The 144179-nt window shown below is 42.0% G+C and overlaps 1 protein-coding gene across 1 annotated transcript; it reads right to left on the reverse strand.

Annotated features, from left to right (window-relative positions):
- Window positions 1-51848: 51848 nt before the first annotated feature.
- On the reverse strand, window positions 51849-107270 carry ACTR3 (actin related protein 3). The gene is made up of 12 exons (XM_084808365.1): window positions 107155-107270; window positions 86369-86424; window positions 81268-81392; window positions 72088-72198; window positions 69117-69212; window positions 67125-67232; window positions 64556-64699; window positions 61454-61627; window positions 58603-58695; window positions 56967-57092; window positions 55461-55544; window positions 51849-54921 (listed from the first exon to the last, which is right to left on the reverse strand). The coding sequence occupies exons 1-12, from the start codon at window positions 107196-107198 to the stop codon at window positions 54826-54828; spliced, it is 1257 nt and encodes a 418-aa protein (XP_084664491.1). The 5' UTR covers window positions 107199-107270; the 3' UTR covers window positions 51849-54825.
- Window positions 107271-144179: the final 36909 nt, after the last annotated feature.

Below are 144179 nucleotides of genomic sequence, written 5' to 3' on the forward strand. Positions count from 1 at the left end.
AAGCATTTTCATCCTATTACCAGTCATGATAATGGAAGCTTTATATATGTATTAAAGAGGCAAATTACTCAAACTGATGGCCCACTCAACCAAGTATCATTTTGGCAATACTGGATAGTTCCCAGTATCTTAAGAGAAGGGTTTAAGAGCACATCAGCAAAACACATTCATTCTTATCAACTCTTTCTAGCTCGGATAAGTGAAGTTTAGGAAGACCCTCACAATAATATACACAGACTGCCATAATTAATAGCCATTGATTTTACCCTGAAATACATTTTGGAAAACTCCAGTCCATAATCCTAAATCTTGATAGACAATGCACCTCTTTTTACAGCCTGTAAGTGTTTCAGCTGTGTAATGTGGCCACTATTATAAGTTCAACACTGGATTTGTTAAGTTAGCTGACACTACACTACACACATCTGTAATTGCAATCTTGCCTTTATAAAAGTGGTTCCATACAGCCGCACAGGCACAATATATTTGTTCAAGTTACCTGGAAAAAAAGGAAAAGAGGGGAAACAGTAAATGATTCTGCACTCTTCTCTACCAACAGTTGCAGGGCTACGTACTCTTTAAACCATAGGAGCTCCATCTGTTTTTTCATGCATCCTATACAATTATGGGCAGTATCCAATCGGGTGCTGTGCCCCTGCCAATTCCATTGCGTCCCCTCTAAGTCCATTCTGCAAATGAGACCCACTGCTTGCAGAATGGAGATTTCGTGCTTCTGGGAGCAACCAGAAATGAGCAGAAATGTTCATTTCTAGAACAGAGCAGGTCAGAGGAGCTTATATAAGGGAGCTCTGCCAACTTGTCCCAATCCATAAATGAGCATTTCTGCTTATTTCGGGGCTTCCTGTAGGGAATCAATAAATCTCCATTGTGCAAGTGACAGGTCCTGCTTACACAACGGAATCGGCAGGAGGGGCCACTCACACAACGGAATCGGCAGGAGGGGCTGCTCGCACATCTGCCCCATTGGATAGTGCTGTTAGTCTGTAAGACATCACTGGGACACTGTCGTATTAAAGTATTTATGTTCTGTTGCTTGGCTCCTAACTAGGCATCCATGAATGGAAGAAGACCTGTTCATGGGCAGGGTTGATATCCAGCAGAAAATCTCACTAGCAGAATGGATGGTCATTTGTGCCAATTCCTATTCCTCCTGCAGCTCTGCCCTCTTCCAGAGCATTCCCAGTCCTACAGAGTGGATTTTTGGCTGCACAAGGGTCTGCTGTGTAGAAGCTGCACAAGAAGCTCACAAGAAGCTGCAAAGGGTTGCTGTGTGGACTAGAAGCTCCTTTTGGCTTGAGAAAGGTGCTTTTGGATACCACTCATTCTTTTTATTTTCAGTAATATGGATGGAACTAGTGTTTTGACATTGTGGCCAAAAATAATTATGAAATTTGTTGAGGAGGAAAATTTGTTGAGGACTGGCAGTTGATAGGTGCTACAGAGCTGTGATGAAAAGGAGAACTGAAGCTCTTAATAGTAAAATCTTACCATGAAAGATAAAATGTGTAGATTTATCCAGCTGGTTTGAGCCATCTATATTTCAGGAGGAGAGCTATTTTTCCTGCACATTACAGCCTATGAAATAAATTTGCTCCAGTACATAAGATCTTGTCTCCCAAGACATATAGCAGCTGGCGGACGATTTTCATCAGAATTGTAGCATTGGAGAAAAAGGATTAACTCCGTTTCCACCTTCCTACAGACCTTCTTCTTCTGCTCAGAACGCCAAGTGATTGGTATTTAAAGAACAAAAGACACATGAAACTTCAAGTAACACATTTAGCATCACATGTAGTTTGTTCATTAGTCTCACTAAATTCAGATGTTCTTTTTTCCAGCTCACATATAATCAGTCAGTTGGACAAAATGCACAATATCACTACAAAAGAAAGCTTTAAACAGTGATAGACCCAGACATAATGTATGTTTTTAGTTTCTTCCAAATTGTATAAATTCCATGCATACAAATATTACTAACATTTTCAAAGGCATTATTTCTTTGCAAATACTATATAGTATATTTCAGTGGAACAGGTATGCCGGGTTGTCTAATACTAATAATGGGCACTGTACAGCAGATTGTATTTAAACCAAGGAATTATGAGTCCCTAGGACATCTTATCAATTAGTATTGGGTAGAAGTTCTGTGGAAAACAGAAGACATGGCTAGGTAATCAATACCATTGGACCCACTAGTTCTTCAGTTAGGAATGTTGGATCAACTGATAGATATTGTTGCTATGGAAATTGTTTGGAATTTAATAAAAGCTGCTAAAATAACAATTGCCAATTGAAGAAGACAAAAAACAATTTCCCCAATTGTATTAGTGTTTACATAAAATATGACCATGTGAATATATAAGATGAAACTTACATCATCTTTGAGAAAGAAGATAGAAACATAATTAGTTTCTTATTGTTTGTACAATGTTTGCATAGTAGAGACGGGGGTTACAAATATGGTGATAGTATGAACCCATTACAAGATGCTTTCTTCTATTAAATACATATGTATTTAAATATATATTTGTTCCTGCTATATAATTTTAAATTTGGCATAGCGAAGACATACTATCCTATGAGCCATTCCTGTGACACCTGTTGCCTCTGTAGTCATAGCCGCCCTGAGAAGTTAGCTTCCAAATTACTGACCACACTAGGCCTCAAACCAGCCCTGTCCATTTATTATATGCACATTCTGACTTTCTGCAGCTGCTCATGCCCTGTAGGCCCTTTGAGTGAAAGTCTCTTGTATCATCTCTGCATGCATCCTAAGCATGCACTCGTTAGTGATGCTAGGATGGCCTTCCAGAGTCTCCATGTAACTTTTAGGCTCTACCCTATGGTCTTCTTTACATACATAGTCACTAGGAGCCCCGTCCCCCATAGTGTCTTGACCAGGGATGGGCAACTTGTGTCCCTCCAGATGTTTTGGCCTACAACTCCCATCATTCCTTATTGGGGACTGTGGCTCCATGGGAGAGCACCTGCTTTGCATCCAGAAGGTCCCAGATTCAATACCTGGCATCTCCAAGTAGGGCTGGAAATATTCCTACCTGAAACCCTAGAAGGCAGTCACTAGAACCTAGTCACTAGTCACTAGGCAGAACCCTAGAAACCAGTCAGCATCAGCAATACTAGGCTAGATGGACCCATGGTCTGACTCAGTATCAGGCAGCTTCCTGTGTTCCTCAGCACTGGTTGTGCTGGCTAGGGTTGATAAGAGTTGGGAGAGAAAATGTCTGGAGGGCCACAGGTTGCCCACCTCAGTGTAGACATTGTCTCTCCCAGCAACCAGGTCTGCAGCACTCCAGGGGCCTCTTTGTTTTGGTGGTGCATCTTTGTCACTTACCCTGCCAAGTTGCCTCAGTTGTGGAAAGGCAGGCAGCAAAATAGACCACGCAGTGACCATGACATAAAGCAGCAGCCATGCAGTCTACAGCGCCAGATTTCCTCTATTAAAATGCAGGAGAAGATTACTGCTGTTTAAGTGAATCCTCTGGTGGTTCAATTTTAGAGTAAAAATATTACACCAAAAGCTGAAGAAGTATTTGGACAGAGCCTCTGTACCTCTTGCATCCACCCAAACCCCTCATGCTGCTGATTGCTGGTGTTCAGCAGCGTTTTTCTTTAAAGGGATTTCTCCATGAGTCTAACAGAAGACATCTCATCTTTATAAGCAGACAAATCTTTGGTCCAGGCTGTCTCTGAATAGCAATGTGCAATAATATCGACTTCTTATGAGACAGTGATGAAAAATGGATCCACAAGCAATCAGGACAGAAGCTGAACTGTTGCAGGTTTGTATGTCTTAACAGGAGACAAGCTTGTGTCCATGGCAACAGTGATGTACACTGTGGTATTCTGGAAGAAGCACCTGGCCTCCATTCCAGAAAATCCTATGGGTGCAATGACTTCTTGGGTTGGGTGAAACAACTTCTTCTTTTTTAAATATAGCCATTAGCAGGCTGTAAAATAATAATGAGCTGCTCACATTTATGTTTAAAAATTATCTTTCTCACATAACCAATTAAATAAGTAGGTATCAGTTCAGTTCAGAACTTCGAAGCAATCTCCCAGAAACCATGGACAACGTCCTTCATCTGTAAATGTCCATTATAATTTTGAACCTGATCATTTCCCATTTTCACCATTGTTGAAAGTTTTGATTCAATTTTTGCTATAAAACACACACACACACACACACACACATACACACACACCACATCACTATTTTCCTTTAATTTTGAGGCAATGTTTTGTTGGTGCCTTGAAGAATCACTTCTTGCACATTTTGTTTGTTATAAATTAGGTTGCTTTGAAAGAAGTTGATCTAAAACAGAAGCAAACCCTGCTGTGATTTAATGTTTCAAGACTTTATTTCTTTTCTAGTAATGCAAAGACACTTCAGGATTTGGGTATAAGGAAAGAAGGAAATGAGGTTTTGCTGATTATTGCTTTTAAATTGCACACTAAATTGAAAAAAAATTGCTTTCCAGATGCATTCCTTTTGATCAGAATGGATAATTGTTCTCCATATGGTGCCTATGCAGTTTAAGAAGAAAAGAAGAAATGAAAATTAAAAAGGACTTTTATTAAGAAATTAATATTCATACTTTACTCCTTTTAATAATATAGGATTGTATCCAATTGTATCCTTCCACAGTGGAACTGACACTGCTTGTCAATCAAGTCCCCCCTCCTCCCTTCAGCCCCCCCCCCCAATCTGCTCTAGAGGGTTGGGGAACACTCCAGAGGGTTGCATGCGGGGCAGAGGATGGGGAGGGAGTCTCCCATTGCATGAGCAGAAACCTGGTTGGATTTTGCTACACCAATAGATGTAGCCTCAGAATGATATCAGATTGGTAAGGTTTTGCTTTTCCAAATAGAATCTTTTAGAATGAACAGTGTTATATGGAATAAGGTAACAACATGCAAAACAGATGGAGATGTCACATGCTGAAGAGACAAGTCACTTCTAACATGAGCTGCAAATTAACTGTTTAACTCCATCTTATCAGCACAACATGCCAACAATCCAAAGGGGGGTTGGGGGGGAGAGCTTTTGAAGGCATCTGAACAGAGGTTTCTTTCTTGATTGGGTCACACATGTTCAAATACCGATGTGGGTGGTTCCAGTGTCTGGATCCCACCAGGGACAGTGCTTGCTGGTCATGGCTGGTTCAGCCATAGAATCATAGACTAGTAGGGTGGGAAGGGGCCTATAAGACCATCGAGTCCAACCCCCTGCTCAATGCAGGAATCCAAGTCAGTGCATCCCTGACAGATGGCTGGGGTGCTCTGACTTGGATCTAATCACCTACTGGGATGGCAGTGAGAGTGCATGCAGACCCACTATTGTTCAACATACTGGATTATACTTAGTTATACTTAACTATACTTGATTTCAATAGGTCTGTTCTAAGTATGACTAAGCCTGGATCCAGCGTGTTGTTTATTGTGAAATCAACATTTATCAGCCTTCTACTGATATGTTTTTCCAGTCCTGATACAATTATTTTAATTAACACCACCCCCCGCCCCCCCAAGATATAAATGAATACATATATGGGGAGGACTATAGCTCATGGGAGAAGACATGCTTTGCATGCAGAATGTATCAGGTTCCGTCCCCAGCACCTCCAGGACGGGCTGGAAAACACCCTGGCCTAAAGCCCTAGAGAGCTACTGCCAGTCAGTGTAAACCAGGGGCTGGTAAATGGTGGCCCTCCAGATTTTTTTGGGGGGGTACTACAACTCCCATCAGCCCTAACCAACGTAGCCAATGGTGAGGGATGATGGGAGCTGAAGGCTGAAACATCTGAAGGGCTACAAGTTGACCACTCCTGGTTAGATACTGAGTTAGATGGACCAATTATTTGACTTTGTTTAAGGCAACTTCCTATGTTCCTATGAAAATTAAAGATGTCCTTAGATTCAAGTTTTTGCCATTTGACAGCCCTGGGAAGTGAAGTGTTCAGGTTTTGATGGCAACGAAAAGAAATTATTTGGTATCAACAAAATAATTCTTTTTTGTTGTTGTTCAGTGGTGGTGATTTTCCCCTCATTGAGTCGGTGTGAAAGTGTCCCAGTACAGTGGCTTCAGTACTTAGTAAGATACAAATTTATTGTGAACCACTGAGGGATTTTATTATATTCAGTGGGATAGAAATGCCACAAATAAATAAATAATTACTTAATGTAGAATGACATTAGAAATTGTATAGAACAGCATTGCTCCTACTGATAAACTACTTAATAAATTTGACATGCAAGCTAGTAGCATCTAGATAGACATATAATACTACTTCTTTTACTCATCATCTTTCATTAAATGGGTGGTCATTTTTATTCTAACACCACAAAAGGCATTTTGACAGTTTGAATACTTCTATAGCCTCTCCTAACCCCTTTTCTTCTTTTTTAGTTTGTTTCCTGGATGAGGACACTACCTTTCTCTCCAGCTCTTACTGGAATTGATTTTCAATTCAAATGTCTCCACCTCTGGGTCATCTAGTCAGCCAAAGAGGAGACAGACATTATATCTCTGCCTTCTCCATTTTGGAACAGATTTTTCTCCCAACTGATGTGAATAGAAATTAGCTCTTTATTGCTTTTGCGAGATGATGATATTTAAATAAAATATGCATTCCAAATTAAAGAGGGGGAAATAAAATTCTGCAGAAATGAATAAACAAGTAACTGGAGGCCAATAAGTAAACTAGTCTGGAGGTTGCAGAAGCAATACAGCTGACAATTCCCTGCATCTGGCTTAAAGATTATGGTGGGTTGCACACAGGTGTCATTAGTCATTGGCTCTGAATATCAGATTACCTAAATGAGTGTATGCAAAAGTCATAAAGATGTTGGCACAAACATATTCTTTCAGTTCCTCCACTAACCTACAGACTATAACCTACAGACAATCTTGCTGTTCATAATTGCATAGAGTATGTGTAGGGGTGTATGAAACCACACTTACCTGGCTCCGCTGGGTTCCGCAGGTGGGGGGAGGCGATCCGTTCCTCCCCCTCCCCGGAATCCTGCCTAGCTGGCTCCGCTCCATGGCCAGGCCACGGAGCCGCCAGCAGGGCCAACCCGCAGCAGGGCCTCCAGCCACTGCCAGGCTGGTGCAGACGCAAATGGCGTCCTGAGTAGGGGACGCCATTTGCATCCCTATGGTAGCCCATGATAGGCTATGTAAATATTTACGTAGCCTATGATGGCTAAAGCAGGGACACAAATGGCATCCCCCACGCCATTTGCGTCCCTGATTTAGCCATCATAGGCTACGTAAATATTTACATAGCCTATCACAGGCTACCATAGGGATGCAAATGGCGTCCCCTACTCAGGACACCATTTGCGTCCGCAGCAGCCCGGCAGCAGCCGGAACCGCCGCCGCCGGAGCCGAAGCTGGAGCCGCAGCCAGGTAGGCTCCATTTCGTGGGGCTTTCACGGGGTGGAGTGGCAGGGGACTCCATTCCGCCACGGATTCCAGGGGGCCAAATTCACTGGAATTCGGCCCCCCTGGGATCCGTGGCGGAATTCTCTAACATCCCTAAGTATGTGGATATGGCACAAGGAGCCCCATGCTATATTTCACCTTTCCCACAAACCCTGGATAGTATTGTTCAAGGCTTGATGCAAATGCTTTCTAAAGTAAATATCATTTAATTGTTTGTTTAAAAAAAATACCAGGAAAAATATGTAATGATTTTGAGGGAGTAAAACATTTTCAAAATACCTCTTGTCAGGTGCTTATTTATGGAGACAGTGTGAAAAAAATATTGTATTAAGGGCACAATCCTATGCATGTTTAGACAGAAAAAAGACCTACAACACCCAGAATTCCCTGGTTGGCTGGTGCTGGGAGTTGTATGCCTTTTTTTCTGTCAGAACATGCATAGGATTGTGCCCTTAGATGAGTAATTTATCTTAGATTGTTTCATCCATGATTCATGTTAAGTTAGATGATATTATGTAACAGGGCCACAAGTGTGTTTGTTGTAACCGTTGCTGAGTCTGAAAAGAATTTCTGTCTGTAACTCTTAATACTGAACAGTTCTAACCATTTGGCCTGGCTTTTCATGTCCCAAATTAGGCTGTTTGGGAATGAGGTAAACTCTATCCAAATGCTTTAAATGATTGCTCAGCCAAAACTCTTGGTGCGGCCCCTCCCCACAATCTATTCTGGATGGTTGGGGGACCTTCTCGAGCAGATTTGGAAGGCACATGGTGGCTGCAGGAAGAAGGAGAGTAACAGGAAGTACCATTATCAGATCAAAAGTCTGCTCATGTGACATTGGATTTAAGCCTTTGCTTCTGAAATTTATATTGAATATTGGGGATATATGGATTGTGTAAAAGCTGCTCTGTCTGTGTTTCACAGATTGTCAGGTGCCTTTTGTTCCATTGTCTGCCCATCAACAGAATCAGATTTTTTTGTTTCCAAATCTGTGCAAATTCACATTTGCACAAATTCACACTTGCATAAATTTGCGCATGCAAAAATGCACAAATGCTCCCCAAAATGTGCATTTTCATGCTTGAGCCTATAGGGAAATGCACATTTTTCACTGTTGTTTTTTTTTTAATTTTGGATATTTTCTTACAACAATCCTTTTGCAAAATTTGGAAAAGTTAGCAAAACCATCAGCAAGTCTGCAGAATCTGCCCAACGTTGGGGGGGGGGGGGAGCCAGTCCACTGCAGAATCTGTGGGCTGGATTCATGAAAAACTGGACTCATTTGGTTCCGTTGTGCATTTCTCTGACATCCCTATTGAATATGACATGTCCGGATGTAAGGGCCAGAAAGTGAGGAAGGACTTTTTAACGGGACCAGTTAAGCTTTTAATAGACCTGCTGCTGCCAGTGCATTGGCACCTCATGATGGAAGATTCCAGCAATGAAGCAAATAGGAGCTGCTATCCCTTAAGGGCACCGTTCATCAGGAATGTCTCCTGCTCAATAACCATTGAAAATGGATAGGTGCTGCATGAGAGCAGAACTGCACTCTTACTTGCCCATCTTCCGCTTGGGCAGGAGACTGTCCAAGTATATTATGTCCCAATACTTTTTCCTAAGCTGCTCCACTACCAGTTGCTGAAAGCTCCAGTGGAAACAGTAATCAGTTCAGAAATTTCACTATTCAATATTTTTCTGAAACGTTGACAGCACACTGCTTTTTCCAGAGGAGTAAAATGGCAATAACTGAAATGTGATTTATTTTTTATTGCTGTTTTTGACTTTTAAATGATTTTTGTAGACATGTTCTATTTAACAGATTCTTGCATGTATTTTATACTTCTTGAGCAATTTCTATTCAATGCATTTTGTTGTTGTTGTTTTAGAAAACTGTATTGTGGATGCTGCTTTCTCTCAGCTACTTACTCTGATCTTCAGATATGTTTTGTTGATAGAACAGATTGTCAAACATCTTGGGCAAGTTTAGATAAAAAGTAGAAATACTGATGAACTTTCAACTGGAGGCTACTGTGCCTTTGTTTATTTATGGAATGTGTATGCCAACCCATAATATAACATAATTGGGGGTGGGGGGTTATAAAAAAAAACAATTTAAATAAAAAATAAACCATAAAACCATAAAATAAAAAGTGACATGACTCACAGCGCTCCAAAATTAAACACACCACTTTTAAAGCTGAGAGGCCCAGAGTACATGAGTTATTTAAGAGGCCTTGGTGAACAGAAAGATCTTCTGCTGAATCCAAGAAGACCATAGGGATGGTACCAGGCAAATCCCTCTGGGAAGGCTGTTCTAGAACTGGGATCCCACTACCAAAAAGGCCCTCTCTTAATTCATTTGATTAACTGCAGGGCTGGCCCTAAACGTTTTGCTGTCTGAGGCAAAGAACAAGATGGCTCCTCTCATTCTGTGTACAAAAGCCAACTGGACCAGCACTTGAATCTTTCCTCTAAACTAGTGATGGGGCAATGCCCTCCACTGCACCTGAATGCACCAGGCTAGCGTAGGGAGTGCAGGACAGGGCTCCATCCCTTTCTCTCCTGAAGCCTTGCTGCCATCTCCTGGCATCTGCCACCAAAGTCAACTGCCTCACTCTCCCTAATGGTATGGCAGGGCTTGCTTAAATGTAATCAATTTAATTATACATACCAGATGGTGAAACTTTGGAATTAGAAGAATGCTTGTTAGTGAGCTTGCTCTCAGAGCAGCAACATTGCTTGTATGAATTCAGCTGCAAAAGGCGATGAGCAGGAGATAGGTCTGCAAAAAAAATTTCTGACTGTTTTTTTTTCCTTCTGAAAAATGCAAAGAAATTGCTAAAGAGCTAATGACATGTTCCATTGGAAAGACTTGGCAGTTGGGTCTACATAATCACCATATCTGTGTAGGAAAGGAATTTTCCTTCCTGGTCAGAATGACATATTACCCAAAGGAATTTTCACCACTTTCAAGTTGAGGCATCCATTTACTAAATTATTCCTTCCTTGCAAGCACCTTTGACATTGTAGACCATGTTCCCTCTTCTCTCTGCTTGTGACACATTCTCAGAATAATATGGTTTAATCTCTTAAGAAGATTTGATCACAGAAGATCATGCCCCAGGCCAACAGGTTAGGTGATGATCTAATCAATTCTCATCCATCCTCCCATTAGATGTATGACTTTCCTTTGGCATTCAAGATACATGTACAGAAATTACACAACTCAACTTTACATGAGTTGGTGCAGTGGGACTGGGCTTTTGGAATCACGCCCTAGGCTCACTCTGGGAGGACTGAAACTAGTGTAAAAGCAACCTGCACCACACCAGTATTGCTAGCTTCAAACAGTATCCCAGTCATACCCAGACTCCATTCATTTCAAAATGCCTGAAAGCAACATTCTGCTAGGTTAGATGAAACAGAGATAAAAGTGCCCTCAAAATATTGAAAACATTTCAGCTTTTGCTTATTTATTAACCTTGCCACCCAGATGCCATTGAAGTGACGAGATAAGGCAGAATCAAAGAGAGAAGAAACAATAACTCCAAACTAATTACTACAGCCTGATCTGTCACTCCCAGGATGCCTTATCTGCTTCTTTCCTTTCGAACAGATGGCAATATAGTGGTTCATCAAATTTAGAGTTAAAAGTGGTACAGCTAACTGGGTTAGCATACCTGTAAAGGAAGAAAGAAAAAAAATAACCAAACATATGACCCAGACCTCTCCTTGAATTATATAAGGCTATATTTGCTATAGCACACTTTTAATATTTGCCTACTTCTCTTTTTGTGCTACTGATATATTTTATATGATCACAATCAATATGTATGCCCTCCTCTTGCAACTAGACAAGCTTTGGGGGGATCTTGCAGGGTGGAGATTGATTTGTTCTGAAAAGTGAAATGTTCGCACAACCATCTGACTGTTCATACACATATCACTTGCTTTGGCAGGCTATCTAGATTCTAGCAGCACCATTCTATGCAGAAGTAGTTCCTATTAAGTTTTAGGGTGCAGTCCTATGGGATGCGCCCTGGGTACTGGTAAGCCTTGGAAGCTTACGAGTATCCTGTGCAGAGCACTCCCGCTCTGCATTTAAGCTAGAGGGGCACTTTTGCCTGTCTAGGAGAGGCTTCAGGGAGGGAGATGGAAGGAGGCTGGGGCAGCCATAGGATTTCTCATGTGGCTGACGTCCTGGTCTCCTGCCCTCCCCACTCCAGGGAACACCACCCTTTTCCCATCTCCACGATCTGTTTTCCGAGCATGGAGAGGGAGCCAGCGTGGTTGTCCCTGCACCACCTACAAAGGGGAGGGGGTAGGGAGTGCAGTTTCCTGGCTCCAAAGTCGGAACACTGTTTCCAACATCGTAGCTAGGAAACTGAACAATCCTATGTCCCCTATAGGGGGGACATAGGTTTGCTCTCTAAGTGACTTACTCCCAGGTTAAGTGTGTTTAGGATTGCAACCCAAATCTAGAAGCCAAAATCACATCCATCTTTCTCATAATGGGCGTTACGGGTGCAATCGTATGCACGTTTAGACAAGAAAGAGTCGCACAGCTCCCAGCATTCCCCAGGCAACATGCTGTGAGTTGTATAACTTTTTCTTGTCTAAACATGCATAGGAATGCACCCTAACTTACAGTAGCTACTATTGTTATTTCAGAACTTGAGATAGTTATATTGGAAGTCATGCCAAAGGATGAGATGTGTCCAGCCATATGCTCTGTTGCTCTAGCTTATGTGCAACCAGAATATTTATTTTATTTTTATTTATTTAAAACATTTATATCCTGCCCTATATCATTAGGATCTCAGGGCAGCATAAAGATAAAATCAATTTAAACAGTATAAAACAATAAATAATTTAAACAGCTAAAACATATTAAACATTAAACAAGCGAATACCAATTAAAATCTAAAACAATAAAACAGTTAAAACAGTGTGCTACTTTAGGGAATGCATTTAGCCCTCAAAGGCTTTGGTAAAAAGCCATGTTTTTACTTGGCACCGGAAGCTGCCCAGCCACCACACGCTCAAGCACCTTGTCCAAAAAGGGGATATTAGTGATGGGGCAATAGTTCTCACACACCTCTGAGTCCAGGGAGATCTTCAAGACAGGGCACACTACAGCCTCTTTCAAGGTGGCAGGAACTACCCCCTGACAGAGAGAAGCATTTACCACCCACCCAATCAATCCACCCCTGCTAGATTGTGTTAGCCAAAATGGGCAAGGATCAAGCTTACATATGGTGGGATGGACTGATTTAAGCATCATCAGGCTGCAACAACAGAAACTGATACCAGGAAATACAACCAGATGGAGCACTGGACATCTCCCCAGACTCTGCAATAACTGTGGCATCAAGTTCAGAGCAAATACGAGCAACTTTCTCCTCCAAGTGCCTAGCAAATTTATTACAGCAAGTGACTGAGGGTTGCAATCCCAATTTCTCTGATCCTGAGCTAGATCTCAACAGGCTGTTCACCGCTTGGAACAATTCTGCTGGGCGACATTTCAAGGATGAAATAATAGAGGTGTAATAAGATTTTTTGCCATCCTCACTGCTGCATAATATTGCATTCTCACTGGATACCTCATTAACTAGAAAACCAATAATTTTCTAGAAGGAGCTCAGGCTATGGATGATGGTGATGATGATGATGATGGCTAGAAGAAGCACCTTACTAAGTCTGTGCCAACTGCTCAGTTGTTTTGAGGCAGGACTCTACAATCTGGCCCCAGACTAGGCAAAGGCACAGAATAGTACTTAGCAAGATAGAATTACCTACATCTACCATTACCATTCTGAAGGTTAGGGTCATGGGTTCTAGCAGACTATCAACTCTCGAGATAAATGATGGCAGGGGTGGACTTTGGAGTAGCTTCTCCAAAGCATCTGGATACAAGATTCAAGTCGACAGGTAAAAGGGTGATGGAATTTGATACGGGGCAAGATCGCAGGTAGAAGAGGGTAGAAATGCTTTCATTTTTATTTTTATTTTCCCCACAAGGAAGCTTCTGAATTCAAAGCATCATTTGAGGACCCATTTGGCAGTGGGGGTGGGGGCAGTTCCTTGAATATTTGAAGGCATGTGAATGTATGAAATACATATGCTTATCCCACTACATTTTCCATGCAGTGTGTCCTGGTCCCAGGTGTCATACTGCCACTGGAGTCATCCTCAGAGCAGGAGCCAGAGCCGTCAGAGCCAGTTGGCCCCTCAGGAGACCCGGGCACTAGCCAAGGCAGTCCGGGACCCTCCAGAGTGATGCCTTTGAATCTCCCTCCTAGAGAGGCAGGGAGTTCAGCTTCTGAGGCAGAGGAAGATGCTGAGCCACCACCTAGCCCCTTAGTACGCCAGTGCCTTAAGGTCCATGATGGGATGTTTGCCAGACGAAGGAGTGCTTGCTTGCTGAGGACTACTCATGAGTTGGGCCCTCCTCATGAGGAGGACATCTGACAAGCCTCTAACGGGAAGCAGCTGAGCACTGGGTGGGACTCTAGTCGCTTTAGCTATATCAGCTCTCACTAGTAACTTGAGAGCTGCTGGAAATAGTGCTTCTGATATTGGCTACCTTGACTTGCAATGGATGCTCCATGCTACTGACCCTTGGACTGTTTCTTGAGCCAGCTTTTGTACTGAGTAATGTAGCTGACTGATTTCCTGTGTTTGACTTCTTGCTTGCTACCTTGACCATTCCTGCTGTTAGCTGACCCTTGTTGTCTGACTGTGTTCTGACTTCTGCCTGCATTTTTTTTTTTTTGACCACTTTTGCCTTAGCCTAAACCTCCTTGGACTGAAACCTGTTTGCTTGACCATTTGCTTGTTTCCTAATAGCTAGGAAGTCATTTTACCAAGCACAGTTTCAACTTCTATCCAGCAGGGAATTAGTCAAACAAGTGAGACTCAACCCAAAACACAGAATACTGCCATGCACATGCACACACTAAATTTCTAGCTTTAGAACTAGTTTTGTCTGTAAGGTTTTTCTCATTGACTTTTTTTATGCAAACATTGTGTGAAGTTACACACTTTAACACTTATCGTTAAAAAAAACATTATCTCAGGTGCTCTGTTGACTTGGTCTAACAGAGTGCTCAGAGGATGGTACAACACCCGCTGTATAACCCCATACAAATAACTTTTTTTGAGGCTATGTTTAACTCATATTCAGCACTGGGATAATAAAAGCACTCTTACCCCACAGGGATGTTGTGAGAAATAATTAACTAAATGTGTGTCAGGTTCCTCATACTTTTCAGATAAAAAGCTCCTATAGTGCACCTTATCATTAGAACTGCACTGTGCACTACCACAAGCAGATGAACCTGTTGTGAGCAACAGCTATGAAAAAGCAAGCTCCCAAATGAAATTGTTTGACTTAATAATTCCCTTCCTGTAAGATATTAATTTTTGCATGTGCCTTAGGGTACTCGCTAAAAAGAGTTCTCATCCTATTTTAGCAACTGTGTGAAGCTGATAAGGGGTTTACAGATGCAGTGCATTATGGGCTGTTTTCTTCTTTCCTGTGATAACCAGATGACAAGTACCAAGCAGAATTTCTTTCCATTGCCATTTTTATTACTTTTTTAATCAAATCATTGGCAACTACAAGTAGCCTGATCAATCAACTCTATTAATGTGCTCCCCCCTTCTTTGTTTAACAAACATGTTCCTCTCCAGACTGGTCAGCAATGTCGCTCATCCCATTGTATTACAGAAATGGAAAGCTATGATCCCATCAGATTAGAGGGAGATTCACGCTAACATGCATACATTTTAAAATCTCCAAAAAAATGCTGCTTTGCTAGCACACTGTTGCTGCATTTGGATGTCATGACAAACCATGGTTTGTCATAATGGGAACAAGCGCAGGGTGAGCCTTATGCTCGTGCACTGCCCCTCCTCCTCCTGTGTGGTTGTAAGGAGGAAATAAGAAGCTTTTGATTTCATTTTTGAATAACTACAGTTTAGGGTTAAGTCCACACTCTAAACTGTGGTTGATCTTAATAAAGGTTTGTTGCAACAGACCAGCTTCATGATTTGAGCTTAGCTTGTTTCAAACAAACCATAGTTAAGGTTAATCACAGTTTGCTTGGTTTCAGCAAAATGACAAGCTGTAGCTAAACAAAAACAGAACTGATCGTTTCTAAACAGCTCCTCACAGGTGCACTGCAGATGCATCCAGGAGTGGGAGTGTGCAAGCCCAAGGCTCACCCAGGCTCATTCCCATCATGATAAACCATGGTTTATCATGATATCCAATTGTAGTTTGTGAATACTACTGAATAAGTGGTGGTAGTAGTAGTACTCATAGCAGTTCTTCATAATATATTAAAATCTCAAGTCCAAGTCTGAGTGTAAATACATATAACCTGAGTGGAGAATACACATGTAGCCCATAAAGTGTGAAAAGGTGTGCACATGCGGAATCAGGTACATCTCTCTAAAATGTGGAAGTGGTAGCCACTAGCAAATTGTTAGAAGCCTAATTCTACATGTACAGCTGTTTTCACACTTGATGGAACACTGATGTGTTTTAGACTTAGTATGCATACCTAAGTACAAAATGTCAACTGAAAATTGCCTTTGATTACTTATTCTAATCTTGAAAGGAGTGGCTGAATAAATTAGGAATGGTGGAGAATTCCACCCCGGACTCCAATGAGGCCAGATTCTTAGAATCCGGCCCCCCAGAGTCCGTGGTGGAATGGACTGCTCCCCCCCCGCCACCCCGCAAAGCCCAGTCAGGATGGACCCTACCTGGCGCCGTCCGTCCACTGCCGCCCGCCCCATCCACTGCCGCCTGTCTGCGTCCCTAACTTTGGCAGTGATAGGCTACGTAAAACTTTATGTAACCTATCACAGTAAAGAGCAGAGACACAAATAGCATCTGCTACACCATTTGCGTCCCTGCCCTTGGCCGTGATAGGCTATGTAAATCCTTACATAGCCTATCACGGCAAAGAGCAGGGACGCAAATGGCATCCGCTACGCCGGACACCATTTGCATCTGCAGACCGGTCGCGGCTTGAAGTCCGGCAGCGGCCAGAGCCAGTCGGTGGTTCAGCGGACTCCTGGCAGAGCAGAGCTGGCCAGGGAGGATTCTGGGGGGTGGATCCGATCGCCTCCCCCCGCCTGGGGACCCTCCCATGGACCCCAGGTAAGGGAATCCATACATCCCTAGAATAAATAAACATGTAATCACAATGATATTGGACCACTGGATCATTTTATGACCTGGTTCCAGGTCATAGTCTGAAGGCACATGAGGCAGCTACCTAGCTGAAGCTAAGCAGATCTGGGTCTGGTCAGTGCTTGGAGGGGAGACCCCCTGGGAACCACATGTAACCACCTTGAGTTCCACAGTGGAAGAAAGGTGGGGTATAAATGTAATGAATAAATAAATCAATAAATTTTTAAAAGCTGCCCATTTGGATCATTTGCCTAGTGAGAGAGCTTTTTCAATAGCATTTCTTGTGATCCTTACAAGAGTTCAGTTAAAATCAATGCATTATGGAATAAAAATCATCACGTCTAAGGGCACAATCCTATACACATCTACTTAGAAGTAAGTCCTTTTGAATTTAATGGGGCTTATTCCCAAGTAGATGGGTATAGGATTGCAGCTTCCATATACTTGCCAGGATCCAAACTGTCCCACACACAAAGAAAAGCAGCTGCATTCTGATCAGCCATCGAAACTGCACACACAACACTCAGAAGCATTCTTTTCATGCAATGTCAGGGCTACAGTAGAAGGGGGACAAGATGCCCAGAGTACATTTGGAACATTTCACAAAGCCTTTTGGATGCCAGTACTTTGATACCAACACTCTTACTGGTGAAATGCAAGCTCAGACACACCCCACTATCCCAAACTGACTCAAACTGTACAGCCTAAATGTGGAATAATAAAACAGACTATGCTCTCTGAAATTCAGTGTATGCATTAGTGATAAATTCCAGAAACATACCAAACAGCCTGTTTGAACAGAGAGAGCACACCAAGTAGTCTGTATCACCTTGGGAGTAGTGGTGAGAGTGTTGGACTGGGAGCCGGGAGATCCAGGTTCTAGTCCCCACTCAGCCATGAAGCTCACTGGGTGACTTTGGGCCAGTCACAGCCTCTCAGCCCAACCTACCTCACAGGGTGGTGGTTGTGAGGATAAAATGGAGAGGAGGAGGAAGATAATGTAAGTCACCTTGGGTTCCTTGCAAGGAAAAAAGGTGGGATAAAAATCCAATAAATAAATAAGCTGGTGGTAGAGCACATGCTTTCCATAAGATTGCAGGTTTAATCCTCCCATTGCATTGCCATCTCCAGTAGCAGCCTCACAAGGCTGGGAGAGACCTCTGCCTGGATATCTGCCATCCATAGGAGAAAATATTGGGCTAGAAGCGATGCTCTAACTCAGCATGAGACAACTTCATACGTTCAGAGACAGGCAGAGCAATCTTATGGTCCCTGGGAGAGGATCCCAAGGACCGTAGGATTGGTCAGAATCCCCCTCCTTGTCCTGCTTTTACTGTAGCAGACTGTGAGTGCAGGGCTAACACAGAAGCAATGCAATGAAGCCAGCAAACGTTCAAGCTACAGGTTTCTATCCAACGGGGTTCAGGCTTAAGACAGGAGTGGTTCAAATAACCAGCTAAGGTCAAAACACAGGCAACCAGTCAGATACGTTACACGTTCCAGAGACAGAGTTGATAGGGAGTCTAAGGGTCAGTAATGCAGAGCATCAGTCACAGGCAAGGTCCAGGAGGCAAGGTGCACAGCATGGGAGCTGGAAGAATGGTGTTATTCTAACACTGGCTAGGTCTGCAGTGAAGGCTTTTCACTCCAGAGCCTGCTGAGCCCCACCCAGGGCTCAGCTACAGTAATCAGAGCTCTCTGTTCAGAGCCCTACTCCTGGGGAGTCCTTCTCTGCAAGTGAGCACTCCTTCTCACAGGAACCCTACTGACCTGTTGCTTGAGGCATTGATGCTCCTGGGGGGCAGGGAGTTGTTCAGCCTCTGCCCCTCCTCCTGACAGGGATAGACCTGCAACCATCACCGCCAAGGATCCAGGCTGCTATTGATCTTGTAACAGTACTTGATCTGGGGTGCCTTGGGTCTCTGGTGACTCAAGCTCCTCCTATGAGGATGGTTCCTCCAGTGAGGCCATCACATCCCTGAGGCTGTAGACACTCCTGTGACCTTGGAAGGGGGAACTGGAGATCTGGCCATTCCCCTGTCCACTGCACCCCTCAGAGCCACCACAGAAAGCACCATGGCTGCTCTTCTGAGGTTGCAAAAGTGAACTCAGAAGACCTCAGGGAGGGAGGAAAGGGGGTGGTCTGGTGGGAGGGGAGAGGAGAGGCTTGGATCCATGGGATGCGATGGTCTTTCCCTTGCCATCCTGCCTACCACCAGTAAGTGAGCTAGACAGGCTCAGAGGCCCATCAAGCTAACCTTCCTCCTGCCTTGCATGGCTCTTGCCAGCACGGCATAGGATCGGTGGAGGGCTCAGACCTACCGTGCTTATAGTGGCATGAACCACTATATTCAGAACACAAAATGTTACAGTGTAGATGAAGGGAACTGGAGGAGGAATGAGTTCTAGCAAAGAGTGTTTCCTTTGGACCAGAGATTCAAAATTCCATCCTTTCCCCTCCCAACACATAGTTCTGAAAGCTGCTATTGTGGCTAACATACATGAGACAAGGAAGGAAAGTTTGCTTCCAGTGTATAGATATTTTAAAGCCCTCCTAATATTGTAGATCACACACACAATTCTTTCTTTTAAAAATGACTGGGTGCTTTACAAAATTCATCAGGGAGACAGGGCAGAACATATCAACAGGTACATGTGACACCACTTCTGATCAATGGTAAGGTGTGTAACTATATCTCATACTTACAGATACATGCAAAGCTAGGCTCAGCATGTTTCTAAAGTGATTTATTGGATCAGGGGACCCAACCGGTGGTTCCCTAACAGCTGCTGCAAAATATGTTTTTCTTCCATTTCATTTAGCTTGAGGCAAACACAGTTGGATGGCAATGCAAATATTCAAACAACTGTTCTGAGAATATGTCTATAGTAGTAGCCAGAAGGCTTTTTAGAAAGTAAGAAAATAAAGACTTGGGGGGGGGGGGAATGAGCACACATGAAAATGATGTGGTGGATATTTGTCCAGATTGGGTTAAATATCAAGGAGGATTTACTGTATGCTATATGTCGTAATACACAGAGGCAGAAATTCAGTGCAAAGTTTAGCATGCTTTCAACCATTAATTTCAATTGGTTTAAATGTGTATCAGTTCTGTTGGACTGTGGCCAGACTATCTTGCATCTTTAATTTTTGTAATATTCCACTAAAGGCTTTTCATAGGATTGAATCAACTGGATTATTTTTAAAGAGAATTTACAAACTATGTTGAATTCAAGAGGGTGTCAGAATGGCATCATTTAATCATTACAATCCTTTGCATAAAACCCCACCTGGAGCAGATTTTTTTGTCTGGGCCTTATTCTTCAGTTTGCATATGTCCCTGCGAATAATGGTACCATTGCTCTTGCCATCAGTGGAGAGAAAAGTACCTACAAAATACGGGCAGGGGGAAAGCAGCGCTATTCAATGAAATTAATTATCAAATCATTCAAAAGCGTGGTCAACAGGTGAACACTTGACTTCTTCATGCTTGCTGCAAAATTGCAGTGCTGCAATTTAACAGGAATGTTAAGTGACTATCAGAATCATTGTAGCCTCTAGCTTGATAATTATACTGATCATGGTGTTCCACAACCCAGTTATTATCAAGGAATCCTGTCTGTCATTTCATTTCACATGAATTTTCCTTGCTTACAAATATAAATGTATTGTACTTACAGACTTTAAAGGGGCAATTTTATGTGGTTGTTTCTTGGGCAATTCCAAGTTTTTATTAAGATAAAAAAGCCACTATATAAAACTTAATTTAGTTTCCTTTTATGTCTTCTTCTAGATGCTACTTTATAGGTTAGCCTCTTTATCCACAGCCTGAAGTATCAAGGACTGCACTGCTGATAAAATACACTGTGTTTTATAATCTTACTGTAGCTGAAATGACAAGTGATCTACAACGCATGTTACAAGGACAGCTATTAAGCAGCTAACTGTTAAAGTTGTCAAGAGCTCAAAAAACAGACTGAAAACTGATGGCTGCCAAACAACTTTCTCAACAGAAAGTCTAAGGCATGGGCAGCTAAAACATTTCAGTGCTGCTAATCCACATGACAATTTAATATGTCATAATGGGATTAAGAGGTAGGCGATATCATCAGGCTGGGATATCTCATGCAGAATGGTAGCATATCCTGTAAGGGGGCCACCCTTGGGCCAGTATTGTAAGTAACTGAAAGGTAAATATTTCACATTATATATATTTTGCCTTTCCATTGGCATTCTAAAGTTTAGGGCTACCTGGAAATTTGCACTGAACTTTTAAAGCTATGCAGGAAATGGAAGGCACAGCAACTCCTGCCCATTCCCTCCCCATTTCCCTCATCTGTTCACTTGCTGTACATCACATCTATAGACCTGGTTCACACTATGGTTAACCCATAGTTTGTTGCCCTACCGAGGGTTAATCTGTCAGATGATCAAACAAACCACAGTTTATTTTCTCAGTCCCTGGGTTGTTTGTTTCCCTACTCCTTTGACGACTCCTTTCCAGTAGCCCAAATGCCTTTGCAACACTGTAGTACTGGCATGTAGAGCAGCTGGAGTTTTTGACCATTCTTGCCCTCCACCTCTGTAGCCTGGAGAAACGACCCATGGTTCTAGGTTCACATGTATCAACAACTCGTGGTTTAAATGGCCCAGAATTAAACAACAAATCATGGGTTCTCTTTCTGGCTTGTTCTTGGGTAACAAATCATGGTTTGTTAGCACAGCTGGGTTCACACATCACAACAACCCAGAATTCAACAACCCATGGGTTAAATAAACTATGGGGTAGTATTATGTGCAAACCAGTCCTGCTTCCTACAGCAGGCTGGAGAGTGTAATGGATCAAAGTACAGAGGAAAGAACGGCTAGGTTTTACTTCCTATTTCCTCTGTTGTTTTAGAGCAAAGGCTCAGGGAATCTTCAGACTGCAGTCTGGCAACCATTAGCAAAGCTAGCAGTAAAAATAAAATTGTACAATTGAAAAACAGAGTATACAAAATAAAAGTAACAGGCTTAAGACTCATAATAAACACTTCTTTTTTTATGACCTATGGTCAATACGTGACAGAATAAATTACTACTTCTGCTGCTTCAGCCCAGTATCAGTGCTCGCCATCCTTGATGGCTGCCATGGCCCCAGCATCCCGGAAGGAACTATTGATGGTGATGACTGCTGTCCTCCAGGCCCTTCATGCAGCTGAAAAGTAGGGCTGTGCACCGCTTCAGATCCAGATCCAAAGTCCAAGCCGAGGTGGGCCAATTTGGACTGAATCGGTCTAGATCCAAAGTAGGTCCAGATTGGTCCAAAGCAGGTCGGATTGATCCAGACCACTTCGGACCAATCCAGACATTCTGAAAATCTCCACTTGCACCCCCTCTGGACGTGCCCGCCAAGCCACGTGACCCCCCTGCTCCCTCCCTGGACATGTTGTGAGCACCCACAGCAATTCATTTACACCTGGGTATGTGACAGCCTTATGGCCGCCATTTGCATAAGGTTTTATTTCTGAAAAAGATGAGCCACCATTCTAAAAGAAAATGGTGACTCCCTGGAGAGGGCGACGGCTGCAGGCAATGGTCCAGGTAAGGAGCAGGGGGTTGGCGCAACATGGTGACCTGATTCAGATGCCTGAATCTCACTTCAGATCCAGAGTCCAAAGCAGGTCGACTGGGTCCGAATTGGGCTGAGGCAGGTTGGGGCTGATTTGGGAGCTCCAAATCAGCCTCCAAAGCAGGTTGCAGGGTCTGTGCACAGCCCTACTGAAAAATCATCAGTTTAAATTTACCACAATGCCCTGGTGCGATGCTACATCAGGGCATCATGGGTAATTACAATACTGGGTAGCTCAGAGCCACCTGCTGCTGCCCACCAACCAATAAACCCACTAGGAGGCCATAGATGTTGGAGAGGACCCATTACGGGAATAAGGCAAGCTCTAGCAGTGATTTAGCCACAATTATCTAAACAATTAAGCAAAATTATAATATACAGGAGGAGAAATGCACAAGAGAATTTACATGCACAGATATTGTCAGTGCTGAAATATGTATCACATTTATATATTATTACAGGCTCAAAAATGTACACTGTGTTTTTAAAAAATCAATTGTGCACTAGGGATATTGTTATGCATTTCACACTTTTAAATAATTTTAAATAAATATTTTCAAAATGGAAAAAAGCATAGAACGTCCTTTCTTGAAAGCAAAGCTTACAAGAAGAGACTGGATGAAAATCTGTTAGGAAATCCTGACACTGCAAAAGAGTGAATGAGATGGTGTTGGGGCCTGAGATGGCGCAGGCACTACTCTGCACTGTGAGAGGCAGAGACAGCAAGAAGACCAGCTAACCCAGCCCCTCCTGTGGTCCTAACGAGTGCCATCAGATGAAAATCTTTATTTCTGGCTGCCTCCACTACAAGAGCTCCTTAGGACACAAACTTATGGGTTGTACTCCCGATAGACAGTGGGCTCCGAGTCTGGAACCCTCTGTCTATCCTATGCCCTGCCAGCAAGAACCAGGCAGGGTGTGAAAATACAAAAAACTAATAGACAGGCCTCTGAACCTATCTAGCTGATTTACCTTTCGGTGGGCAGGGAGGGGACTGAAGGGGCCATAGGATACTGACCTCTCTGCTCTGCTCCCCTCCTCCATCAGCTGCACACCCCGTTTTCTCCCTCTCCAACTTCTCTAATGAGTTCATAGTTGTGATCTCATAAGAGAAGCTTTCCATGGCAGCAGGGAGGGGAGGAAAGATCCACAATCAGATCTCCTCCTCCATGTTCATAGCTCTGTTTACAGGCATGGAGGAGGAGATCTGCAGCATCCAATGGCACATCAGAGATTGTATAAGAACCAAAGGATTGCTCTCTTAATCCCTGTAACTTACTGGCCCAGGCAATTCACTGTACTGCATAATATGACAAATCAATTAGATGTGGGTGGAAATTAAGGCATGAGGTCGAGATTAAACCAAGAACAAATTTAGATGAGACAGTTGGGTGACCCCTGGAGCAAATCTGAGGAGTGTGCAAGGGGCTGAAAGGGGAAGGAGGAATTGGATCCACCAGAAGTGTCCATTCCATTGGTAGGATGCCATTGGATACAACCCTTAGTTATAAAATGGTGGCTTTTTTTTATTTAGCTGTTCTTACCAGGAGGTTCAAAAGGTCAGCCCAGGAAACTAAAACTTAAGGGGAGAAAAGAAATCTAGTTACACTGGGAATCAGAAATTCTCCTACCCTTCTGATTGGGAAGGGCAGTTAAAATGGTGTATATAAATGGAGATGGCAAGTAGACAGACAGTTCTGAAGAGAGAGAAAGAAATAGACAATGGAAGAAGGCAAGTTGAGGAGTATTGCAGATGACCCAGACTCCAGAGATGAAAGCAAGAAAGCTGGAAGCTGCGCTGCCAATGCACCTGGATGAACTGGAAGAAATGTCTTTATGGGTCAATATTAAAGTTAGAGAAACTCTCATTGTCTAAGCTGAAGTCCACTTGCATGATGTTGAATTTAGCTCTAAAAACAAAACACAAAATGGCTGAACAGTTTTATTCTTTCATAGTGTCCCTTCCAAGTCCACAACTTTGGGCCAAACTATACGTTAAACAGGAGATCCATGACTAGATTTTCCTACTTTTTTCTGAATTGCAGCTGTGAGTGGATTCCAGGGAGGGAGGAACTGATTGCCTCCCCCCCATGTCGAGGATTTCGGGGGGAGGGACAGAGCGCCTCCCCCCCCCCACGGATGTCCCTGGACGAAACCAGGTAAGTGTTTCGTACATCCCTAGTGCATGCCAATTTGTACACAGCAGTGATGCTGAAAAGTGCTATCAACCCTTTCCTTGTACACTTTTCCTTTTCTTCATCATCTGTTCCCAAGCTACCATTTCCCTTGTGGGAGAAACAGTACATTGAGGGAGAAATAGCACCTTGAGAAGGACAATTAAGATCAGGAAGCTCACAAGGAGAGAAAGGCTAAATATCCTGCCTCAGCACTGCTGTTCCCATCAAAGTGGAAGACAACTATACCGCAATTTGACTAAAAAAGAAAATACTGGACCAGAATATCCTAAAAGATCTAGTTGTGGTTTTACACAAAATGTGTAGTTCGACCCTGAAGGTTTTATGGACAGAAAATGCAGGAGGCTGTAACTTATGGTAAAATTATTGTGTGTTGTACAAATATCCTGAAAGAACAACAGCAACACAGAGTTTTCAGTCTTCATCAGAATGTCATCGCAGAGGGAGTCAAACTGGACTCCCAGTTCAAGGCATTCCAAAGTTGAGGCACAGCAACAGAAAAGGCCCTAGTACTGTTCCTGCCAATAGAACCTCAGATATTTATGAGTGCAACAGTTGACTTGTCCAGATGACTTCAGCGGAGACCTCTAGCACACATGGTGATCCTTTAGATATCCTGGTCCTTAGTTATTGTTGTATTTGGCAAAGCTGAGACCCATGGATATTACTTGCAGAAAGCTCTAGAAGACCTATTAAAGTCCAATCAGATAGCTATCTGTAAAATGGAGCTATTATCATTGTCTCTCACTTGACATAGCATGGAATCATTTGGATCATACATATTGCATATGTATATATAGGATCCTGTTCAACATTGCATGAACATATCTATCTATCTATCTATCTATCTTCTATCTATCTAATTTTACTCTTACATTTGGGAGCACCTTATTTTAAAATGCCAAAATAGACTAAGACTACTTGTTCTACCTCACCTCATGTTTAACTCATATATTCAAAACCACCACTTACATAACCATGTCAATTTCTGGCTTTTTCACATAATTCTTTGGTAACATCCGTAGTCCGAAAAATTTGCATCTATCATTTAAATTACGTTCATATCCTCCCTGGCCATACTCTGGCATATGGTTATGTGCACTGAAATTAGGAGTCCCCAGTGTGGTGCTCATGGGAGCCATGTGGCCCGCAGGGGCTTCCAATGACACCCATGAAACTCTGAATTTCCTGCCACCTTAAAAAAAATTGTAATCAAAACCTTGAGAAATGTTAGGGCACCAGGTACTCCTTCCTGTTCCTGAACCTGCTGCTGATCAGCTGTTAGGCAGGCAGGCAGGCAGGCAGAGAAGCAAAGCATTGCTTCCTGGCCCCTTCCCAGTCTTCTTCCACCCAAACAGACCTTTCCCCTTTGCTCTCTCTCCCCATTCCCAGTCTCTAGCCTCGCTATTTCTCTCCCTCCAATGCCTGCCTCACTATTTCCCTCCCTTCCCCGTCCCGAGCTGTCTTCTTTCTGCCCCTTTCTGGTCTTGCTCTTTCTCTCCCCTTTGCCTCACTATTTCTCTCCTCGCCCACCTCTTTAGTTCACTGTTTCTCCTACTCCTAACCTCCAGCCTCGCTGTTTCTCAACCCCTTTGCCTTGCTTTTTTCCACTCCCAGGCTCTAGCCTCACTATTTCTCTTCCCTCCCCCTCTTTAGCTTACTTTTGACTAGCCAGGCCCCCATGGCAGCCATTTTGTGACTAGCCCCATCCTCCATGGGAGGCATTTTGTGCTGGTGCCCACAGCAGTGTCTCAAATTCCCAAATGCACTCACAGGTCCAAAAAGGTTGAGGACTCCTGATTTAAACCTACTGAAATTAATGAGCTTAAATCTGCATAATTCTGTGCTGGACTATAGATAAGTTATATGTCCAGTCCTTATGGCATTAAGGGAATGAACCTATGCTGGGAGGGACATAGGATAGTCCAGTTTACTGGCTCTGACCTCAGAGCCAGGAAACAATGCTCCCCACCCCCTCCCCTTTTCCCTCATAGAGGGAACTTTTCCCTTTTCCCTCATGGAGAGAACTGTGCTGGCTACCTCTCTGCACTGGAAAACAGAGTGTGGAGACAGGGAAAAGGGTGCGTTCCATGGAGCGGAGAACGGGAGAGACCGAGGCGGCTGCTCTGTGACCTATCCTATGGCCAATCCTATGGCCTTCCCTCCCTTCCCCTCTGAAGTGCCACCTCTAGATGGGCAAAATTGCCTGTCCAACAGAAATGCAGGGTAGCTGGAGCACGGAGGCAAAGATCACCTCCACTGTACTCCTGCCCTGCATTGGATACTTGGCACCCTCCAGGTTCGAAGGCAGCTGTGAATCCACATAGGATTGCAACCTAAAGCAAACATTATTAATTGAAAGAATCTGCCAAGAATTCTTTGATACTTCTACAAATGTTTGTCACACAGACATGTTTGGTCTGTTGTTACTTTCACTTCAAGAGGACGCTTATTTGTTAGCCATTAATTGACATAATCTTCTTATTTAGGCTCAATTTTAAAAAGGTATTTTATTTCATTTAAGATTTTAAGACAAGAAAACATGCTTCACCAAGCATTTGTGGGGACAAATTTCACAGGGTTTTCCTGTGTAGAAACTACATTCCTTGTAGGAAAGTACCATCTGGTGGATATTTTAGTAACTGCTGGTGTTTCACTTAGGAATGCCACAGAGTGAACTCTTAGAAATACTCCATTTTCCCCCTTAACATGGAAAATCTCATAAGGATTAACTTTGCATCAAATTCCTCAATTCTAATGTTAATCTTAACTCCTTGACTACTTACACGACACATACTAGCAACTAATGTCCCATGGACACAAGGTTTCCAAAAGCCTTAACAATACTAAAATAGCAGTACGAAGCAAGGAAAATCTAAGAGCAGTAGGTATATATGTGCATACGTGCGTGCGTGTATAGTCATTACTTTATCTTCCTCCTTCATCAGAGGACGTCTTCTATAAAATCTCCTTCTATTTGTCCCTGCAATATATTCTGGCTTGGATCATGAGTTGTTCTCCCGTGAATGGAAAGGGTCCTTCCATTTGCAGATGGGTCTTTGATCCAGCAGAGGATCCCACTGGTGGAAGTGAGAAGGTGTTTTCCTCCACCAACTGTATCCCCCACACACACACACACACACACCTCCCACACTGTTTCAGAAGATCCCCCCCAATCCTCTCATGAAGATTTTTTCAGGGCATGGGAGACTGGAGGGAGAAATGGGTAAAAACTGCCTGCACCACTTCTGCCAGTGGGAGCATCCCATGGGTAAAGTTCCATTCAAATTATTCTCAGGTTCCAAGCCAATGTTCAGTTGCACTTCCATCCCATCCATAGTCAGTTATGGCCTGGAGCCAATCTGCATGGCTGCCTTAATGCAGAGGGAGAGCACATCAGGGGCTTTTGTGACTGATGATGCTGTTGCCAATCCGCAGCCAACCAGCAGCTACCCTCTTGAAAAGCTGCGTTTTTGGAAAACGCTTTTAGTCTGTATATTTACTTAAAGCAGCTCCCAGACAGTTCAACTACAGTGTGCCCTACCCCCACACACACATTAAATCCCGGGCGGCCTCTGTGACGTGGCTGTGACCTGGCAGTGACGTGGTCAAGGGACAGGGCCACCCCTTCTCCCCTCCCCCTCCTCCACTCTTTTTCCCCTTTGGCAGTAGATGCACAGTCTGCAGACTGTGTTTCCCATTCAGAATACCGCAGTTGCGCATTTTTGAGAAGTCGGGATAGCAAAGTACAGTTACTTTCACCGGACAGAGTAACTGGCCTGCCTTTCTCATTCATGAAAGCACTACAGCAAGGTTTCACAACTGTGCAGTTGTTGCTTTCACCACTCATAGTAGCTAGCCTCCCTTTCCAATTTATACAAGTGCTACAGAACTGGTTCAAACCTTCACAATTGTGCAGTAGTAGCTTTTGTGATTCACAGTATGTAGCTTTATTTCAGAGTGCAGTAGCAGGGGGGGACCTGGGCAGCGGTGGGAAGCAAGCATCTCTAATTCGCTGAGTGGCACCTCTGGCCAAGGAGGAGAGGAAGTTTATTGGGGGGGGGGACACCCACTGAGCTTGCTTTCAGCACTTCCTGTCCTCCCCCAATCCCCCTCCAGTCAGTTAACTCCCTCCAGTAGGGGAGTACAAAACCCACTTACCTGGCTCCGCTGGGGTCCTCAGGTGGGGGGAGGCAATCTGTTCCTCCTCCCGGAATCCTCGACGGGGGGAGGCAATCCGTTCCTTACCCCCCGGAATCCTGTCCGGCCGGCTCTGCTCTGCAGCCAGTCCGTGGAGCTGCTGGCCGGGCCAATCCGCAGCGGGCCCTCCACCCGCTGCCGGGCTGCTGCGGACGCAAATGGCATCCTGAGTAGGGGACGCCATTTGCGTCCCTGCTTTAGCCATGATAGGCTATGTAAATATTTACAAAGCCTATCACGGGCAAGCGTAGGGACACAAATGGCAGCCGCTATGACAGCAGCCATTTGCAGCCGCAGCAGCCCAGCAGTGGCCCGAGCCACCGCCGCCACTGCTTCATCCGCTGCCACCTCCAGAGCCACCGCTGCCGCCGCATCTGCCACCAGGTAGGTCCATCCCAGGGGAATTCTGCGGGGTGGTGGGGGGGGAGGCCATTCCGCCACGGACTCCAGGGGGGACGGATTCTAAAGAATCCGGCCTCACTGAAGTCCGTGGCGGAATTCTCTGACATCCCTACCCTCCAGTCAGTTAAATTCAAATATGATACTGGAATGAGATTGAGCAACATCATGCATGCCCAGCAAGCCCAGGTTATACAGAAAAGGGGTGGGGGTGGGGGTGGGTACATAAAGTTCCAATCTTTATGCCGTGGTACATAAAGTTCCAATCATGGAAAAGGAATGCAGACTGAGCAAGGCTGCATTCCAAGGAACATGTCCTGCTGAATACAATGGGACTTACTCCCAAGTAAAAAGGCGCAGGATGCTACTTCACAGATGCAAAACCTGGGCATATTGCCTCCCTTGAATGGTGTGAGGTTTACTTCCCAGTAGACACATGCATAGGAGTGAGCTTCGTGGAACTAAAGGGGGGGGGGGTTTCCTGGCAAGGGCCACCCGTTCTCCTTCTGCTCCTTGTATTATATACTTTGCAGCAGATTGCAGTAACACAGCTACGAAATGTCACCACGGAAAGCTCCCACTACTGGCTGCCCCCCTCCTTCCTGTCTTTGTATTCTTTATTGTGCATGACAGATTGTGAATAGCTAGCCCAGGGGCAGATGTCCTGCATGGAGGAAAGGACTGGAGGAAAGGGCCCTCTGCTAGCCTCCGTTTCCCCAGCCCTGAATTCTTGTTTCTGCAGGAAAGCCTCCACCTCATAGAATCATAGAATAGTAGGGTTGGAAGGGGCCTACAAGGCCACTGAGTCCAACCCCCTGCTCAATGCAGGAATCCAAGTCAGAGCATCCCTGACAGATGGCTGTCCAGCCTCGTCTTGAATGCTTCCAGTGTGGGAGAGCCCACCACCTCCCTAGGTAATTGGTTCCATTGTTGTATTGCTCTAACAGTCAGGACATTTTCCTGAAGTTCAGCAGAAATCTGGCTTCCTGTAACTTGAACCCCTTGTTCCATGTCCTGCACTCTGGAAAGATCGAGAAGAGATGCTGGCCTTCCTCTCTGGGACAACCTTTCAAGTCCTTGAAGAGCACTATCATATCTCCCCTCAGTCTTCTCTTCTCAAGGCTAAACATGCTCTTTTCTTTCAGTCTCTCCTCATAGGGCTTTGTTTCTAGTCCCCTAATCGTCTTTGTTGCCCTTCTCTGAACCCTCTCCAGTTTGTCTGCATCCTTCTTAAAATGTGGTGCCCAGAACTGGACACAGTACTCCAGATGAGGCCTAACCAGTGCTGAGTAGAGGGGAACTAGTACTTCCCGGGAATTGGAAGCTATGTTTCTATTAATGCAGCCCAAAATAGCATTTGCCTTTTTTGCAGCCACATCACGTTGTTGGCTCATATTCAGCATGTGATCTACAACAACTCCAAGATCCTTCTTGCATATAGTGTTGTTGAGCCACATATCCCCCATCTTGTAACTGTGCATTTGTTTTCTTTTTCCTAGGTGCAGAACTTGGCATTTATCCCTGTTAAATGTCATTCTGTTGTTTTCTGCCCAGCGCTCCACTCTATCCAGATCACTTTGAATTTTGTTTCTCTCTTCCAAAGTATTAGCTATGCCACCCAATTTTGTGTCATCTGCAAATTTGATCAGCATTCCCTGCACCTCCTCCTCCAAGTCATTAATAAAAATGTTGAAGAGCACTAGGCCCAGGACTGAGCCCTGCAGTACCCCACTCGTTACCTCTCCCCTGTTTGAGAAGATCCCATTGATAAGCACTCTTTGACTCCGATTCTGTAGCCAACTGTGGATCCACCTGATTGTCGTTTCATCTAGCCCACTTTGAGCTAGTTTGCTCATCAGGATATCATGGGGCACTTTGTTGAAAAGCTTTGCTGAAGTTGAGGTATATTATGTCCACAACATTCCCACAGTCCACAAGGGAGGTTACTTGATTAAAAAAAAATGAGATCAGATTCATCTGGCAGGATTTGTTGGCTTCGAGTAATCACTGCATTGTTTTCAAGGTGTTTACAGACAGATTCCTTTATCATCTGCTCCAGAATTTTCCCAGGGATTGATGTCAGACTGACTAGTCTGTAGTTCCCAGGTTCCTCCTTTTTACCCTTTTTGAAGATTAGCCTTCCTCCAGCCATCTGGCACTTCACCTGTCTTCCATGATTTCTCAAAGAGAATAGACAGTGGCTCTGAGAGTTCTTCTGCCACCAGTTCCTATTACTGTAGGATGCAGTTCATCTGGCCTGGAGATTTGAACTCAAAGTAATTAGACATTCCTTGACCATATGCCTATCGATCTCAAGCTGCAATCCTGCCCCTTCAGTCTGTACTTTGCCTTTGCCAGGAGGGTCACAAGCCCTCCTTTGGGAGAAGACTGAGCCAAAGTAGGAATTGAGCACCTCTGCCTTTTCTTTGTCATCTGTTATCATTTTGCCATCCTTATTTAATAGTTGAACCACCATTTATTTCCTCTGTCTTTTACTATGCTCATAGCTGAAGAAAGCCTTTTTGTTGCTTTTCGCATCCCTCGCTAACCTCAACTCATTCTCAGCTTTAGCCTTCCTGACGCCATCCCTGCAATTCTGTGCTACCTGCCTGTACTCTTCCTTTATTGCTTGGCCTTCTTTCCACTTCCTATATGTGTCCTTTTTTGTTTTCAGGTCATCTCTAAGCTTTTTGTGAAGCCACATTGGGTTCTTCTGTTGTCTTCCACTTTTTCTTCTTGTTGGAATTGTTTGTAATTGTGCCTTGGGAATTTTCTTTTTTAAAAGCTCCCACCCATCTTGGACTCTTTTTCTCATTAGAATCACTTGCCATGGGACCTTACTGATCATTGTTCTGAGTTTATTAAAATCAGCTTTCCTAAAATCCAGGGTATGGCTACACTTGGCTTTTGCTTCCCTTAGAACCAAGAACTCAAATATAACATGGTCGCTTTCCCCCAGAGTTCCTGTAACTGCTACTTTATCCACTAAGTAATCTCTGTTGGTTAGAATCAAGTCAAGGATAGCCGATCCTCTAGATACTTCCTCTACTTTCTGTAGGAGGAAGTTATCCGCCACACAAGTCAGGAATTTCCTGGAGGGGCCATGTTTTGCAGAATTTCCAACAAATATCAGGGAAATTGAAGTCCCCCATTACTACTACATCATGCTTCCTTGAAACATTGGCTATTTGCTTTTCAAAAGTTTCATCCTCATCTTCTCCTTGATTGGGTGGCCGGTAGTAGACTCCGACCACCAGGTTCCTTTTATTCTTTGCTCCATTTATTTTGATCCAGATGCTCTCAATGGGGCTACCAAGCTCCTCCTCCTGTATTTCTTTGCAGAGATATGTATTTTTCACATACAGTGCAACCCCACCTCCCTTTCTGTTCCTCCTGCTCTTTTTGAACAAGTTATATCCTTCAATTGCTGTATTCCAGTCATGAGAGTCATCCCACCAAATCTTAGTTACACCTATCAAGTCATAATTTCCCTCTTGTATTAAGAGTTCAAGTTTGTTCTGTTTGTTTCCCATACTCTGGGTATTAGCATATAGACATCGAAGACCATGTGCTTCATAGTCTGGCTTTCTTCCTACATGTGTCTGAAGACTATTATTGGGCGCTATTAGAGCTGTTCTCTCCGTTGCGGTGCATGAGCCTTCGTCCATTGTTACCCCCAACTTTACGTCTCCCTTCCCCGTAGGATTCAGTTTAAAGCCCTCCTGATGAAGTTCTTCATGCTGTGGCCAAACACATTCTTCTCAGCCTTTGTAAGGTGCAACCCATCCCTTGCTAACTGCCCATCTTCCAGGAAGTGTAGCCTGTAGTCCCAGAATCCAAATCTCTCGTGCCGGCACCACCTTCGTAGCCTCCCTCACTCACACACACACACACACACACACACGGGGGAGCATGGACAGGGGCAGGGAGCAAGCCTCTCTCATTCACTGAGCAGGGTTGATGCGGCTGGTGACATTCAGTTCTACTCTGCCCACCTAGAATGAGAAGAGCTTTCATATGACCTGTGAAAGCAGGTTCTTAGGTGCTGTATACTCCGCTTTTCCTGCTTCATGTGTTCCTGATGGACCAAAGCGATTTCAAGAAAATCCAGATATAACCAGAAAGTGCTTCTCATTCCATTTTCATTTAGATCCCCCCACCCCCACCCCTGGTTATGGAATGGAATCAGCCTTGGTTGCCCTGATTAATGAATATTATTGGGAGAGGGACAAAGGAAGTGTGACTCTTATTACTCAATCTCACAGTGGCGTTTGATACCATTGATCATGATATCTTCCTGGATTGCCTGTGTGGTCTAGGGGGCCCTATTTGTGGTAGTTCCACCCATATCTACAGGGCAGGTTCCAGAGAATAGTGTTGGGGGACTGTATTTCGGCCCCTGGCAGTCTTGCTGTGGGGTGTCTCCAGGTACCATTTTGTCTCCAATGTTGTTTGATATCTATATGAAGCTGCTGGTGCAGTCATTAGAGGATTTAGGGCAAGGTGCCATCAGTATGCTGGTGACACCCAATTCTATTGCTCCATTATGTCTGAATCAGGAGAGGCCATTCACAATCTGGATCGGTGCTTAAATGCAGTAATGGGCTGGATGAGGGCCAATAAGCTGAAGCAGAATCCTGATAAAACATGGAGCATTTCTACACCAGGCTAAAATCCCGCAACTTTACCAGGGCTTCTGGATTCTTTGCCAGATTACGCTCAGCTCCTTTCCACATGCCCCCTCCCCGCCCACTTTCTTGGCAAGTTCTATGTGTTTCATTATAAAGCCACTAGATGGTGCTGTAGTATTATTTGTGATAAAGCGCCATTTCATCAGTGCAGCATAGATTTACCACGGTTTATAGCCGCAGAAGGGAAATTGCCAGCATTTCATCATCATGAAAAAACAACACGATAAAGGTTGCAAAGAGCAAGGGGTGCCCTGGAGGATGACGATGTCATGTATAGGACCCACAAATGTCCATGAATGATCAATCAGGAGCACACAATAAATGCTTCATGTAGAAACGGCCACAGTCACTGTGGTGAGTGGTTCCCAGGTCCGGGAATTAGGTGGATGGGGTTATATTCCTCCTGAAGAAACAGGTTCACAGCTTGGGGGTGCTCCTGGATCCATCACTACCATGGGAGGCCCAAGTGATCTCTGTGGCTAGGAGCACCTACTACAAGCTTGGGCGGCTACACCAACTGCGCCCATTCCTGGCCAGGAACTGTGATCCACATACTGGGAACTTTGAGATTGGATTGCTGTAATGTGCTCTATGTGGGGCTGCCCTTAAGGCTGATTCAGAAGCTGCAGCTAGTGCAGAATGCAGCAGTGAGTTTATTGACTGGGCTGCTTTATCATGCACATGTTACGCTTGCACTGAATGATCCACGCTGGCTGCCAGTTGCTACAGAACTAGGTTTAAGGTACTGGTGTTAGTATGCAAAGCCCTATACAACTGAGGACCAGGATTCCTCAAGGAACTTCTCCCCCTATACCATCTCCCAGGCCATTATGACCCTCAGGGGCAGCCCTGATGTCCATGCCACAGCCTGCGGACTTCCGTTTGGTGGCAACACAGAGACAGGCCTTTGCTGCACTGGTACTCCCTTCTGAAGTACATCAGGCCTAAATGCTGGTGCATTTTAGGCCTCTCTTGAAAATGTCTGTTTGCTTTGGCTTTCCTCCAGCCATGAGCTATCTGTGTACCAGCCGCATGATACCCATGCGTGTGTTTGTCTGTCTGCGCGCGCGCCTGCGTGTAAAATCTCTTTTCTTTGTTCTGTTGTTCATTTTTATTCTTTTGTAACCTGCTTCAGGATTTGTTTCAAGGTGGTATTAAAGGCAAAACTAAAGTACTCTGGCCACATCATGAGAAAACAGGATACCCTGGAGAAGATGCTGATGCTAGGGAAAGTGGAAGGCCAAAGGAAGAGGGGCCAACCAAGGGCAAGATGGATGGATGATATTCTGGAGGTGACGGACTCGACCTTGGGGGAGCTCGGGGTGGCGATGGCTGACAGGAAGCTCTGGTGTGGGCTGGTCCATGAAGTCATGAAGAGTCGGAAGCGACTGACCGAATAAACAACAAAAGAAGTGGTATATAAATATTGTTAATAATAAATAACAACAAGCTTCTGATGTCCCATAATTGGTCAGGCATTTGCAAAACAAACAGTGGTTTGCTAGCATGAATTTATTCTATTGGTATTAGTTATTTAAACCTATTCTTGAATGTTTTACTCATGTTTTACTATTGAAATTAAACATTTCAAAATGGTAAATAATTTGACTATCCTTTTCCATAGTTCGGTTTTGCTATTGATAAAAATTATGGGTTGGATCCAGAGTTCCTATGAATGGACGTCCACACATGGGGCACTCCTGCTAGAGGAAGGGGGAAAGGAAAAGGTGATTTTCACCAATTCCTCCTTTCCCTGCAGCTCTTGGTGCCCCCTGAAAAGCTGCTTCAAAGGACGGGGGGGGGGGAGCCCTTCTGGAACAGTGTAGGAGATGTCATGGGAAGCTGTAGTGGGAAGGAAGAATCCAGAAAAATCACCTCCCCATCCACCTTCCTCCAGCAGGAGGCTCCATTGGACACTCTGGATCCAACCTTAAGAGTGTGACATTTAATTTTTTTTGTTTCATTTTAAAAATGTGAACAAAAGGTGTGCAATATATTTTATATTGTTTATATGTATAGTGTCCCTAAGGAATGATTCAGCTCAAAATGTGTTGGGCTCAAGAAAAAAAATTATCTTGTTCACCAGGAGTTGTTCTCCCTCCCTCCCTCCCTCCTTCCTTCATGCTGGGAAACTAATGGGTGGTTTTTGAAAGATTACCTCTTGGGACATACGAACATATACTCTTTAAATGCCCCTGGTAATGGGACAGGGGATTATACAAGTGTTTCAAATGGAATAGTAGATCAATTGTTTAATTCTCAACATACCCCCTATGATCAGATATCTCAAGGGTGAAGGCTGACCCAGGCTATTCTGGAACTTTACTAATTTGCAATTATAACACAAATAAAAAAGAAAGGGGAAAACAACAACAACAACAACATAATTATAGCAAAAAAGCAAATCCATTCACAATAACTGTTTACAACAACGTTAACAAAAAGGAAAGGAAAAGGAATACTGTGGATAGTGGAATTGATACTTAAGATCAGTTAATAGGATTGAATGAAGAGTTTTGACCATTTTCAGTACCGTGGCTTAGATATAACTTACCATGCAGTGCTGGGTTGCAATATATTCAGCTACAGCACGTTTTGGTGTCTATGAGCTTTTCAACACTAGATATTTATTGTGCACTTGTCATTCCTTTCTTATCATGAAATTTTATTTTATTTCAAAATAAGGTTAACAAAATAAAGGCAACAAAAAGAATAACGTACATAATAATAAATCAAAATCACTAAAGACACAAAGGAATTCACTCATAAATCTTAGTAACTGATATGCATATGGAACATATACAATAAGTAAAAATACAAGTTATATAACATATAAAAGGAGCATGTGCAAGTGTATGTCATTTTGTGTATATGTATGTGCTAATCAGAAAAAATATAGGCAACTATATTTGTTTTCAACTTTATCAGAAGTTTGAAGTGCTTCAATATATCAAATGAATGGGAACCATGGTGCCATAACATCATTCTTCGAGTTAGGATTCCTTGCTTGTTGCACTTGCTGAGGAACTTTATACATACTCATAGTCTCCCAAATATTATCAATCCACTGCTCTTTGGGTGGTTGCTTCGGAGACTTCCAATTACATGCTATACAGAACTTTGCAGCTGTATACCATTGCTTAAGAAGGCCTTTATACAGGAATCCAGGATCATTAGGTTCAAAAAGATGAAGCAGCATTGCTTTAGGAGTTTCCAGTGGTCTAATGTGAAGAAATTCCTGACAATAATCAGCAACCATGTTCTAAAACTCCCACACTGCAGAACCATCACACCAAAGATGGGATATGAACCACTGTGATCACACACCTTCCAACAATATTGACTATAATTTTGCTGTATTTGGTGAAGCCTTGCAGCAATAATGTACCACTTACTCAGAATTTTGTGTTGTGCTTCCTTTATATTAGTGTTGATTGATAAATATGCAAAAGAGGTCCAAATACACTGCCAATCATCTTCTTCCAAAGACTTGCCTAAGTCAGTCTCCCAAGCCTGCACATAGGATGGCTTATCATCCAGTAATGGCATTTGGAGGGTTTTATAAATAGATGACATCACGATTATCATTCCTTACTTACACCTATCACTCAATGTTTTGAAGATCTTACTGTTCTCACTGCATTTGAATGTATATCCTACAGTTGATTTTGTCTGGATGTGTATTTAGATATATGGACCACTTATATTAATGTACATATTTGAAACAGAAGTGTTGGATTTTCCCCCTTTTTTTGTTAATGGTGTTGTGGACAGGCAGTTACTGGATAATGACTCACTGTCCTTCAAAATGTAGGGAGAGGAAGGTCCTTCAGTAATCCATGCCCAGCTTTTCAATAATCTCTCTCTTTTTTAGTAACCAAGGAAGCCAGATATATATCCAAATGGATAGCCTCAATATGAAACTAACATTTTGTATAACATTTATTGTCACCTCACAATAGAAAGTAACAAGAAATTCATCTCATAAACAGCATCACAGTTGTTCATAAATAACAATATTGTTCATAAGTAACCTGAAGCAATAAACACAACAAATTCAAATACTTCATGCTGTGTAGTAGGCCCTTACCTGCTGCAGGATGCTACAATTCATGTTATGCTAATTATCAAAGTGTGCTAATTGTTCTATAAATGGGGTGGGAGGGGAGAGAGATGGGACCTACAGCACAACGTAGGGTCTAACATTCATTTTCTGTGCTATTTTGCAAAACGCTGTTACAACGGCATATAGCATGCCCAAAATACTGAGTACAAGGGAGAGGTGGGGGCTGAGTGCCAACACACTAAACAACTCCTTTGAACCCACAGTTTTCAGCAACAGCAGAAACCTATTTCACAGCAATTTCAGCTGCCGGTAAGAAAATTTGTTAATTTTTTTTAAGTGGGAGGGGTATAGGCCATTTTGGTGAGCACCAAGAAAGGTGTCTGGGGACACACTGGTACCTGTGGGCACCATGTTGCCTACCTTGCTATATACACTAAGCAGCCAGAAGGTCATGTAACTGATTTCCTCAGAGCCAAAACAGAAAATACTTGAAACCTGTATCTAGCAGCTATGCCTTTTGTCCATGATTACTCTCAAAAAGGCACAAGGAACTCGATCCAGATTTTAAAAGCCCCTACCCCACATGCTAGGGTTCTGATCCAAATTGGGGGCTTTGTACCTACTCCAGGATAAAAATGGAAAAAAAAGAAGATGTAGCTGCTCGTCAGAGATTTAAAAGTAATGTTTTGGCCCACACTTTAGGAGAAGACTTCAGCTCTCTCAAAAGTAGCTCAGATCATGCATGTGGGTGTCCACCAGTATTAGAAAAACATTGTTTCCAAATGGATACTGGAATCTGGACCAGCACAGATCAGAACTTAATTTTTAAGGAACTAGATTATCTGAACTCTTTTGCTTACTGACAGGATATTTGCTACATACAGGCTCTTAAAATATTTCCAGTAAGATTAATACTTGACTAGATATGTTAACATATGAAGCATGCTTGCCTATATCTCCTAAGACTTCTGTCTGAGATGGTAAATCATTCCGTCTTGGACCAGTATGACCATACTGATATTACTAGACTGAAGCATCTGGCAATAAGTGAGCTATTAAAACATTTACTACTTTCAGAGAAGATAACATTTCAAGGCCATACCATAACTGCCATTGTACTCTCATGGACCTGCTTTAAATGGGGGGAAAGAAAACAAAGCTGTATTATAGGGGAGGAATCCAACAGAAACATGCTAAATAGCTTAAATCTTTTCTACACAAGACTGTTAAATCTGCAGTTTATCCTCTGTATCTACTTTTGGTTTCATGCAGAATTGAGATCCAAGCACCCCTGATTTTCTGCTACATAACCTCTAGGTGGCACTGTGGTATAGCGGAATAACACAAATATACAGGAGGAAATTGCACTTCCTTTCACTGTCACAATTAAATGCCACATTTTCCCTGCTCTAAAAAAACTTGACGAAAGTGCTAGTTAGACACAGAAGCAAAAGTGGAGTGTCATTATGTTGTCTAAAGAACCCATAAACAACTGTAAGTAGGGAATGACAACTGCACAATAAATGCCTCAAATTAAGTGCCATAAAAATAGATATGAAGTCACTGGTTAAGTTTTAAGTTTCACAAACAAGAAAAATCCAACCTGAAGGGCCAGTTACATATCCTTTTAAAAAGGTATAGCCAATTTCTATACTGTGAAAGTCCACTCTGTTCTCCAGACACCAGCCTGCTTATTTTGCTTCATTATGACCATGAATTATCAGGGTCCATAATAAAGTTGGCGTCATCTAGCAGTAAGTCCTTTATAACTATAATGCTCACATAGAGCATTGTATATAAATATGTGCATGTATCTTGTCAAATATCAGTTGACTTGACTATATGTCTTAAGAAAAATGAAACATCATAAGCCAAAATGAAAAACACTGCCGAGTTAGGATCAGTAAACACACACACACACACACACACACACACACACACAATAAAAAGCAGCCGTAAACTACAATCATAAAAGAAAATGCACAATAGAATTGTCAATTATCCTTTGTCAATCTACAACACAATGTTCTTTAAAAGATTCAGAGAGTTTCACTGCCACAAAAGCAAAACAAAGACATTTTTTCACCTTTCGTTTTTCAGTTGTTATCTTATTACAATTGGCAAAGAAACGCTCAATTTTCTGTTGAGTGGCCTACAAAATACATATACTTGTACATTGCAGACAAAATCCAGAGGAGAGATTGAACATTGAAATGTGGAATACACTTATGTCTTCAAATATGATAATACCACTTTTTTCCACATGAGCAAAAATTCTGGTAAAGTCTTTTATTGTATCTTGACTAAAATATGGTGGGGCACAAGTGGCCAAGATTGCTTCAGTGGCCAAATCTATCCTGCTTTAGAATGAGCATAAAACAATCAAAATATTGTTTGAATATGAGTGTGTGCAATACTCATTTCTCAAGGCCATAGTCATTTTTATTAAATGTTTTGTTTTGGTTCAACAGTTAAATTAAATGATGGCTAGTGTATTACTTATCCAACACATAGGCACCAGAATACCCTTACTACACCAAGTAAAAGGTGTTTTTAAACATTCTCCCTGCATGAAACATTAGCAACAGTAAAGATTTAGGCATATGACTTTCCAGGTTACAGCAGGTGTGTTTCAAGATTTAGTTGTAAAGCCTATGCCTCATTCAGGCCATTTTGGATTACAGGTGATGATCTACATGACTGAATGCTCCTCTACACACAAACACACACACACACATGGTACGCACACAGCATTTCAGGAAGACTAGTCTAGAACCCTTTTTGTTGAGGTTTTTGTATGAAGGATATTATTATTGTATGTAGGAGTATTCGGTCATGTAACACACCACCTGCAGTCTGAAATAATATTGCCCAGATACAGGTTAATTCCTGAGTAAGAACAGTCCTTAGAAAGAAACTAGGTTTCAGAGCTAGAACTAAGGCTGTGATCTCATGCATACTAACCTAGGAGTAAGCCCAGCTTATACAGTGAGACTTACTCTTGAGTAAATATGCATAAGATTGTGCTGTAAGTGTATGGCTGCATGAAGCATGAAGAGTATTGTTTCACGGATATGTAACTTGATGTTTGTCATAACCTAGGTATGGATCTGTTCAGTTAATGTGGTGACAAGCCATTCCAGGAATACAAGTTTGATAGAGCAGCTTACCTGATATGGTGGATGCGGAATAGATAAGCTCTAGAATTAGTTCTTTCTAGGTCTAATGTAGCATGATAGTTAATGCTGACAGCTTTTTATACACTTAGTCTTTTGAATTAAAAAGAACCCCTAATTTAAATGTCCGTTTAGGAATGAATTCACTTGGTATCCCTACGTTAGGCAATCCACTGTCAAACAACCTCAGCCTTCTACCCAAAATATGGGGATTGCCTATTTTACAGGATTGTTGTAAAAATTCCTAAAGTAAAGTAGATGAAGCTCTTTGCACAGGCAGACACACACAGGCCACTGTGGCCCAGTCCAGCGAAAGCTAGTGGCATTTAGCTTCCATTTAAAGCAACTTGTTTTATTATATTCACGCAGGTCTGGCCCAAGACATTTTGCTGCCTGAGGCAAAAGACAAGATGGCACCCCTCCCCCATTCCACATATGGAAGGCAGCTGAACTGGCAGGTTAATCTTACCTCAATGCTAAGGAGAGGATAGTTTCCTCTATCACACATGAGGGAGCAGCTAGTTTAGTGGGACCAAGACAGGCTGTGTGGCTTACATAACTCTGTCCTCAGAGAGACAGGATCGGCCAGGGAAACCAGGAGGAACAGCCAGGCAGCTACCATCACTGCATCCAGCATCTGCCGCCTGAGGCAATCACCTCACTCTATTGATAGCAGGGCCGACCCTGTATTCAAGTGTGACGTAGGCCTGATTTACACATACAGCAGAATATGGCGGAAGAACCCCTGAAGTGGCAGTCCAGCCCATTTCCTGCTTTGCTAGTTTTCTGCATGAGCAGGGTTTAAAAAAAAAAAAAATAGGGGAGCTGTGAACAATGCAGTGTGCCACCTTCAATGTGAAGTAGTACAACCCATTCCACAGCCTCAGGGCTCCATCATCTCACACAAGGCTAGCCAACAACTTGCCGTACTAATAATGGACCCAAAGGAATCTTTTTTTAAAAAATCCTTGAATATTCAAATTTTAACTGATTTGAAATATCAGATTATGACTTCGTTTTCCATCCTAATTCATAATGTGTGACTTTTTTCTGAGCAATCTATTCTGGTACATATCTATTCTGGTATATTTTAAATTGTGTCATCTATCTTTTTCAGCTACTGATTTGCCCAGGGGGCGAGTGTTTGCAGCTCACTATAAATAGGATTCAGACTATGCAAGTAATTCAGATGGGATCAACGAGAATATACATTACAGCTACTTAAATCTTTCTCTTTGTAGGCCGAGTCTTTACTTCCTGAACAAGACAAACTTAAGCCATATTTCTCTAGAGCCTTTGATTTAACTGCCATTTGCTATTCCAAGGGAACCTTTGGAACTTTATTTCTGAATGTGGGGATCCCACAAAATATAATTCCTATTATTCTTCAGGAGAAGCAGACACAACGGAGTGAATAGGACACTGAAGCTGGTTGTGTAATTAGTCGTAAAACTGGCTGTGAAAAGCCAAGTGAGAAGGGACTAAAAAGAACAGTTGATTAATCCATGTAGGTAATTGTTAAGCATAGGTTTTCTTGCCTTACAGAAGAACAGGCTTTATCCTGCCAAAATTAAGCATGTTTACACCCCAATGGTTTCAATGGGAGAACTAATCAAGTGTTTACATCTCTGCAGTTGAAATCACTGGGGCTTCAAAATAGTTAGCTTTTACTGGATTATGTCCAATGCTTCAACAGAAGGTTACATATTAACATGGTGTGGGATAATTAAAGAAACAGTATACAGTGTCAACAGCAAGCTTCTTCAGTTTCATTGTATATATTTTGGCTGGGATCCTGAGTTTTCTTCCGCTAGTGGGAGTAGTCCATGAGTGGAATTCCTCACAGATGCTCCCACCAGTGGAAGGGGATGGGATTTTTGCCAATCCTTCCTTCCCCCTGAAGTCACTTGGGCCCCTGAACATCTGCTCTGTGGCCTGGGGACGCACCATCCCCTTGCCAAATCACAAGCACCTGGCCGTGGCTTAGTCCACCCCAACCAAGCAGCCTATGTACCTCATCAGCCACATAGCTCACACAGCTAGGTGACTCATTGAGTGGGTGGGGCGGTGTACATGTTTAACAACATGGGCCACTTTGATATATTGGTGATAAAAATTAGTCTGTGGGGTTTTTTTCAAAGCTAATGTGTAACACTGATGGTAATTAAGCACTACTGGACATGTACTTGCCCATGGGATACAAATGAATCTTCCATATTCAGGGACAAGCCCTGCTGCAAGCTGTAACAGTATGAAAGAGCTACTAGATCAGTACATTGGACTGCAACCCTCATAATTACTATCTAGCATGGCCACTGGCCACATTGGCTGGGAATTATGGGAATTGCAGTCCAACATATCAGGAGGGTGCCAGGTTGAGGAAGGCTGCTCTCAATTCAGCTTGAGTATGTTATGCTTCCTTGTAGGATCCAGGCTTTGGTTAAGAGCAACACCCATTTCCTCGGGCCTGAGGAGAGCAAGGCCACAGACTTCTGTAAAACCTTTACTTAAGGCTGGTTTAGAAAACAGAGTTTGTCTGAAGCTGTAAGCAGCCCCACATGAGCTCACACGAGGAGCATCCAGCAGGTCAGTGCTGAAGAAGTCCAAACAGGCCTTCAATTTGAGATAGCATAATAATTCTTGCATTAACAAACCCTTAACACTGTTGTTGCTCAATAAGACAAAACATCCCAAGGAGGACTTAGCAGCACTCACAATATACCTAGAGGATTATAACTACTGATAACATTTTCATGTACTGATAATATTTTCATGTCAGTAAAGTTGACTTTCCCTGCCCAGCAGAGATATTACCTAATAAAATGTTACCCTCTTCAGAAGTTTAGGCACTAGAAGCACTGAAATGATTTCTGTGCCTTTCTATGCCCTGCATCAAACATATTTTTTCTATTGTCCGGGTTCAAAGAGCATAGGAAATCAGAATTTGTCTAATCTATGAAGAGAGATTACCCCAGTAAAAGAATTGCTTGCCTATCTCGTGTGTCAGCAAACCACAGGAATGCCACACACTTGTGTTATATCTTGAATTTACATCAAAATCTAAACACCTTGCTGCAAGCTCAGAACCTGAAGCACGTATGGTCTTTGTGCCCACCTTTGCACAAAGATTGCCATTTTGATTTGTTTATTGACCCTCTTATTCACATACACTATAATCCACTATTTCAAAACAGGAGAGCCATAGGCAGCACCTGGACCTGCATCTCGGATTTTGTTGTCTATGAATTGCAACAAATTTCTTTTATAAGAGAAATAGAAGGAAGAGCACTAGCCTTGCCAAAATAAAAAAAATAAAGACTGGAAGGGTCGTTTCTCACCTCTTTGACTGTAATTACTTTGAAAACGATCATATGAACATTAGCAGATCTGGAATAAGACAATGCTCCAGCATTTGGATTTCAAGTGAGGTAAGGAAAAGTTAACAAGACATTTAAAGGTTTATCTTGTTTTTATTTTGCATTCTTAAACTAGTTATTATAGGTGTAAAAAGCATAACTTGATATCTTTAAGCAACCATATTAATTGGCACAATTTCAGGGCTATAAGATAGTTAAGTGCCATATTTTAAATTCACAGTGTGAAAGAAAGCTGCTGAATAGGTATTAGCTCTTCATAATAATGCCTAGTCCTGCACAGTAGTAATTACTATTCCAGAACATGCTGTTTTTGCAGTACTTTCCCAATGCTATTTTTAAATAGTTCATGCTAAAAAGCTATTCACCGTTTCCCCAGGTTACTGGTGTTTGACTGGGGGGGCAGGTCCCTCAGGCTCCTTTAACGTTCTGAGAATCGAATTCCGAATTTGTCCTTAATTTTTTTTTTAGTCTTCCTGGACTAATTGAAAGGCAAGGGCACCACTTCAAAGCTCAGGCAGAGATTCACAGCACCATCCAAAAGTCATCTCAGTGTTAAGTTAGAGAAGGACTTCTCCCCCAACCTTTCCAAAAAGGCAGCCTAAGTGGAAGCCACAGACAGCCTATTGAGAGATAAAAGGAGGGCCATTCTCCAAAGAGTCAACATATGCCACAAGAAATAAAGACATTGACTAGTCTTGTAACCTTGGGTGAATATCCACAACCAACTTATTAAGTGGTAAATGTGGGGAGGGTTACCCGTATTTTACAAGTTCGACAATAGAGACAATTGTGACTAGATTTGTAATATTCTCTGCTTGCCTGCTGCTGCTCCCCTAGTTACTGACTTTTTCTGTTACTATGGTGCAAAGACCTATCCATGTAAGCAGTAGGAGATGGATAATATGTTCTCACAGTATTAAAAGCTTATCCATACTGATACTGGTGTTGTTTCAAACAGGGAAATTTTAAAAATCACCCGGGTTTTTTTAGAGTTCTTCAGGAAAAAGTCTGGCTTTTTAAAACTATTCCACTGCTCAAAAACCTATTAAAATGACCTTTTGTGTGTAAATTCATACCTTGTCATATATATGGATTTAACAGTCCACATACTCACTAGTCACATAACACTTACCAAATTGTAAAGAAATAATCTGACCATTGTGTCTTAAATTTACAACAACTGATTAGTATGGCCTGGAACAAGATTCCATCTGGCTGGAAATGATGGGAAGGCTGCTGGAACTTGGGGGTATATTTTTCCACACTCAATACCACCTGCCAGAGGTTACTAACCCAGACTATGCATTTAGATGAAATTGGTCCTTTGAATCTACCATTTACATTGGGAGGATATCCCCCATTACTGTCCATTGTTTTGTGTTGCTTTCATCCCTCATCCTGAACCCAAGTCTGGTTTGATGGGGGAATGGGTACAAATATCTAAAATATGTTGCTTCCTTCCCCACTACCTCAGCACTGCCTTCAGGCATTGGAGGAAGGCCATTATACCTCCCTTCTCACATGGTCCCTCTGTTGTTGGTCATTAAAAAAAAAACACTTCCATAGGCTGGCAATCCATACAGAAGCTATGATGTCTATAAGCCTCTAATAAGCTCATTGGCAGGCTTTTCCAACACTTGTTAAGAAGCTTATGCCCATTTAAGTAGTTATAAGCCACCTTTCCACTACAAGGGCACCATGGCGATATACAGTGTAATTAAGTTATGTATCAAGAAAATGTAGCCATCTAAATCACTAACATTAATAATAAAAGCAAAAGAACATTAAAAGCAAAATTAAAAAGTTAGCTGAAGATGTTAACTCACCACAACAGTGCAATCCTACACATGAATGGTCAGGCATAAGTTTCACTGTGTTGGATGGTGTTTACTGCCAGTTAAACGTGTACACAGTTGCAGCCTAAACACACTGACTTTGGAGGAAATCCCACTGAATTCAGTGAGACTTGCTTCTAGTACATATGCATAGGATTGCACTGCAAAATAGTTGAGGAGCTAAATGTTAAAAGCAGTGGGTTTAAAATGACCAAATAACTTTTCACAGACTTTCTAAAATAGAATTTAAGCTGATGAAACCTGGTACACCTCTCTGAGAAAGTCCGTAACTGCAGCAGCACAACGCATAAAACCCTGTTTCAGGCAACATGGGAACAAAATGGTGGCACTTGAAACAGGGACCCTCCCAATGTTGCTGTGGTCCGAGTAGTGAACATAAACTGGGGATAGAAGATCAGAGTTCTTTCTGCCTGTGGAGTAGCTTTATATGGTGGACCCCTGCAAGACTTATCAGATTGTAAAGTTGGCTAGATTTTTGGGACAGACTTGGGAAACATGGTACAAACCTGTGCCCAATGATTTTCCTGTCTGTACAGAGGGTTTTGTTTTGTTGGACAATTTATTCTAAACCACTCTACACACACACACACACGTCCTGTAGAGAAGCATCACAAGTGACTTAGCCAAATCATCCTTTCCTTAAAACAAAACAAGGCTACACACAAAATTCTGTTCTTATTGGCTGGTATTCCAGGTTTATACATAATTTTATACATCAGGTAGTGCAGGTTTGGAAATTTAGAGAGCTTTACACGAGAGTATAGAATTTAAACAAGTGCCTTTAAAGCTGTACAGAAACAAAATGGAGAACCACAAATGTGAGAGCCATGGTGTCAATTCGCATCCTGGGGTCATGGACCACGCCTCCTATTTATGGCATAGTAGTGGATCAGAGAAAATTTTCCCACAGGTCCACTCCCAGAAGTGAACCAGCACAGCTGACTGGCTCCCTGGATGGGGCTTTGCACTATACCTCAGCCAGGCAATGAAATGAACAGAAGGCTGCATGCCAAAGAAGTGGATTTTCTTGCTCCCTTGCACCCACTCCCACGTGACAGGCACAGAGCCCCCCACCCCGTAGGCATGGACCCAGGCCTTGCTAACCATCTCCCACCTCCAACTCAAGCCACCACACAGTACATGCATTTAGATAGTGTTACAGGTTGTAGAATAAAACTAAAAATAGAAACTGCATGCCAGGGCAGTTTGTAAATGTTGCAGGCTTGGAACTATTGAATTTTTGCTTCAGCCTCTTTCTTTCCAAGCTTCTTCAGACATGGAAGGCCTATTCGTTTCCTATTTGGAAACCATTAAAATGTCAGCCAAAAACTGTAACACACTATCAGATGGTAGTGCTATTGACATAAGGAGTGGAATTTAACAGACTTGAGGGAATGGATGTTCTGGAGTTGCATGATAAATAAACCTCGCCTGCAAGCACAGATAACTTCACTGGGATGGCCAGCATCTTAGCATTTCCCAGACCTCAAGTTGGAAGCATCTTTTAATAAAATATTCTTTGTTTTGTTACTAGATAAGAATTACAGGCAAGAGTCTTTAGCTTCTGCTAGGTGTGAAGTCAGAACAGATATTATAGAATATACACAATTAAGAAAGAGGCTCACAACGTTCCAAGTCTGAACTTAATTTTTTGGATACCATTGAAATTATCAGAAATACTGATGTGTAGACAGTGGAAAGGTCAGTATTCTTATATGAGAGAGAAGAGAAAAATAAGAGATGGTTGCTGGTTAATTTTTTTAAAAAGTCTAATAAAACAATTTCCAGTAGCCATGTACCAGTAGCTATTGCAGCAAAAACAACAAGGAGGCTTGTAGCATTTTAAAGACTAACATTTATTCTAGCATAAGCTTTCTAGTCTCACAAATGATTATGCTAGAATAAATGTTAGTCTTTAAGGTGTCACAAGACTCTTTGTTTCTAATAAAACAGTAGAGACTTGAAGCAGTATTTTTAATTAACAAGTAAGAGTTTAGAATATCTTTCAAAAATTTGTATGTTGTACCCTTGGAGACACTGGGGGTGGTTTAGAACATTAAAAAATAAATTCTATTGAACTAGACATCAAAATTCAACTGTGCTGTTATTATACAGTAGCGGTTTTACAATATTATAGCCATTTGTCTACATGTAGATGTATTTTTAATCCCTACCCACAAAGCAATTAACACTTACTACTTGTAGCAGAGAATTTCAAGATAGAAAACATAAATCTCTCACTCTCACACCCATTAGCATACAGCAGTATACACCAGTACAATACAAGCGTTCTTTATACCTATAAATAGGGGAAAGGTGTTACCTCAGTTAAGGAAACACAGAATACTTCTTGCTTAGCTGTTTCAAAGAGCATTTCCACAGGACTTTGGTTTGGGCAAAAAGGATACCTTTCTTCATATACTGGCATAATAGGACATGCCACTTATGAGTGCCACTTAGCACAATTTACTATTGAATTATAGAAGGTAAAGCCTGGCCAATATTTATTACTTACTTTTCAGGCAACTTTCTAGAAGTAGAGAGTGATTAAGTGAAAATATTGGCTACCCTCAGCCACACAATCTGGTATACTTTTAGCTCCCCTGTCCAGGTTTAGTCAGGAGAATCAAAATATCTTCTGCATTTATTTTGATACTGCTGTGACAGAACGGACAGATAGTCATATGTGCTAGTCATTTGGGCATGATATAACCGTTTGTTGACAACACACCTTTGTCTGTATGGACATTATGTACTGATCCTATCAGTAAAGGTGTTCCATATGACCCACCCAGCATGGCCATGACAATTGTTTGATGGGTTCATCACCATCTTAGGCAGGAGATACTTGGGTTTCACCAACAGCTTTGAAAAAGTTGCCCTTGCAGCCACACACTGTTAGGACATGTCTGTAAGAATTTAATATATGCTCCAGATAATCCCAACTATTCCAAGCTTGTCATCTATGCTCAAGAAGCATACAGCATCTGCACATGAGCATCCACACACATTTTTTTTTAATATTTAACAGGCTGGCAATAGATGTGTCTGGCGGTGAAAAGAAAATCCGATGCTGTAAAGAACAATATTGTTTAGGAACCTGGAATGTCAGATCAATGAATCAAGGTAAGCTGGAGGTGGTCAAACATGAGATGGCAAGATTGAACATCGACATCTTGGGAATCAGCGAACTAAAATGGACAGGCATGGGCGAATTTAATTCAGGTGACCATCATATCTACTATTGTGGGCAAGAATCCCTTAGAAGAAATGGAGTAGCACTCATAGTCAACAAAAGGGTGGGAAAAGCAGTACTGGGGTACAATCTGAAAAATGATAGAATGATCTCAGTACGAATCCAAGGCAAACCATTCAACATCACAGTAATTCAAGTCTATGCCCCAACCACTGAGGCCGAAGAAGCTGAGGTTGATCGGTTCTATGAAGACCTACAACACCTTCTAGAACTAACACCAAAAAAAGATGTCCTCTTCATCATAGGGGATTGGAATGCTAAAGTAGGAAGTCAAGAAATCACCGGGATAACAGGCAGGCATGGCCTTGGTGTACAAAATGAAGCAGGACAAAAGCTAATAGAGTTTTGCCAAGAGAACATGCTGATCATAGCAAACACTCTTTTCCAACAGCACAAGAGGCGACTCTACACATGGACATCACCAGATGGTCAATATCGAAATCAGATTGATTATGTCCTTTGCAGCCAAAGATGGAGAAGCTCCATACAGTCAGTAAAAACAAGACCTGGAGCTGACTGTGGCTCAGATCATGAGCTGCTTCTTGCAAAATTTTGGCTTAAATTGAAGAACGTCGGGAAAACCACTAAACCGTTCAGGTATGACCTAAATCATATCCCTGATGAATATACAGTGGAGGTGAGGAATAGATTTCAGGGATTAGACCTGATAGACAGAGTGCCTGAGGAACTATGGACGGAGGTCCGTAACATTGTTCAGGAGGCAGCAACGAAATCCGTCCCAAAGAAAAAGAAATGCAAGAAAGCAAAGTGGCTGTCTGATGAGGCTTTACAAGTAGCTCACGAAAGAAGGGAAGCGAAAAGCAAGGGAGAAAGGGGAAGATATACCCAACTGAATGCAGAGTTCCAGAGAATAGCAAGGAGAGACAAGAAGGCCTTCTTAAATGAACAATGCAAAGAAATCGAGGAAAACAACAGAATGGGAAAGACTAGAGATCTCTTCAAGAAAATTGGAGATCTCAAGGGAACGTTTTGTGCAAAGACGGGCATGATAAAAGACAAAGAAGGCAGGGACCTAACAGAAGCAGATGAGATTAAGAAGAGGTGGCAAGAATACACAGAAGAACTATAAAGGAAAGATCTGAATGTCCCTGATAGCCATGATAGTGCGGTCACTGAACTTGAGCCGGACATCATAGAGAGTGAAGTCAAGTGGGCCTTAGGAAGCATTAGTAACAACAAAGCTAGCGGAGATGACAGTATTCCAGCTGAGCTATTTAAAATCCTAAAAGATGATGCTGTTAAAGTGCTGCATTCAATATGCCAACAAATCTGGAACACTCAACAGTGGCCACAAGACTGGAAAAGGTCAGTTTACATTCCAATTCCAAAGAAGGGCAACGCCAAGGAGTGTTCAAACTACCGCACACTTGCGCTCATTTCACATGCCAGCAAGGTGATGCTCAAAATCCTACAAGCTAGGCTTCAGCAGTATGCGAACCGAGAACTACCAGAAGTACAAGCTGGGTTTCGAAGAGGCAGAGGAACTAGAGATCAAATCGCCAACATTCGCTGCATCATGGAGAAAGCAATGGAATTCCAGAAAAACGTCTATTTCTGCTTCATTGACTACGCTAAAGCCTTTGATTGTGTGGATCACAACAAACTGTGGCAAATTCTTAAAGTGATGGGAGTACCAGACCACCTTACCTGTCTCCTGAGAAACCTGTACGAGGGTCAAGAAGCAACAGTAAGAACCGGACATGGAACAACCAAGTGGTTCAAAATTGGGAAAGGAGTACGACAAGGCTGCATATTGTCACCCTGCTTATTTAACTTATATGCAAAGTACATCATGAGAAACGCCGGGTTGGATGAATCAGAGGTCGGAATTAAGATTGCCGGGAGAATTATCAACAACCTCCGATATGCAGAGGGCACATTTGGGCACATCTTGTTTCAAGTGACATGCACGCAATACAAAACCACATAGAAAAAAATGCATTGAAGTTGACAGTTCTCCATACATGAAATAACAGAATAGATGATGGGCATTTGAAGGTATAAAAGGTATAAAACAATTACCCTTTAGATGCTAATGCGTAGGAACTATGAACAAATACTTTTGTGCAGACTTTTTTCTTAGCTGACAGCTTTCTGAGGGAAAGCAAGTAACAGTTTTTATTAAAGACTGAATTAATTTGATGTCCTGATTATTTAAACACTCGGTATATGAGTGGTCTTAACTTTTAGCAGCTGCATGCAACATTTTATTATTTGAAAATTGCTTTTCATCATCTTCTTACAAAGCTGATTCCACTTGTCATCCTTTATTACTGATATTCAGCACACAGGATTTTTGTATCATTCTTCATTAAACTTTAATTTAAATGGATAAAATCCACACAACCTTCTTTCTAGACTTGAAAATACAAGAACTGTTCAGTAGCTTTCTACAACATATGCTAGTAAAGCATTTAATTGCAACTATGTTAATTTTTTTTAAATCCCTTTTAATTAAATATATTCAAGTTACTACCCTCCCCCCAAAAAGGGACTAAGAAGTAATCCAGTCTCTTTGCAAATGAATAACTCTTGGAAGTTATTCAACCTTGGCTTTAACTTTCATGCATGCTAGGTGTTTGATTTAAATCGCCAAAAAACATTGGTTTTAGTCATTTCCTGTTACCTGTACAACCAATGTGAATCAATGTATTTTAATTGATATAGCAACCCATCATAATAATGGGTTGCTATACTAAATAAAGTATATTGGTTTTGCAACTAAATAAGAGTCTTTATACAACCAGTAAATAATCCAAGCCCTGCAGAACTGTCTCTTGAAGACAACAGACCAGTTTCTGTTTGGTACTCTCTGCATACAGCAAGTTGAATAAGCAGATCACTTACGTGACTGCTAAAGCTGCAATCCTAATCACATTTATTTCTAAATGAGTGCCACTGAGCAATGTGGGACTTACTTCTGAGCAAATATGCATTGCATTGGACATAATCTGAATTTTCCAGAATTATGAGCTGGTAGTTATGGGCAAAGTACTGTTTCTCCAGGAGTACTATGAGCATGAGATCCATGCTGTTTGAATGTATAGTAATAAATACTTATAATTTGAGAACTAAACCCATTGAAGATCTCAGCTAGTGGAATCTTACAAGAATAAGAGCACAATATCATCCAGATGATTTTAGGAGATTATCGTACTACGAGACAGGATTGTATCCTGGCAGCATGGCAGATCCTAGCACCCAGATGACAACTTTCTAATTCCTGTGCCCGCTATGAAAATTCACAGCAATAAATAGAACACAACAACAGTGTCATTTATAATACTTAGCTTCATGTCAGATACATTTCTCATGCTTTATTTTTTATGTGGAAAAACAATTTTTGACATCTGTCAAAATTTTAAGAGTTAAGTGTTTGGTTTAAGGTGTATTTATTTCAAATTTCATTTTAAATCTGTTTTCTTTCGAAGATACACTTAATAGGAGTGTTCACATGTACTGATAAACCAGGAATTGTTGCTTGATAAAAAGATATGAAGGACTTGCATGCTTGTACATGCAGCCTGTTCACTCCTACCCTTGCATAAGCAGGTAAGCTAACCAGAAAGGTGATAGCTGTGGGCGATGCCCAAACCTAGAATAACAGTTAAGTGCATCCAAACAAGCCAGAATTCATAAACCAATAACAAGCCCTGGTTAAAAGCTGTCTTAAAATCGGATTCGGTTGGCACACTTAATTTGGTTTGCATGGTGTAGATGTCACGCAAAGCTACCCCTTCCTGGTTTGTTTACCCATTCATGTGAAGGGGGGAGAGCAAACAGGCTGCCTGAACTATAACACAGCTCATTCACATCGTGGTTTATTAAGCTAGAATTCCTGGCTTATCTTTACATAACACAGCCATTATAAAGGACATTTTTGAACACTGTAAAAATCCAGTTTAAATAAAGGGAAATCTGACTTCTTAAAATTTATTTCCACTGTGTACACATAGTTCGAGACTGGTCAGAGGGAGAACCTCTGATCCTTGGGACTTTTTGCCCTGCTAAAGAATAAGATGGCAATTAGGTGTTGTGCAGCTCCTCTAAAACAAACCAGTACAAACATTTTTATTCTAAATATTTTGTGTATTCAGTCCTCCCAAACCTGCTACTTACCAGATAGATAGTGAGCACAGATATCAGATTTCACTCCCTGGACCTAAAGGACCAAATCTGTGACACAAGACCCCAAGAATGCAATAGCTTCATTTACCTAAATACTATGGGGAAAGTGTATTTAATGAAAATGATGCCTCTAAAAACTGCATTTGCAACTTTGTATACTATTGAATAAGTAGGTGAAATCACACAGACACACTAGCACCACTTGCATACTTGTGTCACAGTATATATGTGGCCCTCCTGTCCCTTCAAAATTATAGAATGAAGAATTGCTACTGCAGATTAGGGAGACCTTCACAAATGATCAAGCAACGAGACTGAAAGGCCTCACACAAACATTAAAAAGAATTTTTGTGCCTTTATTGGAATGGTGGTATACACCCATTTTGATAATTGGAATATTTGGTTGTAATTAGAAATGACACTACAGAACGGCAATACTGGTCCAACAGTCTTGTCTTTACTTTTTTTCCAAAGCAAGAAATAGAATGAAAATGCACCGAGTAATCAGAAAGCACTAGCAGGCATCAGTTAATCCAAGATACTAGCTCCTTAGATCCAAAAGCACTTGCCAAGTTGCACTGTGTGTGGAACCCAAGTTTAAGATTGGTCATAATTTGTATTAGAGAGTCACATGATTAAGCTTCATGTGGGTATTATTTCTTTGATTTACTTCAAATTGGTCACTGGTATTTTACTTGTCAAATATTACATTTCTTTCATTCACTGATATTTTTTCTCAACGTATAAAAAAGTATGAAATATAAACAAGCTCTTGCATTGTACTCATGTAAGAGTACAATTGAAGAATTATAGAGCTGACTATCTACACGCCATCAAATCCCATCAAATCTTGGATATTCCATTAATATACAAAATATCAGGGCACAGAAAGAACAAAAACCCACTTCTTTTGTTTTGTTTACACACAGGTTCAAATATTCAATCGAAAGAAAAACACTTTGAATCATTTTGGCTTCCCACTATATCTGCATGTTGAGACACTTATTAAAATATTCCTGTTTAATTGTGTTTGGTCTTTTTTTCTTATTTTCAAGTCATTTTTGTTATCTTAATACCGGCCATCCAGACAAACAAGTATTGAGAAAGACCATCTCCCTGCCTCCCTAGACTCAACGTTTCGAAGGTCAGATTTAAGACATAACTCCAAAAACTGGGTTGTGACGACAGATGCTAGGACCAATTTCTTCATAATCTTTTTTGGTGTGGCATACTTGGTAGAACTCAGGCTGAAAGAGAAAATTTAAAAAGAGAAAGATCAAGATGCTTATTTTATTCTTTTAGATAAATCTATGCACTTTGGAAAAAGAGACAAATATTTAATTTCAAAATCACCAGTCTCAGGTTTGTGCTTGTGCTATTATTTATGTAACAGAAGACATGGTTGCCCATAAAAAGATAAATATTTGAAATATTTCATGGACCTGATAAAAAATAGTCAAGGGAAAAGGCTCTTTCCCCATGTGTTTAGGTTTCTAAAGTATATACAAAGATTAGTGGAAAGTCTCTAATGTTTAAAAGGCAATATGCCAGAAAAAATAAAAGTACTTTTACAGGACTGTCACTGGGCCTGACCTAATCCTAACTTTCTGTCCCATGAATATTTTGGCTGCAATCCTATAACCATTTACCTGGGAATAAACTCCACTGAACTCAAAGGAACTTACTTCTAAGTATATACGTTAGAATAAACAAGGGGGAAAGTAATAGAAGTAAATTTAGGTGGTAAAAGCTCTCTTTAGCTTTCTTTCTCCTTGCAACAACTTACTGTGGAAGCCAGCATTGATCCTCCAAACCAGACAGCATATCTTTGCATATGGTGTGTAATAACCTGTACATCAATAGGTTTTGGCTACAATGGAAAACAAAATCAGTGCAAAGTTATTAGTTCTGCTCAATATACAAAACTTCTTTCAGGTAGTACATAAACATATTTTAACATCTTACTATCTGTATGCTAATATTCACATTTTAAAAGTGTAGGCCCCTCATTCCAAAGAATCAAAAGAAGAATTGCAATATTAAAAATTGTGACTAAAATGGCTATATATATCATGGTAAAAATTGTCACAACAATCACGTCTACCTTATTTTCCATTGCTGTAACAAAAATCCACAATTGTAATCATTTGATTTGTTATCCATTTACTGTGACAAACCTGGAAACTGGTCTCTGATCAGTTTTATTCATAGTGCTTTAAAGTAAAATTATAAACACATTTGAGCAAAAGCCACCTCTCAGTTAGAAGGAAGCTCAAATAAGTTATGCATGATACTTAATTCTAAATGTAAAATATAAATTACAATGCAATTTGCTTTGACAGTGGGTGGTGGTACGTTTCCAGGGCCAGCTCTCCCATGACATAGGGTGAGACTCCTGCCTCCAACAGTGGATCAAGAAGGGCGGTACATTGCGCCTCCCCCCACCCCAGCCACAGCATGGAGGGGTGCCTGACATCACAACAGGCTGTGTTTGGCGACTGCTGGTGAGGTGTCCGTGGAGACTGCCTGTGAGCAAAGTATTAACGGGTGCCACCTGTAATGCAAAAAAGGCTGGAGGGCAAAGGGGAAGCTGTGGCAGATCCTCCTGCCTCAGGTGCTACATCTTGCACCACTACTATATTTCTTTGTTGAAGGGGGGAAAGGAGTGAATGGGTAATCAGTTCAAATAAACAGATACTTATTGATGCAATTCAATTTTGAAATGCTCAGTCATTGCAGAGTTTAAGACCCTTCCATACTTATGCCTAAATAGTCTTCACATGGGTGACTAGACATACTATTAAAACGTATGTGTGAAGGAGAACTTCTCAATCCATGCAGGTGAATGAACTAAGAAGCAACAGTGCTGAAGAGTCAGGTAAAAATGAAGCTGAATGAACCTGCAGAGAGGTGGAGGGAAGAAGAGCAGGACAGGGTTCTGTGAGACAGATGGAAAGGTAGAATTAATCAATCGCTTCCAAGTTTCTTTCTAAAGCATTAAGCCACTGTTTCCAGTACTCAGCTGTATCATGCCTCCACACTGGTGGCAAAGGCTGCTTCTTCACCACCACTGCTGCTAATTTCAAGACCACAGACAGGAGGTCTTGCAGCCGTAACAATGAAAGCTTCCCCCAGACAGGGAGGAAAAGTAGATGAACGTCGTTCAAGAAGAGGGAGATACAATCTACTGGACTTCATTTTGAATTTCATTCCAAAGAGAAACATAAACCAATGCACACAAACCGGTCGCACTGATCCAAATCAATACAATGTATTATCTAAGAAAACAAACCTTCAGTCTGCCACCACTCAGTTCTTCACTGAGTTTCAGTCTAGCATCAACAGTCCTTTTCAAGTCTCGTTGTAAACGACGACCAAAGTCCCTGAACATTGTTGAGCCTCCAGACAGGACAATATTCTGAATTGAAATTGCACACAAAGAGTTAAATCACTTAAGCAGCACTGACAGATAGCAGTTTCTGAAAATAGGAGTGAGGGCAGTGGTAATAATTCCAAATAGCCACAGAGGAGAACAGCACAAACAGAACCTCAGTTGTACATGCCCTGGTCAAATGATCTAGTGAATTTATTTCATAAATAGGGATGCTATAGTCTTCCTGAGAATTTTATGCCTTTATAATAGGTGTCATGTTGAGCACTCCAAGAAGGACTATCCAGATCACTAATAGTTACAGATATTTAGATCTTCAAAGTGCACTTCCAGCAATTCACAAAATTATCAAAAAGTGTGTTATGACAGAAAACAATTTACAGAAAACACCATACAACAGAAGAATAGAGCAATCCTAACCCACACTGGAACCTAGTGTGGATGGTTAGGATGTGGCAGAAGTGCCTTCCACCAGTGGAGAAGAGCTCCATACTGGGGTGGCACGTCCATCCCCAACGCCCTCAGTACACCAGTGGAAAGGTTCATGGGTGTAGTTATACTGCTGGCAATATTCCCGACAGTAGAAGGAGACCAAACAGGGCATTCTGGGGTTGGCCTTGAGTCTGTCAGATCCGAAGTGCCCCTCACTCTTCTGACACAGCCCCAAATCAGGCCACAAACTACACCAGCCTGAAGCTGGCATAGTAATTTTCCATCCCATTGATTTCAATGGGAAGGAAATTTAAGGGGGAAAAGTCACCTTGCACACTGGTTGCAACAAAACGGCAGGGCATTGTAAGTAGTGGATCATCTGACATGTACTGCCACCCCACCCCGCCCAGGTTCTGTTGGTGTTTTCCTAACATTTCCCTAACATGGTGCTGCCCAGATGTTCTTCAGTAAGTCTCTCCATCAGCTCCAGCTAGCATGGCCAATGGTCAAGGAGGATGAGAGTTATAGTCAAAAACGTCTGGAGGGCACCAGACTGGGGAAAGCTGTACGTATGGAGGTTCCACATTCATTCTGCACAATCAGCTGGCATCTCACCATACTCAAATCTTATTTTCTCAGCTTTGACTTCAAGCAGTAAAAAAAATTAAATCCTTTCAGAATTTATTTCTAGTTACATGTTAAGATTATTCTACATTCCATGAGTTATATCATTTATCAGAACTATTTTTAAAAATACATTTTGGAAAGAGCCATAGCTTTGCAAGAAAAAAGATGCCAGGTTCAATTCCTGGCAGCTCCAAGTAGAACTGAGGAGAACTCCTGACTGAAACATGGAGAGCCACTGCCTGGCAGTGCAGATAATAGTGAGCCAGATGACAAATGGTCTGATTCTCTAAGACAGCTCCCTGTGTTCCTAATACAGCCCATTATTCTGTTTTCAATAGAGAGGTATCTCCATAGGAAAGAGGGACAAATAGAGCTAGCTTAATACTGCTGTCCAGAGCAATATTTCTCCCTCCCTCCCTCCCTCCCTCCCTCCCTCCCTCCCACTCACACACACACACACACACCTAGCTTTACTTACCTTATATAGTGGACGTCTAACATCAATGGGACAGTTCTGAATAACTTCGTCTACTACTTCTGAGATAGGCTGTGTGAAGTCTGGATTAGCAAACTAAAAACAGAAGTAAATATCAGCAGAGAACTCACTGGGTTACAAGTAATTTTATTGTAAGGCAGTATTAAAAATATACAAATGGGTGTGATTCTCCACATATGATATAAAAGTATCAGCATTCCCTTTGTCCTATTAGGTACAAGTGTGGATTATTAGAGTTCTCAAAAAAGGAAGACAAAAAATTATGGAAGCTAGGAGGAATAGAAGAAATTTACCTACTACAAATTACATGAGAAACATCACGTGAAAATAAAAGCTAATTTAATTTAAAGGAAATGCTATTTCTAAAAAAAAAAATAATTGACCAGTATTTATTCTGGAGAAGTATCGTCTTGTTACTATTGTCTGTCCCTTGCCAACCTCTGTGATCTTCTCCACTGGCTATTTTAGATTTTAAGCTGTCGGTGGCAGAGAACTGTTTTATGACACTCTGTAAACCACTATCTGTACTAAAGGGTGTGCATTAAAATAATAAGAGCTATTTCTAGTTAATAAAAATCGAAGTGAAAAAACCAGGTGCAACCCTATTTTATTTCATTTATTATATTTCTATACTTCCCCATAGCTGAAGCTCTTGGGGCGGCTCACAAAAATGAAACCATTAAAATACATTATATAAAGTATAAAACCATTCATGTAATGACACAGAACAAATAGCACACACAACAACATATATCTAAAACCATTTGAAACAATCAGGTTGAAACAATCAACCTGGCACTGAAAAGATGACAATGCTGGCGCCAGGTGGGCCTCATCAGGGAGATTATTCCATAATTGGGGGGGCCACCACCAAGAAGGCCCTCTTCCTTGTTGCCACCCTCCGAGCCTCCCTCAGAGGAAGCTCCTGAAGGAGGGCCTTAGATGCAGAGCGTAGTGTATGGATCGATTCATGCTGGGGAGGCTTTCCATCAGGTACTGAGGTCCCAAGCCGTGTAAACCTTTATAGGTCAAAACAAGCACTTTGAATTGAGCTCTGATGCATATAGGCAGCCAGTGCAAGCAGGCCAGAATCAGTCTTATATGTTCAGACCTTCTGGTCCCCATTATCAGTTTGGCTGCTGCATTTTGCACAAGCTGCAGCTTCTAAACCGTCTTCAAAGGCAGCCCCACCCACAGCACATTGCAGTAATCTAACTTGGAGGTTACTAGAGCGTAGACAACTGAAGGTTATCCCTGTCCAGATTGGTTGGTGGCCCAGCTACTCCCCTAAGTTGGTAGAAGGCACTCTGTGCCACTGAGGCTCCTTGAGCCTCAAGTGACAAAGATGGCTCCAGGAGGACCCCAAGCTATGAACCTACTCCTTTAGGGGGAAAGCAACCCCATCCAGAACAGGTTGAGCACCCTCCATCTGGGCAGGAGAACCTGACCAGCATCTCAGTCTTGTCTGAATTGAGTTTCAGTCTATTAGCCCTCATCCAGTTCACTGTCATAGCCAGGCACTGATTTAGCACATCCACAGCCTCACCTGCAGAAGATGAAAAGGAGAAATAGAGTTGTGTGTCATCAGCATACCAATGACAACACACTCCAAAACCCCAGATGACTGCACTCAATGGTTTCATGTAGCTGTTAAATAGCATAACAGATGAAACCGACCCCTGTGAACCCCATACTGGAGAATCCATGGGGTCAAGCAATATTCCCCAAGCACCACTTCTGCAGCCAACCATCCAGGTAGAAGCGAAACCACTGCAATGCAGTGCCTCCCACTGCCAGCTCAGACAATCATCCCAGAAGGATACCATGGTTGATAGTGTCAATAGCTGCCGAGATATCAAGGAGCATCAACAAGGACACATTCCCCCGTCTCCCTTCTGACATAGGTCATCATACAAGGCGACCAAGGCTGTTTCTGTGCCATATATAGATACAGATGTTGATACTGGGCAAAATACAATTGTATCCTTCTACTGCTAGAACACCATCCACCCCTCCCCTGTGACACCCCACTCCCCAAAAAATTTGCTCTGAAGGATTGAAGAATCCTCTGGAACAGATTTGGGGGCACATGTGGGGTGCGGGAAGAGGATGGGAAAGGTCTGCTGTATGAGTGAAAGTAGGCTCATGCAATGTTGGATACAGCTCACTGAAAACAGGAATTAGGGAGAATCCAAGTCATCTAATTGCTTCGCACTTTCCATTCTGCCTGCTGTTGTCTTGTACTGAACAGTTCAGAGGCCGCCCACACATCTCAAATGCTAAGCACTGAATCAAGCAGTTCAATTCAGTACGGAAAAATGACTATCAGCTGGAAGAAATATTTATTCCTGTTCCTTCAGCAAACCACACACAAAAGAACAGACTGGTGGTATCTAATTTAAAGTGGGAAGAGAGAAACTCTTATACAAGGCATGCTGTGTGGATTTAAATGATAGCAGCCAGATTTCCCTCTCTTCTACTTTGAGTATTATTGACGAAGAAGGGGAAAATGCCTTCAAGTTAGCAAACCACATCTTGAAAAGTGAAATTGGCTTCATTTGTACAGTTAATCTAACACAATTCAGACAGCACCAAGCGAGATTCTACAGTTTTTATTATTTATATTAAAAGTATGTTGTCATTGGATTCCAGCTTCAAAGGCATTAAGTTTAAAATCAAAATCCCAACACCATCTAGCCTATATTATTAAACCACAACTGCAACCCCAACTCACATTTACTAGGGAGTTAGCTCCATTCAACAAAGTGGTATTTACTAATGAGAAAGCATGCACAGAGTTATGTTTTGAGACACTAAGTTCTGCACCATTTACCTCAGGATGAAAGAAGATCTCTGGCCCTAAGAATCTCTCATAACCAACATCAATGGTAAATTCTTTCTTTGAGATTGCGTTGATTCCAGTATATTGTTTAATCCACTTAGTACCATCAGCATCATACTTGTTAAATTCTTTTACTAAATCAGGGCAGACATAACTGAAGCGTTCCTGAAAATTAAGTACAAACAGTTACAAAACAATTACCCCAAATCTAAGATTTATATTTGATCTCAGTGCAACAGGAATAAAATACTGTTTAAGAACAAGGACTCAAGACAGGTACAAATGAAAGCACCTCAAAATCACTGAGCTACCACCAACTACCTAAATTAACTAAATATAGCTAATTAAAGCACTTGGTGCTAGGACAGATACATTACACCACCAGGCCAAAATTGTTTTAGGATTTTTTAGTTGGAAGATTGTAACACAGTCGAAAACACATGCTCAAATGAACTGTTGCCATGGTAGCATATCATACAATCACAGACTTTAGACTTTAAAAACCATCAGTAATAATAGATTTGCAAAAGGAAAAATGCACAAAGAACCTCAAGAAAAGTAATTATGGTATTTTATTATGCAGAGCCAAGTAAGAGCGTTTTTAGTTCTGTAATACTACTTCCCCTCAGGAGAAGAGAAATTAGAAGACTGCTGGAAATTTGTTAACATCAAGTTAACATTTTGGATTCCAATACTATTTATTTAATGTATTTATTTACTATATTTATTCTACATCTTTCCATTAAATATGTCCGAAGTGATGGAGGGAGCAATCCTATCTGGGTCGATGGTCACCTCTGAGCCCGGGGGCAACTGCCTATCCAGTGCAGGGCGGGAGAAGTGGTGAGGAGCAGATCTCCTCCTCGCTTCCCCCTTCCAGCTTTCGCAGCTAGACAGCCGATTTTGGCTGTCTAGCCATGGGACCTCGGAGCATGGGAAGCGGCAGCCAGACAACACATAGGATGCGTCATGCCGGTATTTCCGACTTCCCCGCTCCAGCACACCCCCAGGAATGCCCTGTTTTTGCTGCTCCAGTGTGGAGCCATTCTGCGCTGCCTACAAGGCGTTGCAGGAGGGGGTGGAGTTGAGTTCTCAGGGAACTGACCTCGCAGCGTGGGCTCCGAGGTCGGGTCGCAGAAACTGACCTACCCTATGACCGTCTAGCCACTGACTAGCGGCCATAGGATTGCACCCTAAAAGTACAATCCACAATTTTAAAAATATGTATAAACAGTATGAAACCATCTTAAAAACACACACAAGCATAAAAATAGCAGCCAGTTAAATCATTAAATTAAAATACAGGTCAACACTCAGAGCAGCGGGGGGGGGGGGGGAATCAGCTCTATAGGACAAATGCCTGCTTAAATAAAAATGGGTTTGCATCAACAAGATGGCCAGATAAATCTCCATTGGTAGGGAGTTCTAAAGCCTTGGTGCAGCCACTGAGAAGGCCTTTTCTTGAGTTCCCAGATCAGATGTTGACCAGAAAGAAGGCCCTCTCCAAAAGATCTCAACATCCCGGCAAGTTCATATGGGAAAAAGCAGGCCTTCACATAACATGGTCTTAAGCTGTTTGCCCTCATCCAGTCCACTACTGATACTAGACATCAATTCAGATCATCAACAGCTTCCTTGGATTGTGACAGAAAGGAGAGAGAGATTTGGGTGCCATCCTTATAATGACCATGGCACATTCAAAATACCTCAGACAACCAGTTTCCTAAAGATGTTACACAGCATGAGGGACAGAATATAATCATCTGGGAGACCACAGGCTGGCCTTCTCCAACCTAGTGCCCTCCAGTTGTGTTGGACTGCAACTCCCATCATCCCCAGCCAGCATGGCCAATGGCTGCCATTGCAAGGTGAATAATGGTCCCCCAGCAGCATCTTCTGCAACTGTCCCTCCAAGAAAGACTAGAGCTACTGTAAAACAGTGCCTCCAAGTTCCACCCCAGTCAGATTTTGCAGCCAGTGTAACTCTTGTAACCTAGTTACTGAAAGCTGCTGAGAGGTCCAGCAGAAACATAACCATAACCAGGCCTGAAACCGGATTGAAATGTATCTAGATAATATGCATAATTCAGAAATACCTGGAGTTGAGATGATACTATGCTGTTGAAAAACTTGCTCAAGAATGGAATACTGGAGACTACCTGAGAATTACCCAACATAGTGGGACTGAGAAAGGGATTAAAAAAAAAAAAAACAGCCTCACCACAACATTGTAGGCCTGATGAAACCACTCTCCCTTGCAGAGAGACATTAACAACCCCTCATACCCAGTCAGCCAGTCCTCCACTGGCAGCCAGGAAGAACAAGGATTGAACAGACATGGCAAGTCCCACTTCTCTAACATTCCTATTGACACCCTTGTGCTCTATAAGCAACTCAAAAAGCAGGTACTGAAGTGACAAAACTGGATCTGCAGTATGCCATCCAAATCAAAATGAATATGAGCAATTTTATCTGCAAAGATAAAAGAGATAAAATTGCTCATATTGGTCACAGTGGGCTACTGAGTAGTCCTCATAACCATCTTGTGGGCCTAGATGGCACTTACCCACCTGAAAAAGCTCAGCCAGCCAAGTCTGTGCAAATGCAATCATGGCATTAAATAAAGATTTATTCATCACTACCATGGAGTAGGCCCTAAAATGGACTCTAGCCCTGTGTTCACTGAGATTGTCCCAAGCCTTCCGCCAATGTTGCTCTAGCTGTCATCCCAGTCATTTCATCACCTTATATTCCCCGCAAAACCAGGGAGTTCATTTGGCTGTCTTCACTGCTCCTATTTACCCTATATAGGCCAGAAAGAAATACCCCACTGCTAGCAAAAGCTAGGCTGCAACTGGTTGGATATCGCTGTTTTAGGTGTGGGACTTCCAGGCAGTTGATCCTGGTCTAGTCACCCCTTCTCTGTGGTTGCTTGCATGACCCACATCAGCTGAACTGAAGTGTTAAAGTTAGTTCCAGTAGTGGCAATGAACTCACATATAGTGTCAGGCTTTGAGTAAGTCAATATATATTTTCTCTTCAAGAGGAAAAAAACGGCATTGAGATATCAATTTACTAAAAAGAAACAATTACCTTCACCGCTTTAGCAGTTTCCAATGATTGTTCAGGAGGAATTCCTACTTCTCGCTCTCTTAGCAACTGCTGAATAAAGTAAGTTATATCTCGTCCTGCAATTGGAATATGTTTAATACAGCTGCCAATCACGTAACCTTCAGCCTGAAAGTGAAAGGAATGCCTGCAATGAACTTCATCTCAATGGCTAACTTTAATCTTCAGCCAATACACCATAGCCTACAAAGCTGGTACACTCTTGGAGAAATGTATGAACACTTCACAAATACTTGTTTATTTTATAATAATATATCCAATATATCATTATAAAATACACAAAATTATTTTACTACTTAAGTGTTCAATATATTATACTCCATATTGTGACCATCCTGGAATTATTTTATGACAAAGGGTGGGATATAAATGTTTTTATAAATAAAACAATCATCATATACAAGCCCCATCTTTACCTCTGTCCACTTACATGCCATATAGACAATTCACTCATTTTTTTGTTGTATGGGGCTCTGAACAGATAAGTATGGATTTTCAATATACCTTAACTCATATGTCAGCATGTAAAAAAGCACCCATACAGCCAGCACTCTTTTCTGATCCTTGATAAAATGAATACTTAAACCAAAAGAAATCTGTTCTATTTGGTTTCAAAAAGGTGAAAAAATGATAGCTATTTGTCAGTATTGCGAATATGGGAGCCAAACTGAAGCGTTCTAGAAGACAATACGACCCTAAGAGATACTGATAGACATTGCTTCACATTGGTCCAGTCATAGAATTCATCATTCCATCCTGAAACCTCATGAACATAAGAAGAGCCCTGCTGAATCAGACCAAGGGTCTGTCTAGTCCAGCATTGTTCACATAGTGGTCAACCAGCTGCCCACAGGAAACCCTCAAGCAGGACAGGAGAACAACACCACCCACCCCAGCAACTGGTTTACTTAGCCATACTGCCTCTGATAATGGAGGTAGCATATAGCCATGAGAACCAGCAGCCACTAACAGCCTTCTCCTCCAGGAATTTGTCCAATCTACTTGTAAAGCCATCCAAATTGGTGGCCATCACTACATCTTGTGGTAGTGAATCCCATAGTTTAACTATGTGCTATGTGAAGAAGTGCTTCCTTTTATCTGTCCTGAGTCTCCCACCAATCAGCTTCATGGGCTGACCCTGGGTTCTAATATTATGAGAGAGGGAGAAAAATGCCTCCCTATCCACTTTCTCCACATCATGCATAATTTTGTATACCTCTATCATGTCTCCCCTTACTTGCCTTTTTTCTATGCTAAACAATCCCAGATATTGTAATGTATATTGGCCTTGTAGGCCCCTTCCAACCCTACTATTCTATGATTCTATGATTCTACGTAAAAGCTTGAAAAAAAAACCCTTACTGATTCTTTTAAAGAAATGTAATAGATAACATTAACAGTTGCGTAAAAATTCGAATGCTCATAATATTTGCAGGAAAACATTGAGGAATAGTGTTGTCTGCACTATTGCACTTCACATGAACCTAGAAGAAAATGCTATAAAAAGGATCAGTCATCACTAATGCTACCGATCCTTCTGAAAAAGGGAGACAGAGGTTTTGCTGTAATCCATAAAAAAGGGAGAAACAGATAAGACGTTTCCCATGTAAAAGAGTGAATAAAAAGCAATAGCGTATCAACACAGAGTACTAAAATGACTACAAGCTTGTTAGTAGCTGTAAAGCAGCGGTTCTTTATGCTACATTTTGTTTTACAACTATTAGTGGTCCATTAGTTTGAAAGGCAGGGCCAAGTTTGAAAGGTGAACGGGAGGGAGTGGGCTTCAGCCATTGCTCCTCTCACCATCTCACTGAAGAATGTGCTGCCCTTGAGGAACCAAACTAGCTGCTTCTTGAGTTCTCTCTCTCTCTCTCTCTCTTCCCCCTACAGCAGACTGTGGAGAAGGTACTAGCATAGCTTACAGTGTGTAGAAAAATAGAAGGGCAGCATGCCACACTCCACCAGACTGCTCTCCAGCCTGGCACAGCACAGTGCTCCTTTTTTTCTCAGCTTTGAACAAAAATAAAGAAAAGAAGAGGGGAAATCTACATCGGTGAGGGGCAGGAAATTCCTTTCTCCCCTCTTCATTTGTTTAATGTGGCAGCAGCAGAGGTTCTGATGAGACAGATTTCAGTATGCTTTCTTTGAAGGTGATAGAACCAAAGCCCACAAAATTTTAGTATTAGCATTTTCTTTGTCAGGACACCTATGTATACTGTAAGAATAGCATTAATTACAGAAGCATTTTTAAAAAAACAAAACAAAACACCACCTTTCAATATGCTATAAACTCCATTATAGAACTAAAGCAAAAAGCAAATCCCTGTAACGTTAATTTAGAAAATAACAGATTAGAATTTGAATCTAGGTGCCGTTTCCAATCTTTTCAATAATTTTTGGTGCACGTTATATAGCACCTAGTTCATTGGGAAAAGGCTGGAAACAGCCACCACCAAGACTATCCTGCCCATGGATAGTACTGAATGGTACTATTTCAGTTCATCTAACTGAGCCCATATTAATGTTTACTTACCACAGGAATGACATGAGTGACACCGTCCCCACTGTCTATAACTGTTCCAGTCAGTGTTCGCTCTCCTACTTGTCTTGATGTCCAAGATGCAGCTAAGGCAAGGACGGCCTTACCAAGGAAACAATTTTAGCTTTAGTGTTTTATAAGCACCCTAGAAACATATTCCTCAAGGAACAAAACCATATAACATAATTACATTGCACTATGCCAGAGAAGAAAGTGAACAAAGCCAGAGGAATAGAAGAATTAGAAATGAAAACCATAAAAGAACAGGTTCATTTTTCCAAGCTTACAACAGCACTCTACGGGGAATTAATTGTATTTTAAACTCTAGGACAATTTCAAGATGTTGATGAATACGGCACTACCAAATTGAAACTACACTAGTTTTAAGCTGGCTGAAAACATAGTGCCCTTCCCCATGTTACCTTTGTGGCATGGTTGTCTTCAACCATTTATTGCAAAGAAATGTCAAATTGTTGCTGAAAATGTTCTGTAGAAGGATTCAAAGAGAGTGAATAAAAGTAGTGCGTGCAATGGAAAACCATGCATTCAACAGAAGATAATGAGGGAGAACTAAACATACTAATGGAGACAGTCACTCCAGAAAGGTTATGTTGCCCCTCCTAACAAGATCCACCTACTCTAAGAATATTAAAAGGTCGCTCTGTTTACTGGCAGTAGGCAGAAGAAACTAGCTTTTACAGTAAACTCAATATGCAAATTTGCATGGCAACATCAGTATGAAGAGTGAATCATTATCAGCCTTTCTTCCTAGAAAGTGCATCTTATTCATGGGCAATTGATCAGATTGAGAACTATGCTCTCTGTGACAATTTTGTTACCATTGGTAGGAAGACAATTTTGCATTTAATTTTACCAAACTCTAAAGCATACATTGTGTATAGCATTTTTGAAGTGCTACTCTGAGAATAAATGCAGACATGATACAACTATATAGTTTTGCTTTTCAGAACAAAATCTCAGAAGAGCTGCATTTAAGTCCTTGACAATGAATTTTCAGTGCTACGAATGCTTCTTTCAATAAGCTTTATTTATACATCATCCTCTATTTTCAGGTTTTGAACCGATATTAGATATTGTATTCACTTGCTATAAAAACAGATTTTTGGCTGAAATACTCTCACTGGGACCAAAATTACAGTAGATTACTGTATATCCTTAGCCTTATAGATTACTTTATATCCTTAAGCTTAATTATAGAGAGAAGTTGAGTGAAAGTTCATGAAATCCACACAAGTGTTGTTTCCTAATCTATAGAGCCAGGAGAAAACAGGAAAAGACATATGCAATTTTAGCAGTTTAAGACATTCTGTTCAGAACTGTGAGCTCTAACAAGTAAGCATGTAACTCCTTTTCAGTGGATTCATTATGGCCTGTTGCTATTTGCTAATGTATTTCTTTTCAGTGCAACAATTGTGTTCACAACTAGACAGGACGGCAGTAGTATACAACGTGCAGCCAAATAATGTGCTATAAAGCAGGATGGCTGGAGGTTGATTTAAAGCATGGCATTGGCTGTACAGAAGTTGACCCTCACCACATTTCCCAACTGAAAATAGTTTTTTGGGGGTGGGGGTGGTTGCTTTTCTCTGTGATTGGAAGGAATTCCTGCCAGAAGCACTGTAAACAGCTGTTTTGGGGGGAAGTCCAAGTGGGAGTAGACTTCAGATTGCACACTCACATCCCACCCAACCATGCTGAGCTTTAAAGAGATTTGGCGGCAAATCTCTGCGCATGGATCTTATGCTGTTGCATCTAGTTTGGTCCCAACAACTAGTTGAACTCCCTTAGACTGACCAGACTTAAACCAGTAATTACTTATGATCAATTGGGTCAGATATCATGGGAAAAACTCTAGTGCCAATCCCAACTTCTGCAAAACAGCCTACCGTCTGCATATTCTTTTAAGGAGCATCACTTAAAATACTCACCTATAAATATAAAACTATAAACTAAATGACGTCTCACCTGAACAGCAATGTAAAGCCCAGGAACATTGAAGGACTCAAACATGATTTCAGCAGTATATTCCCTGTTTTCTGGAGTATTTAGAGGAGGTTCAGTCTGCAAAGCAAAAGCACTTGCTCAGCTCAATCTAACTACTAATTTTTACAAAACACACCACACAATTATTCAGTTTTTTGAACTAATTAGTTAAGTTCAGCTGTACTTGTTTCTAGAACTTTCTAGACTGTTATACCTTGACACTGCTGTACCTTTATCACCTAGATATTAAATATAGAAAGGACAGTTATTTTAGAAAGAATTGCAAGCTCTTTCTATGTCACAGGTGGCCTAAACATAATTTGATAAGCTCTTGTGCTTCGCAGTCTTTAGTTCCTGGTCATTCCCTTCACAAAAGGGTCACTCTACATGTTTTCCATCTATAACATCTGGAGACATTTTAAAATAGTATTTTGTATTTAATCTGTACTTGCTGTTCAAAATGCACAAGGATGGATCCAACAGTGCTCTTGCACAGACAGCCCAGGCCCACTGGTGGCGGCTCAAGCACAGCCCCTACTGCTGGCAACTACAATGTAACACTTCCAGGAGCAAGTGCCGAAATGAGAGGAAACGCTAGTTTCTGGAAGGGGTGTGACCTGACGTAAGAACATAAGAAGAGCCCTACTGGATCAGGCCAAGGGTCCGTCTAGTCCAGCATTCTGTTCACACAATGGCCGACCTGCCCCACCACCAGCATGCCTGAGCTGCCCATGCGAGGGCACCATTCTGAGCTGCAAGGGTACCATGACTACTCATACTGTCATGTTTTAAGACTCCTATACATATGATTATTGCTTCACGCATCATCTCAAGTATGTTGAAAATTCAGGTTTTCAGAAGGCTTGTTTTTTGTCAGCTTCTTAAAATGACCCAAGAACGATCCAGAGCTAGACAAGCAAAACATTGCTTGTGTAATGAGACCTTCCTTGCTCCCCTCCCCTGCACACACAAACAGTACAGCCTCCTGCTGCCCACTCAGAGCTGCTCCTCTGGAATAGCATGTGATGGGACTCGGGGGGCTGCAGCGGGGTGGGAATGTTGGGAAAATTTAGTGGGACAGACTTGCATATTTTATTTTCAAATAAGCGCTTGAAAGAGAATACTTTCACTGAGTTGCCTAAGTTATCTGCTGTGCTGAGAATGTTCACTCCATAAGGACCATCTGCTTAAGCACTCTGAACAGCAGTAACTGGGTGGAGCTTAACAATGAATATTTACATTCAAAACTGCCAACTGCTATGATTAAAAGAAATGCTTAAAATCTGCAAGAGTGATTGCCATCCCTACTGATATGAGAAGTTTGAATGATCTTAATAGGGAGTTTAAAATTAATGACACAATGCCATATATTAAATAGTTGCAATTAAAAGATGTAGGATGGCTTTTAACTGGAACTATTTTAATGGCAAAGAATGTTCCACAGCTGAAATTCTCATATATTGTACTCCAGGGGATGTAACCAATGGGTTGTATCTAATGTTGGTCTATTCATTTCAAGTAGGACTAACATTAGATACAACCCAGTATTTGTTCATCCAGGTATATATAAGCTTGCTGCCCTTAAACACACAGAGGGCAATTACACGCGACCAAGCTGACATGAAAACATGTGGGTCCAGTGATTGTTTCTAACGTTGGAGCAATCTACATTTAGTACTCTACTGCCAACCTGCATTCAGAACCTCTGATTGCTTAAGATACAAGTTAGTGACAACTTGAAGAAATCACTAGAGCTTCAGCATTTAGCCACCTGCAAATCTGATCCAGTTATCCTACACTAATACACAACGGGTTAGTTGTATGAATTAGCCCATGCATGCCAAAGTAGCAGTGACTGATGTCTAATTCTCAAGGCAGAAGATGAGGTAACTAACCTATATTTTGAATGTACTGTAGCACCTCAGACTACAGGTGAGGTTCATTGATTGAATGAGATGCAGACACAGCCTTCTCCCCAACATGCTATTTTTTCTAAGTGTAGCAATTGCTTTTTGTGGGGGAGTATTCTATCATATAAGCCTTCAACTGCTGTCTGAAATGGTAGAGATTTAGCATCTCCACATCCGCCCTTACTGACAGCAAATATTAAGTCTCATGCTTCTACTTATTTTGTCTAAGTTCACAATACATCTGTTATAAAAATAATAATAATTAATGTATTTGTGCATTCATTCCCTCTGCTCCCAAATTTCCCAGTCTTTACTGAATGGGATCCAATTTGCATGTAATGGCAAATTGTGAGTTAATTAACCCACAATTTGCCAGGCATGAGTGGGAGCACTCAAATTTATACATGGAGTCATTTACCAAGCTAATCTAAATTAAATCATGAATCCATTCTATTCTGAAATATGACACATGTGCCATATATATCCTGGGCCCCGCCTTGTTCAAAAGCAAAAAATGCTCTGAATGGCCCAACGTGTTCCAACAACCCCAGTAGAAAAAAGTGGAGAAAACCAAATGTCAATGACTAAGAATTGTATCTAAGCAACAGCGGTTGTTTTAATAGTCCCAATTTTATGCAAACAGCAGATATACCCCTGCTGTATCACTGGAGAAATAATTATCTAATTGCAGTTGCCAGGACACCAATATTCAACTTGGATAGCCTTTGCAAGTTCAGAAGGAGGAACAGAAGCAGAGAATAATCCAAAATTCAGAAGCTCTGTGGGTTTTTAACACTCAAAAAAGGAAAGCTACTTTAACCAGTAACTGCTTCTGTTGCTGTGCATGTCTTCTTGGTACAACCTTTCCTGGTGGTGGCACCCCATCTTTGGGCAGCCATGTCAATTAAAACAACAACACCATATTCAAGCTACTGCTTCTGCCTTATCTCTCTTGCAAGTTGAAAGCTTTATTCTATTTTATTATATTGAGAGTATATTCCAAGTCTCTAACATTTCAGAACTGGAATAGAGATTGTACTCACCAATAGAAAATAATGATCTTCAGGTTCTGCCCTTAAATATTTAAAGATAACTTGTTCCATAAACCTCTCCATCAAGTCCCAGTCTTCAACTATACCATGACGGATTGGCCACTGTTCAAAATTAAAGGTTTTTAAGTGAATGCTAGAGCTATATCAATATAATTGTGGATGAACTTCAATAGAACTCCGTAACAAGTTATTTGCTAAACTTACACAACTTTCAAGGTGCCATTTTTTGTGTGTAGAGCGATAATGCATTTCTTAAGAATGACAGTACATTTGTCTAGACAGTGGTCCTTCCATAACAGAGAAACAATTTCAAAACATCCTAGACAAAATAATAATGATGCTCTATATCCCACAGAATAAACCAGTAAAAATGCTCTATATTTAATGTAAAATCATCTGCTAGATCAGATTAAGGGTCCATCTAGTCCAACCTCACACCATCCACCCTCCAATAGTAGCAAATCAGATGCCTCTGGGAAGCTCAAAAGGCATAAAGACCAAATTCTACCACTCTAGTACTTTAGGACAAGTTATGTTGTATATCGTTTACTTTCTAGACGCGGTGTCGCAACCAGCACACCTAGTGACTTTTGCTAGATTCTAAAATACATACTGAATTTTTCAAATAGGATTTTTTTTTTACAAAAACTCTTACAAAAAGGGATGACTTGCTCTAAATTCTGCATATGAAATCAGGTGAGTCCTCCATTCCCAAAAAATAGTAACAAAACTAATCCTCCTCACCTGCACGACATCACTAGCTATGAAGTCTTCACACTGTAATATACAAAGAGTATCTTTCGTATTAAGATAATTTGTTCCTTTTTTAAGACTAAGAAATTGGAAAGTAGCCATAACTGGTTCACTGCTTTTTTCCAAGGACCATTTTCATTTTTTATGGAAAAACTGAACAGCTTTGGATTATGAAAATGTTTCTTTCAGAATTTAAGACAAAGTATTTATGCATTCCCCTTCATGGATCACTGCCTTGTTATGGCGAAGGGGCTAGCGTAACTCAGTGAAGCCATACTACAGGGCCACCCAAGACGGACAGGTCATGGCAGAGAGTTCTGACAAAATGTGGTCCACTGGAGAAGGAAATGGCAACTCACTCCAGTATTCTTGCCAAGAAAACCCCATGGAACGTATCACAAGGCTAAAAGAGATGACGCCGGAAGATGAGCCCCTCAGGTCGGAAGGTGTCCAATATGCTACTGGGGAAGAGCAGAGGGTACTTCCAAGTAGCGCCAGAAAGAGTGAAGCGGCTGGGCCAAAGCCGAAAGGACACTCAGCTGTGGATGTGTCTGGTGGTGAAAAGAAAATCCGATGCTGTAAAGAACAATATTGTTTAGGAACCTGGAATGTAAGGTCAATGAATCAAGGTAAGCTGGAGGTGGTCAAACATGAGATGGCAAGATTGAACATCGACATCTTGGGAATCAGCGAACTAAAATGGACAGGCATGGGCGAATTTAATTCAGGTGACCATCATATCTACTACTGTGGGCAAGAATCCCTTAGAAGAAATGGAGTAGCACTCATAGTCAACAAAAGGGTGGGAAAAGCAGTAGTGGGGTACAATCTCAAAAACGATAGAATGATCTCAGTACGAATCCAAGGCAAACCACTCAACATCACAGTAATTCAAGTCTATGCCCCAACCACTAAGGCCGAAGAAGCTGAGGTTGATCGGTTCTATGAAGACCTACAACACCTTCTAGAACTAACACCAAAAAAAGATGTCCTCTTCATCATAGGGGACTGGAATGCTAAAGTAGGAATTATTTTTGATAATTATTTTCCAACAGCACAAGAGGCGACTCTACACATGGACATCACCAGATGGTCAATATCGAAATCAGATTGATTATGTCCTTTGCAGCCAAAGATGGAGAAGCTCTATACAGTCAGTAAAAACAAGACCTGGAGCTGACTGTGGCTCAGATCATGAGCTTCTTGTTGCAAAATTTCGGCTTACACTGAAGAACGTAGGGAAAACCACTAACCCATACAGGTATGACCTAAATCATATCCCTTATGAATATACAGTAGAGGTGAGGAATAGATTTCAGGGATTAGACCTGATAGACAGAGTGCCTGAGGAACTATGGACGGAGGTCCGTAACATTGTTCAGGAGGCAGCAACGAAATCCATCCCAAAGAAAAAAGGGGCTGTCTGAGCAGGCTTTACAAGCAGCTGAGGAAAGAAGGGAAGCAAAAAGGAAGGGAGAAGGGGGAAGATATATCCAACTGAATGCAGAGTTCCAGATAATAGCAAGGAGCAACAAGAAGGCCTTCTTAAATGAACAATGCAAAGAAATCGAGGAAAACAACAGAATGGGAAAGACTAGAGATCTCTTCAAGAAAATCGAAGATATCAAGGGAATGTTTTGTGCAAAGATGGGCATGATAAAGGACAAAGAAGGCAGAGACCTAACAGAAGCAGATGAGATTAAGAAGAGGTGGAAAGAATACACAGAAGAACTATACAGGAAAGATCTGAATGTCCTTGATAGCCATGATAGTGCGGTCACTGAACTTCAGCCGGACATCCTAGAGAGTGAAGTCAAGTGCGCCTTAGGAAGCATTACTAACAACAAAGCTAGTGGAGATGACAGTATTCCAGCTGAGCTATTTAAGATCCTAAAAGATAATGCTGTTAAAGTGCTGCACTCAATATGCCAACACATCTGGAACACTCAACAGTGGCCACAAGACTGGAAAAGGTCAGTTTACATTCCAATTCCAAAGAAGGGCAATGCCAAAGAGTGTTCAAACTACCGCACAATTGCGCTCATTTCACATGCCAGCAAGGTGATGCTCAAAATACTACAAGCTAGGCTTCAGCAGTATGTGAACCGAGAACTACCAGAAGTACAAGCTGGGTTTCAAAGAGGCAGAGGAACGAGAAATCAAATCGCCAACATTCGCTGCATCCTGGAGAAAGCAAGAGAATTCCAGAAAAGCGTCTATTTCTGCTTCATTGACTACGCTAAAGCCTTTGATTGCGTGGATCACAACAAACTCTGGCAAATTCTTAAAGTGATGGGAGTACCAGACCACCTTACCTATCTCCTGAGAAACCTATACAAGGGTCAAGAAGCAACAGTAAGAACCAGACATGGAACAACCGAGTGGTTCAAAATTGGGAAAGGAGTATGACAAGGCTGCATATTGTCGCCCTGCTTATTTAACTTATATGCAGAGTACATCATGAGAAACGCCGGGTTGGATGAATCACAGGTCGGAATTAAGATTGCCAGGAGAATTATCAACAACCTCCGATATGCAGATGATACCACCCTAATGGCAGAAAGCGAAGAGGATCTCAAGAGCCTCTTGTCGAGGGTGAAAGTGTAGAGTGCAAAGCTGGTTTGAAACTCAACATTAAAAAAACAAAGATCATGGCATCTGGCCCCATCACTTCCTGGCATATAGAAGGGGAAGAAATGGAAGCAGTGACAGATTTTATTTTCTTGGGCTCCATGATCACCGCAGACGGTGACTTTCGCCATGAAATTAAAAGGCGTTTGCTCCTTGGGAGGAAAGCTATGGCAAACCTAGACAGCATAGTAAGAAGCAGAGACATCACCTTGCTGACAAAGGTCCATCTAATCAAAGCTATGGTTTTCCCAGTAGTAATGTATGGCTGTGAGAGCTGGACTATAACGAAGGCTGAGCGCCAAAGAATTGATGCTTTCGAACTGTGGTGCTGGAGAAGACTCTTACGAGTCCCCTGGACTGCAAGGAGGTCAAATCAGTCCATCCTCAAGGAAATCAACCCTGAGTGCTCACTGGACAGATACTGAAGCTGAAGCTCAAATATTTTGGCCACCTAATGCGAAGAGAAAAGTCACTGGAAAAGACCCTGATGCTGGGAAAGATTGAAGGCAAAAGGAGAAGGGTACGGCAGAGGATGAGATGGCTAGATAGCATCACCGATGCAATGAATATGAACTTAAGCACACTCTGGGAGAGAGCAGAGGACAGGAAGGCCTGGCGTGCTATGGTCCATGGGGTCACGGAGAGTCGGACATGATTTAATGACTGAACAACAACAATTTATACATTGCTACTCTGCCCTACCTTGTCGTGGTGCTGGAGCTTGAGCACCTCAATGACGTCATGAGCTAAACTGTGAAAGGACACCCAAGATGGGAAGGTCGGGGCAGAGAGGTCACACTAAATACGATCCCTGAGGAAGGAAACGGCAACCCACCCCAGTATTCTTGCCATGAAAACTAAATGGCTCTGTACAACCAGAGATATGTCGGTATACCATCGGAAGATGGGACTCCCAGGTCAGAAGATGATCAAAATGCTACTGGGGAGGAACAGAGGATAAGGTCAACTAGCCCCAGATGTGATGACGCAGCTAGCTCAAAGCCGAAAGGACGGCTAGCAGCCACTGGTGCTGGTGGTGAACGACGAATCCGATGTTCTAAAGATCAACACACCATAGGAACCTGGAATGTAAGAGCTATGAGCCAGGGCAAATTGGATGTGGTTATTGGGGAGATGTCAAGATTAAATATAGACATTTTGGGTGTCAGTGAACTGAAATGGACTGGAATGGGCCATTTCACATCAAATGACCACCAGGTCTCCTACTGTGGACAAGAGGACCACAGAAGAAATGGAGTAGCCTTCATAATTAATAATAAAGTGGCTAAAGCAGTGCTTGGATACAATCCAAAAAATGACAGAATGATCTCAATTCTTATTCAGGGTAAGCCATTTAACATCACAGTGATACAAATATACGCCCCAACCACAGATGCTGAAGAAGCAGAAGTAGATCAGTCCTATGAGGATCTGCAGCACCTACTGGATAGTACGCCAAAGAAAGATGTTATTTTCATTACAGGAGACTGGAATGCTAAGGTGGGTAGTCAAACGACACCTGGAATTACAGGCAAGCATGATCTGGGAGAACAAAATGACGCAGGACATACATAGGCTGATAGAATTTTGCCACGACAACTCACTGTGCATAACAAACACTCTCTTCCAACAACCTAAGAGACGACTTTATACATGGGCTTCACCAGACGGTCGACACCGAAATCAGATTGACTACATCTTTTGTAGCCAAAGGTGGCGGACATCTATGCAGTCGGTAAAAACAAGACCTGGAGCTGATTGTAGTTCAGATCACAAACTTCTTATTGCACCATTTAGAATCAGACTAAAGAGAATAGGGAAGACCCACAGATCAGTCAGATATGAGCTCACTAAGATTCCTCATGAATATGCAGTGGAGGTGAAGAATAGATTTAAGGGACTAGATTTAGTAGATAGGGTCCCGGAAGAACTATGGACAGAAGTTCGCAACATTGTTCAGGAGGTGGCAACAAAAAACGTCCCAAAGGAAAAGAAAACCAAGAAGGAAAGATGGCTGTCTGCTGAGACACTGGAAGCAGCCCAAGAAAGAAGGAAAGCAAAAGGCAACAGTGATAGGGGGAGATATGCCCAATTAAATGCAAAATTCCAGAGGTTAGCCAGAAGAGATAAGGAATTATTTTTAAACAAGCAATGCACGGAAGGGGAAGAAGATAATAGAATAGGAAGGACAAGAGACCTCTTCCAGAAAATTAGAAACATCGGAGGAAAATTCCAGGCAAAAATGGGTATGATCAAAAACAAAGACGACAAGGACCTAACAGAAGCAGAAGAGATCAAGAAAAGGTGGCAAGAATATACAGAAGATCTTATAGGAAGGATAATAATATCCGGGATAGATTTGATGAGCTAGAGTCAGAAATCCTGAAGAGTGAGGTTGAATGGGCCTTAAGAAGCATTGCTAATAACAAGGCTGCAGGAGATGACGGTATCCCAGCGGAACTGTTTAAAATCTTCCAAGATGATGCTGTCAAGGTGATACATGCCATATGCCAGCAAATTTGGAAAACACAAGAATGGCCAACAGATTGGAAAAAATCAACTTATATGCCCATACCAAAAAAGGGAAGCACCAAAGAATGTTCAAACTATCAAACAGTGGCACTTATTTCACATGCCAGTAAGGTAATGCTCAAGATCTTGCAAGGTAGACTCCGGCAATCATGGAACGAGAATTGCCAGATGTACAAGCTGGGTTTAGAAAAGGCAGAGGAACTAGAGACCAAATTGCCAATATCCGCTGGATAATGGAGAAAGCCAGGGAGTTTCAGAAAAACCTCTATTTCTGTTTTATTGACTAGTCTAAAGCCTTTGACTGTGTGGATCATAACAAATTGTGGCAAGTTCTTGATGGTATGAGGATACCAAGTCATCTTGTCTGCCTCCTGAGGAATCTGTATAACGACCAAGTAGCAACGGTAAGAACAGACCACGAAACAACGGACTGGTTTAAGATTGGGAAAGGAGTACGGCAGGTTTGTATACTCTCACCCTACCTATTCAACCTGTACGCAGAACACATCATGCAACATGCTGGGCTTGATGAAGCCAAGGCTGGAGTTAAAGTCGCTGGAAGAAACATTAACAATCTCAGATATGCAGATGATACCACTTTGATGGCTGAAAGCGAGGAGGAGCTGAGGAACCTCATGATGAAGGTGAAAGAAGAAAGTGTAAAAGCTGGGTTGCAGTTAAACCTCAAAAAAACCAAGATTATGGCAACCAGCTTGATTGATAACTGGCAAATAGAGGGAGAAAACGTGGAGGCAGTGACAGACTTTGTCTTTCTAGGCGCAAGGATTACTGCAGACGCTGACTGCAGCCAGGAAATCAGAATACGTTTACTTCTTGGGAGGAGAGCAATGACAAATCTTGATAAAATAGTTAAGAGCAGAGACATCGCACTGACAACAAAGGTCCGCATAGTTAAAGCAATGGTATTCCCCGTAGTAACCTATGGGTGCGAGAGCTGGACCATCAGGAAGGCTGAGTGAAGGAAGATAGATACTTTTGAACTGTGGTGCTGGAGGAAAATTCTGAGAGTGCCTTGGACTGCAAGAAGATCAAGCCAGTCCATACTCTAGGAAATAAAGCCAGACTGCTCACATGAGGGAATGATATTAAAGGCAAAACTGAAGTACTTTGGCCATATCATGAGAAGACGGGAAAGTGGAAGGCAAAAGGAAGAGGGGCCGACCAAGGGCAAGATAGATGGATGACATTCTGGAGGTGACGGACTCGACCTTGGGGGAGCTGGGGGTGACGACGGCCGACAGGAAGCTCTGGCGTGGGCTGGTCCATGAAGTCACGAAGAGTCGGAAGCGACTGACCGAATAAACAACAACACTCCCTTTACTCTCCCCAAAATGACTTCTAAAAACTATGTAATAAGAACTCTTTTATAGAAAGACTAGAGGTGTAAAATGTCTGGAAATAATGAAGCCATGGGGAAAAATGGCAGGAGGGGGATGCAGTCAATTCTACAGATACCCTCCTTTCACCCAGCATATTGTTCCAACTATCGTACAGTCACAAATATCCCACCCTGGGCAAGTGGGATTTGACCCAACAATCCCAGATATTCTTGAATGACACAAATTATCCCATTCAATTTCAAACCAGCCTCTGGCCTTGGTTGGCTCCAAAATTACTCTGATCACCCTGGTGAATGACCTATTTCAGGAAAAGGGTAGGGCAGTGTGATCCTGCTACTTCTTCTGGACTTCTTAGCAGCTTTCAATACCATCCACTACACCATTCTTCTGAACTGCCTGAGCAGGACAGGAGTGGGTGACACTGCACTATCTGGCAAGTCAGATCTAGAAGGTGCCGGAATAGTATTGCTCTGCCTGATGGCAGCTGTGCCATAGTGTTCCACAGGCTCTCTCTCATCTCCCATACCATTTAACATCAACATAAAACTTCTGAGGAAGATAATCTGGGGATTTGGAGTGAGATGTTATCAGTACACCAATGACACCCAGCTATATTTTTCTTTTTCACTGGAGTCAGGTAAAGAGGTGGAAGTACTAAATGAACAGTTTCTTGGAGTCAGAAATGGACTGGATGAGGGCAAAAGAGAGTTGGTTTTGGTAGGTGGATCACTGGAGAAGTGGGATGGGGTTACACTCCCCCTAAAGGAGCAGGTTTACAGTTTGGGAGTGCTACTAGAACCTGTCTGTACTTTGAACACCCAGGTAGCATCTGGCATGAAGCACTCAGGATAGTGTGCAAACCTGAAGTAACCTGACACTGTCATCAATGCTCTAGTAACATCCAAATGGACTATTCCAATAAGCTTACAAGGGCTGAATTGAAGACAACTAGAAAATGTTTTATTTGTTAACGCTGTTGACTGACACAAATTCAGAATATAGCTTGCCACTTTTAAAAGCAGATTCACTGGCTTTCTGTGTATTTCTGGGCTCAATTCATGTCCACGCTAGTGTTAACCAATAAAGCCCTTATGGCTTGAGACCAGGGTATCTCAAGAATCATCTGCTTTCTATATAAATATGCCCAGTCTTATATGGGAATGTCCTTCTTCATCGAGATGAGGCAGGTGGTGTCTGAGGTTCAGGCATTCTCTTTCATGACATCCCAACTTGGAATACCTTTCTGGGGCTCTCTGCCTGGCACCAACTCTTTGAGTGTTAAGTACCATGAAAGTGCTTTTATTTGCCCAGGCCTTTTAACTTCTTAATGTTCTTGGCATTGTTTTAGCCTACCTGTTTTTATGTGATCTTAATGCTGTTTAAACTGCTTCTTTTTCTGTTTAAAAATATTGTTGTATTTTATTGTATTTTAAATTGTTTTTAAGGTGAGACATAAATGAATTAATTGAACAAGCCACTGTATACAACAAGTTATGTGACGTGGTGACTAGAACGCTGGCTTTGGTTGAGGGAAAATGAAGTTCAAATCCCTGCTCAGCTCTGAAGGTCAGCCTAACCTCTCTCAGAGGCTAACTTAATATGCTAAAATGTTGCTCTCAGGTCTTTGCTGGACTAGAAGGACAGAAATGTAATAAATAAAAATAAACTTGAAAAATCAAAAAGCCAAGCTTTTTATGATATTAATCCCTTTACATTATTTATTTATTCTACCTGGGGACTTGTGATCTGAAGCACAGTTTTACAGAGCTTAATCCCAAGCCTGATGATCCTGTTGCTCTCCAAGACAAACTCTGCAATGACTGAACAACAAATATATTGGATATGGTGTTTTGATTTTGTTTTGTTTTTTAAAAAGTAGTATCAGGTTACATACCTTTGTTGCATATGTTGGTTTTTCTATTGCTTCATCCCCAATAAAGAAGTCTAGATCATCCACACCTTTCATAACCCTTCTTTGTGCTTGATCGACAACTTTGGCCGATTCCTTTATAGCAATACCTTTAAAGCAGATTTAAAAAATGTACAGTGAAATTATAGATAGAATTGCGTCTCAACATTTCAAAGATAGATCCATCATGTTGCCAACACTGGAGGAGGTTACTATTCCTATGTTTAGTAGGAACCCAATCCAACTCTTTGGATAAGATACATTTCTGACTTGGTGAGGAAGACTGTAGGTACAGTGCGCTATTATGTAGGTATAACTACATAAGCCCAACAGGAACTCTTTGATCTCATATCACCAAGCATGGAATTCTATACCACAATTATAACCTCATCACACTTACATATCTCTATTCCTGTGGATTAAGTTATTGGAATTTTATTACATTTTTACAGCATTTGCCTTCCTATTTAGTTTTTCTTGACTTCCTTTTGTGCCACAAACATTTATAATCCACTGCACAAATCTCTCCTTTGAGTTCTAAATGTGCATTTTATTGCATAATCAGAAATGCTATGAATAGAAAACTGACGTATTGGGCCAACTGAGGTGGCTAGAAAGCTATTTCTTAAAATGTGCTAATGGTTTCTGTCATTTCAACTCACTTTTATCCTAGACATTTTCATCACAGCTTGGTGATGAACAAATCATGGGTAAGGAATGAGGGTGAGTGGGAGGAAAGCAATTCAAACAGCCTTTCCACTGTATACTTAAGAATCCTGCTACTTGCCTAAATGAAAGCTGGAGCATAACAGTCTTCATCAGAAGAAATAAAGATGAGGTTATATGGTGCAGTGTCAAAAGCCCACACTATGTGTAGCATAAACTTTGGACACAGAAAATGTAAGTTCAAGTCACTGCTTAATGATGCTCACTGGGTATTCTTGCCAGGTCTCTTCCCACAGTTTAAGGTAAACTCAAGAAATTGTTGTAAAAATACGTAACTGTGTTCTCCAAGTCATATGCCCATAACCAAAATGACCATTTAGGAACTCGCCTCTCCCAAGAGGACACCTAATAACTTAAAACAGCATCTGGGCATTCCTGGAATCGAGAAGTAAGATACAGGCAAGCTACTGATATGTTGGCTGATTGGTCTGATAGTCAAATATCACTGATCGGGTTCCAACCGACACTGCAAGAGCAGACTTCCACTTACACAACAGGACATCCCCTTCTCTGCCACCCTGCACACCACACAAATCTGCTCCAGAGCAAATTTGGAGGGCATACGGGGAGCTGCAGTGGAAGGGGGAATCTGTTCCACCAGCGGTGCCCGTTCTGTTAGCAGACAGACATTGCTGGATCAAATGCATCACTAATGGCATATGTCTATTAGTATATTTTCGCATTCTGGGTACACAAACAGGAAACATTTCTTGATGAACTGTCATCAATGAGCTATGTCACTTTGTTGCTGAATCATAGTTATATCCTGAACAACTTCAGAATTTGAAAGAGGAAAAACACCATGATAGAAAAGCAGTGCATTCTGACAGTATGAACTGGAAATTACAGCTAGGTCGAAAAAAATAACTAGGTTACCATGGTGTTTAAAGATGGGAGCTGTTCCAACAATGTAAAGAAGTAGCTGGCTTGGATTTGTTCTTCACAAGAATAAAAAGCTTTGAAAACAAATAAGGTGGTGTTTGTGCTGCATTGGGTCTGAATGTTCACAATCATTAAACCACTTGTTTAATCTCTTAAAAGTCAAATATCTAAAGAAGATACAATGGTGGCTTATATAGAATAATATTTTAAAATATATGCCAGACAACATATAATACCTGATGCCTTCACAACTGTAAGAATGGGGGTGGGGGGGTTGGACTCAATGGTCTTATAGGCCCCTTCCAACCCTACTATTCTATGAATGCTCAATGTTGTGAAGACAAATCAATAAAGGCATATTGAATCATATCAAGCTGCCATTAATTAAGAAAAAACTAAGCATCTATATGATTAGCAGCTTTTCTGGGCACTAGCAAGAGAGGGTGTAGCTAGATGTTGAACAGGTCTTCTGGCCACATCAGTTGTCTCAAAACCTTTCTTTTTTTTTTTTTACTTAAAAGCCTATTTGTGCAGCAAGAATTCACATCCATTATGAAAGAATCATAGAATAGTATCATAGAATAGCAGAGTTGGAAGGGGCCTATAACACCATCAAGTCCAAAGGCATCTATGCAAAACTATATGCCCAGTGCAGATGCAACAAATGTGACCCGCAACAAAATGTTGCAGTGTATCCTTATTTCCTAACAAGAATTCTACTATTCCAGCCAGCCAGCCAGCCAGGTCCCAGCATACTCTTAAATTCCGAGTGGCTCAAGCAGGCCAATTCACTGTCACCATCCCTGGTTTTCATTTCCCACTGTCACTCAACCTTCTGTAGTTTCTGGAAGCCACTGAGTATTCTCAGTCCTCACTGGCATTGGGGCGAGGGAAGCCCTTCCTTTAAATCTTTTGTACTTCTGCATCCTTGGTGTTCCCTTGAGTATACTGTTCCTTCGCTCTTGCTTCTCAGTGGCCCTGTTTTGCAATCCTGTTGACACTTAACCTCCTGAATTTGCTATTACTGAAAATAATACTACCCAGTCTCCTAAGCATAGGCTGATAATGTCTTGCCCCCTTCTTGTGCACAACTTTCCCACATTTTCATTTTCAAAACTAGCTATTGTTAGTATTACATCTACATAGGCATTTTTTTTGCTGACCATGGCTAGGTCAAACTACAGTCTAAGATAGCAAAGAAGAGAACACTGTATCTGTACTGGACTATGGGAGGAGACCATACTTATAGCAAAAAGAAAACTAAAACCTAAATAAGGAATGCTATGTGAATTTATTAACACAATGATATAGGCAAATGTAAATTAAAAAAACAGCCTAGTAGTGTCAAAAACAAATTGATTTATACAGAAATATTTCAAGAGCAGCTTGGGATTTTTGAAACAAATATCAGCACTTGTTTAATAAAGATTAATTGCAGATAGTCCTATTCTAGGCCACAGTTTACAACATGGACTTGCAATTAGCATACTTATTCATTAATTTGGCCTCAAGGATGGAAGAGCAATAAATGTTTTCATTTCATCAACTGATACAACTGCTCCTTGAACAGCAGTTCTTTTCAAACTGAAAAAAGAAATTAGGTTTATTTGTCTTTCCCTAAAGAGAAAGAAGAGTGTTGGGGCAGCTCCAAGAATATCGATTGCTCATATGAGAGTTTCATAACACCTCTCTCAAGAGTGGATCTAAATTTCACAGGGTATGTAGTAAAGCTGCACAAAGGAAGGTTTTTAAAGATGACTCTATATTCAGGCAGGCCATACAACGCAAGCAGAGCCAGCAGCCCTATACCAATTGACTTCCTGTATCCCAGTAACGCTCTTACTAAACCTGGGCAGCCAACAGAAAGCGTAGTAGTAAGTTCCAGGATCAATAAGCTAGGGCAAGTGTCCCAAAAAGCCCCAGCCCTGCAACCTGGATCCTGGCAACTTATAAAACTTACTTAAGCTTCTTTTGATCTTACTGCATCTGCTTCTATTTACTAGTCAATGAAATTAAACTTCTTACCAGGACATGACTCAACTAGTGCCAAGTTACTGAAAAGATTAAGAGAGCAGATTTCCAAGAGCAAGTTAATTGAGTTCTGCAAGCTAAACAAAGCAGCCTTTAATGAAAAGCAAAAAAAAAAAAGTCCCATGAAATTTCAGAAGCTTTTTCAAGAACAATTTGAAAACTAGGCAGAAATCTGTTACATTAAGAGAAGGAAAAAAAATTAGAGCACCCCTTTCCTATTACTTCTTCAGCCAAAAAGGTACAAAATAATACCAAGTTCCTACAATTATTTTCAAGTGTAAACTAAACACTAATGCTGTTAAATACTTCTGCATGAACCTCCATTGCAAAAAAATACCAGTGCAGAGCCCACATGATAAAAAAATCTGTTTCCAAAATCTGAAAGCTTTCCCCGCCTCATAAATTTACATATCAATGTAAATCTAAAAACTCTACTGTTCATTCTCTGAATGTCTCAAAATGCAAGTATTGGAGGGAGCAATCCTATGTGGATCGACAGTCACCTCCGACCCCGGGGATGACCGCCTATCCAGTGCAGAGCAGGAAGAGTGGTGAGGAGCAGATCTCCTCCTCACTCCCCCTGCCTTGCTTTCGTGGGTAGACAGCCGATTCCGGCTGTCTAGCCGCAGGACCTCAGAGTGTGGGAAGCGGCAGCTGGACATCACATAGGATGTGTTGTACCAGCATTTCCAACCTCCCTGCCCTGGCTCGCCCCTGGGAACGCCCCGTTTTCGCCACTCCGCACTGCTCTTACGAGTGCGGAGCACAGGGCTCTGCACTGCCTACAAGGTGGCACAGGAGGAAGTGGAGTTTGGTTCTCCGGGAACTGAACTCGGAGCGTGGGCTCCAAAGCCAGTTCCCAGGAACTGAACTATCCTATGGTTGTCTAGCCACTGACTAACAGCCATAGGATTGTGCCCTAAAATGTTTTCTCAAGAAATTTGAATAGATTCCCTTTTTCCATCAAAAAGATATCACACAGAGGACTTATTTCAGGGGAATTTAAAAGAATATAAATATCACACAGTGCATAGTTAAACTTTGGAATTCGCTCCCACAACATGTAGTGATGGCCACCAATTTGGATGGCTTTAAAAAGAGGTTAGATAAATTCCTGAAGGAGAAGGCTATCAATGACTATTTGTCCTGATGGCTATGTACTATCTCCAGTATCAGAGGCAGTATGCCTGGGTACACCACCTGCTGGGGAACATGGGCAGGAGGGTGCTATTTCACTTGTGTCCTGCTTGTGGTTTCCTGGTCAACAGCTGGTTGGCCACTGTGTGAACAGAATGCTGGACTAGAGGGACCCTTGGTCTAATCCAGCATGGCTCTATGTTTTTAAGTATATTTGTAGTCTTAGAACCATGGGCTAAATTAGGTGACGATGGAGAGCAAATTAAACACAACTGCAAATTGTTAAAAAACAAAACAAAACAAAACTTACATGATGGAATAATGAACTGTGGTTCTGTATTACCAGCATATCCCAGTTTGGTATACCTGTAAAGACCAAACAAAAACAACGGGTTACATTACTAGCAACCAGGAAGAAAACCAGTATTTACAAATAAATGTCACAAGAATACTCACAATAATATTCACCACTGATATCTCTCATCATTAATAGCTGTTATCCTGAATCTTTTTTAATCCATTGTATTCTAAATTATATATTATAAATTTCAACAACAAAAAAACAACAGGAAAAACAGATTTAAAAAAAAATAACAAGTACAACTACATGTTTGAAACCCTGCATCTTAAACAACATACCAATTTCAGTTCATATCTGAAATGTAATTGCTTTATTTGATAAAAGTAAATATCCCAAATCTACATCATTTGACACGAGGCTCACAAGCATTCTGAAGATGGGGTGCACAGTGCAATATTATGGTTCTAGGCTGTAATCCTAAAGAGCAAGACCATAGGTGCAGGAGATATGCATATGCAGCCACTGGTGTTTTAAAGTTTTTACTGCCGCTGATCACTCTGCTGAAAAGGCAGGCAGGTTTTCTATTTAGAACCCACTTGAGCAAGGTGATCAGCTGCAGTAAAAATTTCCAAACTTATACAGCTTTATTCACATTTCTCCAAATACTACTGTTTTCTATTACTGCTAACCTAATACGTTAATTAAGGAATACAATATTGTATCTCCTATGAAGTGCAAATATCACAATTCAATAATTATTTAACAAAAGTCAAGGGTTTTGATGGACCACTTTGTTTGTAATGCTCACATTTGCTCATTCATGCTCAAACATATGAACTCGCCTCATCGGAGGTTGTTGATTAAAAGCGGAAGTCTGCATGGCAAATTGTGGGTTAAATTACAAACAAAGGTTAATTAATACACGATTTGCCATTACGTGCAAGCTGGGTCAATGTCTACATTTATAATACTATGTCTTCTTCCTTTGCAGCATTACTAAAGGCCACTGCTAAGAGATTTCCTTAAAGCACTAACAATTGGAATTTAAGTTTAATTTTAATATACGATTTCCAGATATATCTTTTTTGTGATTTAGATAATGCATGCTATAAACCAACAAGTCTTGAGTACATGGATTAGAGCTATTTTAGGCCATCAGCAATTAACCTTACTCTACTGAGTTATAGCCACTTCATGTATTCACATGTAAGTGGTCACATTTAGCACAGTGACGTACAGCTAAGCAATGCCTGGCAACAATTTTATTAGTCGTGCACATATTTAACAACTAATTTCTTCTGTCTCCATTCTCTGCATCAAATCTCTTCGCTCTCTCTAAATTCCTCAATTTTGCTCTTTTGCAATTGCTGCACCATTAATCACTCTTCCTTCTCACATTTGCAATATTTCCTAATTAAAGGGAGAGGCTTTTAAACATTTTTAAAATGCCTTCTTGCGTTGTATTTTCCAGAATCCAATTTGCTCTCACCATCTGACAGTCAATGAAATGAACTTTGTGCCTGGTTACGTTCCCTATACTCTGTACCCTGTATGTATGTATGTATGTATGTATGTATGTATTTAGATTGTAAGCCATAAAGGAGCTGTTAACGTTTTTCTGCAGTACCTAGTACATAATGCTAGGCAAGTAGGACAAAATCATGGAACTCTGTCCTACTTGCTTTCAAAAAGCTTCTAAAACTCTTATATGTTTCATCAGAACACCACTGCACCCTCTACAAAAGGCTCCCTTGTGGAACAGTTACACCATACATAGGCTTTTACTGAGTCCTAAACAGCAGTACCACACCAGCCCAGAAGGGAGAGCGAGACTCCAACAGTGGAGAAACTAGATCACATGTGCTGTCCCTGCTGGGTGAAAAAATAAATAATAGAGCCACTAGCGTTTTAGTGGTATGTGCTGCATGCTTCAGACAGTGTACATCAGTTGCTCCTAAATAAAGCATGTTGATAAAAGTCACATTTTCATGATTTTTAAATATTATAAACCTCAGATGATGACTAATTCAGATTAATCAAACACTTCTCCAAGTCCTTCAAATTTGTTATATTCAATTTTAAGCATGATAAAAACCTAGTAGAACAGAGGTTCTCAAACTGTGGTCTGCGAACCACTGATGGTCTGCAAGCTCCATTTAGGTGGCCATGGAAAGGTTACAGAACATAAGAGAATATCTGTAACTAGCCCAGCACTTGATGTATTTTTTCAGACAATGGAGATTGAGGCCATTTTTATTAGGGCTGGATTATCGAATGGGCTAACAAGCCCTTGCCTAGGGTCAGAGATCTTCATAATATGACACTGGTGCTGCCTACTCATTTCTCCCTAAAAATTTACCAGTTCTTCTCAGCAGCCAGGCCTAGGGCCCTTGATTGTCATAATATGACACTGGTTTTTACAATGATTCCAGTACTGAAGTTTTTTTCTTATTAAAATATGAGTTAAGTGCTTTGATTTGTAGAACAAAAAAGTTTAAGTGGACTGCCAAGACCCCATGCACTTTTCAAGTGTTCTGCAAAGAAAAACTCTGAAAAATACTGCACTAGAACATTTATTGTGTTCAGTTACTTGGGAAGTAACGCACTAACTCATAAATTAATATCAACAAGAAGCATACCAGTGTTTACACTAGCAAAGTACATACACACACCTCATGGTTTAGAGAGAATACTTAAGTACCATAAACTTACGCTCTATAAACTGGGCGTAACCATTATTAGTCATTGATATAATCCTTTTAATTCAGCTAAAGCTTTGCAATCTTTTTCTTGGCCCATTTCACAAAAGCACTCTAGACAAGCTGCTATTTGCATTTTTTACATATGAGAATTGGGACTGAGAAATGGTGACTTGCCCAGACCCACACAATGAATCCATGGCAGATGTGGGACTTAAACACAGGTTCTGCAGATGCAAGCCCAACTATTTGCTGGTTGTCACCATTTAGTAAGTAAAAGCCAATAGAGACTTGTAACAAAAGCCATTTTGTATTTGTGTCATTAAATTTAAAGCTCTGCATGGAATGTCAAGGCCACAAAAATTATCTTTCTATCAATTAATCAGCGAAGGGTTGAAGGTAGTCAACACCACTATAATATGCAGAATTAGAGGCACCAAAGCCCATGAAAATTAATGCGCTCAGGTGTACCCAACTCTACAAAGGATTGAGATGTAAATGACTTCAAGTAGGTATGTTCTGACTAGTCAACCACGTTCTTTATGTGAAAACTTACTTTAGGGAGTAATGCAGCAATGCCCATAAGTCACTTCAGGGAAAAGCAGTCAGTTAGCATCTATAGACATCTGCCACTGGTATAACTGTGATATTACAAAGCACTACTATCTTGCAACAGAGTTGGAAGCTGTATTGTAATGTACTATATTGTATTAAACTCTGTGTTGTAAGGCTACATTCATTAATTATATGGAACTAAACAAATGTTTACTAGCAGAAAACTCTCCATGACTGATGATGACAACTGGGAAAGAGCAGCTCCTATTGACTGAGAGAAGCAGTGAAAGAAGGAAAAATACATTTCAACTCAATTAGGGATACACAGGACCAGAGAACTGTATCTATTTAAACTGGTTGTCTATGTTTAACCTGGCAAATAGAAGTGGAGAAAGAGTTAATCATGCAAAGGTATTTACATACAACTATTAATAAATTCCAGAAAATTGTGTCAACATAATCACTGGAATCCCCAAACATACTTTAATGTATACAGTCATGACCCTAGCTTTAAATCAAAAACTCTCACAAAAACAAGTCCTCCTATGGGAAGGAGATCTAGTAAATATGTATTTTTAAAAATTGACATTTAGGGTGCAATCCTATTATGATGATTGTAAGCCCCCGAACTCAGAGGCTTATGCTCATCCTATGTAGGGCAGGAGAGGTGGCAGAGGCAATCTTCGCCTCTCTGTCCTTGCACCCTGCATTTTTGCTAAACAGGCTTTTTTACCTGTCTAGCGAAAGCATTTCGGAGGAGGAAGAAAGGAGGCAAGAGAGGCCCCAGAACAGCTTGTATCCTGGCCTCTCCAGTCTCCTCCTCATCCACCGAAGTGCTCCCTTTTCCCCTCTTGGAGGTTGCAATCTGGACCTCGGAGAGGCAGCCGATGTGGTTCTTTCCACTGCAAGGGGAGAAGGGCTGCGAGGGGGAGACGGAGGAGGGATGGATAATAGATTCCCCTCTCTGAGGTCAAAGCCCTGTCTCCGACCTCAGATCTGGGAATCCAAAATATCCTATGGCCCCTCCTATGGATGCTGACTAGGGGCCATAGAATTACTCCAGCTGCACTTTAAATGTTCTAAGTATTTTATAGAACATTCAAATTGCCATTCTCTAACACAGACCAGTGAAACTGGTCACACACATAATTATGTTTTAAGCACAAGAAGGGCTGCACATCAGCTTCCAGTTAGGCCTGTGCTAAAGGGACAAGCTACATATTCTACATGGTTACAATCCAAAGTTCCAACAGCCCCTTCTTCATTGCAAAGGTAATTCAGAAGGAGGTGCTTTCTATGGAAATACAGTGGGGGAAGATGCTGTTTTCCCCAGAAACATCCCTGTCAGCTGATTTTACACTTAGCAGGGCCCCAGCCCATATTTTCATGTTACACACAGATCTGGAATACTGATGGTATAAATGCAGCTTGGGCGCTTTGCAAAGGAGGCAGTAGCCATGAGAGCTTCATTATATGTAACTGTACTCAGTGTAGTGTAACATGCAGTTTGCCCCAAGAGCTGTCCAGATTAGGGGCTCATTAATAATTACTCCAATCCCTCCCCAATTGTAATTGGTTTATGCTAATGTTCAGTTATATCCTCCTTATGCTACTTTGCTTTCATCCCACATATCTACTTACTTACTCTAATACTATTATCTCTACCCACAAATAATCTCCATAAGTATGGGGAATTCATTAATGAGTAATACTTCCTGTGCACATGGACACACAGATGCCCCCAAGCAACAAATAAATGAAACTCATCACTAGGTAAGTGAATCTGAAGTTCAACTGATGGTCCTCAATTTACACCAATATTAGCTTCATACCAAGATGTGTGAAAGAGTCAATCCAGATGACGGTTAACAATTATGTATAGACCCTATGTGTACAGTACCTCTAATGTGTGGATGTCCAGTGGGCTAAGAGGTATGACACATTCACCAGATGGGGAGATGTCTCTCCACCACATGTAGGTTCTACTCTCATACAATCATAGAATAGTAGGGTTAGAAGGGGCCTATAAGACCATCGAGTCCACCACCCCCTGCTCAGTGCAGGAATCCAAGTCAGTGCCTTGTCTGAACTACAAAAATATTTACCAAACTTTACCTTCAAACCAACAGATTTTGCATACTAAAGTTATTGAAGATCTTTTTCTTTAGATATACAGTACTGTGCAAAAGTCTTAGGCCACCACCAGCTTTGTTGTTTTAGTGAAGTTTTAATGACCATCCATAATTATTTTTCGGTCTCTGTATTAAGATACAAACAGAAAATACAGGAAATATGTACAGGCAAAAGTCAGTATTTAGTGTGACCTCCCTTGGCTATAAGCACATCTTGAACTCTTTTGGGGAGACCGTCCTGAAGTTTTCTGAAGTAATCTTCTGGTATATTATACCAGGCTTCTTTCAGCGCTTCCCAGAGTTCTTCTTTAGATGTAGGTTATTTCTTTCTCTGTCCAGATGATCCCATATTGCCTCTATAATATTCAGGTCTGGACTCTGTGGAGGCCAGTCCATGACTGTCAGTGTTTTATCAGCTGTTTTCCTCGGTAAATACGATTTCACTGCATTAGCAGTGTGCTTGGGATCGTTATCATGCTGAAAAATGAAACCATTCCCAGTCAGGCGCCTTCCAGAAGGAATGGCATGATGAATTAAAACCTGTCTGTACTTTTCAGCATTCATGATCCCATCTATACAGACAAGATCACCAACACCACTGGCAGAAATGCAGCCCCAAACCAGGACAGACCCTCCACCATGTTTCACCGAAGGCCGCAAGCACTCATTCGTCCATCTCTCTCCAACTCTTCTTCTCACATATTGTCAACGACTGGACCCCAAAATTTCAAACTTGGATTCATCACTCCATAATACTCTTTTCCACTGATCCTCATTCCAATCTTTGTGAGCTTTAGCATATCTTAGCCTTTTCACTCTGTTCCCCTTCCGCAAAAGTGGTTTCTTGGCTGCTACCCTTCCACGAAGACCATTCCTGGCCAGGCGCCTGCTGTTACTCTAGTGTAAGGGGAGGTCACACTAAATACTTGCCACTTTAGCCTATGGAAGCTGTTTTTTCTGATTTTTTTTTCTATTGTTGAATACTGCATACACATTCCCTGTATTTCCTGGTTGTATTCTAATGAAGAGACTGAGAAATAATTATATATGGTCATTATACCATTGCTAAAACAACAAATCTAATGGTGGCCTAAGACTTTTGCACAGTACGGTACTCACACTAGCAAAAGGAGTTTTACTACCTTTCCTTCCTATCAGCTTTTGGGCAGACACAAAAAAGCAGTTTAGTACAACAAAACTCTGTCCTCAAGACTGGTCCAAGCCCATATTAGAATAGGTGTTGCTTATCAGGAATGATAAACTCAGGAAAAAGAAAATTAACATCACTTTCAGCTAGAGTTCGCAAGAAGCTACGCTTCCTGGCTTTAACAGTGCATCTTCTGCCGGGTCGGCAAAAAAAGGACTTTGATTTCTATCTTCCTTATACTGCCTGGTACCATGGATCTTCAGGTTTTATAAAATATGACCTACCTGGTAGCTTTCTCTTGTTGCCCAGAAACAACATGGAAGGGAGGCTAAAAAGTGGGGGAGGCACTGTACTAATAAATGCAAGGATAAAGAACAGTAATGCCAGGCCCTCCCATTTTCATATATTTGTTTATACTGTAGTGAATTGGAACATCAGGTGCTCATAGAACTCTGCATTCTCAAAACCAGGCTCTGATTGCCAAAGAGTATACAAATGGTGAGTTTTAGAGCCCTTTTTTATGATACAATGCAAGGAAGATGATCACCCAGCCAGCTTCTGCTCCTTTCCTTCATGCAGACCATTTCAAACATTTCCCATGACTGGATGCTCTGACAAGAAATAGTGTCAAGGACTTGTTAAAATAACTATTCTTTGCTGAAATGTTAAAGTACACCATACCACACAATGTATATTTCTAGAGAACAAAAGCTTATAAGCAAATTGAAACTGGAAGAGCTTCATTTTGGCACTGGGGCTTGATCTATCATACTTTTTTGTCTGAGCAATAACAAAAATCCACAATAGAACAAGTTGTCTTCCAGTTCCAAAGTGAATCACAAAAAATATTACCTATGTGCATTGCTACTATGAATATGTTCCGAACATATTCTAAGAAATTGAAAATTCAGGATTGCATAGTGGCATAAATGGCATTGAACTAAGCAGGACTTATTTCTGAGGAAACGTGCACAGGGCCAGGCTGTCAGTGCAAGAGTACCAAGTTCAATAAAAGAACAGAGGTCAGGCCATACCCTAGCACTTAGAAAATACACGCTCAGAAAAAACCAAAACAGAAGATCATTCAAGATTTAAAAGACTGCTTAGTAGCTTATGCAGGAAATGATCCAATGCATACAAACATGTCCTGAAGACTGGAAGAAAAATGCTAAGATGTACTTCCAGTAAAGTCTAAGCTCAAATTGTACAACTCAGCATATCTAAAAATATTAATAGCTACTTAAGAAAAATGCAGAAGAATGAGTCATGAAAATAAATAAGATTATTGGCAGACACCCTGGCCATTCAGTAGAGCCTGACTATTTGCAACTCTACTGCTATACTCCTGTTCAAAGAACTAAAATTCATCTTAAAAATTGCAGGTTCATATCCATAGTAACGAGAAGAAGGTCATCAAGTAATAATGTAAAATCAAAGTAAGGGACAAGTAGACCAGTGAGGAAAAATAGACGTTGATAATCACCTTAAACACGGATCCGGAAATCTTTCAAATAGCAAGAAAATCTGAAATGGAATCAAACCTACTTACTAAGGATTTTTACCCCATACTGATTCTGGAAACCAAATTTTGCAATGGAGTAGTAGTACAAGTCATGCAGAGCAAGACACAATTCATTCATGAATCAGAATGAGAAACTCCCTAATTTTAGTTCAGTTAAAATAGTAGTCTTCATTATTTAGCAGATCTTGGTATCAGCAATATCTAATTAATTCCAGATTTCCTTAGTAATGGAATTTTCATGTGATTTCATGACTTTCAGTAGGGAAGCAGGTCCCTTCTGTCAGCCCTGCTGAAAATCCGCCTCCATCAGACTTCTTCCCTCAACTGTCACCACGAACAGCCATTCCAGCAAGCGGCAGCAGAGGGAGATGAGGTTGGAAGCAGGGTCATTCCACTAGCCCTGCTGAAAGACAACTTGCTTTTTTTTCCTCTTCCCTCCCAGTCCCTTTTCCTTTTGTGTTATGTCTTTTTAGATTGTAAGCCTGCAGGGCAGGAACGGTCTTGTTTTTATTGACTGTATACCAACTGCTCTGGGAGCTTTTTTCTTTGAATGGGATCAAAATGCTATAAATAAATAAATAAATAAATAAATGTGTATACAATAGCACAAGTAAAATTATTATATTTAGACTTCCATAATCCACAGAAAAGCTTATAATAAGTTACTTGTATGTAGCTTATAAAAGTTACTTGGTTGTGCGTAAACACACTATTCAACACATAGAAAAGTTTACTTCTCACAAATAAGGTATATTCCAGAGCTTTTCAGCAGTATCAGAGGTTACAGAAATCACTATTAAACCTATCTATAAAAAAGGGGGAGAAAAATTCTTGATATACAAGTCATTGAAATGTATGTCAGGTTACTGCTGACTCTCTTGCTAACTTATCTGAAGTTCAAAATAAGAGTCAGGTTATGCCTGTTGGGAATATGTAGCTTAAAATATGTCTTCTGCTTCCAGTTCAGTGAGAAGCCAACACTAAAGGTGATAGTGACTGTCTAATTTCCTTGTTTAATAATTAGTCACAGTACAGGAAGGCCTGGTGTGCTATGGTCCATGGGGTCATGAAGAGTTGGACACGACTGAGCGACTGAACAACAATTCACCAGCATAGCCAATTTAATTCTGGCTGTAAAGATACAGCAAAAATGTAATACAGATTTAGTAACATACACAAATGTAACTTGCTGAAGCAACTTAAAACTGAAGAAATATGATTAGAGATCAAATATTTGTTATTCAAGTATTGCTAGAAACGTAATCGACATGCTTCTGCTATGAAGAATTATGTATATAGAGAGCAAAGTTGGTATAAGGCAGGGCAGGGCAATGTCCACTGTCCCAGGGACTAATCTTCACCTCACCCCACAGAACCCAGTGTGGCCAAAGGCTCTGTAAAGCCTATATTTGTATTTGAAGTGCCTATGACCAAAAAGTACAGAAAAAGGCCATGCTTGGTTTCATATAGCATCCTTCAATAATTGACCACAGCCAAACAAGTGGTGAATCAATCACCTCTGTGACTGTCAGTTCTCAGCTTTCCAAATCTATTTTACAAGTAAGCTTCCTCTTTCTCAATTTCTTGGCAGAACACAAAGAATATTCTCTGAAAATAATCCATATAATCAATATAAACCATGTCTACTTATCTATGAAAAAGTTTATTTTCAATCATGTATCTGAAAAATATTCAACAAGAAATCTTTCAAAGGAATTCTATCACTGCTGTTAACTTACAATTCATTATTTTTGGTGATTGTACGTATTGGTCAGTATCAACTTCAGTTGTTGCATGTGCATTTTTCCTCTTAAAGTTGTGCAAGTACTTAAACCTTAGTGGCTTAAAGGAACTTAAACTCTTTGAACTGCCATTTGTCATTATTTTTGAAGGTGGAAAAAGCAACTGATACTTCAAAGCTGTAGATAAAAAATCCTTTGTTGGCTATAAAAACGAACACAGAATAGAGGAAACTCTAGCCAGACAGCCCACAGGCCAGCTCACTCAATCCAGTAATTTTGCTGCAGTAGATAATAGCTTTACTTAACTTCTTTTCTATTGATATTTATAACAAGCTGATGGGATGGTGCTCTGTATGACAGGTGTTATGTTAGTCAAATCTGGATCCTGGTGGTCATACAGTTGCTATTACTACCACTATGTTTTTTTGCTGATAGCAGTTGGTAAATGGAGGCAAGGAGGGCTATGATTAGCAAAGGCCCTTGCAAATCAATCAGCTGACTTGCTTTGAAGAGTAACTCAGACCCACACTGACCAGACAGTGGCCTGGTTCAGACAATTAAACAACCATATTTTGTTAACCATGGGTTATTTGTGAGCAGTTGGGAGTGAGCAAGAGTGCTGACTCCTGATTGCTCACCCACTTCAACTTTGCTAAACAACCTAGGAATGCTCCATTCCTGATTTGTTCGCCATGATGTCTGAACTCTGGGTTGAGGGAGAAACAATCCAGAACTTTAACACAACAAACCATGGGGTAAAACTCTAGGTTGTTTCTCCCTCAATGATCCAGAGTTTTGGGTTCGGATGTCATGCTGAACAACCCAGGAGCAGGGCATTCCTCCGTTGTTCAGCAAAGCAGAAGCTGGAGGTAGCTGAACAGCTACCTGTTGGGCATGACTCTAGCTCTGGATTTCCTGCAGGGGGTTAGACAAGATGGCATACAAGGCCCCCTCTAACGTCATGATTCTGTGAGTGATAGTGACTGGCCCAATGTCACCCACAGAAGTGGTTGAGTGGGAATGTGGCTGACCCAGAAGTGGTTGACCCAGAAGTGGTTGACCCAGGCCCTCGTCTAAGATTCTATCCACTGTATCACACTGTCTCTCCACATGTTCAATTCCAGCTCATTTTCAATGTCAGTGCCTGAAAAGGTGTTACCTTCCTTCAATGACTCTTAAGTACTCTTGCTAACCCACCACAATAGATAACTGAATTACACCTTAGACAGTTTCATGTTGCAAAGCTTGAATATACAAAACTATCCGCTCTCAGAAGCTGAGTTGATCAATAATTTTTTCAAGGAGCAAGAAGCCAGTTCAGACTTGTTGATGGCAATCAGTGGCTCAACCCAAGTTGGCAAACCTGATATACCCCCATTGATGTAGATGATGTCTTACAAAGGAGATACTACCCTCAGTTTTGGGGCCGCAAGCACTGGTATCTTATGTACTGAAGAAGGGCAAAACCGCAGTTCTGCTATCTACTATGCACTATTAGATAGCGATGGATGGAAAACAAAAAGCCACACATGGCAAATAATGCCACTAAAGGTAGAGATAACCTGGATAATGTAGCAAGAATGCACTGTGGCAAACAGAAAACAAAATGATGGAGAAAGATGTTCAGATCTCTATTTTATTTTACTTCAGAGGGTAAAACTCTATTCCAAGTTTTTCTTGAAATACAAATCCCCCCACCCCCAACTTCCATATAAAAATCCTATTGAGGTTTAAATCTACCACAAAAATGAATAGTGTTCTCTAAATCAGAATAAAAATGTGACTATAACACTATATGATCTGGAAATCTCATTAGACATTATGAGTCTGGGGGTACTCCTAGATCCATCACTGTTGCCAGAAGCCCAAGTGGCCATGGAGGCTCAGAGTGCCTTCTATCAACTTTGGCTGGTTTGCCAGCTGCAGCCTCTCCTGGACAGGGATAGCCTGGCCACAGTGGTACAGGCGCTAGTAACCTCAAGGCTGGATTAGTGCAATGCACTCTATGTGGGGCTGTCCTTAAGGCTGTTCCAGAAGCTGTAGGTAGTGCAGACTACAGCAGCTTGGCTGTTGTCAGGAGCTGCCCCTTTTCAGCATGCAACTCCTTTGCTGAGGGAACTGCACTGGCTGCCTATTTGCCTCTGGGCCAGGTTTAAGATTTTGGTGCTAGCTTATAAAGCTATAAACAACTTGGGACCAGGATACCTGAGAGAATGCCTTCTCCCCTATCAACTTGCCCAGTAACTGAGGTCATCAGAAGGCATGCTCTTGGTGGTTCTGCATGGACCTATGGCCTGATTGGAGTCCACCGGGAGAAGAGCCTTCAGCTTGGTGGCCCCCTTTCTAGGAAACTCTCTGCCTCGGAAGGTCAGGCAGGTGTCAACACTGTGTTGTTTCCAGCACTTCCTGAAAACAGCTTTATTCCAGGAAGCCTTCCTTGACTAACCAGGCACTCTGTTTTTAACAACAACAATGTTAATGTGGTATTTTATTTCTTTTATCTTTTTATCATCTTTCTTTTTTTTTTTTTTTTTTACTGATCCCCACTCTGAAATCTGGTTAGATGTGGAGCAGTATATAAATGCTGTAAATAAATAAATCATGAGGTTTATTATGCTGGTGGTGTCACAATGCTTCCCTTTTACGACATCTTTTGAGGACACATTTTTGTTGTACAAAATACCGTACCTCTGTACTAGCCATGCTCAGTGGGGTGATCGGAGTTGTAGTCCAACACATCTGGATAGTATTAGGTTGAGGAACACTGACATAGTGGATCGACTGCCAGACTTAGAGTGGAAGATGAGGGTTTACAAAGCTTTCCTTGGCCAGTCACCAACTCATCGATTAGGCTTTTTCACAAGACTATTTCAAAGATAAGATGGTGGGCATGTATATCACCTCGTATTAGGAAGGGCAGGATTTATTTTATTTATTTATTAGATTTCTTAGCTGCCCATCTGGCCAGCTACCTAGCCACTCTAGGATAAATGTTTAACTAAGAATAGCATGTACACAAAGCATCAGTGAACACGCTGTATTATGAATTGGTAACATTTTCAGTTTTATCTGTAAATACTTGAATACATAGCATCTTTAGACATTCTTCCTAAATAAGTCCATAAATAAGTCCATTTTGTACTATATTTTGGAAGTCCTATGAAAAAAAGATTTGCTGAACCAAACAAGCACACCCAGAATGTCAATCAGGTCATCAATTCAGAAAATGTTTTTACTAATCACAAGCAACATGTCTAATGCTCTTTACTACATAGACTAGGAACATAAGCCACTCAGTAGTACTTTATGAGGTGACCAACAGCATATTTAATGTCAACTATGAACCAAGCAGGGTAGACAACCTGGTACTCTTCAGATGTTTTGGACTACAACTCTCATAAGCATGGCCAATCATCAGGGATTGTGGGAGATGTTATCCAAAGAATCTGGAGGGCACCAGGTTGTCCACCTTTAAACTATGAGATCATTGATTTTCCAAATTAAGAATACTTCGGTCCAAAAATCTCACCAGCCACTGCAAAATCTTGTGCACTTCTGCATTTCACACTGAATACTTCTTTTAAATAAAATGTGAATCTAGAAAATTCTGGAAGTATTGACTTCAAAGTTATTTTATCAAAATAGTTCCTGTGGGGTTATAAAAAAGTCTTAAAATGACCCTATAATCATAATCAACATGCCAATGTTACATCACCTTACCCTCTAATCAACTGTACTTACATATGCCTTTGCTACACATTATTACAGGTTAGAGTCTCATCTCTTTGGAAAATATTATATCTCCATTAATAATTACTCTTTCTTTGGCATTCCAGAATTCTGTAGAGGGTTATCAATACCTCTCTGAATTAATTACTTTCCTCTTTCTCTTAAAGTTCACATGATTTGCTAGCTTCACAATAATGACAACCTCCCACACATTCCTGTCACCATACCCCTACTGATGGGATTTCAGAACTCTTCCAGTGACAAGTGACTATTATTCTTGCTGCTGTCAGGCTGCTACATGCAAAAATAAAAACTGATCAAAAAACCTCCACAGAGAAACACAGGTCATCTTAGATTAGTTTGGCCCCCATTTCATACATAATCTGCAAAAGAGAGGAAGTACAAGTATTTCCTCTTTTTGAAGACATGACCATCTTCCCACACAGCAAGATGGGCAGACTCCAGATGTGCATTCACTTCAATTATCTTCCACAGAGGATATACCGAGTTCCTCCTGTTGATATTACCCAAGTTGTGCAAAAAGAGAAAGCAGGAGTTACTTGAATTATGTTGTATAATGTGTAAATCCATTTGCAGTTCTTAATCAAAATCTCTTAAGAGCTGTACTTGTTAAATACAACTAAGCACACGCCGACTGAAGTTACTGACATGCACAATCCTATTCATGTCAGAGAAAAGGCCTACAACTCCCAGCATACCCCAGCCAGCCATGCTGGGGCATACTGGAGGGCATACTGGGAGTTCCCAGCCTTTTCTCTGTCTAAACACGCATAGGATTGCACCCTAAATCAATCACTGAGAAATGGCAACATACACCCAATGAAAAGAGAACCTGTCCTGTGGAATGAACAGCACATAAGACAATGACTATTAGTTATGGGCATATCATTTGAACCCTTAAGAAAAAAACATATAGATATAAATTCTGTACTATGGATACAGAATTACTGTACTCAGAGGGTTTTCCCCCTGTTTGAGCACATTAATTTTTATGCATTTTAAAAATGGAGTCATCCAAGTTATTGGGGGTTTTCCACCTCTATAAAGGGCATGTGGAATTACTTTTTGTTTTTGACAAGATGCAGTAAATAAAATATAACATGCTCAAAAAACTACACAGGTTCAAATAATGTAACATTTTTATATTTGGAGTTTTTAAAAGGCTAGACAATTATTCAATTAACTTAAAGTCAGCTGAAAACTTTATAGTAAACTATAAATATTCCTTGGCAGGGAAGGTTTTTTAAAAAATCTCAACACACCACCTATGTAGCCACAAAAATAGTAAGATGATTTTTAAAATTTATTTCCAGAACATCTAGGCTGCTATTATGCAATACAGTGCTGAAGACAGCTTACAAATGATCAAATCTAACATACCACATAAGTGTCCAAGTTCTTCCATCAAGCTATACTACCATGAGTACTCCCATTAACAAAATCCTGGCATAGACTAGAATAGTTATTCATTGATAACAAACATGTAGAAACAAAGAGTTCACCACTGGGTCAGCTATTACTACAGAGCAGAACAATATCCAGCACAGGCACAAATTTCAGCACAGCTACAAAAGTCAGCATTAAACCCCATTCAATAAAAAATCCTCTTAAGTATGCAACATGGCTTGGGGAATTGTTTGTTCACCCTGAAGACACAAATGAAGTGTTCACTGTAGAACTGCGTTAATGTTATTAATGAATTTCAGGGACAAGCAGAAGTCTAATTTTGTCCAATATTTAAATATTTATTTTACATGCTATATGCAGTCGTGAGTATGACACTACATAAAAAAAGGATAAATGTCAGTTAAGCTATGGAATTTCAAATACTGAAATTCATATTTGAGGTTGTTTAGAATTAATTAGTGGAAAACTATTTCTGCCTGGGAATCAAGACACCAGCCTACATTCAATGTTGTGTGTCCTCTTCTCTCCCTTGAAGTTCCCTGTGCGCGCCCTCAAAATCTGCTCTGGAAAGTCCCCTATGAGCAGATGGATACAACTGGATTTCACCCAATACCTTATCTTGGCCTTGAGTTAGCTATTCCATACCATCTGTTGGGAATTCACGTGTCTCTTTATATATGGAATTGCCTTTTGAAATATTTGCAAGGCCTGAAGATTCAAACTATATTATATATCTAATGATGTATTGATTTATAATTTGTTGTAAACTGCTTTGGGACTTTTTAAAAGGGGAAGTGACATATAAATACATAGACACACTTACACCCTTCCCAAGGTAGGGGTGCACGGGGAGCTGCAGGGGGGAAGGAAAATCTAGCAGATGACCAGCGCTGGCTCCAACCCGAAGTTATTCACAGAAAACTAAAACATGGATGAAATTACGACTATTATTCTAATACCATCATGTAAGGACTCCTAGAAAGCAGGATGCACAATACCATCCCAAAGGAAGTTGTATGAATTCAGTCAAATTTAAAGCTTGATGGAATATAACACTCAACACTACAATGGAAGGTATTCATTTGCCTTTGCAGTGGCATGGAAGAAGCTACTCTTTTAGGAATTTTAAAATTTGTTTCTGAAATTCCATTCTTTTGTAGTAAAAGCAGATTTCTGTGGACAATTACATGCACATGAATAACACTGAGATTAGCACAACTTGCACATGAGTTCTTGGGCATAGGATTATATTATTTTTTCACCCAATTTTATAAAATGCCTTGAGAAGCCAAAGAACAAGATAAGATGACAAACCTACAACTTCAAAAATGTTCTACAAAACTAAGCCCTGTTTCCCAACACATCAACATAATATCCAACACATGTAATCTGAACCAGTTAATGGAGATTTGATCTTAACTACATATGGAATGATCTCACCGATGAGGCCTGTTGGGCACCAACACTGTTGTGTTGTCAGCACCAGGTAAAAACTGCCCTCTTCTCCCAGGCATTTGGCAGCATATAATGAGTTTTAATTACGTCTTGGACTGTCTTTGGCTGATGGTTTAAAAAATAATTTTTAGATATCTTGTCTCTGTGTGTGTTATCTGTCTATATGTTTTATGCAAATACTTTTTGTACTTTGTGTAAAGTATTTTAATGGTTTTTAATTTTTGTGAACTGCCCAGAGAGCTTCGGCTAGGGGGTGGTATAGAAATACGATGAATGAATAAATGAATGAATGATTGAACAATGTTATGTATAGTGAATGGGATGCCCCATTTCTAAAGAAATGCAGATAGTAAAAACAAAATTAAATGTAGCAAACAAACAACAGCAGAATCAATGGCTTAAACATGCCATTCTGAGTAAGAAACTGAGATATCCTGATGGGCAAAGTAATGGAACATACAAATGTACTTCACTGCACACATATGATTGCTTAAGTATCTGTGTTACATCGTACATTCGCTGTATGTTATTTTCTTCAGAGAGAGGTAATTTTAAAAGCGCATTGTGTGTACACATTTAAATAGGTCACAACCACTCAATCAAACGTCATATCTAACTTAACTGTGACTTGCCAGCCAAGATGCCTGAACTGGCAAGCCATTGTTCAAAATAAACCAGAATCCAAAACCATGGTTTGTACTAAATGTCTGAATAATATCTGAATTGATCAAGCATAGTTACAGATGTTATTCCACCACCTATGGAGGCCCTTGTGCCATGTAACTGGGCATGCTGAGCAACAAAAAACAAAAACAGACGTGTCTAAAACATGGCTTACTCATACATTTGAAAGCTCAGACTATGGTTAGTGCAAACCATAGTTTGGTGCAATGTCTGAATGAAGCATTCAGATGCCAACCTCAAATCAAGCCGGCAAATTCTAACTGTTCACTACAATGGGCATCGTGTCATATCTTCCCTTCTGGAAGAACCTGCATGCACACTTCGCTCACTAAGGCCAAATTAACACATAATGCAATGCTATTAAAAGGAAGATGTGTGTACCCAATACTCAGGAGCACTTTGGAGACATAAACCAGATACGGTAACTTCATGGCATATGTCCATGAATAACTGGAGATCTGTCCCTCCCCTTTCAAATGTTTACTGAGGCAATCATCAGTGCCAGCACACCACTGCATAAAGTGTACATCAATGCTACCATGAGTTATCTTTCATGGCAATGAGACTAGTCAGCAAACAGGTCCTTACAACTGGACCCAAAGTTTCCAGAACATTCATATATTCTAGATGTTTTCTACAACAGTTATGGATCATGTCAATACTACACATCACATTAAGGGAGCAATCCTACGGCCACTAGACACTGTCTAGAGTGCCATAGGATATGCTGTTTTCCGGGCAACTGCTTCGAGGTCGATTCCTGGAAACCTGACCTCCCCCCACTTCCGCGCTGCCTCACAGGCAGCACGGAGAAGCCTCATCCTCCACGCTCAGAAGAGGAGCACGGAGCGACTGAAAAGGGGAGTTCCGGGGCAGGGAGAGCAGAGCTGTGTGTATGACACATCCAATGTGTCACACAGCAGCCTCTTCTCCTGGTTGGCCCCCCACGGCTAGACAGCCGAAAATGGCTGTCTAGCAAAAAATAGCAGGGCAGGAGAGGTGCAGAGGGAACTATCCCCCCCAGCCTCTGTGCCTCTCCTGGCTTGCTTTGGATAGGCAGATGCCTCCAAGTTCGGAGGCAGCCACCTATCTTGATAGGATTGTGCCCTAAATGTCCAATTCTCCCACCTTTAGTACTGCAACCAATCCCCATCTAGAGTCCAGATAGATGCATGTGGTATACCCTACATATAATACAAGTCTGATTAGTGGAATGCATCAGGTGCACATTGGACCTCTACAAATCTATATGTGCACACAAGGCATTAGAGAAATAAACTTTCCAAACAAACAAGATATCATGTTGGCAATGAGAAGATTTAATAATATTCTAAAGTAGCTGTCACTGAAGCACATGATTCTAACTGAAGCACATTTGGAACACCGACTCTTCAACTTTCAGACCTATACACATTTTTAAAGCTTGTTACTAAAATGTCTAGGCTTCTTAAGAGCCATTAAGACATCACAACTTAGAAATTATGTAACGATACCTACTAATTAAGAGAAGTTGTGCTCTGCAGTCAAACAGTTAATTGAGAAACCCATTTGCAGAATCTGAATTTAAGACCCCTTCCATCTTGTGGTTATCCCCATCTCTTTTGTTCATATACAAAATTAACATTACAATTCACAGCATGTCCCAGAGGAGTAAGGAGGTATCCTGTGCAACTGCAAAACCAAAACTTCATAAAGTTAAGTTTTCAAATAATAACATATAAGTCACGTGCACTAAGTATAGCACCATTGTAAGTTCACCATACCACAACACGTTCCAGGTAAGTGTGTCAGCAGAAGTGCAAAACATAATTCAAGGCCTTTAATGCAGCTTTATTTTTATTTATTTTTACACGTCAGATACATTCTGCTGCTGTTAGTAACTAATATTGTATACGGTGCTCCATTTATATGAACTGCCCCTAGACAAAATTTCCTTCAACTAAACATGTCATTAATTCTTTTTCAAAACTGAAAGGCAAGGCCACTATTTACAGTTATATTACAGTAACCCTAACCAAACTGTAAACTCCTCCTTCCAATAATCATAATTATCATAATAATGTAATTAACCATCTTTTTTTAAGTCAAAGCTGATATCTGATTAGGTATAAAAGTTGTGCAGTCAGTCATACTGATATAATTTCAGTGTTAGAAACTGTAAATATATTTTCCCAAGTCATCAGAAGCATGATGTAAATTGCAATCACAAATAGGACTTCCCTCACACCCAGCTCCTTACTGGCATAAAGGATACAAAGTACCCATTTCAGGAAGTATTTGCTTCTTACAGTTATACCTCCAATGCTTTGTTCACTGCTTGCTGGAAAGAGCAGCAGAAAGACTCTCTGCAACTATTTCATAAAGCTCATTTCTATAAGTGTACATTATGCTTTATTGCACTACTATTTTCTTCCCTATCAGCAACCGGCAAGTACTAAATAAGAAAAGTAGTTTCTAAGAAAGTTTTGGTTCAGGTTTGACACTGAAAACTGCCTTATAAGGTATAAAAGCCTGAAAGGAGGAAGAGCCTTTGACAAAACTAAGGAAGTTCTTCTGCGCTTGCTCATTAGAGAGGGTGGACTTTTTTTTTTCACCCACACAGAGAGAAGTAATGCTGAGTAAATGACACATATGGAGAAAAACATGGCATTGCAGAATGAAGCCACCACTCTGACATACTTATCTTTATAGTATAAATATAAAATGGATTTGTTTAAGATTATATATTAGCCAGCTTTTATTTTAAAAAAATAATAACTGTCCACACTGATCTTGACTCTGTGCCCATGCTCTATGAAAGTGCATTTTTATTTCAGAAAGAAACGTGGAAATACTGCTTCCTGAAAGAGCTAAACAGGGAAATAACTGGGCCAGTGGAATGAATTGGGGGGAAAAGATGTGTTCTCTCAGAGGCAAAGCGTGGGCAGAGGGGGCAGAGATGCTGATTTTAGGGTATAAGCGCCCATTTTCAAAGGCTAACCTATTCCCTGACTGAAAGATGTTCAGTCGTCCTGCAAGCACACAATGAATAAAACCTGTGGCAATTGTAATCTCAATGACTTTCATGACGGGAAGACAATGCAACCCCACTTCCCGAGAGGCCGAAGCCTCAGAGAAATGAGTAAGGGCCAATCCCACAGATTTAAAACGGGAAGGTGAGGGAAACTGGGCTGTTTAGGGTGTGCCTTTCCTCCCACAACGCCACATTTCTGAAGGTGGATGCCTGCAGACTGAAAAAGCGATCGGGTAAAGAGCTCCCACCGAAATGCCAGCCAGAAAGAAAAAAAAAAGGGGGGGGAGAGAACACCTACTCTTCTCCCCCCGCCACTTCCTACACACACGAATCTTCTCCCAAGTTGAAGGGGAACGTAGCACTCAGCATGCGGAGGGGGGGTGAGAAGGGAGGAATGGGGTATTACACGGGGTGGGTACGGAATGAAAGAAAGCGCTCAGATGCCTGGGGAACAGACGGGCTCTCAGCCCTGTTTAAGGTCGGCAGCGCAAGCCACGAGCTCCCCCCACATACCGCCCCAAGGAAAGGAAACTGCAGCCTGCTGGTCCCCTTCCCCGCCCTCTCCAGCGCCTGGGAGCAAACTGTCAGCGGCAAGAGCGGCGGCGGCGGCGGCAAAGCGCAGGAGCGGCGGCGGCAGCAGCGCGGAGCCGCCGCCGGCTCCCTCGCCCATTCATCCCTCTCGCGCTCACCCTGTGCCACAGTCCACCACGCAGGCCGGGAGCCGCCCTGCCATCCTCCTCGGGTCGAGACGGCGCTGGGGAAAGGCGCGGAGGGCCCGCTGGTCTCGCTCTCCTCCGTCCACTCTGGGGGAGTGAAGCCACCCACTTCCGCAAAGGAGCCAGTCACTCCCTGCCCCAGCCTCTGCCTGGCGGCTTGCTTCCCTCCCCCCGTGCTCGGTCACTCGCGCAGCCCCAGCGAGAGCGAGCGAGCGAGCCCAAGATGGCCGCCTCTTCCGTCCCTCCCTCTCCGCCGGAGCGCGGACGAGGGAGGGGCAGCGAGGAGGAGGAGGGAGGGCAAGAGAGGACGGGCGCGGCAACCGAAACATTCGGTGACGTCGGCTGTTCGGGGAGCGAGCGGGCGCGAAGCAGTGAGGCGGGCGGGCCGTCCTCCCGCACGCCGCTCTGCGCTTTATTGCAGGGCTGCCTCCCCCAGCGACTTCTCGTTCGAGTATTATTAGCTCAGCATTGGTCGCTGTCTTTCTCCCCTCCTCCGCGACCTGTAATGTTAAAGCGCTGATCCGATGGCACAGGTGGCGATCTTAAGACTTTTCCCCCCTGAGAATGCCATTCTTGATTTCAGAATCCATACTGGTTGAATATCTTCTAAGCCCAACCAAAAGGTCACAAAATATGTGTCGGCTTTTGAGATCTCCAGATCTCTTCATCTGGCAAGATGTTACAAAAGGCAGATTTAGGGAGGAGGGGAGAGAAAAAACAAACCTGACTTGATGGTGACGCCACACTGCCTGAATATTCAGACTCTGTTTTATTCTTGATTTCAATTACACTCGTCACGTCATGGAATCCTCGTTCTCACTTAATGGCCTTGACTTAAGAGACTCTGGGTTTGGCAAAATAAATGAATGTTAGCAGGACTTCTGTGCACGTCAGGCAGAAATTGAGTGACAAGCAGACACTGCAAGACAGGAAAAGCTTCACCAGCTGCATTTTTGACGGCTAGCCAGGCACAGGAGCCCTGTCAAGGAACAAGTTGGCAATCTTAACAGGTCTCTCAGAACAATTTAACACTGAGGGCCATGGATACAAAGAAATAAAGAAATACACTACCAAGAACAAAAATCTGTATTTCCATTTACACATATAAAAAGCACACGGGACCACAAAAATATTGTTCTTATATTACAAGCAAGATGGCTTTTTTATTCACCCACTGAAGAAATCCCTTAAATGGATCACTACTGTTTTTTAATCCACTAGCTTACCAAGGCTCATCATACCACTCATTTATTTATAAATCTGTCTTGAATGCATATGTATGTTTAGCAGTTTGTACTTTGCGGAAGTGTCCTTTGAGGACACCCCCATTACAGGGAACAGATTGCTCTGCTTCATTTATTGTCTATCAACTTGTAAGCTATGTATTATTACTAATACTCTCAGATTCATAAGACTACAATCCTGTAAACATATTTATCTCAGAAAAGGTTCACATTACAATTCTCTAAGCATATTTATCTGGAAGGAGGTCCACATTTAGGATATAAAATCAAACTAAAAATGGGTAGATTGGAGAGCCGAAGAGCCAGTCCCAAGATGTGGGTATTACTTTCAATAGGTATTTGGTTGTCTCAGCCTTACCATTGTTCTGTTGTCCATTGCCTCCATGAAGCTACTATTTATTCCCTATGAATCCCATCACCTATTAAGATACTCAGGCAAGGCTTTGCTCTGGTTTTCATCTACCTGTGAGATAAGATATGTGACAGTTTGGTTAGGGCAGCCTGCCCCACCTGGTGCCCTCCAGATGTGTTAGACTACAACTCCCATAAATCCCAGCCAGCATGGCCAGATGTGTCCAACAGATCTTGAAAACACCACACTGGGGAAGGCTGGATCAAGGCCTTCACAGTCACATTCCCAACCCTGCCAGCTCTGAAACTCTGTCCCAAACAAAAGCCACCTGACTTCATACCACTATTTTAGAAGCAGGTAAACATTTTCCTGATGAGAACACTATTATGGAAAAAATGGTTTTACAAGATAATCAGTTTTATTCCAAGATTTGTTCTTCAGTGGGCCAGGTCGCATTAAAGAGCCCATCATGGCTTATTTAAGCTATGGTGGGCTGCAGTGTGTGCAAGCATGAGTGGGCGGCCATTTTGAATATTCAAAACCCAGCCGCAGCTTGTCATGTAGTGCGAACCTGGGTGGTGGGGGTTTATGAGGCTTAAATAACCATTGCATAACCCAACAACAGAGCATGGGTTATGCAGGGGTTGTTTAAATAAGCCATGGTGGGCTCTTTTGATCATGTGAACTGGATCAATGTTTTAATGTCCACTAATTTTATGAGATTTTGTATACTTTAGCAAGTCTCTCAAAAGGAACAGAAAAACAGTATAAATTATTATACTTTTAAAACTTTCATATAAAGGCAGATTTAGGGATGGCCCCTTGATGACAATCGTATGGTCCTACTATGCTGGCACAAGGGTTATTTGCTGTGACCCTATCCCACCCAGTGAGTATAACTCAAAAGACAGGATTATGCTATAAGTTTTTCCACAACAGAACCTGGCACCACTGGGCTTGTCAAAATATTTTGGGATTTGTGGGGTAGGGGTAGACTGCCTCTTAAGAATGCCATATTTTATTTCAGTACAGTTTTTATTTCACAGAATCCTCTTTCACTCTCAACATGCCTGCCTCAGTCCCCATGAACCATGTTGCCACTCACACACATCTCACACCCAATAATGGGGCTCTTTTTCTGCATCTTCCTTTGTGGATTGTTGGATATTCCCCAGCCATTCCTTCTCTCCTTTGGAACAGGCCTTCACTACTCTGCTGTTCCTGACGTATGTGAACCAAAATGGCACTGAGCAAGTATTTTCCATATGGTGCTGCAGCAAGAGAGTTGTCACCTACAAATACTGACCTAGATAGCTACCTGGGTGTGTCTGATAGTAAGATCTCTGAATACCCTTTGCTAGGAAACAGGAGCAGGAGAGTATTATTTCACTGATGTGCTACTTGTGGGCTTCCCATTGGGGCATCTGGTTGGCTACTGTGGGAACAGAATCCTGGACTTCATGGGCCTTTGGTCTGATCCACCATGGTTCTTTGTGTGTACTCATGGTCAGCCTTAACATTTTTTACACATATGAATGCATATGCACAGCTTCATGGTATCTGCTGGGTTATGGTTTGTTTTTTTTAAAGATAAGTCAATATAGGTTTCTTATTCCCACCCTACCACCTTATTATAAAATCATAGAATCATAGAATAGTAGGGTTGGAAGGGGCCTACAAAGCCATCGAGTCCAACCCCCTGCTCAGTGCAGGAATCCACGTCAAAGCATCCCTGACAGATGGCTGTCCAGCCTCGTCTTGAAGGCCTCCAGTGTGGGAGAGCCCACCACCTCCCTAGGTCATTGGTTCCATTGTCGTATTGGTCTAACAGTCAGGAAGTTTTTCCTGTTGTTCAGCCGGAATCTGGCTTCCTATAACCTGAGCCCATTATTCCGTGTCCTGCACTCTGGGATGATCAAGAAGAGATGCTGGCCTTCCTCTCTGTGACAACCTTTCAAGTACTTGAAGAGCGCTATCATATCTCCCCTCACTCTTCTCTTCTCAAGGCTAAACATGCCCAGTTCTTTCAGTCTCTCTTCATAGGGCTTTGTTTCCAGTCCCCTGATCATCTTTGTTGCCCTCCTCTGAACCCTCTCCAGTTTGTCTGCATCCTTCTTAAAGTGTGGTGCCCAGAACTGGCCACAGTACTCCACATGAGGCCTAACCAGTGCTGCGTAGAGGGGGAACTAGTACTTCCCGGGATATGGAAGCTATGCTTCTATTAATGCAGCCCAAAATAGCATTTGCCTTTTTTGCAGCCACATCACATTGTTGGCTCATATTCAGCTTGTGATCGACAACAATTCCAAAATCCTTCTCGCTTGTAGTGTTGTTGAGCCACGTATCCCCCATCTTGTAACTGTGCCTTTGGTTTCTTTTTCCTAGGTGTAGAACTTGGCATTTATCCCTATTAAATGTCATTCTGTTGTTTTCTGCCCAGTGCTCCAATCTATCCAGATCACTTTGAATTTTGTTTCTGTCTTCCAAAGTATTAGCTATCCCGCCCAATTTTGTGTCATCTGCAAATCTGATCAGCATTCCCGGCACCTCCTCCTCCAAGTCATTAAGAAAAATGTTGAAGAGTACTGGGTCTAGGACTGAGCCCTGCGGTACCCCACTCGTTACCTCTCCCCAGTTTGAGAAGGTCCCATTGATAAGCACTCTCTGAGTCCAATTCTGTAGCCAACTGTGGATCCACCGGATCATTGTTTCATCTAGCCCACTTTGAGCTAGTTTGCTTATCAGGATATCATGGGGCACTTTGTCAAAAGCGTTGCTGAAGTCGAGGTATATGATGTCTACAGCATTCCTACAGTCTACAAGGGAGGTTACTTGATCAAAAAATGAGATCAGATTCATCTGGCAGGACTTGTTTTTGACAAATCCATGTTGGCTTCGAGTAATCACTGCATTGTTTTCAAGGTGCTTCCAGATAGATTGCTTTATCATCTGCTCCAGAATTTTCCCAGGGAGAAAAATACATATATGTCGAAGAAAAATAGACTTTCACAATGTAAGGATAAACATTTTTTTGCATATAAAGCCACTGAAATTTAGTATAATATAAAATGCACATCCACTGATATTTTGCAATTTCATTTTTTACATAAAGTTGCCAAGAAAAACTGACGACAAAGGCATATGTTCAAATTGCTTCCTATATTTGCAAATCTCTTCATAAAATAGTATATATATATATATATATATATATAGGTATATATAATCTCTGACCTCTAAACGTTTGAAAATGGTTGGCCAGCAAAGGAAAGCTATTGGATGTTTTCCATAAACTGCATTAGTGTAAGTGCTCTTGAGGGCGAGAGTGCAGAGAAATGTTCATCTAACATTATTAAGAAGTGCTGCTTCTCCTGACAGCAAGTCAGTAGGAGCAGACAGCAAGTCTGAAGTCATGGGCCCTGATATTAGAAATATGTTTTTAAAATAAATCTTTTAATCACCTTATTACAACTTTATAGTACATTTTCAATAAATACCTAAAATACGCATTGAAACCTGACATATGTCAGAGGGGAGATTATTCCATAGGGTGGGCGCCACTGCACAGACCCATCTGTGTCATCAGACGGAAATCAGTTGATCACAGCATAGGCTATAGTGCCTCCCCTGAAGATGCTGGAGCCTAGGAGATTGGAATAGGGAAGACATTCCTTGAGGTACCATGGTCCTGAGTTGTTTAGGGTTTTGTATACTAATATCAACACCTTAAACCTAGTTCTGTAGCAGACTAGCAGCACATAAAGCATGAAGTGGGCTCCCATGTATTCTACATGTGGGCTTCATCTCACCCTCCTGGGCTAAGGAACTGACTGGAAGGATTGGGAAGGAAGGACTGCAAAAGCAGTTCTTCCTTCCCAATCTGGCCCTGGCTTTTTGCCTGGCAAAATTTTGTTTTCAGGCCGTCTGCCACACTTTCCTGTTTTCCTGCTGCTGGCTATGTTTTATCTGCTAAGGGAATCAACTCCCTGGCTAGAAGAGGCCTGGAAAGCTTGTCTGCAGGCATCAGCTATTGCCCTCCAATCCACTGGGCCACAGAGCTCTTTTTGGCAGTATGCTTCTCTACAGAGCCCTTTCTGGCACTATGCATCTCCAATGGGAGGGGGTGTGGACTGGGTAGGAGAACTTCATTGTGGAATTTATGCCATTGCTACATGTCTGGTGCCTTCTATATTGGTGATGTGGGTCATATTTGGTACACTATGTTAGGGGGGTTCAGACAACTCCTCATTGCATGTTAGAAGCAACTGTGAGGGTGTTATGGGGCTGTGCGGGAAAGCCCCACCTCTGCCATCAACACACCCACCAGTCATATGTTTGTTAACCAGGGGAAGGAGCCTTATGAATGTACTAATCTCCTTGCGCTTACTTTGTGTACCAAGTGTGTACCAATGTAAGCGCTTCTCAGTTGCCAAATGTGAGGCTAGGGGTACATCAGGAAGCAGGGCTAACTCACCCAGCCCCACTCATATGTTACATGTGAGTGGGCTCATCTGACATGCCATTATGATTTTTGGGTGGCAGTGGAGTTGCCAAGGGCACTTTGACAATGTCTGTTAGACGGCGTTGCTACATTATTTCCTGTTCCTATTTTTTCTTCTTTTGCTTTCTGCTTTTCTTGCTGGAAGTACATTACACCAGTGTTAGACCTTGTGTTGTCCTGGAGCATAGGATCAACCTGCTCACGTTATTAATTTCTGCACTTACTGTAAAATCCACAATTTTCAAACCTTCCAAAACATACCTAATGTAAATAGTTTAACTTTCCTCAACAGCCTTAATATAGATTGCTATTAACAATTCCCACTTTAAAGGAAATGGTCATTGATAATTTATCTTACATTTTCATAACACTGTTACAATCATCTTTATGACCTATACCTTTGAAGTATTCTCAGCAAAACTCAAATGGTAACTTAAAGGATGCAAGTAGCCATTGCAACATATCTGTCAGCTATAACACTGAAGGAAGTGGGAAAGCCTACATCACTTCTCTTTCCTCAGTTTCCAAGGCAGTTAGTATGTGGCACTGAGACCTTCTGTTCAAGAGTAGCAAGTCCAAAGTGCACCAGGGCTTATAGAAATAGTTTCATGGTTTTTTGGATTCTGGCCAGTGTACATAACCATTTACAGAAGGTGTGTGTGGACCCACTCCATATTTATGAGGCACACATGACATCAGCTCTAATAATCTGTAATGTGAACTAACTCTGAGTCAAAAGAAAAGGAAAAGATAAGCTACATATTTAGGAGAAAAACTGAAAGTGTACCATGAAACAGATGCAACGCTTTGGTTGTGGAATAACCTGTATGTATTGCAACTGGCCAACTTCTATAAATGCCTCAGAAGCAACACTTACAGGCTTGTATTAAGCACTGTGGTGGAAAGTAGGTGTTACCTTATGCCCAACCCTCGGTTTCCCTGTAGTACTGATATCTTGCTCACACTTTCAATGGACAGGTTTATTTGCCCAGGGAACCACAGCAAATATATTGACTTGTACTGCATAAGAAAACTGCATTACTAGGAAGCAATCCAAAATGCACTTACCAGGGAATAAGCCCCATTGAACACAGAGGGTCTTATTTCCAGGTAAATATACGTAGGATTGCCCTTTTAGAATGTACAGGATCAGTTTTGCCAGTTGCTGATTTTTCCCAGGTCGGGGAGGGAATGTAAACATTCACATATGCAAAAGACCTACAGGAGACTTATTATGTTTGGTGAATAGGCTGATTCTTCAAGTGGGGGTGTTGCAGTGTTGGAGAGGAGAGTGTTAGCTTTCCCTCCCCAGCAGCTCCCCCCACCAGCTGCAATTTGGTTTTTTAAAGGCCTCCATTGATCGACTAATTTGATTTGTACTCTGCCTTTCCACCAAGAAAATGGAGCTCAAGGTGGCTAACAATGACAGGAACTTTAAAAACAGATAAAAGCTTAGTTAAAAACAACAATACATTAAAAACACAGATAAAACATGCAAAAAAAATTACAGAACAAAACCAGAACCCAACAGACCAGCTTACATGCCAAAGGCCTGCTTAAACAGAAATGTCTTTACCTGCTGGCTGAAGGACAGCAATGGAGGATTTTAAAATGCCTTAATGAAGGCTAATGCAGGGGAGCAGGGAAACTGTCTTACCCAGATGAGTGATTAAAGATAAGGCAAGGAAGCTGGCAGGCTTGTCGGGGAGCTAACATGGCCCATGGACTGAAAGTTCCTCATCCCTGTTCTAAGGGCTAGAGTGAGAGGGCAACAAGTATGATAGAGAAACTAAAAGTTACACCTGGGGAAGACTATCCCATTCCTCCATAAATGAATGGTAGGAGTCACAAATAAGCAGAAAAGTTAGAATGGTAACCCACTCTTTAATTACAAAGTTGTGTTCATTCCAACTTTGGTATTGATGCTATAAACTATTAAAAATAAGCATTTGTTGAAGAATACTCGGTGGGGTATACATTCATGATAAAAACACAGAGTAATGTCACAGCATATAGTACATAATCATGCTCTCATCAACTACCAGGTAGGTCAGAAAAATACTTTTTCCAACTTCCTTCAAGGCTTTGTACTGGAGCCACCTATTTCAGTAGTTGGTTCATTCTAAGTGCTGAAAAGTAGGATATATTTTATTGATTTGTTTATTTACACTGTTTATACCCTGCCTTTCACAAAACAATCCCAAAGCAGCTTACAATAAAAAACTTAAATTAAAATCAGAACAGTAGATAAAAAAGACAGTGAAAGAAGCAGAGAAAGAAACCCAACCAAAAGCAGCAGATAAGGCAACTAAGGGAGCAATCCTATACTTGTATTGCACTGGGACCCAAGACACGCCAATGAAACAGCTACTGGATCCATTGTATGCTCTGCTGAGGAGAGGGTAGAAAAGCACACAACCAGAAAAACAAAAATGGTGTAAAAATGGCAGATACAAGCACAATGCCCCTGAAACCTTCACAGAGCCCCCCAGTCAGAGACTGTGCTGTTGACACATGGGGGGAGCCAATGCATTTAAGAGAGAGACATGACCCCAATACACATGGCAATGCTATAGCCTTCCACCCACACACTCTATCAGCTGCAGTGGCACAGCCAGTTATACATTACAGCATGTGTTTCCCCTTCCACTGCTGACCTGTGTGAGATGCACTGTCCTGGTACTTCAAATGATTGGAGTAGAGCTGGATGTTGGTATTTGAAGTCCCAAGATGAGGTACCTTTTAGGGTTCTAGGCAGAGTTCCCATGTGCTCAAGTTCCCATATGAGTTGCAAGGCCAGACTGTTTTGCGCAAAGTGTTTTCCAATTTTCCATCACCAAAATTCGCCTTGTGAGATCTAAGTGGGCATAACATGAGGCCAAAGAGATGTAGCCCCATGCTGCACACTCTATCATCTAAGTTAAGATCTCTCTCGATATACTGGTTTATGTACTGGTTGTGGTATGCTGCACAGTGATTGCATGCTGAGTTACACCATATTCTATGCTCTGTCGTAACAGCGTAGGCAGAGTGCTTGTTGAGCTGGAACAGTATTTTTTAATTCTTTCCCCTCCCACTGATGAGAATGGGAGGAAAATTATTTCCACCAGGCCTGAGGCTGGTGTAAAGTTATGCCATCAGTGGGATGTGGCCATGGATTAAAGGGGTATAGCATAAGGCACAAGTGTGCTCTTCCCCTGTGCTGCCCCCACCTTGTTTCAGCCATTTTTCTGGCATATCATCAGCAGCAGAACACCTGTTAGCAGTATGTTCCACCAATGTATCTGGGGTGTTCTGCTGGTGTATCTGTCATGGTGACTGCATATCTGGAATTCCACCTGCATGATGGGTCCTCTGACAAATTCCCTCAGCTGGCCGATCTTGGGTATAAGACTGTGCCCTAAAAGGGATAGGGATCATCCTGCATTGAGCAGGGGGTTTCCTGCATTGAGCAGGGGGTTGGATTCAATGGCCTTGTAAGCCCCTTCCAACCCTACTGTGCTATGATTCTATGGATAGAATATCATTAAAAGCACAAGATAACAAGATAGACTTTGGAGCATAAATAATAACAGAAGGTGCTGGGTGAACATGTCTAGGGAAAGAGCTCCATAATTTGGGTGCCATCACAGAAAAGGCCTTCTCTTCAATGGCCACCCACCTAACCTCCAAAGTCAGAAGGGGGGACTCTGGAAAAGATCTCAGTGGACAGATAGGTTCATTTGTGAGAAGGTGGGCTTTTAAATGTCCAATTCCGAGGCTCTTTAGAGGTTTAAAGGCCAAGAACAACACTTTGTTTTGGACAAAGTGCCACCCAGCAGATATCTTTTAATACTAGTGTGGCTGTCAGACCCAATTAACAACATGGTTGCCACATTCTGCCCCAGTCATAGTTTCTCAACACTTTTGAAAGGCAGCCCCATGCCTAATGCATTACTGTACTCTTTGTTGGCCCAGGCAATTTATGTTATAGGACTTTACCTTTTGTGGCTAAATAGAACATTGTTGTAAACGTGCTTGGCATTGATGTGATGCAGTTGAGTATTCCTTTATTTGCTACATTTGTATAACAGATTCTAGCCCACAATAATTAAATCTACTTACTTTACAGCACCCTCTCCCAACCTGGTGCCTTCCAGATGTTTTGGGCTACAACTCCCAGTATTACTGACCATTGGCAGTGCCTGCTGAAGTCCAAAACATCTGGAGGCCACCAGACTGGGGAAGGCTGCCTTACAGGGTTGTTGCAATGGTAAAGATTAACTTCTAACCTGCCAACAACCCTGTGAGGTAAGCGAGTTTAATGATTACGGACTGTAATCATACATACAGGTATGAATTAAGTAAATTCTTTTTTCTTGAGTGGGAATTATGTGGAGATTAATTGCACATATTTATGTGGAAATAACTAGGGAAGGAATGAGAAGAAATGTGTTTTAAGTTACTAAAAAGATCATAAGTCTTGTTCTTTTAAAATTTCATTGTTATAAAAACAACTCTGCTTTCTTTTAGTGGGCATAAGGAACAGAATCACCTTCACACTAATTAATAGGACTACTCTATAGTAAATGATGTAAGGGCTGTAAACTCTCTCACCAACCTGGAGTAACTACCAAACTATTTATGAGTTGGAGGGTGGAGCCTTCCAGCACAATCGTACACATGGTCTACTCAGAAATAAGCCCCACTGAATTCAGTGGATTCTCTCCTGGGTAAGTGTGCGTAGGATTGCAGTCCTAGAAATACATCTGGAATGTCCATGTTCAAATTACTGAATGTTTTTGTTTCTTAAAAGACGAAAATTGCTTTAAATTTGTACAGCTAAGGAAAGCTTATAAAATGTAGCAAATCATTAATGGAAAGATAAGTATATGCTTCCTCCGACTGTTCTGAGTAAGTATGAAAATCACCCAGGTGTAATTCATTTCACTGCAACTACAGTCTCTCAGTATTCACATGCTGAAATGAAGGGATTTTACTTTTATGCTGCCATCCTGCGATTGCTTGCAGCAAATGCACCTTTATTGCTGGGTAAAGCGGTCTGCTGGTTTGGGTCCTTCACAGCAGCAGGGAAGCCCAAGACCCTTTCCATTGCCTCCTAATAGCACAAAACCCAGTAGGCACTGCTTGTCCACACTGAGAACATAATCGGCTATAAACATATTTTATGATTTTGTTATGGGCAGAAAACCAGCATTTTTCTTTGCGGTAATTTCCCAGGAAAATCCTGCTGAAGATTTGGCATTGAAAAATACCAATTTAAATAAGGGAACCAATTGAGGGGAGGGGAGGGGAGGGGAGGGGGAGAAAAGAGATTTTATTAAGAGGATGTGAGGTTTTAAAAGGTCCAACTGCCTACTGCTGGGCACATTCAGATTAAATTGCAAAGCAGCAGCATTTTTAAAAAACATGTTTATTTTCTTTTTTGTATGAAGTACAATGATGACAGCAGTGCTATCAACACAGAATGGAACCCCCCTTCTTTTTTAAGCAAAGGGATGTGTGCTTTAGATATACACAGTGAATATATAGGCCAGTTTAATCTTTATTCCATACTCAGAACCAATAAGTTGGCCAGAGATGTTCATGATCATGAAGAGCAATGTAGTCTAAAATTTGGGCATAGTTCACACTTAGGTGGTAAACCTATGTCTGGAAGGTACTACTTGAAACTGCACATAAGGGCTTACAAGACTGAATATTCTTCTATAAAAAACAAAAACAAAAAACACATACACATACACAGAGAAAACTAGATATTAGGAAGTAGGGTCCAGCCCAGCATCCTTCCTGACATGCTTCTTGGCTTGGGGACCAGGGTATCTGAAAGTTTTCCTCCTGTATAAGCCTGCCTGAAATTTGAGCTCCTCATCTGAGGCCCCTTGTGTGTTCCACCTACTAAAAAGGTGAGGTTGGTGGGCACTCGTAACAAGGCCTTTTGTATAGCAACTTCCCATTTGTGGAATGCTTTCCCCAGGGAAGTTACACTAGCCTTCTCCTAAGCATCCTTTAGATGGTTGGTCACAACAGTGTTCCACCGAGCTTTGAATAGTTAATGCTGCACTCTGATCTGGGGCTTTTCCACATGAGGCATTTAACCTGCCACTTTTCTGAGGGTCCTGTTTCAGGATTCTTTGCAAGATTAAGACAGGGTCCTTTACATGTGTTTTTTTTTTTCCTTCCTCTTCCTTTTCTTACGTGCCATTACACAAGCATTAGGTGGTGCTGTGGTATAGCAGAATCGCACAATTACACTAGGCTTTATCCCACCATTGACAAATAATATGACTTTCCTCATTAGGAAAAAGCCTGCTAAAATGGTTGCAAACCACAGGAGAGATCCTGGAGGATGACAGTGTCATGTAAAGAACCCGCAAGCTACCATAAATGAGGAATCATGAGCGCATGCTCTGTATCATTAACATCTGGTTTTAAAATACGATTTAGGTTTTTGAATTTTTATGTATTCTGATCTTTGTTTTGCTACTTTACATTGCCTCAACTACTCATTGAGTGGAGGGGCAATCTAAAAATATTCTAAATAAATATCTAAATAATTTTTATAAGGATATTTATTTATTTATTTATTTTGCAGTGAAACAGAATTCAGTTATGTGAACTTCCACCTGCATTCTGAAATGATCTAGTCCAGAAACGGGTTTACCATCACAGTGAGAAGAACTAAGCCTAGGAGGAAGTAGACTGTCCTACTCTTTCCTTCCCTAAAGCGTCATTATTGTGTTATGGTAAATAAATATGTTGTATTGGATCTTAAAAACTACTTTTGCATAAGAAGCTGGGGTCTTTCCCACCCCCTTCATCCCCAAATAGCCTCTGCTAAGGGTTGGGGACCCATCTGAACTGGGTGGGCTATGCATGTGGGTGGGGAGTGCTGCTGCTGCTGCTGCTGCTCAAGGAGGGAGATTATTGGCCAAATTTGGGCAGAGGAACTTGTTTAATTATTAGTATTGCAATCAGAATACAGGCAGGATAGAAATCATTACAAATTCTTTTACCATTAGTAATAGACTGGGGCCGATCGACATTGCGCCCGCCATCGCAAAGAATTCGGTGTCCCGTTGGGTTAAACATTCTCGCATTAAAACTTGATTATTCACACTCACCCATTTTCCCCATTGCAGTGCTTCATCGACTGCGTGAGTTCGGTTCACACTCGAGCGCTGTGCTGGTTTCCTGCTGTTTTCCTGCGCGCGCTTGTCTGATCTCGGATGCTAAGCGGGGTCGGCCCTGGTCAGTAGTTGGATGGGCGACCGCCTGGGAATCAGGCTTCCTGCACTGAGCAGGGGGTTGTATCCCTTCAAATGAGACTAAGTTTTACCCCCTCCTATCCCCTGCTCCGGATGTTGTTGTTTTTTAATTAAGGCGTTATCCTCGCAGAATCAGGGCTTCTCCAGGATGGTTTTTTTTCTAATTCAGGCATGGTCTTCGAAGATTCGTCTTAATTAAAAAAAAACATCCAGAGTGGGGGTGTACAAAAGTTCCGCCACGGATCTCGGGGAGGCTGAATGCCAGCGCATTCGGCCCCCCGAAATCGGTGGCGGAACGGCCCGCCCCCCCCGGGACGAGACTTACCTTGGGTGGATCTTCCTGGCAGCGGTGGCTCCGGCGACGGTTTGGCTGCGGCGGCTGCGGTGGCCGGTGTTCTGACCGGCTGCCGCCGCCGCCACCATTTCCAGTTTAAAACAAAAACAAAAAAAGTGATAGGCTACGTAAAGATTTACGTAGCCTATCATGGCTAGGTTAAAAAAAAAAAAACGTGATAGGCTATGTAAATGTTTATGTAGCCTATCACATTTTTTTGTTTTTTGGTTAAACTGGAAACGGCGGCTATCACGGCTGACTTTTTTTGAAAAACAAACAAACGCCTCCGCCATTTGCGTTCCTTATTTTGGCACGTCTTAGTTTACGTAAACATTTACGTAGACTAAGACGGTGAAAATAAGGGGAACGCAAATAGCGTAGACGCTACGCTATTTGCGTTCCCCTTATTTTCGCCATCTTAGTCTATGTAAATGTTTACGTAGACTAAGACGTGCCAAAATAAGGAACGCAAATGGCGGCGGCCGTGGCCGCCGCCATTTGCGTACGCACGCGTGTGGTTTTTTTTAAAAAAGTCAGCCGTGATAGGCTACGTAAACATTTACATAGCCTATCACGGCTGACTGCAGGGACGCAAGCGGCTACGGCTGCCACCATTTGTGTCCCTGGTAGCCAGTGGCCGGATGTCCGGCTGCTGGCGGAGCCAGCCGGCGGCTCCGCAGAATCGCTGCGGAGCACAGCCAGCCAGGATTCCGGGGGGGAGGGATGGAACGCCTCCCCCCCAATCATAAACATAATTCGCGAAAGGTAAGTACCTTCCGTACATCCCTAATCCGGAGTAGGGGATAGGAGGGGGTCAACCTTAATCTCATTTGAAGGGATAGAACAACCCCCTGCTCAGTGCAGGAAGCCTGATTCCCACGCAGTCGCCCATCCAAGCACTGACTGGGGCTGACCCCGCTTAGCTTCCGAGATCAGACAAGCGTGCGCACATCCAGCCCTTTGCTTGTTGTTGAGGAAATGGGGGCTGCTGAGGAAGGTATGCAATCGGTAAACACCGTCGTATATGGACAGGTTGGGGGAGGGGACTACGACCGGATATGGTAGCGAAGGCGGAAAATCAGAGCACATTAAGGGGAAATACCGGGATATTAGGGTATTGAAAGCGGGAGCACGGAAGTGGGAAATTCCGGTTTCAATTCGAGGCAGCTACTGCGTAGTGTGAAAGGCGGGCAGTGAAACCTCATTGGAAGCAAAAAAAGGCGGTAAGTGTAGATCCAACCTGGGTTGAAAGATCTGCAACAAAGGGTGCTATGAATGGAATGTAACAGGAAAGTAGAAATTTGTTTAATTACCTCGACTTTGATAATGGAATTGCCTTCTTGAGAAGATTTTTTAGAAGTGTGTAAACAAAACTCAGGAAAACAGGAAATTGGAAAAACAAGCCAAAGTAAATAAGGAAACCTAACCTGCAGAAGAGTTATGTTTTCAGAGCCTAGTGTTATAAAATTGAGTAACCTTAATAGTCACCGGAGATTGGCATTGTTTGACATCTAGTCTGAGAAGTCATCACAAAACTTTAAAGACTAAGGCTTTCTTCACACAGAGCTTTTATCCTGCTATTGGGATGGCTCTCTCTTGGAAGTTTGCAGGCTCTTTAGATGAAGCTGTTGCCCTCCAGGGTGTCTCCCGCCATTTCCCCCAGCCTATCCCAAACACAAAAATTTTGGTATTTTTTCCAGCCCACGGAACAGGAGCGCCATGACCTCCCGTGAAATTCTCCAATAGCAGAAGAAACTGCTGGGTCTGCTGGCTGTGGACATTTGTTTTCAGTTGTTGGAGGTGTGGTCAGGAGGACGAAGGCATTGAGGATGGGCTGTGGGGCGTGTCGCACTCGGGAGATCCTGAACGGGGTTGCACAGAAGGAGGCTGAGGAGATTTGACAGGCGCGAGGGCAAGAATCCCTCACCAATTGTGCTCTCTCCCTTCCTTGCAAGGAGGGGAGGGCGCATGGTTGGAGGGCGACTCCTGACTCCGCTCAAGTCTTGCTGAGAAAGGACTTCCCTTGATTCAAACCACGTGTCTGCCAAGTAAATGTTTGAGAACATTTCTCAATTGGAGGGAGGATAAAATGCCTCCCTGCAACGAAGGGAGACAGATCTGATCCTCCACCCCACCAAGCTCAGAAACAACGTCCTCTGTTGATTCAGACCACCCCATTAAGTTCAGTGGGACTTACTTCCAAGTAAGTGTGATGAGGGTTGCAGACTTACAGTGCAACAACAGTGCGGGGGGGGGGGGGAGAGCCAGCCACCATCTCTTCTCCTAGCCCACCTTACAGGGTCATTGGGAAGCCAGAATAAAGGGGAAGAGCAACAACAGAGCAGAGGGGAGGGGAAGAAAGCCAGTAGATGGGAAGCCTCCTGTGGAAGCGCCATAAGGACCCAAGGAAACATATCTGGAAGGAGGGTTCCCTCCCCCTTTAAAGTCACTAGAAGGGCTTCCGACTTCCCTCCTGCTGAGAGTGGAGGGATGGGCAGAGCCATCAATCATCTTTGTTGTTCAGTCATTCAATCATCTTACAGGAACCAATTATCAACTTTCTGTCCTGGTTTTTCTGTGCAGCCATGAAAAGTTATAGGGCGGAGGGGAGCATTCTGAGAGATGCCTGTATACAGGGCCAGTCTAAATCCTGGAAAGGATCTGAAATCAAACGGACCGGTTTGTAGTGGGATAAAATGCCAGGTGTGAAGAGAGCCTAAGTTATGGTAGCCTGCTATATAGTGACATCCCTTGCTTGTCTATTCAGACCTATTTGAGTTCAATGGGGTTTACTCTTAAGTAAATATGTGTAGGATTCCAGCCTCAGTATATTATTATTCAGTGATTTTAAAAAAATACCTGCTGGTTTAAGACCAGAGTTAAGACTATTTCATATTGGCTCAAGCTCCACGAAGTCAGGAAATTGGAAGCTAAGGCTGATAGATGCTCTAACTGAAGTGCCCTATGAACAGTGATGATGTTGTGCAGTGTCACAAATTGTACTTGCTTCCAACTTACCCACTACAGATACGTTCTTTTCCTTGGTCTTTCAGGCCCAAATCCAGATGGGACTAGTAGATGCTCCATTTGTCCTGGTCCTGGTCTGAGCCTTACTGTATTGCTAAGGAATCCTCCTGTAAATTGAACCATGCCTGCTTGTTGCTTATAAGCAAGCACAATTTGTGATTCCTATGACCCTTTAATATGGGCACAGAAGCATGGCTATGATAATAGTAAATAAAAAGACTCTTTACATCTTGTACAAAACCAAAGAGTTAAATATGAAGAAAATTAACCACACACTATGTTCATCCAAGTCACTATAGAGACAACACTTATACAGTGTGAACATGGATATCATATGAAAGATTAAAGACAGACTTGAATGAGTACCTGAAGAAAGATGTAGGAGAAAATGACAAAGCCAAAACTAGATGAATTTATTGATTGTCAGTCTTGGCAGTGAGGACAGAGACAGAGCAGCTAAGACATAAAGGAGCTGTGGAAATGCATGGGAGGTACGTGCCTGGCATCATAATTTTCCTAAATATGATGACCAAAATTTTACATTAACAACGCTGTAAAATAGTTACTTGTGATTTTTGTTGTTGTTGGGGATGCTTATTTATTTGATTTATTAGCTGCCCATCTGGTCGGCTAAATATAGAACTGGCATTTCTGAATACAGACCACCTTTTTTGCTGACAAAAAGTCAGTTTCATTGTTTATCAGGGACATTTGTAGGTTCAGGAAATTAAGTTTGCTTGAGGTAACTAAAACTTAAATATCTGGTCTAGGGCAAATGATGGGGGGGAGGTAGGAGGGTCTTTAATGAAGTTCAGAAGGCCCACTCTCTGATTCCCCCACCCCTTTGCCCTTCTAAAACAGTAACTAAGGAGTCCCTCATAAAAGGTATGGGGGGCAGGCATGGGCTTCTGCATGGGGAGCAAGAGGGCAATTGTCTCCCCACCCTCCGAATCAGCCATAATATCTGATTTCCAGCTTTTATTTTTTTAAAGAAAATCTCTAGTCACTGTAGAACCTAAGATATGAAATGTAACATGCAGATGCTATTCTGCCCATTCCGTTTGTGCGAAACTAAGTTGCTCCCGCCTTTCAGAGAAATAAAAACTAGTTCATGATCCTTTTAACTCGGGTCTTATTTCATACCAAAAGAAAAATCCCTCTGAGTTTGTAAATATTTAAAATTTAAATGATTACCTTACCAATGCCAGTGCAGATTAAGTCCATCATTATTATACTCATACTGTATTGGGCAGGATCGTGGCTGAGAAAGTGTGGGTTACACCTGCCCTGCCCTGCAAAGTAGCCCAGTGTTGTTATGCTCCATTTTGCTGTGGGAAGGGAGGATTTAGGGTAGTGCATGACAACCCTGCAGTGTAGTCAAGTGTTGTTATCCAGTCTCCTTTCGTGTTGTTGTTGTAAGTGAAATGAAGTGGTGGGTGGGGGCTGTGAAGTTGATTATAGCAGCAGTACAATTAATTAAGGGGGTGGATGGAGGGGGTGAATAAGCCTGGGATATAACTGAGAATTTCAGCCACACATGGAAAGACATCATCCAGCCTTTCCCAACCTAGTGCCCTCCTGATAGTTTGGATTCCAACTCCCAGCAGCCTCAGCCAGTATGCTGGGAGTTGTAGTCCAAAGCATCTGGAATGCACTAGGTTGGGGAAAGCTGATTGAGACACTAGGTCTACCCACTGAATCACAGCAGGTCTACTGATTGAAAAACAATGGAGGGGTAGACCTGGTAAGAGGCCAGGTCTTTGCAGCTCAGCAGGTCTGGTGCTCAGGCCATTTAATCACCAGATCTACTCTGACACAAGCTGTATGTGTGTATACATATATGCCTTCCGCCGCCGCTGGAAGAAGTCTGGCAGATGCCCATGGAACCACGCCCTGTCTGCCTCTGCCCCCCTTTAATTCAAGCACGGCGAAAGGGGCAGGCAACTTAGGGTTTGAAAGCAGCATCCAGCCTGCCAAATCCCCCTGGTTCCTACCACCACCTCTCAGCTTGCACGTCAGTTTTTCCACAGTGTCCACCTTGTGGGCTCCATTGCGTGAGGAGGCCTCGAAAGGGTTGCGGCACAACTAAGGCCACGTTTAGACAAAAGACCGGAAAGCACAGTTGAAGTTTTCATGTGCTATTTGTGCAGCATGTGATTTGTCAGTGCAGGAGTCATTAGCTCTATTAAGGTGTTCTATTTGTGGATGGAAAATCAGTTTTCTGGCTCATGTGGATAGAGGTGGCTCTCCTCTTTAGACTGCCACCCTTCACAAGTTGAGGGGGACAATCTCAACAAGCGAGAGGGGAGGGTCTGGAGCGCTCCCCCTCCTCATGTGTTTGCCTCATCCACAAATAGAGCGCCTGAATAGGGCTAATACAGACACACAATCAAATGAACATTCTTCCCACTTTAGGTCTCACATTTTCATTACAATCTGATTCAAGGAAAAAGCCTATTTCTACAACACAAATAAAAATGATGAAAAAAATACTCTTGTAAAACTGTTTTTTTAATTTGCTTGTTTTTGCAATTTCAAAAAATGCCCACAAAGTCACCAGACACAGCCCTTCAGGCCATATGCATCCTGCAGGAGAGGCCACCACCACCACCACCACCGAGGAAGAGGCGTGCCTGCTGCTGCTGGGCCTGCTGCTGCTGCCGCTGCCACCACCACCACCACCACCAGGCCTTCCCTGTAGACTTCTGCCTGGCAGACCGCCAGTCCCTGCAGGACCAGGCCCCCAGATACTGAGCCAGCTGTGCTGCTCCACCTGCCCCTCCCTGGAGGGGCTACGTAAGCTGGCTGGCTGAGGTGGCCTGGGAGAGCCAGGGCCTGCAGGAGAGGCCACCACCACCACTGGGGAAGAGGCGTGCCTGCTGCTGCTGGGCCTGCTGCTGCCGCCGCCGCCGCCACCACCACCACCACCAGGCCTTCCCTGTGGACTCCTGCCTGGCATTATTTTTAAGGGGATTTTTAATTTTTGTTTGTTTGTTTTGTTTGTTTGTTTTTCTGGGGGATTTTGTTGTGTTTTTAGGGGTGGGTAGCCTGCCTGATAGGCGAGAGCGAGGGGGTATGTGTCCACCTGATGGAAGCAGTGGGGGGAGTGTTGGGGGCCAGAACATACCGAGGCTGGGTGGCAGGTGCTGGCGGAGCGCTAGGGGCAGGCCATGCCAGGTAAGGGGAACATGGGAGAGATGTGTAATATCTGTCCCCTGCTCCGGGCCTGTCCAGAGCCAAAGGATGGTTGGGGGAGGTGTGACCCCATCTTCTGGCCTTCGTTTGCTGCTCTGCAATGCCAGGTCTGTTACCCAGAAAACCTCCCTCATCCATGACATGATCCTGGATGAGGGTACAGACCTGGCATGTATTACGGAGACTTGGCTGGCCGAGGCTGCTGCTCCAACCCTTGCAGCCATGTGTCCAGCCGGATTTTCGTATGCACAGCAGCCGAGGGCTGGGGATCGGGGAGGGGGAGTGGCTGTTATCTACCGAGAGTCCTTGGTCTTCACAAGACCCCCTCTCCGGGAGACCAAGGTTGCTGAGTGCATGTACTGGAGGTTGGGCCCGAAGGGCAGTCTGGGGATTCTGCTCGTGTACCGTCCACCCCGCTGCACGACTGACTCCCTGGCCGAGGTGCTTCAGGTGGTCTCTGATGTGCGTGTGCAGTCCCCTAACTTATTGGCGTTAGGGGACTTCAACGTACATTCGGAGCCATCCTCACAGGAGCACCTTGGGACTTCATGGAGACCATGGCCTCCTGGGAGCTGCACCATATTCTAACTGGGCCCACCCATGTAGCCAGTCATGCACTAGACCTTGTGTTTGTTTTTGGAGAAGCGGGGAGTGATCTGGAAGTCGGGGGTATATCCACCACCCCCTTGTCATGGTCAGATCACTATCTGGTGACGTTGGACTTCTTGGTTCCACAACCCCTCCGCAGGGGTGGAGGACCCATTAAAATGTCCACCCCAGGCGTCTTATGGATCCAAATGGATTCCTGAACGCGCTTGGGGATTCTCTGGGGCACGCCAACGGCCACTCGGTTGAGACCCTGGTGGGTGGCTGGAATGCCGCAATCACTGGGGCATTAGATCAAGTGGCTCCGAAACGCCCTCTCCCCCTGAACAGGGCTCGGACTGCACCATGGTTCAATCCGCGGTTACGAGCTCTGAAACAGGAGGTGAGACGGCTAGAGCGCCGGTGGCGGAAGTCTCGCTCCAAAGACAATCAGACATGGGTTAGAGCTGTATCTTCAGCCTATCACGTGGCGGTGAAGGCAGCAAAAAAGGAATATTATGCTGCCTCCAACACGTCTGCAGAGTGCTGTCCCAGGAGGCTGTTCCAAGTGGTCCGGAGCCTGGCCGGTCCTGTGGCTCCGGAACCACTGGAGCATTCTAAGGCCTCCTGTGAAGCCTTGGCAAGGCACTTTGCAGATAAAATTGATCAGATTAGGTGTGTTACTCTGCACGCTGTGGATACAGTTAGTGAGCAAGAGGCGGCCTGTGGCAAACCGGTTTTGTGGGATCAGTTCCAGCTTCTTCCTCCTGATTTAGTGGACAAGGTGCTTTCATCTGTAAGGCCAATCACTTGCTTACTTGATCCTTGCCCATCTTGGCTCATTATGGGCTGCAGAGAGAGACTGGGAGAGGGGATCAGGGCGGTGGTGAATGCCTCCCTTGAGGAGGGAGTGATGCCATCAGCCCTCAAGGAGGCAGTGATAAGACCGCTCTTAAAGAAGCCCTCCTTGGATCCTCAAGTTCTGAACAACTTTCACCCAGTCTCAAATCTGCCATTTTGGGGCAAGGTGATGGAGCGGGTGGTGGCGGTGCAGTTGAAGGCACACTTGAAAGAAACTGATTATCTAGACCCATTTCAGTCGGGCTTCAGGCTTGGGCATGGGGCAGAAACAGCCTTGGACGCCTTGGTAGATGATATGAGGAGGGCTCTGGATAGGGGTGAATGCTCCTTCCTTGTTCTCCTCGACCTCTCAGTGGCTTTTGATACCGTTGACCACAGTATCCTCCTGGACCACCTGGAGGAGTTGGGCATTGGAGACATCGTATTGCGGTGGTTCCGGTCCTTCCTCTCTGGCAGGTACCAGAGGGTAGCACTGGGAGAGGAGGTTTCGGACCCGTGGCCGCTCACTTGTGGGGTGCCACAGGGTTCCATCCTCTCCCCGATGCTATTTAACATCTATGTGAAGCCGCTGGGGGCTATCATCAGGAGGTTTGGGGTGCAGTGTCATCAATATGCGGATGACACGCAGCTCTACCTCTCATTCAAATCTTCACCAAGGTTGGCCGTAGAATCCCTGTCCAAATGTCTGGAGATGGTGAGTGGCTGGATGGGGAGGAATAAGCTGAAGCTGAACCCTGACAAGACCGAGGTACTTTTGGTGGGAGACAAGAGGAGGCTAGGGGATGTTGACCTGGTGTTGAATGGGGTACGGCTACCCTTGAAAGACCAGGTCCGCAGCCTGGGGGTCATTTTGGACTCCCAGCTGTCCATGGAGGCTCAGGTGTCAGCTGTGAGTCGGACAGCGCTGTATCAACTCCATCTGATACGGCGGCTGCGCCCCTTCCTTCCCGACCACCTGCTCCCATCGGTAGTACATGCCCTGGTCTCCTCTCATTTAGACTACTGTAATGCGCTCTACGTGGGGTTACCCTTGAAGACTGTTTGGAAACTGCAGCTGGTACAGAATGCGGCGGCTCGCCTGATAAGGCAAGATCACATCACTCCAGTGCTGAAGGAGTTGCACTGGTTACCAGTTGTTTTCCGGGCCAAATTCAAGGTGTTGTTTTTGACCTTTAAAACCCTATATGGTTCCGGCCCAGCCTATCTTAAGGAGCGCCTCCAGCAGCACCAGACAGGCCGCTTAACAAGATCAGCCTCGGATGGCCTTCTCTCTGTCCCATCAGCCAGGACAGCTAGACTGGTGGGGACGAGGGAGAGGGCCTTTTCTGTGGTGGCCCCCACTCTGTGGAACTCCCTCCCTAGGGAACTCCATCGTGCCCCCTCTTTAATGAGCTTCCGTCGTGCATTAAAAACATGGTTGTTCAGGCAGGCATTTGGGGTGGGTTAGGGTATTTTAGAAAATGTTTTTATTGTAGAATTTTATTGTTTTAAACTGTTTTATTGTATGTTGTACATTGCCCAGAGTGGCTGGGTGACCAGCCAGATGGGCGATTAATAAATTTAATAATAAATAAATAAATACCTGGAACTTGCAGTCTACACCTCTGTACATTTAGCTGCTGGCATACAACTGCTGCTTCAGGGAATACAGCAACTCAGATCCAAACAAACAAAACTCAAGATTGAAAAATGCGGGGCCAGATTCATTATCATTTGGAAATAACTATTCAGAATGATTTATAGCAGGGATGAGCAGAAGGTAGGTAGAGATCTTGGCAAGGATTTCTGACTCCCAATTATTTAATAAACAGCAGCAACAAAATAACATGCACACCCTTCTCTAAATTACACTGCTGAAAAGAAAAGAAAAAAAAAGCTTGGGGTAACCAGGAGTAGATTTTTGTGTGGAAGGTCTGTAAGCACCATTCAATTCTGGTACTCAAAACAAATTCCTTGCCTGAGAATTCTTCAGTTCTAAGTGGATGTCTTTTGCACCAGGCTCTGGTTGGTGGATCATTGTGTTCTAGTAAAACAAAAAACAAAAGAAAAAAACCCCCACCCAATGTAGATCCCATAAGCCCTGAAGTCCGCACTTAACAGTTCAATTCTATATATGTCTACTAAGATGCAAGTCTAGTTTTTTTAAAGGAGCTTACTTCCAGGTAAATGTGTATAGGACTTCCAGGTAAATGTGTATAGGACAATTCTATGAATGTTTACTCAGACATCCCTCTATGTTCAGCAGGTTAACTCCCTAAGTGTGCAGTCAACCACCACGGAACACCCTGGGACTTACTTCCAAGTAAACATGCCTAGCATTGCACGTTAAGTCACATTGTATAGGACTGCAGCCAATAGTCTGTCAATCTGCTACACGCGGATACAACATGTGAGAGAATTTCAGAGAGTTTCCCAAGTAGGTGAAGGCCATGACTAATATCTATAACCCACTTTCTCTACGGTAGTAGAGGATTATTGACCTCAGTGGGGAGAGTTTTGGAGGAAGGGGATGTCAGATTGCAGTCCCCATGAAACCCTTTCCTGATACTGTTTTTCTACTCAAACAGCTCATCTGTAGGGTTGCCAGTTTTTTAAATTTCAAAAATTCTGCCATCAGGGTAGAAGTAAGGTGGGGTCAGGAGGCAGAGTCCCATGGCAGCAGACATAATAGCAAACATTTTTTGTTTGTTTCTGTGGCTGGTGTTGGCAAATCACTAAGCCAAGCCTGTGCTTTCATTCTAATAGAACTATACAGGGAAATAACTAGGTATTAGATCAATTCTTACAGGTTCCACTGCCAAAGTACCATGTTGCTTTGTCATTACTTGCTGCTGGTCTGGACTACGGGTTGGCTACCCACACATGTACTTCGTAATATCTCATATTGCAGCAGTATAATAGCTGGTTGAAGTCAATGTCCCTAGTGAACGTTTATGGCTCACATAGTTCAAGAAAAAGCAACGAAGGATCTTGTAGCACCTGAAAGACCAACACATTCGTTCTGGCATAAGCTTCTGTGGACACTGCCCTTAATATCAGATGTGGAGCTTTTGTACACAAGGCATTTATTGTGCGCTTGATTCCTTACTCACGGTTGTGTACAGGTTCTTTAGATAATGATGTGATCCTCCAGTTTCATTTCTGTTTTTTCAGAGCACTTCATTTATTAAAAAACATGGGAAATGGGGTATTATTTCTGAAAGCCCTGTTTCTACCTGTGTATTTGCACTATGGCACAGCTCCACCTAGAGATTATGTAGCAGAAAAGGAGGAAATGAAAAGCTCTCTGTAAAGCTTAGCTCTCAATTCTGTGACAAAACCAAAAGTAGATACAGCAATTAACCACTTCCTGTAGAAAAGCTGCACCGTCAGAAGAAAATGAAACGCAAAAAAGGACAAGACAGCAATGATCACCTTAGCAGCTGCCATTCACAAAATGTTGTTGGGTGATAATACAGAGATCATTGCAATGGTGAGTCCATTAACACGTGTACTGTGATTGTAAAAAAAGACACACCTTTTTCCTTATTCAAACCACAAGAAATAGAACTGGATCTCTTGACGAATTGTACTTCAGCAATTTCAGATTGGTATCTGTCTTTGACCCCTTCATGGATCACTGCCTTGCTGTGGTGAAGGGGCTTGCATAACTCAGTGAAGCCATAAGCTATGCCGTGCAGGGCCACCCAAGACGGACAGGTCATGGCAGAGAGTTCTGACAAAATGTGGTCCACTGGAGAAGTAAATGGCAACCCACTCCAGTATTCCTGCCAAGAAAACCCCATGGAACGTATCACAAGGCTAAAAGATATGACGCCGGAAGATGAGCCCCTCAGGTCGGAAGGTGTCCAATATACTACTGGGGAAGAGCAGAGGGTATTTCCAAGTAGTGCCAGAAAGAGTGAAGCGGCTGGGCCAAAGCCGAAAGGACACTCAGCTGTGGATCTGTCTGGTGGTGAAAAGAAAGTCCGATGCTGTAAAGAACAATATTGTTTAGGAACCTGGAATGTAAGGTCAATGAATCAAGGTAAGCTGGAGGTGGTCAAACATGAGATGGCAAGATTGAACATTGACATCTTGGGAATCAGCGAACTAAAATGGACAAGCATGGGTGAATTTAATTCAGGTGACCATCATATCTACGACTGTGAGCAAGAATCTCTTAGAAGAAATGGAGTAGCACTCATAGTCAACAAAAGGGTGGGAAAAGAAGTACTGGGGTACAATCTCAAAAACGATAGAATGATCTCAGTACGAATCCAAGGCAAACCATTCAGCATCACAGTAATTCAAGTCTATGCCCCAACCACTGAGGCCGAAGAAGCTGAGGTTGATCAGTTCTATGAAGACCTATAACACCTTCTAGAACTAACACCAAAAAAAGATGTCCTTTTCATCATAGGGGATTGGAATGCTAAAGTAGGAAGTCAAGAAATCACTGGGATAACAGGCAAGCATGGTCTTGGTGTACAGAATGAAGCAGGACAAAGGCTAATCGAGTTTTGCCAAGAGAACACGCTGATCATAGCAAACAGTCTTTTCCAACAGCACAAGAGGCGACTCCACCTGGACATCACCATATCGTCAATATCGAAATCAGATTGATTATGTACTTTGCAGCCAAAGATAGAGAAGCTCTATACAGTCAGTAAAAACAAGACCTGGAGCTGACTGTGGCTCAGATCATGAGCTTCTTGTTGCAAAATTTTGGCTTAAATTGAAGAACGTCGGGAAAACCACTAAACCATTCAGGTATGACCTCAATCATATCCCTTATGAATATACAGTGGAGGTGAGGAATAGATTTAAGGGATCAGACCTGATAGACAGAGTGCCTGAGGAACTATGGATGGAGGTCTGTAACACTGTTCAGGAGGCAGCAACTCAATCCATCCCAAAGAAAAAGAAATGCAAGAAAGCAAAGTGTCTGTCTGATGAGACTTTACAAGTAGCTGAGGAAAGAAGGGAAGCGAAAAGCAAGGGAGAAAGGGGAAGATATATCCAAATGAATGCCGAGTTCCAGAGAATAGCAAGGAGAGACAAGAAGGCCTTCTTAAATGAACAATGCAAAGAAACTGAGGAAAACAACAGAATGGGAAAGACTAGAGATCTTTTCAAGAAAATCGGAGATCTCAAGGGAATGTTTTGTGCAAAGATGGGCATGATAAAGGACAAAGAAGGCAGGGACCTTACAGAAGCAGATGAGATTAAGAAGAGGTGGAAAGAATACACAGAAGAACTATACAGGAAAGATCCTAATGTCCCTGATAGCCATGATAGTGCGGTCACTGAACTTGAGCTGGACATCCTAGAGAGTGAAGTCAAGTAGGCCTTAGGAAGCATTACTAACAGCAAAGCTAGTGGAGATGACAGTATTCCAGCTGAGATATTTAAAATCCTAAAAGATGATGCTGTTGAAGTGCTGCACTCAATATGCCAACAAATTTGGAACACTCAACAGTGGCCACAAGACTGGAAAAGGTCAGTTTAGATTCCAATTCCAAAGAAGGGCAATGCCAAAGAGTGTTCAAACTACCGTACAATTGCGCTCATTTCACATGCCAGCAAGGTTACACTCAAAATCCTACAAGCTAGGCTTCAGCAGCATGTGAACTGAGAACTACTGGAAGTACAAGCTGGGTTTCGAAGAGGCAGAGGAACTAGAGATCAAATTGCCAACTTTCGCTGAATCATGGAGAAAGCAAGAGAATTCCAGAAAAGCGTCTATTTCTGCTTCATTGACTACGCTAAAGCCTTTGATTGTGTGGATCATAACAAACTGTGGCAAATTCTTCAAGGGATGGGAGTACCAGAACACCTTACCTGTCTCCTGAGAAACCTGTACGAGGGTCAAGAAGCAACAGTAAGAACCAGACGTGGAACAACCGAGTGGTTCAAAATTGGGAAAGGAGTATGACAAGGCTGCATATTGTCACCCTGTTTACTTAACTTATATGCAGAGTACATCATGAGAAACGCCGGGTTGGATGAATCACAGGTCGGAATTAAGATTGCCAGGAGAATTATCAACAACCTCAGATACGCAGGCGATACCATCCTAATGGCAGAAAGCAAAGAGGATCTAAAGAGCCTCTTGTTGAGGGTGAAAGTGGAGAGTGCAAAAGCTGGGTTTGAAACTCCACATTAAAAAAACGAAGATCATGGCATCTGGCCCCATCACTGCCTGGCATATAGAAGGGGAAGAAATGGAAGCAGTGACCGATTTTATTTTCTTGGGCTCCACGATCACTGCAGACGGTGACCGTAGCCATGAAATTAAAAGGCGCTTGCTTCTTGGGAGAAAAGCTACGGCAAACCTAAACAGCATAGTAAGAAGCAGAGACATCACCTTGCCAACAAAGGTTCGTATAATCAAAGCTATGGTTTTCCCAGTAGCAACGTATGGCTGTGAGAGCTGGACTATAAGGAAGGCTGAGTGCCGAAGAATTGATGCTTTCGAACTGTGGTGCTGGAGAAGACTCTTACGAGTCCCCTGGACTGCAAGGAGGTCAAATCAGTCAATCCTAAAGGAAATCAACCCTGACTGCTCATTGGAAGGACAGATACTGAAGCTGAAGCTCAAATATTTTGGCCACCTAATGCGAAGAGAAAACTCCCTGGAAAAGACCCTGATGCTGGGGAAGATTGAAGGCAAAAGGAGAAGGGGACGGCAGGGGATGAGATGGCTAGATAGCATCACGGATGCAATGAATATGGACTTGAGCACACTCCGGGAGAGAGCGGAGGACAGGAAGGCCTGGCGTGCTATGGTCCATGGGGTCACGAAGAGTCGGACACGACTGAATGACAACAAGCTGGAGAACACTCTTACAAGTCCCCTGGACTGCAAGGAGGTCAAATCAGTCAATCCTAAAGGATTGACTCCTGAGGAAAAAGGATTCCTGACTGCTCATTGGAAGGACAGATACTGAAACTGAAGTTCAAATATTCTGGCCACCTAATGCAAAGAGAAAACTCACTGGAAAAGACCCTGATGCTGGGAAAGCCTGAAGGCAAAAGGAGAAGGGGCCGGCAGAGGATGAGATGGCTAGATAGCATCACTGATGCAATGAACATGAACTTGAGCACACTCTGGCACAAAGAGTCAGACACGACTTAACAACTGAACAACAACAATCTGTCTTTGAAATTCCTTTGTTCAAGAATGGTCACCTTAAGGTCATTCACAGAACGTCCTGGGTGGTTGAAATATTCCCCCACTGGTTTTTAAGGTGCCGAAATACTCTTTGTTTTTTTACTGCAATGGCAATGTTCAAAAACCAGTGGGGGAACATTTTAACCTTCCAGGACACTCCTTAAGGTGACCTTTGGTGAACAAAAGAATTTCAAAGGCAGATACCAATCTGAAATTGCTGAAGTACAGTTCATCAAGACATTCAATTCTATTTCCCTGTGGTTTGAATAAGGACAAAGACATTGTTTTTATCACACTGCATATGTTAATTAGCTCACCATTGCAAAGATTCCCAGAGAGATGACCATGTTAATCTGTTACAGAAAAACAACAAGGAATCTTGTGGCACTTAAAGTCTAACAAATTTATTCTGACATAAACTTTAGTCACTGTCCACTTCATCAGATACATGAAATGTTAACCTCAAATGGGCAGATACAGACACATGCTGAGAGAGAAGGGGCAGAGAGGAAGATGTAAACTGTATTGTCAGAGGGTATTGAAATGCAAAAGGTACAGCCACTGATGATTACCTTAATACAGTAGTCTGCAGACATTTTTGATCACGCATCCCTATCAGTAAAAAAAATTGAGCACGCACCCCCAATATATGTATATTTATTTATAAATGATATACATGTACTACTGAACTAATATATTAGGTACTTTATAAAACATACACAAAAATAAAAATTAAAAAAGGTTGAGATAAAGATGAAATAAACAATATTTTTAAAATAATGTATTTTATTTATTAATGGTATAAAACCCCTTTTTGCTTTCATTAAAATATAATTAATATTTTTAGTGACAGCAATGTGATTGAATATGCTTCATTATTTGTGAAAATCTTGGTTTAACACTTTGTGATACAGCAATCTGAAGGTCTGGTTCTAAGTTCAGTTTATCTCAAGACTTGGTCTTAATGGCTGTCATAGCTGAAAAAGACACATTACAAAGATACATAGATCCAAATGGAAGTGCATTGTTGGCTGCGCGTACTAAATCATCATACTCATTTTTCAGTCCTATCCACCAGTTATGCAAAGGTTTTTGTTGAAATTCAGCTAGTAAACTTCCATCTTCCCTGATGTCAATCAGTTGTTCTTGCAAACTAATTGGAAGGTGTTGCATTTTTATATTTTTAACAAATGGGTCCAAAATCCACTGAAACTCTTTGGAAGGTTTTTAAACACATTAGAAAATTCCTTTTCAAATTTTTTAAAGTGTGCAGATTTTAGAGTTTTTATAGGTGACACACTTAGAACGTTTCAGCAACAAAATCACATGCTGATGGAAACATTTCTAAACATCTGTTTTCAAAATGCTCTCTCCATAGCACAAATTTCTTTTGAAAAGCAGTTATTTTCTCACTCATTGTTAAAATGTCACCTTTACCTTGAAGGGAAAGATTGAGGGAGCAATCCTATCTGGATCAATGGTTGCCTCCGAGCCCAGCGGCGACCACCGATCCAGTGCAGGGCAGGAGGAGTGGTGAGGAGTGGATCTCCTCCTTGATCCCCCCGCCAGGCTTTCGCAGCTAGACAGACGATTTCAGTATCATCACAACACCCCTGCAAGATAGATTAGGCTGGCCCATGGTCATCCAACAAGCATGGTGGCTGGCTGATGAGCTGAACCTGGGTCTCCTGATCCTAGTCTGATATTCACTACACTGCACGGTCTCTATTGTTGTGAAATACAGAGCAATAACTACAGCTTGGTCTTTAAAATGAAATCCAAAGGTCTGCTACAAGACGGGAAATGACTTTTGAACAAACAATTGATAAAGGCTCAATGGTTGTTTGGTAGGATGGTGGTTGTTGCCACGACTTTACTTTTAAACTGCTGCCACTTGACTTTCCATGATAAAAGAAAAAGATTCCCTTCCTTTGCAAGTGCTGGTATTTCAGCAGCCCTTTGATCTGTGGCAGGGAAATCATAACTGCCCTTTCTGAGAGTCATTATTTTTGTGGAAATAAAAATAGCTAAACACTATTCCTTTGTCTTACTTGGATTTCTCGTGAAAGTTTTTGGCAATTATTTCCCGTTGTCTCAAAATTGATAAAAAAAGAAGCATTCCATATTTTCAGCAAAAATATGTTTCTCATACTTCTGCTACATGGGGCACAGGTTTTATCTGGATTGAAACTGGAGGCACACTTCACAATAATACATGGATGCATTTTCTCAGACTGCAATCTTCTACATACTTAACTGGGAGTAAGCCCCAGTGAAGTCAGTGGGACTTACTTCTGAGTAGAAACCATTTATCAGTCAAAATAAGTCACATTATACTTTTAAAAAACTGATTCAAGTAATCCATTTGAAACTAGTGGGAATATAGCACTAGAAATATAGCACTGTAAAAAGATATCATAGTGAGATCTTTTGTTGTTGTTGTTTATTCGTTCAGTCGCTTCCTACTCTTAGTGAGTTCATGGACCAGCCCACGCCAGAGCCTCCTGTCAGCCGTCGCCACTAGTGCTATATTCCCACTAGTTTCAAATGGATTACTTGAATCAATTTTTTAAAAGTATAATGTGACTTATTTTGACTGATAAATGGTACCTGTTTTTCCTCTGGAAACCACTGCATCAAAATGTTTCCACCTTATCCTAGTTGAGTAGGCAATTATTCTACTAATAACCTTACACTGAAAGGATCAGTAGAGAAACAGTACTACAAAAAGAAATACTTCTATAGTTGCAGAGATTACTCTGGCTCAGTTTGGAGACACATGAAACAGTTTAACCTGTAGAAATGAATGATAGTTTATCCTTAAGGAACACACAGCATTTCTACAGTAAATTGTGGTTTGAGCTGGATGTTGTTGTTAGGCAGAAAAATCTACCCATACTTTCAGTATTTTTAAAGAAACACTTTTCATGTAATCACTGACAATGCGTTCCATACTGGCTCAGTTTTGTGATATGGTGAAAGAACAAAAGACATGAATGACAAGATAAGAGTTATATTTAGCATGAATAAACTAGAATAAAAAGTACAAATATACAGAAAATATGCTATGATGTGCAATTGGCTACTCATAAATAAATGCTTATCAATTCATATTATTACATTTAAGAATGCCAGGGCTCATTCATACCCTCAGCACTAGTTCTCTATCCATCCTTTCTTTGTATTCCAAAAGCTGTCACTCTTTCTAATATATACACCCCATAATGGTGTTTTTAAAGGAATAAGGGTTCTTGCTCAATTCTACAATTCTGAGGCTGCAGTTTATCCTCTAAAGCTCAAATTATGAGGAAACTGAGTGTATACTATTTTAACTGCGATAGATGTGTTTAGGAAATCTGTATAATATTTATATTTCCTTTCTCAATAAATTAGAAGAAATATATATTGTTAATATATGCAACATAGGATCATCATGTGAGACTGTGTGGTACAAAGCAACAGTCAAAATGAGCTAAAAATGCAGTGTGAATCCCATGGTTTTAAAAAAGATACTTTTCAGAATATCTCTTTTAAAACCATCAGACCTGTTATCACATTGGACTGTTTCCTCCAGATGCCTTAATACCCGTATTTTCAATGCCTCATTCTAGGGAGGATAGAAGTTTGACAGTATAGATTAAGTATTTCTACTGTTTCCATTTATTTCAAACAGAAAGCATTTTTAGTCAAATGTCAGCCGGCCAGCATTCCTGCTGCTTGCAGTTAGATGGGTAAGAACCCCTCCAAGATCAACATCTGGAAAATCAGAGACACAAATGTCAGTTTCTCCATCTGACTTGGAAAGCTTCATGCCTTTCAGTCTCATCACTCCCATTTTAAGCCCCTTTTTTCTGACCAAAAAGCAGTGTTAATTAGTGACTTCCTGATTTGCAGGAAACCATTTCCCCCATTACATCCAAACTGGCAACCTATAGTTTGTTACTGAATGTGATCCTCTAGACACATGTACAAACTTGCACAAGTTCTCAAGATACACATTTGTTAAGGGACCTTTTAACTTTGGCAATAGAATGTCTGGCAGGAGGGAACCCAATGGCTCACATATACACTGGCTTCTTCAATTTATTGAAGAATTTAGGGGAATTTATTAGGGGAATTTATTAATAGGGGAATTTATTAAACACAATCAAGAATTTAAAAAGTAAACTAAAATGGGGAAATTAACTTGGTAGAGTGTTCATAAATCAGAACAAGCAAAATATACAAAGAACCAAACATATGCAAAGTGAATGGGGAAATGAGCTTAGTTCTCTCCACAGCTGAACTGAAGGCTCCAGTGTTCAAACTAGGTTATGGACATGTGTGAATAGTCTGGGCTGATCTGAGCAAGATTTCTGAGCCCAAGGAGGTTCAGGAGAAGGAAATGAGTTCCTAATACTCTTGGTAGGAAGAAAGAAAGGGTTGGGATGAGCCTATAGGAGCTGGCAAATGTATACATAATTACATTAGCAATTTCTCATCCTAAGGCTACTAAATATTTGCAGTTTTGATTGGTTTTACCAGATCTGACCTTGTGTACATGACCTGCAAGGCTACTGGGCCTATTTAAGTAGTTAGGAGATCTGAAGCTGCTATGGACTTGTATGCTCCTTTCTGTCCCCTCGTCCTCTCACCCATACTAGTTCGCCATTTTCTTCCTGATTAGTATTACCTATCATGGAGTGTTACCTCCCCTTCTTCTTCCTTCCACCCACACAAATGTGGTCTTAAAGTTAGCTATGGATTAGCATTAATTCTGCACCAATGATAACCATGGTTAGCTGGTGCAGATGTAATGGTGAACCACGGTTGACTCAGGAGGAAATTCATGCAGAGGGAGGGAGGGTGCAAATTCTCAGTAATTTCTGATCTCCTAACAGTTGTTAGAAGATTGCTAGCATCATGTCTGCACAGGACCAGGACCTAAAACTACTATTACTACTACTAGTATCTGCCAAGGAGGTCATGGCAGCATACATGATTCTCTCCTCCCTATTTTCTCCTCACAGCAGCTCTCTGAGGTAACTTAGGCCAAGAGATAGTGACTGGGTTAAGGTCACTAACTGTTCAATCCTTTACATATCTACTCAGAAGTAAGCCCCATTGAGACTGGATAAGCTAGGATACACGCTATCCTAAAGCCTCTCCAGACTCCTTCTCTCCCCCTCTGAAGCGCCCCATCTAGCAAAACATGCAGGGCAGGAGGATGGGGAGGTGAAGATCACCTTTATTGCTCCTCCCATCCTGCATAAGATGATCATAAGCCTCCGAGTTCAGGGGCTAACTATCATCGAGGGCACAATTCATAGGACTGAGACCTTAGAAACAGCTGAGTTTGGGCAACAGCACCACCATGCCCAGTTATCTCTAAAAGGCAATCTTATTTTATTAACAAGGCAATGTCCTTTAATATGAAAAGGATAATTGATGTGGTCAAACTTTGCTAGCTAGAACAGAAGAGGCAAGGTGTTTGGGTTCATTCTTGTGAAAGACTGATCCAATTTTCTGTTTCACTGGGCTTCTTTTATTTAAGTGAATCTAAGGGTAAAATTAAAGAACAGTTATATTTACAGGATGCTAATAAAGTTCTGGAAATTATTAAACAAACATGATTTAGTTGGTGGTCCCATTATAAGTGTGAGTTATCTCTCCCATTATTTTAATTCATTGAGTTGAAACAAGCATTTACAGAATTACATTTCCAGACTACACATTTGGATGGGAGGTGTACAAATGTTCCCATATTTTAATATATTTATGTGAGGTATACAAATATATTAAAATATGGGAACATTTGTACACCTCCCATCCAAATGTGTAGTCTGGAAATGTAATTCTGTAAATGCTTGTTTCAACTCAATGAATTAAAATAATGGGAGAGATAACTCTGGAGAAGGAAATGGCAACCCACTCCAGTATTCTTGCCAAGAAAACCCCATGGAACGTATCACAAGGCTAAAAGATATGACGCCGGAAGATGAGCCCCTCAGGTCGGAAGGTGTCCAATATGCTACTGGGGAAGAGCAGAGGGTATTTCCAAGTAGCGCCAGAAAGAGTGAAGCGGCTGGGCCAAACCCGAAAGGACACTCAGCTGTGGATGTGTCTGGTAATGAAAAGAAAATCCGATGCTGTAAAGAACAATATTGTTTAGGAACCTGGAATGTCAGATCAATGAATCAAGGTAAGCTGGAGGTGGTCAAACATGAGATGGCAAGATTGAACATCGACATCTTGGGAAGCAGCGAACTAAAATGGACAGGCATGGGCGAATTTAATTCAGGTGACCATCATATGTACTATTGTGGGCAAGAATCCCTTAGAAGAAATGGAGTAGCACTCATAGTCAACAAAAGGGTGGGAAAAGCAGTACTGGGGTACAATCTTAAAAATGATAGAATGATCTCAGTACGAATCCAAGGCAAACTATTCAACATCACAGTAATTCAAGTCTATGCCCCAACCACTGAGGCCGAAGAAGCTGAGGTTGATCGGTTCTATGAAGACCTACAACACCTTCTAGAACTAACACCAAAAAAGATGTCCTCTTCATCATAGGGGATTGGAATGCTAAAGTAGGAAGTCAAGAAATCACCGGGATAACAGGCAGGCATGGCCTTGGTGTACAAAATGAAGCAGGACAAAAGCTAATAGAGTTTTGCCAAGAGAACATGCTGATCATAGCAAACACTCTTTTCCAACAGCACAAGAGGCGACTCTACACATGGACGTCACCAGATGGTCAATATCGAAATCAGATTGATTATGTCCTTTGCAGCCAAAGATGGAGAAGCTCCATACAGTCAGTAAAAACAAGACCTGGAGCTGACTGTGGCTCAGATCATGAGCTTCTTGTTGCAAAATTTCGGCTGAAATTGAAGAAAGGGGAAGATATATCCAAATGAATGCCGAGTTCCAGAGAATAGCAAGGAGAGACAAGAAGGCCTTCTTAAATGAACAATGCAAAGAAACTGAGGAAAACAACAGAATGGGAAAGACTAGAGATCTTTTCAAGAAAATCGGAGATCTCAAGGGAATGTTTTGTGCAAAGATGGGCATGATAAAGGACAAAGAAGGCAGGGACCTAACAGAAGCAGATGAGATTAAGAAGAGGTGGTAAGAATACACAGAAGAACTATACAGGAAAGATCTGAATGTCCCTGATAGCCATGATAGTGCGGTCACTGAACTTGAGCCGGACATCCTCGAGAGTGAAGTCAAGTGGGCCTTAGGAAGCATTAGTAACAACAAAGCTAGCGGAGATGACAGTATTCCAGCCGAGCTATTTAAAATCCTAAAAGATGATGCTGTTAAAGTGCTGCATTCAATATGCCAAGAAATCTGGAACACTCAACAGTGGCCACAAGACTGGAAAAGGTCAGTTTACATTCCAATTCCAAAGAAGGGCAACGCCAAAGAGTGTTCAAACTACCGCACAATTGCGCTCATTTCACATGCCAGCAAGGTGATGCTCAAAATCCTACAAGCTAGGCTTCAGCAGTATGTGAACCGAGAACTACCGGAAGTACAAGCTGGGTTTAGAAGAGGCAGAGGAACAAGAGATCAAATCACCAACATTCGCTGCATCATGGAGAAAGCAAGAGAATTCCAGAAAAACGTCTATTTCTGCTTCATTGACTACACTAAAGCCTTTGATTGTGTGGATCACAACAAACTGTGGCAAATTCTTAAAGTGATGGGAGTACCAGACCGCCTTACCTGTCTCCTGAGAAACCTGTACGAGGGTCAAGAAGCAACAGTCAGAACCAAACATGGAACAACCGATTGGTTCAAAATTGGGAAAGGAGTACGACAAGGCTGCATATTGTCACCCTGCTTATTTAACTTATATGCAGAGTACATCATGAGAAATGCCGGGTTGGATGAATCAGAGGTCGGAATTAAGATTGCTGGGAGAATTATCAACAACCTCCGATATGCAGACGATACCACCCTAATGGCAGAAAGCGAAGAGGATCTAAAGAGCCTCTTGTTGAGGGTGAAAGAGGAGAGTGCAAAAGCGGGTTTGAAACTCAACATTAAAAAAACTAAGATCATGGCATCTGGCCCCATCACTTCCTGGCATATAGAAGGGGAAGAAATGGAAGCAGTGACAGATTTTACTTTCTTGGGCTCCAAGATCACCGCAGACGGTGACTGTAGCCATGAAATTCAAAGACGCTTGCTCCTTGGGAGGAAAGCTATGGCCAACCTAGACAGCATAGTAAGAAGCAGAGACATCACCTTGCCGACAAAGGTCCGTCTAATCAAAGCTATGGTTTTCCCAGTAGTAATGTATGGCTGTGAGAGCTGGACTATAAGGAAGGCTGAGTGCCGAAGAATTGATGCTTTCGAACTGTGGTGCTGGAGAAGACTCTTACGAGTCCCCTGGACTGCAGGGAGGTCAAATCAGTCCACCCTAAAGGAAATCAACCCTGAGTGCTCAGTGGAAGGACAGATAATGAAGCTGAAGCTCAAATA

Source organism: Heloderma suspectum, chromosome 1 (assembly GCF_057233095.1).
Source record: "Heloderma suspectum isolate Gila_16-S chromosome 1, 16-S_ref, whole genome shotgun sequence".
Taxonomy (NCBI): Eukaryota; Metazoa; Chordata; class Lepidosauria; order Squamata; family Helodermatidae; genus Heloderma; species Heloderma suspectum.

What these genes read in the sequence shown, in the direction of transcription:
- ACTR3 (XM_084808365.1), bottom strand. Translation starts at nt 107,198, where the DNA reads ATGGCAGGGCGGCTCCCGGCCTGCGTGGTGGACTGTGGCACAGG. An exon ending in AACCAACATATGCAACAAAG is followed by an intron (nt 72,199 to 81,267) that starts GTATGTAACCTG and finishes AATTTTGAACAG; the next exon opens with TGGCCAATCCGTCATGGTAT. An exon ending in AAACTGCTAAAGCGGTGAAG is followed by an intron (nt 61,628 to 64,555) that starts GTAATTGTTTCT and finishes CTTAATTTTCAG; the next exon opens with GAACGCTTCAGTTATGTCTG.